This window comes from Natator depressus, chromosome 1 (assembly GCF_965152275.1).
Source record: "Natator depressus isolate rNatDep1 chromosome 1, rNatDep2.hap1, whole genome shotgun sequence".
NCBI lineage: Eukaryota > Metazoa > Chordata > Testudines > Cheloniidae > Natator > Natator depressus.
The window spans coordinates 235,240,323-235,362,218 of NC_134234.1; the positions used below are offsets into that span (position 1 = coordinate 235,240,323).

At 41.3% G+C, this 121,896-nt stretch overlaps 1 protein-coding gene and 1 pseudogene across 1 annotated transcript; one reads left to right on the forward strand and one right to left on the reverse strand.

The window, feature by feature from the left end:
* Positions 1-58,476: 58,476 nt before the first annotated feature.
* SLC15A5 (solute carrier family 15 member 5) lies at positions 58,477-120,718 on the forward strand. Its single transcript, XM_074949398.1, has 10 exons — positions 58,477-58,492; positions 60,163-60,525; positions 63,414-63,636; positions 75,755-75,924; positions 81,044-81,264; positions 84,194-84,380; positions 98,616-98,804; positions 104,194-104,325; positions 115,941-116,049; positions 120,571-120,718. Exons 1-10 carry the CDS (start codon positions 58,477-58,479, stop codon positions 120,716-120,718), a joined length of 1,758 nt encoding a protein of 585 aa, XP_074805499.1.
* On the reverse strand, positions 74,164-74,663 carry LOC141985359 (large ribosomal subunit protein eL33 pseudogene; annotated as a pseudogene).
* Positions 120,719-121,896: the final 1,178 nt, after the last annotated feature.

Sequence of the window (121,896 nt, forward strand, 5' to 3'; positions counted from 1 at the left end):
CTGTTTGTACAGCACCTAGCACAATGGAGACCTGGTCCATGCCTAGAGCTTCTAGTCACTACAGTAATACAAAAACAAATAACAATAATATTCACAAATGTTTCTTTTGATCCCTAATAGGCATTCAGTTTGACCACGTTTGTGCCCTTGTTTGCTTTTCAGCAAACATTCATTCATGGAGCTGTTTAGAGAACCTCTCACCTTGTGATATTTACAGATGAATATGGGTATTTTCTATTTGCACTTCTCAGCTGATTTATAAAGTTTCACTCATCCGACCATGGAGCAGAAACAATACTCTGTGATTTAGGTGAACAATCACACACTGCAAATAATGAACATCAAATTGTAGAAGACAGAATGACAGCAAATAGTTTGCAAAAAACCACAAAAGCTCAAATACGTTCACAAACTGTTTATCTGTTCAATTATAAGTTATGAATACATTAATAAAAACCAAAGCCTGTTACTAATCATTTGAAAACTGAAAAAGGGCTAAACTGAGAACGAAATATTCACTACAAATAGTTCGCTCACTTCTAGCAGGCTCTACAGTTGCTGTAAGGACTGTCTGGAATTGGGGCCAAGAGCCTGGACAGGCACGTATCCAGAAGAACGTGGCTATTGTAAAAAGCAGTCCACCATTTGAAAACATCTGTGAACCATTTCCCTATAGTACTTGACCCTTGTAGTCTTGATTGAGCAACAATTCAGAAGGCAGCTTCAACTTGGTTAGTGCAGAACATTTCCAGACACAGGAACCAAAGGATCTTCTTTCTCCGTGCCACAAAACTCACATTCCTACTTTTCAATTGCTATTCTCTCCAGGAATGCCCAATTTCATTGCAAAATGTGGGGGGCATCGGCAGTGCTGTGTGTGATAGTGGAGGGCGGGAGGATGAACCTTCTCTGTATGTATGCACGTTTGGGATGCTGTTTGCCTTGTTTAGTGGCTCGCAGAGCGTACATTCTGCAGTCATTGTCTCAATTTGGAAAAAATGCATATGGTCTAACATTATCTTTGCAGCTGACAGCATCATTCACGGAAAGATATATTACAGGCCCCAAAGGACCCAAATTACATTGGGGGTATCAACCACAGCCTGTCTGCAACATTCTTCCAACTGAGCAGTCACGTTTAGTTGGAGTGTGTGAGTTCTGGGAAGATATTTCAGAACATTGAAGGCCATTGGAAAGTAAATTTAGGGCCAAAATTTGTTAATAAAACAGGGTTTTACACACACTGAGATTAAGAGATGTGTTTCCTTTTTTTAAAAAAATCCAATGAAAAGACCTTTTTAAAGAAATTTAAATATATAGTGCTTGCAGGCCAAATGCTGCCACATCGTGCTAATGCATACCAGGCAGAAAGCAAAACAAAGCAGACACTTAGGCATTGCAGTGCCTAGAAAACCATAGGAACTCACTGCAATTCACAAAGCCTGAGTTAGGTGTCTAGGTTTGCTATGCAATGAATGGGGAGAGATAGGTCCCTCCGACTACAATCCATAAAGCCTACACAGCAGGTGGGGAGCTGCCTCAGCTAGCCAATGAAAGGTGCCCTCTGGATGGATGTCTGCTAAGCCATCGGCCCCTCTCACTGAGATAGGCATCTAAGTCTTGGCTACAGGGAGGCACCTAGTTCAAGGGGAACAGAGGTGTTTGGTCATGTAAGTCACAAGTGATGCCCAAAACAAAATAGCGGGGTGGGGGGGCGCAGAACAAGGGAGATTCCTCCTGGGAAACGGATCAGTCTGTTTTCATTGTTCAGACTGCAAAAACAAAACAAAATGGTAAAAAGTAAAGGAGATTTTTTTTTTAAAAAAAATCTTTCAATTTTAATCATCTAAGATTGACCCCAATAAGGAACAGTTTGCCCTGTCACTGTTCTGTTGCTCCCCTCCAGTGGCACAAAGAAGACATAGAGCCAGCCCATTTCACTAGCTTCATGAGGATTGTTTCATGAACTCCCCAGGTGCCCTGGAGCAGGCACAGCAGCTGGGGAATTACTAAGGGAAGGAAGCATGGTCAGAGCAAACCCACGCCTTGGGGATTCCTGGGGGCCATAGACAATATGGCCTTGTGGCTGCTGTAAATTACCTCTGGCTGATCAGAGGAATGATCAGAGGAATGCAAAAAAAGTGTCATTAAGGCACCTTTCCCAGCCACTTCCAGTCTGGTGTCTAGAACAAAGGATCCAGTCCACTTTTTTTAAACTCAACTGTTTCCCTTTCATGATTACTACCATTACGGAGAATCACCCAGGAAGGACCCTGTAACAATCTTGAGCTTCGTTAATTAACAAACCAAATGAATGAGAAAGGAATAAAACTTTTAATAAAATGAACTGGAGAACTTCTGTAGTGAGCTGCTGCACACAGCCATGGGGTGTGTCCCTGCCTCCAGAGCACATCTCCAAATTGCTCTGGTCATAATATTGTCCCTTATGAGGGAGTGTCTCTAAATTATAATATTCTACAAACATATCTCTATATCTTCCCTCTTAAAGAAAAACAATTATATAAACAGCTAACAACTATCTAATAACACATGCATTACATTCTTAACCCATGTAGTACATTTCCATAAACCCAATTTGTCAATTACCTAGAAAGAGAGTTTACCAGCACATCACTCTCCAATGAGTCTTTACCACTCACTTTCCTCAAATACCCCTTCTCTAGGCAGGTTAGCAAGGAGTTTTTCAGGATGTTTGATCTCCAGCTCTGGTCTTCTCAGTATCAGCCTTTCATTAGAGTCTGAGTTGTTCCCTTGTTCCTTGACAGTTTCTTCTTTGTGCGTCGATGATAAAGGATCAGTCAGATGGGAAATGCCAGAGTCCACATCTACTGTCAGTGTATTGGAACTTTCTGGAATTATTCATAGACCCCTTTGATTATGGCTAAATGTGTCCCCCTCGTCTGTCAGGACTACGTAAGACCTTGAATGCAGCTGATTTTTAATGGTATCCCTTTGGCCCCAAGTATGAGAAGTGTGATTCTTCAGGCACACTATCACCTGGGTTAAGAGATGGGAGATCACGGGCCCTTTTTTCAAAATAATCTGTCTGCTTCCACTGCTGATTTTCTTTCATCTTCCATATGGCTTCATTGTGATGAGATTTCAGCAAGTTATCAGTAATTGGTAAATTAGATCTGATCCTTCTTCCCATTAACATCTGAGCTGGAGGAAAGTCGTTCTCCAGATGTGTATTTCGGTAAACCAGTAATGCTTTATACAAATCACCCCCACTGTCTTTTTCATAAGGTTCTTTATGTCCGTATAGACCTTTCTACAAGTCCATTTGATTGGACGTAATTTGGATTTGATGTTTTGTGATGAAAATCCCAATCTATGGCAAATTGCCTAAAATCTGTACTGGAAAATTGCAGATCATTATTACTAAAGACTTCATCTGGAATTCCATGTCTGGAGAAGGTTCCCTTCATGCCAGCTATCACTAACTTAGTACTGTGCAGTCTGCAAATTTCTGTATACAGAGAATAATAATTGTGACTATTAAATAATTATTTGATTGCCAGGTAAATAAGTCAGCACCTACCTTCTCATAAGGCCTTTGTAGAACTCGAAGAGGCCTCAGTGTCTCTGCCTGTTGACATGGGTTGTATTTCAAGCATGAAAAGCAGTTTTCTACCACATTAGTAATGTTGTGATTGAACTGCTGCCAAGACAGCACCTCTCGTGCTTGTTGTTTGCATTTCTCAATTCCTAAATGATCCTCGTGGATCTTCTGTAGCTTTTCTTTTGGAATTATAACCTTACTGCCCTTGAAAAATCACCCCATCTATCAGTAAGTTCATGTCTGCAGTTCCAATAGCCTCATACACTTGGACAGTAATAGCTTATTTCTTCAGGCCACCCTTTAATTATCACTTCTTTAAGGATTCCCAATGATTCATCTTTCTCTGTTTCCTGTTTTATTTGTTGCAGTTTCCTGTTGGCTATGGGAATTGACTTTACAATCAGAGCTACATAGGCTTGCATCTGTCTCTAAAGTCTTCGCTGATTTCATGGGAGCCACTGCTCTGGAAAGTGCATCTGCAGTGAACATGAGTTTACTGGGTGTGTAGGTCACAAGAAAATCATACTTTTGCAGCATTATCATGATTCTTTGAATCCTTAAGGTACAGTCATTTAGTAGTTTGGTAAATAATGGTACTAGGGGCTTGTGGTCCATTTCAGCTTCCACTGTCTGTCCATAAATATACTGATTGAATTGCTCACAGGCAAACATTATTCCTAGAAGATCCTTTTTGATCTCTGCATATCTGGTTTCTGCCTCAGTCAGTGATTTGGATGTATATGCCATTGGTTGCCAACAATCCTCATGCTTCTGTAAAATCACTGCACCTAACCCAGACTGTGAAGTATCTGATGAAACTTTAATAGGCCCTCCTGGTGCACAGAACTTCAACACTGGTTCTTCTATCAGCTGTTGTTTTAAACCTTCCCAATATTTCTCCTGTTCTGCACCCCAATACCATTCATTTTTATTCTCCAGACGTTTTCTCGAAGCTGCTGCTTTGGTAGATAGATTAGGTATGAATTTTCCAAGATAATTAACAATTCCCAGGTGTGACAGGTTGGACCCCTCTTTCGGGATACCACCTGATGTATGGGATTTCACTGAGCCCACCTGGCGCTCCACTAGCCTGGTCCCCCTTTCCCTGTTTTGCTGAATCAGGCTCTCCGGCCTCTGGCAGCACACACCCACAGGTAGGGACGCACCAGCTGTAGAATCGCACACAGTCTGCAAGCAGCTCTCTATGGGAAGATTCAGCTAGGAAATTGCCCAGCACTCAAGTGCAGCTCCCCTCTGGAAAGTACACCCAAAATAATATTGTCTTGCGCTGTAGAGAAATCTATACAATATAAGCTCATAAATTTGCCTCCTCCCTCAATGTGGAAGAAGATTTGCACAACTTCCCCTCCCCCCCCCGTTATAAATTGCACACACTGGGTTTTATAATTAAAAAAAACAAGTTTATTAACTATAAAAGGTAAATTTTAAATGATTATAAGGGATAGCAAACAGAACAAAGCAGATTACTGAGCAAATAAAACAAAACATGCAAACTAGGCTTAGTACACTCAAGAAACAGATTACAGAATGTAATTTCTCACCCTAAAAGTTGTTTTAAGCAAATTGCAGAGTGGCCGTAGCTTAGAGTTCCAGTTATTTATTTTTACAGAGTAGACTCCTTTGTTTCCAGTGGAAAAGTACCAGCAGTGTCCAACGTGGTACTTTTTACCAGGTGACATTATCACCTGACCTTGCAGTGTCAAAGCAACTATGAAACCAGGTTTATTTGCAATGTTCACAGGAAGGAACTCCTGGAAGATGAGGGATCCACATCTTTGAAGACTCATTGTCTTTTTCCTAATGGCCCATTAAGGCTGATTGCTTACTGTCTGGTGAGCATCTCCAAGTATAATCACAATTGTAATTGTTACATAGTCAATATTCCTAACTCCAGATACAGAAATGATACATGCATACAAATTGGATAATCAGATTCAGTAAATTATAACCTTTCCAATGATATCTTACATGAGCCATCTTGTATAAAATATATCTTCGTCATGCCATATTTATAGCATAAGCATATTTCTATAAAGAATTTTGGAGCATCACATCATACCAGAAACCACTGGACATCTTTCTTTGACTGGGGACGTGCATCATTTCAATGACTGAAATCTTCCTCTTATCAGGTTTTACACGTTCACTGGAAATAATGTCCCCAACAAAAGTCAGTTCTGTAACACCTAAAACACATTTCTCCTGATTAGTCTGAGGTTTGAAGCTCTTTGGGACTTCCCAAAGTCTGCGATCTAGCTCCTTTTTCACTGATGATGATGTTATCCACTGAGGTATCAACATCATTAATATGTTCATAGATCATATGTGTGGTTTTGTGCTACATTTCTGGTGCTTTAGCTATGCCAAAGAGTAAGCGTAAGAATCTGTATCTTCCAAATGGGGGTATTAAATGTGCATAGTTTTGAGCTTTCTTCCGTTAATTTTAGCTGCCAAAAACCTGAGGATGCATCCAATTTACTGAAATATTGAGCATTTGCAACCTGAGCCATAATCTCTTCTCTTGTTGATATTCAGAAATGTTCTCTTTTTATAGCCTTGTTGAGGTCTCTGGGAACTAAGCATATGCATAGCTGGCCGTTACTTTTTTCCACAATGATGAGAGAGCTCACCCATTCTGTTGGATCATCAATTGTTTGTATTACTTGCATTGCTTCCATCCATGCAAGCTCACCCTTGAGTTTATCATGGAGTGCAGATGGCACTTTTCTACATGGATGGATAACTGGAGGGACTTCCTTGTTTATCCAGATTATATGTTCATGCTGCAAGCAACCCAACCCTTGAAACAGGTCATGATATTCCCAAAAGAGGGCTTCATCACCAGGTTCAGTATGATCTTGTAGTGAAAGCACCGTTTTACCAGACTGAGTATCTCACACATGGAACCAGGCCTAAAACTGGTGTCACCTCCTTTGGCACTACAGTGAATTGGAGCCTGCACATGGTGTTTTTCTGGTTGATGCTAGCAATTCACCTCCCCTTCACTGGTATATTTGTTCCAGAATAACCAGTTACCTTTATTTTTGTTGGTCCCAGTTTTGGTCCTATTTTCAGTCTCTCATAATCTTGTACAGAGAATATTAACCTGAGTTCCTGTGTCTAGTTCAGTGGAATAATTTTTCCATTTGCTGTCATAGGTAGTATCCAGTCCCTCTCATCAGGCTTGGTAGACCCCAGTACATCTATGAAAAACTCCTCAACCAGATTGTCTTTAACTGAATGCACTTGACTTTGCTGCATTTGGGATCTGCAGCATTTTGCAAAATGATTATTTTCCCCACATTTATGCTAAAGTTTCCAAAGGCAACATAGTGTTTGAGTCCAAGCTGTGATCCATACCTTCCACATAACCGTTTGTGCCCAATTTTCCTCCTAGCAGTGGTTTTCATACCGAGTGGTTCCACTTTTTGATTTGACCTATTCTGGCTATATTCTTTAATACTTATTACACGGATAACCACTTCTGGTTTCTGAATTCAGCTCTTTCACTTGAGTTTTCACAGTTTCTGCTGCCCTGCATATTTGGAGAACTTTTTCTAACGTTAAATCTCCTTCACAGAGCTGTCTCTCTCTTACCACATTGTCTTTAATACCACAACTGATTCTGTCTCTGACCAGAGATTCTATCAACTCACCAAAGTCACAGGTTTTACTGAGTTTCCTTAATTCTGTGACATATTGCTTTATCAGTTTTTTGCATGCATGTAAAAAATGTGTCTCTCTCAAAGGTTTAATTCCTTTTTGGCATGCAATGTTCCTCACATTTAGTCAGTATTTTATTTAACTTCATGCTTTCACCTTCTTCACACTTACAGTTGTTATAAATATCCAATGCTTCCTCCCCAACAACATGCAAAAAGATTGATTATTTCACTTTATCATTTTTTTCTTCTGCCCCTATGGCTGCTAAATACAATTCAAATCTCTGTCTGAATTTTTTCAGTTCTCTGCAACATTGCCTGACAATTGCAGACTGGAAGGAGGTTGCAATACACCCATTCCTGCCCCCCCCCCCCCGCCTTCTTAAGCTATTCAAGCTACTATTGTGCTCACCAAATACATGCAAAAGCCTCTGTGCCTGGTGCTCCACGTACTTTTATGGTGTTTACCTTAGTCTCTGCTTTCAGTTGCAAACACAGGAGTTAACTTCAAAATGACTGCACTTTCCTTCTCATTCAGCACTTCTGACACCATGTAATGATCTTGGGATTAATTAAATAACCAACCATATGAATGAGAAAGGAATAAAACTTTTAATAAAACAAACTGGAGAGCTTCTGTCATGATTTGCAGCACACAGCAATGCTGTATTCCTAACCCCCACCTACAGGGCACATCTCCAAATTCCTATGTTCATAATGCTGTCCCTTATGAGGGAGTGTCTCTAAATTATAATCTTCTACAAACATCTCTCTACAGACCCCAAAACATATTCTAGATTATATTGAAAGTATCACTTCTCTATTGCATCATTGAAATGGACTCAGTGGAGGGTGGAGAAAACATCAATCATTCTGAGCCTCTAACATTATAACGTAGTTTCTAGGTGGAGAAATTAAGAATACTCTAATGTCTCCAGATAAATTATAAGTAGAAATTTAGGTAAGCAGAATGTAATTACCCAAATTGGAATTTTGCCAGGGATATTAGATTTCTGCATATATCACTGCTGTTTTTCACAGTACCTGCTTGCAGAAAACTGAAACATGAATACCTTGGGGTATTTTGTGGTGCTTGAATGGGATTAAAGTGAATTTTGAGTGCTTGAAATAGATACTTCTAGAAATTTGAAGTCCTCAGTTTATCTACAGAATAGGTCAGTACAAGTGCAACTTCCTATAAACTGCTTCCTAAAATTGACACTTTTTTCTCATTGTCCAGTAGGATAAACTCAACTGTCACAATATGTTGTTATGTCACAATAGGTTGTTATGGCATAAATGAATGCTGTGTCAAAACACCATTATGTTGTGTCAAAGGACACAAAATTATTTCAGGACTCGTGAATGTTCTATAACCAGCATTTCCAAGATTCAGAAGCACCAGGTTAATACATTACAAAAGCAGAATTACCATGATGGGTGGCAATGTTGCAGTGGATGTATCTCTGTCTTGAATTTGCACTTCCAGTGGTGAAAGGATGATTTCAATTTCCATGACCCATTCAGTCCTTGGCCTCTCAGCTGACAAAACAAAGATGCTAATTAGCGATGCTGTGACAATGGAGCTGATTCTCCACTGCCATATATCTTGTGTAATGATTAGCACCTGTGCAAAGGGAGTTTAAAATGCTCCCAAGTAAGACTGCTAGTTTTTGACATCTATTTTGCACAGGTGTAAGTGATAATGCAAGACAGGGGAGAAGCAGGCCTGCAGGATTTGTCAGCTGTCAATTAGTTTGAGACTTTTGAGCTCATTTTGTATACAGCACCAAAGAGCATTCTGACAGTAATGATCTTTGGTCACTACAGATCTGACCTGGATTCACATCAGTGATCTAGTGGTGAAAGGCTTTGTCTCTCATTATTAATCCCTTAAGCCACTGTTTCCCAAACTTGGGACGCTTGTTCAGGGAAAGCTCCTGGCGGGCCGGGCCAGTTTGTTTACCTGCCGCGTCCGCAGGTTCGGCCCCCACTGGCCGCAGTTCGCCACTGCAGGCCAATGGGGGCTACAGGAAGCGGTGTGTACCCGCCGCTTCCCACAGCCCCCATTGGCCTGCAACGGCGAACCGCGGCCAGTGGGAGCCACGATCGCCCGAACTTGTTGATGCGGCAGGTAAACAAACCGGCCCGGCCCGCCAGGGGCTTTCTCTGAAAATGCGGCGTCCCAAGTTTGGGAAACACTGCCTTAAGCCATCCAGCCCCTTCCTATACCACATCTGAAAGGAATTTCACAAGACAAGTGCAGCAAGTTCCCTTCTGGGAGCAACGGATCCCAAAAGTCCCATCTACCCTGGCAAATAAACAATGCAAATAATGCCCACTGTAAGAGTTAAAATAGAATGTGTATAGCCATTATGGACCAATCATAGCTGTTTAGAAATCCTGTTCTATTGTAGAATATAATTTATAATTATAGGGCCTGCTTGATCAGAGCCATACAGCCCTTTGGCACTGGTGACTATAGCCAGCAGGGAATACCCTGGCATAGGGAAATTTCCCAGGAAACACAGAGCTTGCAGAAAGCCACCTCTGCCCCAAACCCTTTGTGCTGAGCAGAACTTGGGTGCAGCACTGAATTAGGACTTGGAACTATTACATTTTGTCCTCAATGGCCCAACAAACCATGATTAGCATGGTCTGTGTTTTAAAGGAGCTCCTCTAACACCGTGAGTATGGACCTATGAAGAAAGAAAAAAAGGAAGAAGAAACATTGCAGACATACATAATTGGCTGAAGTTGTCCCTGGAGCAACTCTCTTGACTTTACAATCAGTGGATGTTGCTTAGGTAACAAAGAGAGAAACAGTTTAACGTCTGAGCTCTCACCTTCCTTCCTGTAATTCAGAACCTTCTGCTGGCTTGAAGCAGCTCTCTGCTAAAGGGGATGATACTCTGGAGCAGGGGTTCTCAACCTTTTTCTTTCTGAGGCCCCCCAAACATGCTATAAAAACTGCATAGCCCACCTGTGCCACAATAACTGGTTTTCTGCATATAAAAGCCAGAGCTGGCGTTAAGAGGTGGTAAGCAGGGCAATTGCCCAGGGCCCCATGCCACTGGGGGCACTGTGTAGCTAAGTTTCTCAGGGCCGCAGACTTCAGCCTCATGCAGTGGGACTGCCCTGGGCCCCAGCAAGTCTAACGCTGGTCCTGCTTGGCCAACCCCCGGAAAACTGCTCATGGTGTTATACCAATAAAATAAAAACCAGCAGGATCTTATTAAAGGGAAAAAGGCAAAATGCCACATTTATTGTGAATACAGAAAGAATCATAGTAAGCAGTTAGTTATAGCTATAACATTTCATTCAATCTCATATTTATTCACACATTCATTCATACAAACACACACACACAGGTTCTGCAAGGTTGTTATCATAGTTACCAGCCTTAGAGTTGCTCGTGCCAAGCCACTGGCCAGATGGCCTGGACATGAGGAGGGAGCAGGGCCTTGTCAGATGCTCATCTGATGCTCCTGGAAGTTGGTTTGCAGAATCAGACCCCAAAGTTCTCACTTTTTAGAGTCTATTTTTATAGGAATTTCTTCCTATGCCAGTCTATGGGAATTGCTTCATCATGCTGTTGCTGAATCAATCAGCAGATGGCACATTCCTGACGGCTCCGTGCTGCTAGATGTTATCTTGTTTTTTGGTTCTCCCATTCTTGAGGCTGTTGGGTGGATTCCAGTCTGCCCTCTGGGGGTCCTCTGGTTATTTCCACTTGACGCCTTCTTCAGCCGATGGACACTGGATTCTTAGGCTGGCATCTCCCTGATCATTCAGTTATTATCCACACCAAGCATCCATCCACATACATCCTCTATCTCTATTTTAACCACAATTGTTAATACAACAAAAGGGCGGGGAGTCTCTGGGTGCTGTTTCTGTTGTTAGAGTATTGCTTTGAGTCTCTCTCTCTGTGAATTGCTTTGAGAACAGACTCTGTCTTAGAATGTACTAACACAATTAGCAGCTTGCAAGTTTCACACATAGAGGGAGAGAAACAGTACCAAAAACCAAGAGACCTCTTAATTAGTAATACCCTGGAATTTAAACTATGGGGAATCAAACTCATTTGTGATTTTAATACAGACTTCTTTAATATGATCCAACAATGCCCCCCCCCACCCCGGGGGCCCTAGACCCCTGGTTGAGAACCACTGCTCTGCAGGATCAGCTCGTGGGGAAGGATTTTCTGCTGTGGTGTAGGATTACTCCTAGTGGTTTTATGGTGCAAGCCTAGACTTTAATAGTCACCTGGGACAATTTTTCAGATACAGCACTGTGTCGTCAAATCGCTTCCAAACAGCTGCAGAAATACTTACCAAAGATGCATTCCCAAATGCTCTCAGATGGAGAATACAGCAAACAAACCAAGACAGCAGGAGCAGCAGCAAGAAAGGGGACTGTAGCTCATGCTATCTTTCTTTTTAGAGGGAGAAGAAACTAGAGCCTTGCAGATTATTTAAGACATATTCTTGGGGCAGGGAATATTTTCTTGGGACCACAGGACCCCAATTCTGACTGAGCAACTGGTACTACTGTAATACAAATAGTTTTCTCCCAAGTCCATACCTAGTTGGAGGATGAGAATACAGAGCAGAGGAAGAAGTCCTCCAGCTGAATGGTTTTTACTTCTAGGGGTCTGTGTGTATTCTTCCCTATAGAGTCCCAAGATCTATGGGGTAGCAGGCCTAACCCCCATCCCCTGTCTCCATCTCTACACATCTTAATAGGACAACCTGCACCACACAGAGTGTGTGCCCTGAGGAACTGATGGTCCTCTCACTGGATTGTCTGCAGGAGAAGACAATCTGGATTGAAATTTTACATTAAACCCAGTGCATGCCAGGACAGTAATTTAGTGACTTGTTACTGATCTCACTCTGTGATGGGGTATCCACCCAACAGGCCAAGGCCTGAAGTGATAAATTTGGCCAATTAACCTATAGGCTACACCTGGAGGAAAGCCAGGAAATGCTAAGGCCTAATTTGCTGATGAAATCCAGCTGGGGGAGTAGCTGGGCTGGGTTTATCAAGACAGGAAGCTGGCAACAGAAAGGAGCTGCAGAGTAGTAGTCTGTAGCCACTCTCTAGGAGCAGGGAGGTGTGTTTAAGGCCACCAAGTTCAGTAGTCAGCATTTACTCCCTGGGACAATGGAGTTTGAGCTGGCACACCCAGAGTGGGGGAAGTAGTCCAGGGAAGGAGCAACAGGGTCTGAGAGAACCAGGCCACAGTTGCTAGGTATAGGATCCCTGTACAGGAATTCAGAGTAGTGGGTGTGCCTACCAACCACTGGGAAAGTGGCACCATCAGGACAATGATAAGACTGCCTCAGAGCATTGGTGTTGAAGGACTTTGATACTCTGGAAGGGGAAGACTATACTAAGAGTGAGAAAGAGAGCGATGGCAGGGCATGTAGCAGAAGGGGTTGTCAGACCTGAGTGGAGCTAATCCCCTGACATGGACACAAGAAGGCACCCCCTAGTGGTGAGAAGAATGCCCTGCGACATATCCATTTTCTACTGGTATACATTCCAGTAACTTCACTGAAGTTATTATTGATTCATTACAGTGTAAGACAGGCTGGAGCTTTGACATTATGCATCAAAAGTCCCCCATATAAGAGGCTATGTTAGCGTTGGGCAAACCTCAAGAGGCTTAATTAACAAAATATTACTTGGTACTTTATAGAGAGAGCTTTTCATCCTGAGTCTCAATCCAAGGGGAGTAGGATTGGGTGTAGTATCCCTTATTGACCTAAGCAGTTAGCCAAAATTCAGGTTGTTCAGTGTTAGTTAGACATCTCAAATAGCCTGGACTGCACAGTAGCAGGATAACAATCCTCAGGAGAGAATAGCATTTTGAGAAGGTTACAAAGATGCTGACTTTGCTGGAATTGCCAAATTGTTTCAAAACTTTTATTTCACTAGCCAGCTGATGACATAGTTTTTGCAATAGTGCAGTTGTTAAGTCATTTCTGCTATAACTTTTCTTTTCCTATTTAGGGCAGGATTGTCCTGTGGCCTGTGCACTTGAGCAGGACAGTAAGAGGGGCACAGTGACCCCTTCTACTGCTGGGGGGGGGGGGGGAAGAGGGCTATGCACCCAACAGACTCCTCCACAGTGAGAAGAGCATTCTTCACAGGGCTGTAAATTCCTCTGTAATGCAGATGAGCAATGTGCAAGGCCTTGGCTCTGCCCCCAACACACTGGCTAGTGCAGCTGAACCAATGTAGAACTGGGAGCAATTGGCTATTGGAATAGATCATGTACCAGTAGCAGATTAATTTTTGCCCTACAGCAAAGTCACGATTCCCTCCCTGGTCCACTCCTGGTGCAGTATGGCTCCCTGCTGTCCTTCACTCAGGGCAGACTGCAAAGTGACAAAACTCTCCCCTTTTCAGCAGCAGGTTATTGAGCTCTCTGTCAGTCTCCTTAATGGCTAATACATTTTACTGTAAACTCTTGCATGGGGTATATTTGGGGCTGAGAGGCACAATGACCTTTCAGAATCATCCATACACAGATTAGCAAACATGCAGAGTGACTGGAGGAATAGACCTGCTTCTAAGGGTTATAGACAACAATGGCTAGTAGATAGAATAGGTGAGTCAATGAAATGTTCTTAGCTGACTAAAATTCACAGTGCTGCCCACTTGCTCTGAGAGAGGATGTGTCTTTGTCCCTTTTTGTGGAGCACTTTATTTCCCCTGTGCGCTCGGCCAGCTGCTCTGACTGGCAAGCAAAGGGGCTAGGGCCAGGGCCAGGGCTCCTTCTACTCCTTGTCCATCTCCAACCCCTCCCATACCAATTGCTTGCAGAGGGGAGTATCAGGTCAGTAGCCTCTACTGGAGTCCCCACAGCTGGAGTTGCACTCTATTGCTTGTCCATGCCCAGATTAAGGGAGGGGGTTTTACTGCATAGTGAGCAAAGGCTGTGAATGACTGGCTCATACATAGCTGAACAGGGGGAGGAACTGCTTCTGAATACTGATCTGGCTGTATCTTAAATAGAGCAGCCAGAGAGAGAATTTGAAACACACTCCATCCTATTGCAAGGTGTATTGTATGGGGGGGAGGGGGAGGCATCCTGTACCAGCGGCATAATGAGCTGTATCCTCAGCTGCTGGAAATCAGTGTAGCTCCATGGAAGTCAATGGGGTTGCATCCACTTACACCAGCTGAGGATCTGTCCCAAAGTGTTTTAGGAAAAACTGAGCTGAATATACATTGTACTGAGGAGTGTCTGTACACAAAATATTCTACCTTCCAAATATTATTACCGAGAATATATCTTTTGGGGCTCTGGGACTGAAAGAAGGAGAAAAAATAAAAATAAATGTTGCCTATTGACTTCAATGGGATAACACAAATGCCACTGAACAATATTTGGACCAATATATATTGTAATGCACAAACACAACACAATGGAGATGAGGATATCTATGCAGTCTGAACTCAGAATTAAATCCCTGGGTTTTGTGAGGTTTTTTTTAATCCCACCCTTAATATTCCCTCTAAAGGGGTTATTTATTTGGGGTGCATTTAATTTTCCATTTTCTGGCCAGGTAAGACAATCTTTGTGTGTGTGTACCCTTAACATTGGTGGAAGTGTAATTAAAAACACACAGTGCTTTCAGCAACAAAAAGCAGTTAGGCATATGTGTGCAACTGCATGTGCTAATGCTTTGTCAAAGAATCTCATTTGTTTATTTTGCATCAGATCAGTTTACTGAGAACAATTATCAAACACTTCTTTGGTGTCACTTATGTTAATTCCTTTTACACATTTTCTCCCTGAATCTTTATAGCCTGCTCTGGGCTCAGAGAAGTCACCTGGCAAATAGATCTTTCTTGACAGAACTTTTCCAAAAGTCTCCTTTATCTGTTTTGATTTTGCATTTGTAGCACTGTGCATTGTTTTGTTTTGTACAGTACTGTTCAGACCTAGTAAGAGACTATGCACAATAATTATTTTGCTCAATTATGCCCAGCACAAAACCACCATATGTACACTTATAGCAAGAACATGAGCTCATGAGAATCAAATGAAGAAATATTTGATTCGGGAAGAATTATAGTAGGCCAGATTCTCAGCTCATGTAAATAACCTTGCTCCATTGTTCAGTGACACTGATTTACATCAGCTGAGGCACTAATCCATTGTCTTTTGCCATAAATTCTGCTCAAGGGATGGTGTTGGGGGAGAGGGCACTCTCTCTAAAAATGCAGAGGTTATTTAAATTATTTCCCCTTCTTTTTACACAGAACAAGTATAGGATGGGCAGTAGTACGTTTTCCCCACCTTACAAATGAGTCTCAGTCCCGATTTGGAGGAACCACTCCAAAGGATGGATTGGTCAGTCTCCCAGCACTGTTCAGTTCTTGGCCTCTCCTCTGATGTGTAACAAACATGTATCAATTTGTGCCAGTTGTGATGGAGTGTTTTGGGATAGACTCTTCTCTACTAGGAACTGGACTGAGACCATCCACTCACTTCACAAAAACCAACAAACAGTCACCAGATAATGACTTTTGCTCACTAACAGTGTAGATCAGGTTTGACCTTGTGATGTAGAAGTGAAAGATTTATTTCCAATCCCATAAACCACCTAGTCCTGCTATACAGAATAATCCATATTCTTTAAGATTCTGATCCCAAAGCCCACTGAGTCAATAGAAAGATTGGTTAAGTTAGCACTTGTATAGTAACGAAGCTTAAGCATCTATTTGCCTCTTCCCCAAAAGCTCAGCATCTCAATAGACCAACTAAATTTGAAATCCATTATTCATCCAGTTTCTTCCCATCAACACACAATGTGTAGTCTGGTGTTCAGTGACTTACAGATCAGGTTAAAACTCCCAACTGTTTCAGTTGTGCTACTCTTTTGAAACATATTATATTATTTCACACTAGACCTTGAAGAGATCTATATGTTCAAAGACATTAGAGATGGAAAATCCTATTAGATCATAAAGCCCATTCCACTGCAAGTGCAGTCCCTTGCAGAGGACATAGATAATGATCCTACACTTGATTTGAGCCAAAAGGCATTGGGACAAATCCCACAGCCCTCAATCAGGCACTACTTTAACTGAAGCCAATGACTGTTTTGCCTGAGAAAGGACTTCAGGATTTGCCCCTCACTTGTCTGACTAACAAAAGAAGTAAGTTACTTTATCCCTTTGTCGGTGGGGAGTAAACCCGCTCCCCACAAACCTAGCCCTGGTCTACACGGGGGGGGGGGGGGGGGGAGGGGAGGTGTCAATCTAAGTTACGCAACTTCAGCTACGTGAATAACGTAGCTGAAGTCAACATACTTAGATCTACTCACCGTGGTGTCTTCACTGCGGTGAGTTGACTGCTGCTGCTCCCCCGTCGACTCTGCCTGTGCCTCTCGTGGTGCTGGAGTACAGAAGTTGACGGGAGAGCGGTCGGGGATCGATTTATCGCATCTACACTAGATGCGATAAATCGATCCCCGCTGGATCAATCGCTGCCTGCTGATCCGGTGGGTAGTGAAGACATACCCCGAGTGTCTCCTTAAATTATTCTGGTAGGGATCTAGAAGGGATTAACCTGTGGATGCACCCATTTACTTCTGGGGGAATTCTGTGCCAAAAATTAAAAATTCTGGGCACAATATTTTAAAATTCTGCAAATTTTATTTGTCAAAATAACACTAACATAATTAATCCAGTTACAATTATTTTGGTAATTTATTTCAAAACACCTTTCAGCAAGTATGTGTGTAATAATACACACACACAAATTCCCCCAGGAGTACAGAGTTAAAGAAACCCCTATGACAACGCAGTTCCTGTTTCTCTGAGAGAGCATCCAGGGGGCCATACACTCACAACCCCTCCCCCCCAGAGCCCAGCCATGGCCCACCCCCCACTAATACATGTGAACCCCCCCCCCCAGAGCCCAGCCAAGGGGCTGCCCCTTGCCTAGATACCCGCACCTCCTCCCCACCCCAAAGCCAACCCACAGGGTTCCCCCCAGCCCGGACACCCCCCTCCCACTCCAGAGTCCAGCCATGCCCTCCCCCAGCCCAGACACCTGCCCCCTACCCCTCAGACCCCAGGGACCCAGAGCCTGATGCTCAATCCCAGGTTTGCATGGAGTTTCCTGCATGCTGCCATCTCCTTCTCACAGGGCATGCGAGAAACTGAATCTGCTGGGAACCCTCTAGCTCTCTTCCCCCTCCCCTGGGCAGTATCTTCTATCTGGGAGCTGGGCTCTGCCAGGTCTAGTGCTCTCTAGTGGCGGCCAGCAGCTCTGCAGTCCATTTTTGTGGGGGAAAGGAAATTCTGTGCACACAAAATTAATTTCTGCAAAATTCTGCATTGTGCAGTGGTGCAGAATTCCCTCAGGAGTAACCCATTTTCTTCCTCTTGTTTACCCCCATTCTCTGCCCACTTGCTCATGAGGTGGGAGTATGATGTACTTGGTCACTGCTCTCCCTCCTGCACTTGGAACAACTATCTGGTCAAGGCTAATGTGACAACTCATTAGGGCACCCTTAGACCCCTGCAAATCCCTTCAAAGCAAGGGCACAATCTAGCCCTGTATATTTATATATTCACCATTACTTTGCCTGTTTATTTTTAAAAATCTTTCATGAAGTTACCTCAGTCATTTAATACTGAATTTTCAGTTGCACTGTGTTTGATTTATACTATACCCCCATTGGTTTTCAGGCCAGTTCAGAGATGATATCATGCCTGTGTCCCATTCTGTATTCCCTCTATTTCTGCAATGGCACTGCAGATAAATTGGGATTAATGCTACATAAGGGAGGTCAAGGGCACATTACGCTTGCCTGATTTGCCTGTATACAATCCCTGTGCTACTGATCTGCCATGAAATGTCTTATAAAGCACTCTGGACATTCCATTTGACCATAAACACCAATGAAAGTTTTATTTACTTAGAAATCTTCAGAAGCCTGTAGGAAACTAGAAATTCAGAAATATTTAAGATAGCTAATGCTAAATAGGCAAAGCCTTTTTATATTAATCTGGCAGGGTAAAGGGGCCTTTTAATGACTGTTAGTGTAACTTCAGCTACAAATTAAACCCACCTCAAGGCCCCGTCACATTGCCAGAGCAGTGTGAATGGCCCTTAGGATAAATGAGAATTGGGCCCTAAGCCTTTAGCTAAGTAAAATTGAATGCATCAAAGTTCATTAAACTAACCAGAAACAAGGCACTCTTGTCCCCTAATAAGAGTGTCCATGGATGGAGTTAATCAGGAACAACTCCACATGTGGACAAATCCTTTAAGGATGGGCAAACTAAACCTTTCCAACTCACACAAACGCTGAAGTCATTTGTACATTTAAAAGATAAGATCCAAATGTGTCTGAAAAACTAGTTGTCTCCTAAGATCTCCTTGCCTTTCTTTTCAATTTTAAATGAATTTGGAGTTTGTTAAAGGTCCTGGAAGGAGAGTGAATGCCTCTGTTTAGCTACAGAACAGTTACAGTGACTACAGCAGCAGTTCAGTTTCTTCCACATGGGCCCAAAAAGGTGCCTCGGTCCTGATGCCTCAGTCCACAAAGGATGGGAGGTCAGTTCAATCTGTGTCTATTCAAGCCTCTTGACTAAGACTGATACAATTTGTACTTGTTGTCAACGGTGGAAATGTGTCTAACAGGATCTGAATTCAGGCCATCATGTCACTTCACAAAGACCACGGAACAGCTATCAGATGGTAGCCAGTTTCAGGGCTTGTCTATGTGGAAAAGTTATAGCTGTGTACATAAGGTGTGAATTTAAACTGTTATAGTTCTAGTGGTATAACTGACAGTGTTGACATTCTTATTCCAGTAGAGTGCTTTCTTCAGTTTAGCTCACCACTTAGGGAGGGGGCTAAACTGAACTGAGGGGAAAAAAAACACTTAGGGCCTGTCTGCATGGGAAACTTGTACCAATTATACCCGTATAGTTACACTGTTAAAATGATATCAGTGTAACTCACCATATGGACACACTCATTCTAGAGTAAGAGTGGATCTTCTCAGTTTAGCTTAAACCCTTTCTCAAGCAACAAAAACTGGCCTTTTTTGGTTTAGTCTATACCAGAATAAGCATGCACATATGGAGGATTATACCAGTATAACTATATTGCATTGAATTCTCACTTTAGCTTATACTGGTATTATTTTACCAGTAGCTAAGCCCATGTATTGAAATAAGAGTGTCCATATGGGGAGTTTTACCAGTATAATTACATTGATTTTACTATACAGGTATAATTATACTGGTAAAACTTTCCTGTGTAGACAAAACCTCAGTCAGTAGTGACTAGGATTTTTGCAGCCTGAGCTTTGTTATGCTAAGGCCACTATACACTATTCTTGCAGCATAAAGCAGTCTTCACGTGAGAATAAATTACATTTACACCCACTTTAAAGCCTTTTTGCACTGCTAGAGTGGTGTAAAGTGGCCTTTGTTTAAATGAGAATCAGCCTCTTAATCTAAGGATATAGCTACACCAGAAACACGACGGTGGCGTCACCGTAGTAGACACTTTCTACAGCAATGGAAGGGGATCTTCCATTGCTATAGAAAATCCACCATCTTATTAGCTAGGTCAACGTTGACCTAGTGGGTCTTCGGGTGGCCTAATTACATCACATAGGGTGTGAAATTTTTCACAGCTCTGAGCAATGTAGTTAAGATGACCTAACTTTGTAGTGTACACCAGCCCTATACATAAAACATTTCAATGGACTCTATTTTTTTCTAACATTGTATTTAGTGGGAAAATTCAAAAATCCTTTGTTTTCCTTCTGACTCAAAACAAAAAACAAATTTCAATATCATGTAATAGCCTGTGAAATGGAAATTCTGGTTCCTGTACAGGTCTACACCAAAGAGCCTAAGTCACTTTTGAAAATGGGAATTAGGCTCCTAAGTCACTTGGTTGCTTTTGAAATGTTTACCCCAGGTCCTGAGGTACTTTTGAAAACCCCAGTATAGAAGCATCAACCTCAGTTTGTTATGCTTTTCGGAATTATTCATTTTATTTGTGAGTTTTCATGCAACTGCTTGGAAATCATGAAAATATTCACAGATCCTGGATGTTTCTCAAATTTGAGCACAAATTATTCTGTTCAGAAATTATACCTGAAGTAAGGTAATCTATCAATGAACAACTCACAGGCTGGATATTATTTATCTATTATTCATAAGCCATAGGGTTTAGCTAGGATTTAATAAGCATTGAGCAAGCCCTCTGCAGGGATGAATTTAACTTCATGTAAGTACTTACCAGTAATAAATCATCATCATCATGTTCCTATTATGCCTCTGGCGTTTAGGGCAGTGACGAAGCTCCTCCACTCCTGTCTGTTTCTGGCAAGCCTTTCAGTGGTTCCCCAGCTGTGCCCCAGGTTTTTCAGCTCTTCGCCATGTTGTTTTCGGGCGGCCTCGTTTTCGCTTGCCTTCAGGTGTCCATCTTATTGCTACTCTGGTGATAGAATCAGTTTCCATCCAAAGCACATGACCGATCCATCTCCAACGCTTCCTGGCAATGACGGTGCTTAGATCTCTTGGCTGCAATGTGTCAATAGATCTTGGTTTGAGATTGTTCTGGGCCAAAAGATACAGAGGATTTTTCTGAGGCAAGTTGTATGGAATGAAGACCATTAAATCATATAATAAAGATAAATACTTTGATGAAATTAATGATCACTCTGTGTGTGTGAACAAATTGTCTGTCTGTGTGTGTGAACAAATTGCTATCCAATTTTGGGGTTAAATTCATAACGAAAGTTTTTCATAATGAAGATGTACTGTATATACACACACCTGTGAACACCACCTGGCTTTTTTAATCTTTTATTTATTTATCATGTTGGTTTATATTTTAAATCATATTTATATGCAGTAATTATCTAAAGGTGGCTTATATAACTTATGGATTTAAACCTTTCTACTTTGATAGCATGTAGGTAACCTGGTAATAGATGCTATATCTAATTGTAAGGGGACTGTTGCCCCCTTACTTACATTCAGTGGGGGTGTTTTAGTTGCTAGCTCCCAGTACTAAAAAGGGGGAAGGGTCGATGGGGAATCAGGACCCTGAGACTGCCAGCCCCCAAGGAACAATGGGAGAGGCCAATGCTCCAGGGCAGCCTGAATGACAGGAGGGGCAGGCTAATCAGGGAGTCAGGGCGCCAGGGAGGTCCCGTCCTCCGTGTGAGCTGGATTTGCCTGGGTCAGACAGCGTGGGGCCCAGCTAAGGAGAAAGCTGGGGTGCAAGCTGAGCTGGGGAGCAGAGCTGTGCCAGATCCAGAGAGAGCAGACCCTGTCCTGGGAGCAGAGCTGCAGCCCCAAAGCAAGAGGCACAGCCCAGAGAGAGCAGACTTGCCCTGGGAGCAGAGCTGCAGCAACCAGAGGCAGAGGGGCCAGAAAAGCAGCTCAGGAAGCAGGTCAGTGCTGGGAGCAGAGTCACAGAAGCAGCCTGCAGAGCAGACCTGTCCTGGGAGCAGAGCTGCAGCAACCAGAGGCAGAGGGGCCAAAGAAGCAGCCCAGGGAGCTGGAGGCAGAGCAGCAGCAGCAGTGCTGAGACCGAGTGGTGGAGCTGGAGCAGTCTGGAGCTGGGTGCAGTGAGCAGCTGGCGAGAGCGAGGGGGACCCTGGGCCGCGGGCCCAGCACAGGGAGATGCCTCAGCCAAGAGGCTCTGCAGGCCAGGCTTGGATCATAACCCCGAGAGGGTGGGGGCGACACTGGGAAGAAGGGTCCTACCACTTAGAGCCTGAGAGCATGTGGCCACCACCAGAGCAAGTGTCCAACCCACAGCATCCCTGCAGCTAGAAGAAGGCCTGGGACTTACAAGGAACAGACTGTGAACTGCCCTGACATTCCAGAGACACTGCTTGTGATGTTCTCTGCCACAGAGCGGGGTGATGTGTTTCCCTTAACCGTTCCCATTTTTCTTTATTCTTTTTAAAATTAATTGTTGATTAAATAACTTGCATTTGCTTTAACTTGTATTTAATGGTCAGTGGGTCAGAGAAGTGCCCAGTGCAGAGAGAGTACCCCGGAGTGGGGACATCCTAGCCCCTGTCCTAGGTGACCACAGCAGGGTTGGGGGTTGAGCCCCCCAGGAATCCTGGGCCCAGCCTTGTTGGGGTTACAAGGACTCTGCCAGACAGGAGAGTGGAAGGAGAGTCCTCAAGGGCAGGGAGGCCACTGTGTAAAGGAAGTGGGAGTGAGGACTCAGATCCTTTCACTAGTCCACTTCACCAGGGTAGTGCAGAAGCCAGGAAAGTTCCCCACAATAGCGGGACTATTCCCCCGCTTACATAATGACAAAATATCCAGTCTAATCAAACATTGCTTAAAATGGGGTGATCAGAGATGGGCTTGAACTACATAACCCCAAAGGTTTTGCAATCTGAATTCAGGTTCGGATGTGAATTTGATACTGGGATGAAATTGTGACCCCAGTGAAATCAAGGGCAAAACTTCCATTCACTCTCATGAAATCAGGATTTCCCCTCTGCTGTCTAAACTCTATGAGTTTGTTTACACAGGGAGGTTAATGAAAAATAAGTTAGGGTGTGAATTTAAAGACCAGTAGCTATTTCACACTGACTCCCCATGAAAGGATTTTTGGGGCTTGTCTACAGAGATGTTAGTGCACAGAAAGCCAGGGTGTGAATCTAGAGGGCTTGCTGTGCAGGAAAGTCCCATGCGGGCACTCCTACAGTGCCCTAAAAATTCCACTGTGTATTTTGACGTCTCATTTCTGTGCTGCACTTTGACCTACTGCTGTTTGAACTTTTACTGCGCAGTAACAGTGAGTTAGGGTGTGGCAAGCTACTGTGCTGTAGATTCACACCTTGGCTTGCCACACCCTAACTCACTGTGTACACAAGTCCTGGGTGTGAAACAAGTGTGTCCAGATGGGGAGCTAGTGTGGAAGAGCTATTCTACAATAGCTATGCTGGGCTACTTCCCTGTATAGACAACTCTTGAACAGTTTGAACTGAAAACAGAGATCTGAACACCTGGGAATGTTCGGATCTGGACATGAATTCTACAGCTTGGGTTCACTTCTCCCTGTTTTGGCAATTCAACACTACAATTTTCAAATCTGAACTGGAAGTACAGATGCTCCTAATAACGAAAATAAATAAGTTGACAGAACTTTTCTAAACCTTAAAAAAAAAAGGTTTGTTTTGAGTTTCAGGAGTCTTCTTATTTTACCTAAGTTACCAGTCTCCTACATTCTTAAGCACTAACAAAACCTCCCCCTTCTATAAAAGGTGTAAAAGTATTAAAGAACCGTGTGCACTAAGTTTAGCATGAGTAATGCTTTCTGAATGGTGATTGTAGCAGCCTATTAATGACAGTAGCTTGAGAATGTTAGCAAAAAATATTTTGACTGGCAAAGTGGAATAATTTAAACCGAAGCAAATTTCCCCAGGGAATCCATTTTTTTCCCAGCACTTCAAATCATGAAAAAAAGATAAAATGCAGCCTGTATTTTATTGTTCTTAATTCTTTGACAACAAGTTATCCCTGTGTATAATAAGACAATGTAGTCATATATTCCAACATAGGAGAAATTTTTTGGTAGAAAATATTTTGCTGTAGCTACATTAGTAAAATTCTATATATAGGTTCAATCAGAAATGTTACCATTTTATTATTAATTATTATTTGTATTGTAGTAGCACCTAGGAGCTCCCATCATGAACCAGGACTCCATTGTGTTAGGTGTTGAACAAAGACCAAAAAACAGTCCCCATCCGAAGAACTCCCTTCTCAGCAGCATTTAGTGATATGCTCAACCAAAAACCCTAGACATAGCCAATTCTACCACCCCACCCCCCTTTCCACCAATCCCCTGGAACTTTATGGACATTTGGAATCCAAGTCCAGTTTTGTGTCTGAATTTTGGGTCTGACTTCTGTTTCTACAAAGCGCCAGACCAAACCCTGGATCCTAATTGTTAGGATATAGATATTCAGGCCTGTCTGTAAAGGCCTATACTCTAAGAATTTAGGTGTATTCTTATCACTTAGATAGTTATAGAGGTATAAAAAAAAGAATCAAAATCACTGTCTGCCAGCGTAAGGTCCTTCTCTTACTGTGACAGTCTGAGGCCCTGTTCTTAGGCTAAGGCCTTTGGCTAAGCAACAGAGGCTGCCATAAACTGGGAAGCGAGCGGTCACATCCTCACATTCCAAACTGGTCACATTGAAAGAAGGTGCTATTGGGCTGTTAGGAATACAGTCCTGTCCTGATAATGCCTGTCCCCTCCAGAAAAAGGGACGTGCCTAGAAGAAGTAAAAGGAAACTTAGTTTGATAGCATCCTGTCTGGCAAGAACTCACTTATCAATACTGGGATGTGAAATCCTCACTTCTGTATTGTTTTTTGATTATAGTTCCCACTTTGCTACTGTTTGTCTGTATAATCTCTGTCTTGTTCTGTGATTGTTCCTGTCTGCTGTATAATTAATTTTGCTGGGTGTAAACTAATTAAGGTGGTGGGATATAATTGGTTACATAATCATGTTACAATATGTTAGGATTGGTTAGTTAAATTTCAGGAAAATGATTGGTTAAGGTGTAGCTAAGCCGAACTCAAGTTTTACTATATAGTCTGCAGTCAATCAGGAAGTGAGTGTGGGTGTGGGGAGGGGAAATGAGAACAGGGAATGGGGGTGGGGAAATTGGAATCACGTTTAGCTAAAGGGGGAAATGGGAACAGGGACACAGGTAAGCCTCTGTGGTGTCAGAGCTGGGAAAGGGGACACTAAGGAAGGAAACTGGAATCATGCTTGCTGGAAGTTCACCCCAATAAACATCGAATTGTTTGCACCTTTGGACTTTGGGTATTGTTGCTCTCTGTTCATGCGAGAAGGACCAGGGAAGGAAGTGGCTGAAGGAATAAGCCCCCTAACACTAATGTTGTCAAATGTTAGGGTGGCGGGATTCTAACTCCAGGTCCAAATCTGAATTTTGTGGTTTGAGCCCTTTAGAAATTTTGCTGGTGCAGCAGCAGCAAGACTCCTGTAGTCCATTCCAGAGGAGGCTGCATTACAGCGAGGGGTTAGTGAACCCTGAACGTTTGATGAAACATGTTGGATCAGCTGGAGAGAAAGGTGCTGTATTATTGCTATTGTTATCATGGGTATCTTGGGAGAAAGGGGTGGGGTAAAATATTCTCCCATGGATCAGCACCATGCCTGGTTTTCAACTTCCATAGCTATTTTCTTTTTAAAGTGTTGGGCAGCTCCCAGAAATAGTCTTATCTTACCTCTACAGTCTCCAGCCTCGTGCCAATGGTATCAGCCTCACTTCCCTACCACGCTGCATGTAGCACATTCTGTCAGGAGAACCTTTCAAGAGGAAGTGCAGAACAATGCATAGCTTCCCAGAGGTATAGTTGAAGCTATACGCTGTCCGTGATCCATGTCAGCAGCTTCCCTTGATGACAATGGGCATCTCAGACACACATTGGGCCCGATTCTCCCCCACTACAATGGGCCGAATCCAAAGCCCATTGAAGTCAATGGGAGTTTTCCACTCACTTCAGTGGGCTTTGGATCATCCCCAATGTAAGTCCCATTGATTTCAGTGGAAGTTACACACATGCTCTAGAGGGCTGACCACAGCCAATGAGTGGCCTTTAGCTCTGAACCTTCCCCAGGTTCAAGAGAGTTCACACATGGGATTGCAGCTCAGGTGCATTACAGGCCTTTCTGTAGTATTACATAACCGCAGAGCAATGACAACAGTTACCTACATTAGCTCAGGTAACTTTACCCTACAACAGTCAGAGATACGTTATCAGAATAAACACTAGAGGGACAAAGTTCTAGTTAGTCCACTCATACCAGTCAAAGGTCGAGTTCACCGCAGCCTTTCGGTCAAAACAGCAAACTTATGTTCAGCTTTTGCACCTTTGTGTAAGAGCCACTGCTGTAGGTAAGAAAGACTGGTCAGCTGTATGTGTGAATGCCCTGGGCAACTAAAGTTCATTATAACACTGAGGATTAAAAAAAAAAAAAAAAAAAGACACTGGATAGCAACCTATTGTTTTACAGGAGAACGAATAGCATGAAAGGTATAAAATGTATTAAGAACAAACAAGCTTATTAGAGTCCTTCCAACTAATGTCTCCTAATATTTTTCCCTCTTACCTATCTGATTAAGTATTAGGAACATGAGTAAGGGCTATTCTTGTGTAAGATACTGCAAGATCAAGCCTGGATTTTTCAGTGAAAGGTGCTTCATTTCTGGAGCTTTGGTGCTGTATCAATGCTGTAAAAATAGCAAGCTGAAATAGGAACCACATGGATATTATTATTTGCTATTTTAATTGGCATAACACCCAGAGGCTCCAGTTAAGGATTGTGCTGGGTTCTATACAAACAGAATAAAAGACAATCACTTGCCCCAAACAGCTTGAAATCTAAGACCCTGATCCTCCTAAGATTTACACACTTGCTTACTGTTACACATCGTTTATGTCAATGGGCCTGCTCGCTGTGCATGAAATTAGGCACATGCATAAGTCGTTGCAGGATTTGGGCCTAAATTAACTGCAAGAGGCAATGAGTGGGTTTAACAAAAAAAGATGAGTGGAGAGGAGGGAACGGGGACAAGGGTCATGGGGACAAGACCGTGCTGATACATAGGATATACAATGCACAGCACGCTTTCAGATTGCATTAAAAGGATGGGGGGTTATATGTACATATAGACTTTTTAAAACAGATTTTATTTGTTAGAGACACTTCCAAGGTATCAGACCCTTGGATACAAGACGTTTGACAGACATCTAGCTTCTCAAGGCAGGGGCCGTAGGTAAAATTTTCCAAAGCACCCAAGTGACTTAGGAGCTAAAGTTCACTGGCTTTCAATTTGAAAATGGAATTTAGGCTCCTATGTCACTTAGGGCCTTTTGAAGATGTCACCCCACACCTTCACATATGTTTGTACAGCACCTAGTACAAAGCAATCGCAATCCTGACTGGGACCTCTGAGAATTATTGTAATAAATAATAACACTAGGCTGATACTTTACCTGTAGTAGAGATGGGCCTGAGCTGAACAGTTAAGATCAGAAGTTCTTGCAAACTCTTGGGGTATTTGGTTATCAGGATTCAGTCAAGACTCATCTTTAATCTATTTTTATCCAATTACAGGGCTATAGGGGCTGAGAGGGTTTGCCAGAGGCCCGCTCAGGGGCTCACCCTAACCTGCACCCCCACTCCTACAGCCACTACTGACTGATCTGGCACCCAATGGTGCTGGGGCATAGCAACTCCCCATCTCCACCCTGCCCTTCCTTGGCTCAGTTTAGGGAGCGAAACTGGCTGTGTACCTGCCAGACAAGCAGGGAGAATTCCCTGAAGAGGTCTTATGGCAACAGTTCAGGGGGAATTTTTTCCATAGTATGTAGCTTGAATAATTTATAGAAGGTAAAGAAACATTAACAGTTGCCAGTTCTTGCAATTGTCATGAGTCTCATGATATTTGGTGTTACTGTTAAAACCCCACCCTGAAAGTCAGGTGATTACGTAAATCTCCTCTTCCATTAAAAATAAAATTTCTAGCCCTTGAGGTTGTGGAGAAAAGCTAGAAGGCACAGGAAGAATCCCAGTTTATTTTTTGTTTAAAAATAATCGTGATTTATAAGCAATCTCAGGATCCTGGGGCCTGGTCCATGATTTTTTAAAATAATCATTCTTTTCTGAAACAAAATCACTTTGCTTTGGGGGTGGGTAACAGGTTTGGCAAATGTCTGGACTGGTTTTTATTTTTATTTGAACTAAATGGACCATCCCTAAGTTCTAGGTTAGTGATTTAAAAGAGTATTAAAAAACAGCCAGGCCTATGGAGCCAGATCCTGAAAAGTGCTGAATGTCTCCAGGCAGGGCTGACTGCCTTCAATGCACGTTAGCAGTAACATTGGAAGATGAGGGTGATAAGCACCTCAGGGTCAGGCCTGTGGTCCTTGGAGCAATTCATAGCTTTCAACAAGATAAGAGTTCTGTGGCATTTTATTATGTGTTAAATGATAGACAGTCTTCTGGTGAAGGCATTGGACTGGGACTCATGAGCAGAGTTTGAATCTCAGCTCTGCCACACTTTTCCTATGTGACCTTGGGCAAATCACTTAATCTCTCTGTACCTCACAGTAAAATGTGCCCATCTGTAAAATGGAGATAATGATATTTCCTTTCTCCCAGGGTTTTTGTCTCTTGTCTACTTAGACTCTTTGGGGCAGGGCCTTGTAACTGTGTGACTGTACACCACTTAGCACCCTGGGGCTCTGATCTCAGCTGTAGCCTTTCCGTGCAATTGTAATACAAATAATTAACAGGAATAGCCAACAGTCAGTGGTGTTACACCAGGGATGGATTTGGCCCAAGGCCCATATAATTTTAAATATGATCGATTTTTAATTGATTATTTGGAAAGAGACCTTTACCCAGGTTCGCTAACTCACTTAGACTCACACACCAGTTAGCTATATTTAGGGAGGAGGAGGAGGAGGAGGAGGCAGAGTAATTCTTAAAGTGCTGTGTGTGTCTAACAACTGAGTTGACTGACAGTCCTTAAGTGCTGCCTCTTTCAAAACACAGATGACTCAGAGCCCTCAGGCAGAGAATATGCAGGTAGGAAACGTTCCTGAACTCTCCATATTTAAGAAACAATGAAATTCAATATAATATCAACTCATAAAGTTTCATTTCTTTTATTAAATTCAGGCTAATACAATGGGAAAAGTGTAGTTATAGCTGTAAGAAGTCTACAGGAGTGAAATGCAAAAAGACTTATGTGAAACTAGCGTTAAGAGTTTAGCGTAAACTGGAGAAGCAAAGCAGTATTTTCACCTCATTCCATTGTGCTCAGAACACTGCAATGTGCTATCAGGGTCCCAGTGATATGGTGTGTTCTGTGTAATCTGTGGTTCTCTTTGTAAGAGTAATGGTTGTAATCCGGTTGTTGCAGCTCAAGTCTAAGACCTCAAGTGTGTCTGGCTTTGCACACGGTATCACGGGGCTTTTTCAACCCGAGTGGCTAGTAAAAATTTGGGATCTGGACTGTTGCAATTGGGGTAGAAATTGATGATGGAGTCTAGCATTTTCTTTGATGCAGTCTTATTCACAAAGAATGTACAAGACCTTGCTTCTCCAAATGCCGGAGGAAACAGAAACAATACTTTCTTAGATTGCAGCCCCAAGCCTCTTTAGCCAACCCCAGACCCAAAAAACTCACTCTCTAGTTTTTGCCACAGGCATACATCATGCTCACAGGCTGTTGCTTGGGTTTCTCTCTTGTTTCTGTGTCTGTACCCGAGCTTGTCCTTTCTTTTTTTGCCCCCCACACACAGGCATGCACGTGGTCAGAAGACTACAGTGGAACCCTCCGCCACATGGTGCTAGTTTCTGGATAGGCTTTATTAGGCCTTGTTTTAGGTGTGGACCCTTGACCGTCTCACAACCTTCTGAAGTGAAGGGTCAGTTTTAATGAGGTTTAACTTTTAACTCATAACAAGGTTTAACCCTACTCATAACAATTTGTTGCTATTTTACCTAGAAGAGAAATGGGCAAGAGCTTGTCTCCTTTTCTTCCCTTGTACGCTTTCTGTCCCAAACAACAGTTTAAGACAGGAAGTGACAAATATATTTTCCAAATGACACTGCAGGCAGAAATTAAGTAGGCAGAATCAATCCATTACAAAGTGTACAAGAGAGAGTGGGAATACACCCCAACCCTCTGACTTCTGAGCAAATGTTAGCCTGGCACTCCCTCCTTTTATACTGTCAAAGTCAGATTCAAGACTCACTGAATTTGTCAGACCACTCTGTTTATTAGCAAAGCGCTTTGCCAATGCACCCAGATATATGTGAGCCTCCTGCAAAAGCTCAAGCTAACTTATTTATACAGATAAGCCAAAGCCAAATTTAACATAGGAGACAAAAGGAAGCAGAAACTGACAAATATACATACCTCTCTTATTTGCATACTAACGTTTACCAATCTCCTAGCTCAGTAGGAGCTCTAAGTTAATTAGTTTGAGGACCCATTGTCTCACACTCCTTAATGTTTCTCTTCCTGACAACTATATTTCAACAAACTCTTCGAGCAGCATTTCTTTAATGAATTATAATTTCAATATAATTCATTCTACTTTCACAATACCCAGCATCTTGTGAATAAGTACAATTTTAATATGTTGCTTATATTCAATGTTGTGAACTGACAACTGCTTGTGAAGCATTATCTGCATCTAAATAAAACACCTTTCATCATTTTGTCTCAAAACTGGATCTTTTGCCACAATTAAGCAAAGTAGAGCCCATCACAGGTCACCCATTGATACTGTAAATGACTCCTTCATCATGACACAGTATCTCTGGAAGACCACAGAATTTACTACAGTGTCGATGGAACCACTACAGTCCATGCCCTTGTAAATATGAGGCACTTCCACTGACATGCAATGAGATTCACAAGTCTGGATCCAGCACACGCACCATGGAAGTCAACAGGAAAGCTACAGTGCATTTTTAACATGCTCTCTACATTGATCTTGATGAAGATACAATTATTATGGAACTTAGCTACTGAGTGTGACTTCAGTAAATATTTCAAATAAATTCACTAAAAAAACATAGACTAAATGTATTCACACACTATAGCCACAGCACCAACTCTTTGATTTATTACTGTTTGTATTATTGTCCTTGACTGGGGCCTCCACATCCTAGTCACTAAACAAATTCTCTTCATCAACAGAATAAGTACAGCAGTGACTGCCCTTCTCTAAGGGGGAGAAGATGGAGTAACTTACCCTCATGGCTCATTGAGGCTTTGCCACTGCCAAAAAGGTGCTAAATTAGGGCTTGATCTGGCACAGCTGAAGTCAATGGGAGCCAAGCCATTAACTTCAGTGGGAGTAGAATGAAGCCCTCATTACTCATGGCTGAATTGATGTAGTGGATGTGGACACTTGACCTCCGGAGACCCCCGAGACTCTACAAATTCCTGTCTCCTTTTTTAAGGCACTTAAGGGGGGGAATGAATAACTCTGGTGGGCTGTCAACTGTTGTGCCAACTTTCCTCTTGATGTGATTCATAAAACAGCTAAGATAACCTCTGGGGGGAGAAAGATGCTTTGTAATGGAAATTCTAATTCTAATTCAAGTAATTCTTATTCTAATGAATGCAATGCTGTAATAAGTTTAAAGTTCAAGTCTGAGGTAGAGAGGCTGAAAAAAGCAGACCCCTTAAAATAGGAATATTACAGTGTGTGTGTTGATTGTCTGCACTCTATATAAAACAAGAGAAAGAGACAAAAACTGAATTTTCCCAAGGAGGTTTACAATATTTCTTATTTCTCAGCGAGTAGATATTTCACAAAATTAGAGTTTGCTTCTGCATTCCTTGTGCAACCCTGCGTGGGGTTGGTAGGCATTTTTCCCAGCCCACTTTTTGTGCCCTGAGGTCCTTCAGCATTATAAAACACACTATCACAATTGGTGCTAATTGACCCCTGGTTGGCAGTTTCAGCCAAGAGGCCAAAGACTGAAAGGGGTATGGAGATTAAACTACCCTTTACCTCTTTGGACAGTAATACTCAGACTGAGGCAAGTGGCCCTTTAATGTATCTCCTGCAGCTCTTTGCAGCACAAAATTAAAACACTATGTGATTTAATTATTAGCCAGTTAGGATGCTTTTACTATGTTATTAACCAATTGTAGCTGATAAAATAATAACACTTGGTCAATCATTTTTCTGGGAGAATTATATCAAAATTGTAAATGAAACAACGACTTCACACTACGGTGGCTCTTTTGGGTAATGTTGATTGCTAATTTCATTCCTGAACGACTGAGGTCTGAGGGCTAGTCTACACTACTGCGCTACATCGACGCAGCTGCATTGGTGCAGCTGCACTGCTGTAGCGCATCTGGTGAAGACACGTAATGCTGCCGGTAGAGCGCTCTCCTGTTGGCATAATTACTCCACCTCAACACGAGGCAGACGCTTTGTCGGCGGGAGAGCGTCTCCTGCCGACTTAGTGCTGGTGTGGGTAGTGCTTAGGTTGATGTAACTTGCATGGCTCAGGGGGGTGGCTTTTTCACACCCCGAGTGATGTAAGTTACATGGACTTAAGCAGTAGTGTAGAAAAGCCCTGAGTATCACTATCTTAGAGTATGTCTATGCTGTAATTAGACTGTGGCTGGCCTGTGCCAGCTGACTCAAGCTCTCGAGACTCAGACTAAGCGGCTGTTTAATTGTGGGGTAAAGGTTTTGGCTTGGGCTGGAGTCCGAGCTCTGGGAATCTCCCACCTCACAGCATCCCAAGCCCGAACGTCTACACTGCAATTAAACACCAGCCACAAGTTTTAAATTGCAGTGTAGACATACCCCTAGAGAGGAGTCTCTCCTACCTAGGGTTGAGGTGCACTAGCCAGGGCTGCAAGAGAGAGCTTGTATTGTTGCTTCTTGTTCAGTTTAAAATCAAAGGGCTTTTTTGCTAGCCATCCAGCTGCTTTCACTAGCACTTAACTCATTTCAGAAATGCTTTTAATTAATAATAAATAATAATAATAATTTAAAAAAAATCTTTTCCAGGAAAAGTTTCAGGCAGGAAGTAGGTTACTAGTAAAGTTTATAAATCAATGGCAGGTTAACCTGCCCCTGAACTTAGATGACACATTTCTCCTGATCATAGCTATGCCAAACTGCATGAATGCAATTTAGGTATTCAGTGAACCATGATATCTGCAGGTTTGCTGAGGCTGATAGCTTTTGGTCTGACTTTTTTTCTGTCCCAAGGCTAAGGGTTGCACTAAATCTTCACCATCAGCTGTCTTAGAAACTATCTAGTGTGTGGAAAATAAACTTAACAGTTTTAAAATAGTTTGTACTAAATACTATATAGTTATTAGTCTGATTTTCTAAGGATGCACCTGATGTCAAAGCACTAGGCTAGTAAAAATGTGAGTATTTTATTGGCCTCTTCTGGATGCCTGGAAGAATCTATGAAATGTTCCAGTGGTCTTTCATGAAATTCATTTATTCAGTGCTGGTCCCCTCCTCCAAAATAAGTCTTAGGAGGGCTGGAGACAGAGTTTTAAAAAGGGAGATTCTAATGATCAGGCCAAATTCTGTTCTGTTATACCAGTGAAGCACCACTGAAGTTTGCCCTAGTATTGCCAAGAGTAGAGTTTGGTCCACTGTATTCTTTTAAAAACATCCTGGACCAAACTCTACTCTCAGTTATTCTGGTACAAATCCCAAGTAGCTCCATATAATTCAATAAAGTTACTCAACGTCCCCCCAACCCCCACCCTCCAATTCAACAAGATACCGAAGTATGTGTATTTTAAGCATATGAATCACTGAAGTCAATAGGATTAATCAGGTGGTTAAAGTTAAGCACATGTTTAAGTATCATGTTGAATGGGGGCCTTAATACATGTTAAGTCACTAGAGTTTCTGCTTTACTGTTATTAGGTTGTTCAACTTGTGTTTGGGAGTAAAACAGACATTTTTATGGGAGGTCTTTCAGAGCTAGATTTTGTGTCACAGCACTCTGCTTTAGATTAGAGATCTTTACTGGTATTTCACTCAAACCAGTATAAAGATTTTTATATTTATTTCTATAGCATTTTTTGCATATATTGAGAAGGAGGGAACCAACTCTAACCGTTCTAAAAGTTTTTTTTAAAATGAGCATGAATGAATATGAAAAGATGTTGGATAGTATATGTTGATGATCAATACAGAAAATAGATTATAAAATCTTTAGGGCAGGGGCCATCTTTTTGTACAGATTCTATCCCAGTGGGGTCCGAGTCTGATTTAGGTTTTTAGAAATAATCACAACACAAATACTATGAAATAATAATGTTCTCTAACACAACCATAATCCCCTCAGCGGAAAAGGCTAAAGAGAAACAGGCATTACCAGCCTCACAAGAGAATGATCACATAATGCAATCCCCATATTTAATCTAAAAGTGTGATGGACAAAATTTGGCTCTTAGATGCACATGATGTCTATCATTGACTCAAGTGGGAGTCACATGTGCATATGGCAGGGCAAAATTTAGTCCTGTCTCTATTTTCTTAAGCCTAAATACTAACTGATCTGATGGATAACCAAAATATCCAGATAATGGCCAGATTCCACAAAGAGGTTGGATTTTCAGAAGGCTCCTACACGATCCTGTGAACAGAGGAGTATGACCAAAGCCTACTACACTTCACCAATTCCCAACAGATGGTCCCTTGGCAGAGGCTCCTCTAACCAACTCTGGAACCAGACTGGACATAGAACCTGACTCTAGATCAGGGAGAAGCCACCAGCTTCTTTATGGCCCCCTCCCCTGCTGCACCCAGTGAATGGGTGCAGAGAATACAGCCCAGTGTCCCTTTCAAGAATAGTTTCTTATGAACCATGCTCACTAAAAATTTGGTTTGAAGTCTGCTAGTGTCAAGACTTGTATAGTAGAGCTGGTTGGAAAATGGGGAGGAAGACAACAATTCTGGCAAAGTTTTTTGTTTCCTTTTTGAAGCAGACTTTTGTTTTGCCTAAATAAATAAATAAATAAATAAAATCCACCCATCGCTACACTAAATACTGAACTCTAAACTTGTATGCAGTGTTGTTGTAGCCAATATTAGAGAAACAAGTTAATATCTTTTATTGGACCAACTTCTGTTGGGGTGAGAGACACAAGCTTTCGAGCTACACAGAGCTCTTCTTCAGGTCTGGGAAAGATACTCTGATGGTTACAGTTAAATACTAGATGGAATTTTTGCACAGGTAGTTAGCATACATTCTACGGGACCATTCAGGGAGTGGCCCATTAACACTGCTGCGGTCATAGGGCAAAAAAAGAAGGGTGGAAGGGGATTGGGTTACAGATCGTAATAAGCTATATATCCAGTGTCTCTATTCAGTCCATGATTTTTAGTGGTTAGCAGAGTTATGAATTTAAGCTCCCAGGCTTGTGTTTTGAAAGTGTTGTGCAGGTTTCCTTTGAGGATGAGGACTGAGAGGTCAGATATAGAGTGATCACTTTGTGAAAAGTGCTCACCCACAGGAGATAGGGTGTTTGTCTTTTATCATTTTCCTGTCTGAGTCCTTCTGAGAGCATAGTGATCGTCTGGCTTCGCCCTCATAACTAGCTCTTGGGGCATTTAGTGCACTGGACAAGGTACAGCACATGTTGTGATAGGTGTGTGTAGGAGCTATGGATCTTGAAAGGTGTGTTGTGTTGATCTTTGTAGCAGTAGAGATATGTCTGGAGGTTTTGCATCTGTTGTCCTGACAGGGTCTGGTGCCATTTTGAGTTGGTGTGCCCTTGTCTGTGGGGGAGCTTGCTTCTGATGATGAGCTTGGGTGGTTCTTTGTAGGCCAGAAGTGGGAGTTCAGGAAAAAATTCTTTCAGGATGGGGGTCTCCATCGAGTTGGGTTTTAGTTGTTCGATGATCCCCTGTATGAGTCCCTGTATGGGGTGGTAGGTGACAGCTGGGGTATGCAGTCAGAGGGGTTTTTATTTCTGTATTGAAGCAGGTTGTCTCTAAATTAGATTATAAATTTTCTCTAAACTTGGTATAGAAGCACTTAGAACAATGTAGAAAAGCAGCTGCTCTGTGCACTTACCTCACTGTCAGCCCTGTGAAGCTTTGTTGGATCCCTATAGATATAGGGGCTGGCAGAATGAGGTGGTGAGCATGCAGTGCTTTGGCATCAGGTAATGGTTCATTTGTTTGTGGGGTATAACCCTTCAATGGCAGCTGCGCGGAGGGGTAAATAAGGCCTTGACTACACATAGAATTTGTATTGCTTTAAGTAAGTGGTCCAGCCCTCTAGTGTGGATGCAGTTTTATTGGTATAAGAGTTTTTTTACTATTATAGTTATCCATGGATGGGAAGAAGACTAAACATACTGATATAAGCCACCTTTATCCACTGTGTCCACACTAAGACTTTTACTGGCATTCCTATATCATTTAAAAAAAAATTACACTCTTAACCAAAATGCTTATACCAGTAGAACTTTTATGTGTAGACCTAAATCAAAGATTGTGAGCTTCTTAGGGCAGAAACCATAGATAGTGTCTAGCACATTATAGGTTCTACTGTAAAATAAATACATAAATCATGAATGATATAGTAAGGCAAAATAGATTCAGGCAGGGAGAACAGATTTTTATGGTAATAGCAGCAGCAGCTGAAAGAAATGAACCATAGCAGAGAAGCATTTCCCTGAGATCTAAGTGCTATTCATCCAGATTAACAGAATTAGGGAGACCTTTTCCAATAACGGCATCTGATAACTTCCAATAATGTTCTAGAGCAGCTCCTGGGAATTCAGTGGGAATTGGTGTGATCAGCACCTTTTGAAAGGCATTAAGTACTTTGCAGGCTGGTGCACAGTATTTCCCCCTCTCTCCTGTCCCAGTCTTAAATCACTGTTGGAAAAAACTTCAAATCAGAGGTTTGGGATCAGGGCTCTTTATTTATATTTTTGGCTCTATAACTTAGACTATGTGACCTTAGGTCATTTCCATAACTTCCCTGCACCATAGTTTACCCATCTATAAAATGGGGAAATACTACTACTTACTTACTTACCGGTCAGGAATTTTCTAGCCTTAATTAGCAGAGGACTAAAGTTTCAAAATCACTATAGTCATTTTTGGATGTTCAACTTGAGAGATCCTCTGAAAATCAGGCCCCTTTAAGGTATCTCAAGGTGGGCACCCCAAATACAGAGGCACCCAAAATCACTTCGAACTTTAAAAAATTTAGGCGTATATGGTCATAAAGTATTTTTGAGACCCTCCGGTAAGAGTTTCTATATGTAAGGACAAAGCTATAATATTTGAGAAGGGGGAAGTTACCCATCATTTTATATTATTTATCATCACTTTGGTATAAAGAAGTTCTGAAATGGAAATCTCCCTCCCTTCATCCCTCTCACCCAATTCAACATCTAAGATTTACAACCCTAATTAGTTTTGGTTGTTTTATTCCATCTTCTTCATTTTTGGGTGGGAGAGGGAGATGGGGAAAATCTGCCAACCCCCCCCCCCCAGAGCAACCTGCAAGATCCATAGAAGAAACAAACCAAGATTGTGAGAAGAGATCAGTTTAGGGAAACTCAATTTGATCACAGTTCCCCTCAGGATATGGCAACCTCGTGAAAGTACGGTACGTGACTGCCAAAGGCAAGTGGTTTTAATTGCAAAATACCATACATCATCGTGTCATCACAAAACTGCCAGAACTTACTTGCACAGCGCACATGAATGATACAGGGCTTAGCTTTCATTATGGATCTCTTGCTTGCTGACCCAGTTTTGACTGGCATCAACTCAGCGCTGCAGTGTAAATTCTTTTTGAATGACTGGACAAAATTCCACTGAAGTGTGTGAATAAACACAAGTTTGTTGGAGGCTGAGTTAAAATCTAACATCTCCCCAGTGGAGCTACATAAACTACTAATTTTTTTTCCTATCAGTTGTCTGCATATTAATAGATCTTGTAACTGAATTAAAAACATCTCTCTTTGGCTTCTTGCCATCTAGTAGCTTATTTCATCCTTTCCTTGGAAGGAGCCAAATAACATCATGGAATATATTAATTATTATTAAAATACAGTGTAACATGCAAGCATTAATACATGTTCATTTTGAAATCATGAGCACAAAAGTGAAGAGATTGTAAAAGCTACAGTGGCTTCTACCATGTTTGCTTGGCTGTATCACACCTCCTATATTATGTTATGGAAATACATTCATAACAAACCATAATATCTTAAGGATTAGATTTAGAAAACAGAAAAAAATATTACTTGGGGCAATGTGGCTGTGTAACAATATGGGACAACCTTATTTTGAAATGTCACAACTTTTTAGTGTTTGACCTTCAACCTTGCATTCACATTTTTCTGTTTTTGTTTTGTCTTTTGGCCAGGGGTGAGGTGGTTGAGAAGGGAATTGCATTTTACTCTCCCCCTTTTTTTTAAATGGAAAAGTAGTTAAAATGAAATAGAGAAATAAGAATTTCTTTGGCTTGGAGAGCATACAAGTGAACAGAGCCAGGCAATGGATCTAGTCAATAAAGTCTTTAAAAAGTGCCTCTGAAATTTCTCCCTTTCTGCAGAAATTAGTATTTCAGTGTCCTGAATTCTAAGGGCCCTGGTTGTACTCAATAGTTGACCAAGTTTTCTTCCAAATTAAAAATCAGACAAATGTATGTATGCAATCTTAAAGAAAATAACATGACTTGGGGAGAAGAAATTTCAGGTGTTCAGATGGGCCTGATAAGTTACATTTGTCTCAAATCATGTTTATTATCATTATTTAATATTTATATACCAGTAGTTCTGACAGTCACAAAACAAGATCAGGATCCCATTCTCCAAGGAACTTGCAATGTAAATATGCTTGAAAGTGAACCCCTGTTCACAATACCAACAACAGTTACAGTAGGCAGCAGAAGCTTTCTGATCTACTTCTAAGAAAGTCAGTCGTAAAGGTGTGAAAAGGTCTAGAAAAATCTTACATGTTGCTTGGTCAACAAACTGCAGCTGTTACTCCTTTTTTACCTGATTGGGTGCGTCCTTACAAGCACCACCAAAACCGTATTGTTACTGGGTTCACTGGGTCAAATCACAGCAGGCTTTTACCTAGGAGCTCAGGGAGCAAGGATGCTTCCGTACAATGATAAGCGTGATGGTTACCTGCAGTCAAACTCCCTTTACTGTCAAGCAGGGTGCACCATGCAGACAACCCAATGGTGACCTAACAGCTATGAAATGTGAGGAGTAAGTCCTCAAAACGTTTCCTTCTCTCTGTGCTATAACACAGAGTCACTCTCAGTTCAAGATATCTCTGATCCGCCACATTTGTAGAGAATGGGTAGTTTAAAATGTGCTAAAAGAAAACATTCTCTGCTGCTGTCCATGCTGAACCACAGAAGAACAGAACTAGCCCACTAGATAGGATGCTCAGGGTGGATTTGTCACATAAGACTTGGGTTTAGGATTTTAATCACAGAAATGGAGGGCTTGAAGTGACCTTGAAGTCATCAGGTCCAGCCCCCTGTGCAGAGGCAGGACCCAATAAACAGACCATTCATGACAGGTGTTTGTCCAACCTGTTCTTAAAAACCTTCAAGTATTCCACAGCTGCCTTTGGAAGCCTGCTCCAGGACTTAACTGCCCTTATAGTTAGAAAGTTTCCTAATATTTAACATAAATCACCCTTGCTGCTGATTAAGCCCATTACTTCTTGTCTTACCCTCAGTGGACATGAACAATTGACCACTATCCTCTTCAGAACAGCCCTTAACATATTTGAAGACTGTTACTAAGTGCCCCCTCAGTCTTCTTTTCTCCAGGTTAAACATACCAAGTTTTTTTTAACCTTTCCTCATACATCAGGTTTTCTAAACCTTTTATCAGTGCAGCTCTCCTCTGGACTCTCCAATTTATCCATATCTTCGCTAAAGTATGGCACCCAGAACTGGACACCGTATTCCAGTTGAGGTCTCACCAGTGCCAAGTAGAGCAGGACAGTTATCTCCCATGTCTCGCATAGGTCACTCCTGTTAATGCACCCAAGAACTATATTAGCCTTCTCAGGGTTATTTTTGTGAGGGTGGGAAGGTTAAAATGTCTTCTCTCTAGTAGAGCTGGTCCAGTTTGTGATTCCTATGTTTAAGATTGCCTCGCTCTTTCCAAGCACTGTGTCTCTGGGCACTGCAATGAAGAGCATGGAGACTGTCCATCCTGGGCTCTTGTTCCTCCACACAAGCAGCACGGAGAGTAGAGCTGGGAGGACAAAGGTAATTCCATTTTGCAGAGGATTTTGATATTTCAAAATTTTGTTTCATCACAATTTGAAATGAAAACCAAAAATTTTCCATGTACCGGAATGGAGCCCCTGCTCTGAGACAGTCATCGTGGCAGGCTGCCTCAGGGATGTGGACCCTAGAAGCCCCGGGATCCCTGATCCAAAGGTAGCCCTACGGAGGGTTGTCAAGGGCTGGCAGGAACCAAGCAGGTTTCTGATGCAAACCTGCCTGAGATCCGTCAGATCTTTGTTGAAATCAAACTGTCTCTGTGAAATGGTTCAAAGTTCAACAAACTGACAAAATCTGACCAAAGAATTATTGGAATTTTTTCAACTAGCTGTACTGAGAAGAAGAAAAAATCCTGACAAACATAAAAAGGATGAGGACGATAGGGAAAAGAGGAAGAGATGCTGTGATGCTGGCTGACCAGGTGCCAACTCATGCAAAGGCCCCTATGTCTCACTCAGCATTGAAAAATTCATAGCTGGAAACCAGTCTGACTCACCTGTGTGTTAGCATTGGTATTATAGATGTTCAGTTATAAGAATGTGTTTAGTGGTTAGGCTTTATGAAATGCTGGTTAGTTGCCGCATGCATTAATCTCACTAATAATATCTGTACTCTGTGTTATAAGGTAATATCTGTTTGTTTTGTAACTCTAAAAATGTTTGCTAAGACTGTAAACCTCCCCGCTCAGGGAATAAGCATTAGCAAGTGTGAAATACTAGCTTACCACAAGAGATGTCATCTTCTCCCCAAGAAAAGGCGGCCACATAGACATCAGACTAGCTATTTTGGAATATCAATGGACAAAACAACAACAACATTGTAGATTGCTCTCCTCACACCCATGAAGTGGAGATGTGGACAAACCCTCATCTGATCATAAAAACATAAGAACGGCCATACTGGGTCAGACCAAGGGTCCATCTCACCCAGTATCCTGTCTTCTGACAATCTCCAATGCCAGGTGCCGTAGAGGATATGAACAGAACAGGTAATCATCAAGTGATCCATCCCCTGGCACCCATTCCCAGCTTCTGGCAAACAGAGGCTAGGGACACCATCCATGTCCATCCTGGCTAATACCCACTGATGGACCTATCCTCCATGAACTTTTCTAGTTATTTTTTGAACCCTGTTATAATCTTGGCCTTCACAACATCCTCTGGCAAGGAGTTCCACAGTGCATTTTGTGAGGAAATACTTCCTTTTGTTTAAACCTGCTGCTTATTAATTTCATTTGGTGAACCCTAGTTCTTGTGTTATGAGAAGGAGTAAAAAACTCCCTTCTTTGCTTTCTCCATACCAGTCATGATTTTACAGACCTCTATCATATCCCCCTTTAGTCGTCTCTTTTCCAAGCTGAAAAGTCCCAATCATATTAATCTCTCCTCATATGACAGCCGTTCCATACCCCTAATCGTTTTTGTTGCCCTTTTCTGAACCTTTTCCAATTCTAATATCTTTTTTGAGATGGGGCGATCACATCTGCATGCAGTATTCAAGATGTGGGCATACCATGGATTTATATAGAAAATATCATATTGCTTCTGTCTTATTATCTATCCCTTTCTTAATGATTCCTAACATTCTGTTCGCTTTTTTGACTGCCGCTGCACATTGAGTGGATGTTTTCAGAGAACTATCCACAATGACTCCAAGAGCTCTTTCTTGAGTGGTAACAGCTAATTTAGACCCCATCATTTTATATGTATATTTGGGATTATGTTTTCCAATGTGCATTACTTTACATTTATCAACATTGAATTTCATCTGCCCTTTTGTTGCCCAGTCACCCTGTTTTGTGAGATCCTTTTGGAGATCTTTGCAGTCTGCCTGGGACTTAACTATCTTGAGTAGTTTTATATCATCTGCAAATTTTGCCACCTCACTGTTTACCCCTTTTTCCAGATCATTTATGAATATGGTGAATAGGACTGGGCCCAGTACAGACTCCTAGCGGACACCACTATTTACCTCTCTCCATTCTGAAAACTGACCATTTATTCCATTTATTATTATTTATTATTATTTATACCCTTTGTTTCCCATCTTTTAACAAGTTATCATTCCATGAGAGGACCTTCCCTCTTATCCCATGACAGCTTACTTTGCTTAAGAGCCTTTGGTGAGGGACCTTGTCAAAGGTTTTCTGAAAATCTAAGAACTCTGTATCCACTGGATCCCCCTTGTCCACATACTTGTTGACCCCCTCAAAGAATTCTAGTAGATTGGTGAGGCATGATTTCCCTTTACAAAAACCATGTTGACTCTTCCCCCAACAAATTATGTTCATCAATGTGTCTGACAATTTTGTTTTTTATTATAGTTTCAACCAGTTTGCCTGGCACTGAAGTCAGGCATACCAGCCTGTAATTTCCAGGATCACCTCTGGAGCCCTTTTTAAAAATTGGCATCACATTACCTATCTTCCAGTCATTTGGTACAGAAGCTGATTTAAATGGTAGGTTATAGACCGAGGTTAGTAGTTCTGCAATTTTACATTTGAGTTTCTTCAGAACTCTTGGGTGAATACCGTCTGGTCCTGGTGACTTATTACTGTCTAGTTTATCAATTTGTTCCAAAACCTCATCAATTTGTTCCAAAACCTCAATCTGGGACAGTTCATCAGATTTGTCACCTAAAAAGAATGGCTCAGGTTTGGGAATCTCCCTCAAATCCTCAGCCATGAAGACCGATGCCAAAAATTCATTTAGTTCAGGGGTTCTCAAACTGGGGGTCAGGACCCTCAGGGGGTCAGGAGGTTATTACATGGGGGGGTCGCAAGCTGTCAGCCTCCACCCAAACCCCGCTTTGCCTCCAGCATTTATAATGGTGTTAAATATATAAAAAAGTGTTTTTAATTTACGGGGGGGGGGGGTCGTACTCAGAGGCTTGCTGTGTGAAAGGGGTCACCAGTACAAAAGTTTGAGAACCACAGATTTAGTTTCTCTGCAATGGCCTTATTGTCCTTGCATGCTCCTTCAGCATCTCAATCATCCAGCAGCCCCACTGGTTGTTTAGCAGGCTTCCTACTTCTGATGTATTTAAAAAAAAAATTCTATTACTTTTTGAGTCTTTGGCTAGCTGTTCTTCAAATTATTTTTGACCTTCCTAATTATATTTTTACACTTCATTAGCCAGAGTTTATGCTCCTTTCTATTTTCCTCACTAGGATTTAACTTCCACTTTTTAAAAGATGCCTTTTTGCCTCTCATTGCTTCTTTTACTTTGTTGTTTAGCCACAGTGGCACTTTTCTGGTTCTCTTAATTTGGGGTATACATTTAAGTTGAGCCTCTAGTATGGTGTCTTTAAAAAGTTTCCATGCCACTTGCATGTACTTTTTGTGCTGTACCTTTTAATTTCTGTTTAACTAGCTTCCTCATTTTTGTATAGTCCCCCTTTCTGAAATTAAATGCTACAGTGTTGGGCTGCTGTGGTGTTTTCCCCGCCACAGGGATGATAAATTTAATTATATTATGGTCACTATTTACCAAGTGGTCCAGCTATATTCACCTCTTGGACCAGATCCTGTGCTCCACTTAGGACTAAATCAAGAATTGTTCTCCTCTTGTGGGTTTCAGGACTAGCTGCTCCAAGAAGAAGCCATTTAAGAAGCTTTATCTCTGCATCCTGTCCTGAGGTGACATGTACCCAGTCAATATGGGGGTAGTTTAAATCCCCCATTATTATTGAGTTTTTTATTTTAATAACCTTTCTAATCTCCCTGAGCATTTAACAGTCACTATCACCATCCTGGTCAGGGGGTCGGTAATATATCCCTACTGCTAAATTCTTTTTATTAGCGCATGGACTTACTATCCAAAGAGATTCTATGATACAGTTTGGTTCATTTAAAATTTTTGCTTCATTTGAGTCTACGCTTTCTTTCACATATAGTGCCACACCCCCACCAGCATGATCTGTTCTCTCCTTCCGATATATTTTGTATCCTTGTATTACTGTGTCCCATTGATTATCCTCATTCCACCAAGTTTCTGTGATGCCTATTATATCAATATCCTCATTTAATATGAGGCACTCTAGTTCACCCATCTTATTATTTAGACTTCTAGCATTGGTATATAAGCACTTTAAAAACTTGTCACTTTTTAGCTGTCTGCCATTACATGATGTAATTGAATGGGACTTTGTTTCATTTGACTGTTCTCATCAGAACCTACCTGTATTTTATCATCTTCCATCCTTTCCTCCTTACTAGGACATAGAATCTCCATTAATAGGTCCTCCCCTAAGGGATGTCTCTGTCTGAACCACATGCTTCTCTACACCTACTGGCTTTCCCCCATCTCTTAGTTTAAAAACTGCTCTATGACCTTTTTAAGGTTAAGTGCCAGCCATCTGGTTCCATTTTGGTTTAGGTGGAGCCCATCCTTCCTGTTTAGGCTCCCCCTTTCCCAAAAGTTTCCCCAGTTCCTAATAAATCTAAACCCCTCCTTCTATAGCATCATCTCATCCATGCATTGAGACCCTGCAGTTCTGTCTGTCTAACTGGCCCTGCGTGTGAAACTGGTAGCATTTCCGAGAATGCTACCGTGGCGGTCCTGGACTTCAATCTCTTACCTAGCAGCCTAAATTTGGCCTCCAAGACCTCTCTCCTATCCTTCCCTATGTCACTGGTACCTACATGTACCACGACCACCGGCTCCTCCCCAGCACTACACACAAATCTATCTAGATGTCTCAAGAGATCTGCAACCCTCGCACCAGACAGGCAAGTCACCATGCAGTTCTCCCAGTTGTCGCAAACCCAGCTATCTATGTTTCTAATGATTGACACACCCATTACTAATACCTGCCTCTTCCTAATAACTGGAGTTCCCTCCCCCGGAGAGGTATCCTCAGTGCAAGAGGATACCACAACAGCGTGAGCTCTGGGGGAAGGGGATAAAAAGCCTGGTCAAGAAAAAAATGCTATCCCTGTACTGCTTGGAATTCAGGGAGGGCAATATTTCTAAGCATAAACAAGAGATCCCCCAAGCTGCTTCGATTAGGTTAACCCTAAAGGACAGGTAGCGCTTGCATATTATAGCAGCTACTGTTACCTTTTGGAACGTAAGACTGTGTCTTATTTGTGTATGTTTACATGCTTTAACCTGGTAAATAACTCATTCTTCTTAGTTAATAACTCTGTAATTAGTATTATAGGATTGGCTACAAGTGTTGTCTTCAGTTTGAGATCTGAGGTACAATTGAGTGGGGGTAAGTTACTGGTGCTTTGGGACTGGCTGTAACCTGAATATTGTTGTGATGTTTGATCTAAGGGACCATCTATCACCAAGGCAGGCTTGCCTGGGTGGCATGATAGACCCAAGTGCCTGAGGGGACTGTCTGTGACTCCATGGTAAGGCTGCAATAGTGCTTTAGGAGTTCACACTTGTTACTGGGTTGGTGAAATCTAAGTATAGAACATAGAATTTGGGGGTTGTGCCCTGCTTCTTGACAATCAGCCCTGAGGTTGGCACTCAAGGTCATGAGCCACACCAGACAGCCTGACAGATGCAAAGGGGCTGGGAGTTGGGGGGAAGTGATAAGAACCTGGGATGGGGTAGGTGTTAGGTGCAGGAGCTCGGAGGGAGAACAAGAGCAGAAGCAGAGGTGGTAGAAGATGGGGGAATAGGAACAAAGGGGTGGAGGAAAACATGGGATGGGGGAACATCAGAGCAGAATGGGGAGAGGTAAAAAAGGAGGCAGAAATTGGGGACAGGGTCAGGATCCAAGGAGGGGTAGGATAGGGTCAAGGGTGGAGCTAGGAGGAAGAGAGCAGTAAGGAGCAGGGGCAGCAGTAATTGGCCAGTGAGGGTACAGGCAGGAACTGGCAAAGAGGTAGCAACAGGGAAGGGGACACGGCCAAGAGCTGCAGGGGGACAGGCAACAGGAACAGAAGGGGATGGAGGTGACATACTTGGAGTTGGAACTGATGTCCTAGGAATCTACCCCAAGTGTGAGCCATAGACTTCAAGGTTAGAAGGGACCATTGTGATCATTTGGTCTGACCTCCTGTATGACACAGGCCACAGAACTTCCTCAAACTAATTCCTCAAACACGTCTTTTAGAAAAACATCCAGTCTGGATTTTAAAATCACCACCAATGAAGAATCCACCATGACCCTTGGTAAATTGTTCCAATGGTTAAGTCATGGGGGCCTAGGGACAGGGAGAGAGGACTCTATAGCCTGGTGATTAGGGTACTTAACTGAGATGTGGGAGACCCCAGTTCATGTCCTTGCCCAATGATTAATTAGTTATACAAAGTGGAGCAGCTTCACCTGGAGAGATTGGGCTTTGGGGTATACTGGGGTGGAGCTTTCCCAAGGACTAGGGTAGTTAAGTTCAAGTCCTTTGTACCCATCAGGCGGAGGGGATTGATTCAGGGTCTCCCACATCCCAGGTGAGGGCCCTAACTACTGCGCTAAAAGTTATAAAGGGGACACAACTAACAACATTAGTCCAAACATTTGAGAATAGCTTTGGGTTGACCAAAACTGCATTTTTTGGTAAATATACTACTCACGAAAAAATTTAATTTGTGTCTCCTACACAAACACACACAAACAAACCCATGTTCTTAACACAATGAACATATCTGTACCCAAGTGTTTCTCCGGCTTCCTCTTCCTTTTTCTCCCATGTTGCCTGCTAAATCACTTCTTTATAGGTTTTAGTTTCTTTCCTCCTTCTTTAACTTCCCCGTTGTGTGACTGCACCAAATCACTGTGCTCCCACTCCATTCAGCTGCTCCTGAGTCTCTTCTAGAAAGGCACACCAGGTGTCATCTCTCACCCAGGTAGTGTGCTTACCTCAGTACTGACTTCACTGTTCTGGGGTTTGCACTGACTTTGATAGGATGACATCACAGTGTACAGCTGAAATGCTCTCCTTGCGGTCTTTTCTTTCTCCCAGCGTTAGGCCATACTTTACTCCCCTGCTTTGTAAGGTACTTCCATAATCCCTGCTGTCTTGAACAGGGCAGCAGAAAATGTCCCTGAGTTTTCCCATTTGTCCTCTGTCACCTTCGTTGCACACACAATCATCTCTGAGATTCCACTAGGTTTGTAGTCTCCCCTTTTCTTCTTTCAGATAGTGATCACTCATTCTATAATTGTAGGGCTCAGCTTCATTCCCTGTGGAGGGAATCTCCTCATATGAAGGGGCTTGTAGCGATGTTGCTCCTGTTGATCTTCGTTTATTGTCCTCTAATTCTGAATAGCATTAGCATTCTGAGTGCTTCAGAATCTGTCCTACACCAGCAGCCATCCCTGTATTTGTCATGTCCTGGCTCAGCATCAGTCCCATCACCACCAGGTGCCTGGCACTCACCAGTCTTCTTTGAATCGTAGAATCATAGAATATCAGGGTTGGAAGGGACCTCAGGAGGTCAGCTAGTCCAACCCCCTGCTTAAAGCAGAGCCAATCCCCAACTAAATCATTCCACCATCTCCCTAGGTAACACATTCCAGTGTTTCACCAACATTGTGATAAAAATCCACATTTTGTTTTAAAAAAAATGTTCCTACTGTAATCTGCCAGACACATTTTGATCTCAGAACTGGAACATCACAGGGTTAATTCATGATATTTGCTTCAGATGCTCTTGCTATGGGTAGACAAGTTGGATCTGATTCTTCTTGCATTTACACTGGTGTAAATAATTAAGCAACTCTGTGGGACTACAAGAGATTACACTGGTAACATTTATGGAAGGAAGAATCAGGTTCATAATGTTTATATTGTTCTGGGTTGGTTAAACCTCTTTGAAACTGAGGGGTGTACTGGCTTTCATTTAAGATAGTTGTAAGATACCATTAAGCTCCTTTACGGAACCAGATAGCTGAAACAAGAGTAGCCTCCACCCAAAATAAAAGGCACATGCAAGCAGAGGGGTTCTGCTGGCTCTTGTTTTGTGAAGGTTCGTGTGCCTGTGAAAGATGAAGAGAAATGGCAGAGAAGCTTCCTTGCTGCCTTCTCTCTCAGCACCAAACACAGCCTGAACAAGCACTGGGTCCGTGCTCTGAGAAAAGCCTAGAGAGAGCTTTTTTGGCCGAGTGCTGGCTAAAAGGAGTTTGGAGCTGTGAGCAAAGAAACTCTCTCCTATTTGATTCCTCCTGTGTTATGGTAAACAGGACTTTATGTACATTCTTTGTCAATAAATATAATTGCATCAAAGAAATACCAACCGCATCATCAATTTCTCCTTCTAATGAGGCCAAGCCACAAGACCCCAAACTTTGGGTATCCACTCACTTCAGAACAGGTAACAATATTAAAGACCTAGCATTTTATAGAAGCTGGATTACTACCAAAAAAGTCAAACATATGTAGTATTACACAAAAAACTACATGAAAAGAACACCATGTTTGCAAAATCAAACACTCCAAAATTAGGAAATGTTAGAATAAAGGTTTCCTGTGCAACCTTAATTTGTCCCTGTTGTCTGTATGTATTATGATAGTCTATAATTACATGATCACACGCTATATTTTCCCACAGGACCCCTCCCTCATTCGGTGCACAGGGTGGACAATGCTCACTTAATGAGCACCTATTCAATATTGTTTTCACCTTGTTGTTCAAATGTGGCCCCAGGACTTATTTACTGCACACCTTTCAAACCTTGCTCTGAAAATGGAACTATTAATTTCCTCCTGGGCTTTTCTATGGCACATTCTTGTGTTTCCCGCATACCGCTGAAATGATACTCAAAGCCTGCCATCTATTTTCCATGCTAGGAATGGCTCTCAGTTGGCCAGTTCAGATTTGGGATCTTGGCCAGGTCCATTCCCGAGACAGCAATGAACAGCAAAGCTCAGAGTGTGAATCCAGATGCAGACTTGCTCAGATCCAGGCTTTGGGTCCACCTCTGCTGTGAAAGTGACAAAGGTTTTGTGACTGCACAAACATTTGTATAGTTAATTATACAGTGTAAGCATCTTGTACCAGCAGATTTTTATCCTTTACTCTTTCCAGTTGTCTTCTCCTCTCCATTTATTCATACCAGTCCTGCTTCTTATGCCATTATCAATTATGTTTTGACACCGTACTGTATCCTACCTAATCTCTCTGCTATCAGGAGTCCTTTGTCCTCTCTGTTTCAATACTAACTCTTCCTCTGCTAACCAGTCAAAAGAATTTTTTGTTCTTTTACCTGTTGTGGCAGTCTGTAAACAGAAATGTACATTCTTAGAACCAACAGAGAATTGCTAAGTGTATAACCATTTGTAATGCATTTGCATTAAAAGCTTTGAATTGCTATCATATATTATCTATGATTAAGCCATTTGGTTTGATTATATGATTTTGGAACTACATATTCAAGTTTGTGTATGTCTTTGAAAAGTAAATCTGTTTCCAAATGTAGTATTTCTTGAAATGTCTTGATTTTTTCCCAAATACAGTACTGTATAATTTTGAATAAGCAATGGTATTTCTGACATCAATCCCAGCTCCCAGCAATTAAGAGTGGGATGTAAAGTTCACTGATTTTATCCTTCATTTAAGGATATTGCAGATATGGGGAAGATAAATAATCTTGAAATTGTATGCACCTTCTCCAGAAAGATCCAAAAAGGCTTTATAGATTGTATATGTAGGGATTGCTCACCCACATTTCTTGAATAGAACACAACATGTATTTTGCACCAACAATAGTTGGCAATTTGAAAATGGAGAGTGAAGAATATCTTCTTCCAAGTGAATACAGGGGGAAATTTTAGCTCGGTAAAAATGTAATCACGCCGATTGGAATTTGGTCAGGGTAGCAAAGTAAAACTACCTAACCTTTCAGAAATTCTGTGGGATCTTTAAATAACCATGAATGGTCAGGGACCTGAAGCATTAGATCAGTATCTATCTCAGTACCTTAGTTATTGATGTAACACCAACTGATCTGCTAGCTGTTGAATCTCCATCATCACTTCCTGCAGCACCCTGACTTTTCTTTGGCCATTGTGCATCCAGATACTTGGCCAGACCTTGCTTAGCTTATGAGAGTTAGACCGAGACTGTGTAGCTACAGTGTTTTTTAAAAAAAAAAAGGAGCTGAAAAAAACCTTCGAGAAATTCACACACACAAAGGTAATCTATAAACTATCTGGTGGGTGGGGGGAAGAGGGGGAATCCATTGTGTTTTGGTATACAAACTTTGGTCAGTTTTTCCACCTACATTGTTAAGTGGAAATACATTTAGGGTAGTTAGATATAGAACACAGCTATCCACATCATTCCAGTTTAAATTGAATAGGATTAATTTTTTTAAACTCTCAAGAGTAATTATAGAGTGCTGTGCATATCTTGAGCTGTAAACAGAGCACTCCCAACTTTTGTCAGTGTCAATGGATGTTGAGATCACCTGGCATCTAACCTGGAGTACTTAGCACCTGACATGATCAGGGTCTTTTAGACTTTTAAATCATTCTTCAGGGGCCAGATTTTAAAAAGGTGTTTTAGGTGCCCTAACATCCTACTTTCACTCTCTTAACTGCTAACTTGACACCTGACCCTTTTTCAGTGATTTCAAATAAGGAGATGATCATTATTCTTATTTTTTTAAGAAGAAGCTGATAGCAATGATGGAACAATGATTAAACTGGCCTAAGCATTTGGAACATGTGACAGGCACTGATCTAACTGGCCTCTGGAATTAAAACAACAACTTGTATTGTGACTTATCTTGCTGAGAGACATCCCAAGGTGCTTTATAAAAAGCTTTGCAATGGTTTAATGATGCATTCTTCAGTGCCACACTAACAAGTCAAAGCCAGAAAGAAAACAAGTGTGTCTCGGGTTTTGTTCAGTTTTTAAATAAGTGCAGGGGAATCAGTATCCCTTTCACATCTGCTTAGCAGGCTCCAGAGAGAAGCTACTAAATGGAGCCAGTAACAGCATTTCATTATGTTAGTAGCAAGGCACACAAGCCAATTACACATAAAAATTGCAATTCAGTAGGAGTTAAGTGCGGATGGCAAAAGTTAGGTATCTAAATAGGTGGCCTGATTTTCAGAGGTGCTGAGCAGCAGGCCCGGTCAGAGAGATTTGAGGCCCCCATACATTATGTTCACTGGGGCCCCACCCCTCCCATTTCACTCTATTTACTCAGACAATACAGATGCTCTGAGCCCCCCGTACAATTGCCCCCACTTTCCCTCCCTATTGTCAGTGCTGTGAGCAACCACAACTGCCCTGGGCATCAGTAAGAATTGCAGGTACTTACTACTTCTGAAAAAAAGTCAGGTCATTCTTATTTTGGTGCCTGGGTATGGATTCTCCCCTTCACTAAGACACTGGTACTAGCATAGAGCAGCTGTAAAAGCCCCTTAGTCAGTTAGGAAGAATTCCTCCAGTGCAGGCCCTGCACAGGCCCTCACATAAGCCCTGGCACAGATGAAATGCCAGGAGTGGAAGGACACATATTTGGGGCACTAGGGGAGTCTCCACAGCCATGCCACTTTAAGAATTCTGGGCTGTACCATGCTGTGGATGAGCCCAACGGTAACCCATAAGAGGCAACTATCAACTAGACCAGTCTCTAGGTGCTCAAATTTATGCGAGGGGCCTCTCTGGAATCCTAGGGCACACAGACGTCTTAAAGCCACCTTGCATGAGACATTTAAAACTAGAGATGGGCCAGACTCCTAACACTTGTGCTTCAGTTTGGGAGTATTTGGATCTAGCATTTTGGTTCAGGCCCAAGTTTACTTTAAGATTGCCTTCACAAGGCCCTGGAGAAAATACTATTGGGATCAATCCTGAATTAGGTTGTGGGGAGCATCCTAAGTAGTCTTTTACTCTCTGATTTCTGTGTATTAAGACAGACTTTCACTTAAGTGGTGCTCACTCTTCCTTGAGCTGGATAGGATCCTAGCAGCAGTATTTTGTACCAGCTGAAGTCTGTTAATTGCGTGTGCTGGGAGATCAGCCAAAAGGCCATTACCACAGTCTAAAGGAGATAAAATAGAGGCCTAAACATGGTTCCGTGCATTAGCAATCAAGAACTATTCCTAAGGCAGTAGAGGAATATTTTCACTCTAGCAGAGATATATAATTCATATGTTAAGCTTCAAAGCCTAAGAAGAGAATAAAGATGTGCTGGAGCCTGGAAGTTCCTACTGAGATCCAAACTTTCCCAAAGTTCAAGGGTGATCCATGATTCTGATTCAGGACTATCTCTAGAAGGAACTTCATTAGACAGTTACAAAAAACAAACAAACAAACAAAGAAGATGGAAGCCAGTGTCTTGACTGGACAAGCAACGGCTCTGGTTTGGCTGAATTGAGTTAAAGCTCTAGACATTTAAGCCTTTATTTTGGATAGCCAAGCAAACAGCACAAAGATGTGAGAAATATTAGAACTATTTTAAAATTCACCCTATCATATGTATCATTAGAATAGGAATGAAATTTCAAATCCACATTGATTCATTCAATTACTGACAGTGACGTGCATACACAGATTAAAAGCAGGGATCCAAGCACACAGATCTTTGGGCACCCGACACAATTGATTTTACTGCCTGGGCAAAAGGTCAATGTTAATTATCTCAGTTTAAGTGTTACTGCATATTATAGCCCAATTAAAAAAAAAAAGACAGAAGCTATTGACTAGAACTGTACAAAAAAGAAGGAGGAGGAGGAGGAGGGGAACCACACACACAAATCCATACTATTGCAAGCTATCTGGGTTTGAACTAGAAAAAGATAACGGAAAGGTTGCAGGTTTGAGTAAGATTAGCTCTGCAGTTAGCAGTCTACTTTGTGGGTGTCACAGTTCAGGGCAACTGTGCCTGTATTTCCCCTCCATAGTTCAGCAAGGGTACCTACTCCAGGCTCCCGGCTCTCAGCTGTTACCTCTCTTGGATAGAGATCCATGCTTCTTTCCCTCCAGACTGGGGTTCTTCCAAGCCACACAACTGGGATATAAAAGGACCTATTATTTTCTGAGAACAGTAGGAACCATCTCGGATTCACAGAGAATATTGTCTCAGTAGTAGACACAGCCTTAGAAGCTATTTCCAATCTCTACCTAAAAATCTATGTCAGAAAAGAATATCCTAAGTGCCATCTACAAACTATAGCGTGACATAAAAAAAGCCATCTTTCTATATGATAGAACTGGTTCTAATCTTCCCATTAGAACAAATGTCATCATAAAGAATATCTGCCAGCAATGTGATTTAAAACTGCACCATGCATCATGAAAAACAATTGCAATACAATTACTCCTGAATTATAAAAACATCAAATAGGTGCAGTAAGACAAGAGCCTGAGAACATATGAAAAACTGTTCAGCATAGATAATTATATATGTTTGAACAAAATCTCAAGAAATAAAACCTCTGCTGCTTGAAGGAACAGTGTAATTATGCCAAAATCATTCTTATTATAGCAATGGTTTTTGGATCAGCAATTTTAAAATCAGCTCCCTGCAGAGGACTTTATAAAGGCAAAGTTAGTTGACTTTTCTCTCTGATAGTTATAAACCATGTACTCAGCAGCAGAACCAGTAGCTATGTTCTCCCCTCCTTTGCTTACTCTCAATAGTTCCATTTCAGCAAGGTAGAGTACCTGTATAACTGTAAGCAGTGAGTAGTCACATTCACGTCTGTAGGACTGCTCGCACTTAAGATTACACATGTGCTGAAGTACCTGCTGGATTGGCCTGTAAGGATGGCAATAGAAAACATTCAGGTTATTTACAATACTTTGTACTTCCCAAGCTCCTTTCATCTAGGATCTCAAAGCATTGTACAAATTTTAGTGAACTTAGCCACATACCACTACGGTGAGGTAGCTAAATATTATCCCAATTCTGAAGATGGAGAAAGTAAGGCCCAGATGAGGTAAATATGACCTGCCCATGGTCACACAAGACGTTTGCAGAAGAATCATGATAGAAGCCTTGTCTCCTGACTCTTAGTTATTTAGGGCCTGACTTTACAAGGTGACAGGAACCTTCAAATTCCATTGACTCACATGACAGTTAGGAGACACAGGATTGGGTCCTTAGTTTTAGGAGGGAAAAATATAAACTGGGGCATTTTAAAATACTCAAAAATTATTCTGAGGACAAAAGGGACACAGTACTCTTTGGAAAGAAAAGTGTAGAACACAAGGGGAAAGGAAGACAAGTAAATTTATTGTTACCTTATGAAAGTTCACTTCATATATTTTCAGATTTGGGATCTAATATTTGAAGCAATCATAAAAATATCTCAACATTATCCAGTCTTCACTCAAAAAGTGGGTGATACGATGTCTAACCCCCATAGGAATGCTACAGATTATTCTCATTTGAGAGTTAATATGAAACTGGTCCTGTCTGCACACTTCACTGTTGGTCTGGAGTGAAGCTCACTTCAGGGATTTGGTTCCATCTGTTGTGGTGTTTCCTTCTAGCAGAATAAGCAAGAATTGCAAGGGCTTCCCCAAAAGTCCCAATTTAATTCTGTCTGGAAAGCGAAAAAATAAACAAACATTTTTGATATATATTCCCCTGCCCCTAACTTAAATCAAGTACCTTTTACTGGTGCTGTACTTCTGAGGGGCAGTCTTTGCTACTGTCTTTGAAAAATGGGTTATTCATATCCTGCAGTGGGGGGGAGGGGAGGGAAAATTCAGGCCTTGGGTTCTCCATTTCCTCTAAGAAGTTGAAAGTTTTTCAAGAATACACTTACCAAAGAATGAATAAAACTATGCAAATGTTATTTAGTAGCATAACCACATAACTTCTGAGGGTATTCACAGAGCAGTTCTCTTATAATCAATAGTCTTAATAAACTGGTGATTTCATAGCTGTTATCTTCCAGCTTTCAAAGTGTACTTTTATCACATTTAGTAGTTGTTTATAGCTTAGAGAACTTTGAATAGACGTGCTGGTTTTCCCCCTTTCACAAATATGCTTTCTCAACTCCTTGATAATTGTATTTCAGGGTTTTAATTGGTCTTTAACACTATTTGCAAAGCATTCTGGTTTTGATATGTGTTTGCTCTTCTGCGACGTATGGTTCATAGTCCTATGGACATTATTCAACATTATTCATTGCTGCCGACAAGATTTATCAGCAGCATCAGATATACATATTAAATACAAGGAATACCAAAAAAGCACTGTTGTGTATTATGATTTATTCCAATTATTCAAAATCCAGATTCAAGGTTCTGTGCTTATATACTACAGTGCCTAAATACCATGGGGATGAGCAACACAGAAATCTCATAAATGGATAAGTTAAGTGGAAGATTATAATTTTTTTTAACCTACATATAGCCTTTCCTCAGAGGCTGTTACAACAATCACACATTTTATTGAATCTTACCTCACTCGCAGGAGGAGTTATCATCCCTGTTTTCCAGATGGAGAAAACTGAGCTTATGAGACCTTGCCTGAGGTCACGCCACAAGCTTGAGTCAAAGCTGGACTCAAACCCAATTCTTCTGTTTCCCAGTCTGTGCTTTAACCACATCGCTATCCTATCATGCCTTTTAATTTATTTTATTTTCAGAGCCACTTTGGAGTCTTCTGAAACAACTACATAAGTAGCAGGTTATCTTCAGACTGTCAAAGACCATTGCTTCCAATAATTATTTTTGTGTCTCAGACAGACTGAAAGTTATTCTACTTTTTCCTTTCCTACCAGGGAATCAACTGCAGAGAGAACAAGAGGAGGATTCACATAAAAATTGGAATAGTGACCCTTTCTTTGAGGTGTGGAAATAGACACTGTGCACTCCCCTAAAACAAAGTAGTTATGAACAGTGCCTGTCTAGCATCATGATTATTCAGCTATTCTTACTAGAAAACATCTTGTAGGGAACAATGCTTCATTGGCAGGGAGATGAATTAGTCACAGCTACTACCTACATTAAGTTAAACAATTCTCACACACACAAGAAAGATGAAAGTGGTAATTTTCAAAAACAGAAGATTCTAGTCTTTGCCTCCGGTATCACATTTCTGTTTCCTGTCACTGAAGTGGTCACCCTTTTAATCACATTGCAGTCTCTGGATCAGTATACACAGGACCAAACCCTTATCCCACAGAAGTCAACTGGAATTCTGGCATTGACTTCAAAGATGGCTAGTGTTTGAGCCATAGAATATTTCTGCTTTAACCATTTGGTCCAGACTTTTAAAGGTATTTAGGTGTTGCTCTGCTTAGTGTTGCAAAGCCTCACTGACATAGGACTCTATGTCTAAGTCCCATTTTCAAAAATTACTCGGACACTTCAGCTCCTAAGTCTCAGTGAAAGGCAATAGGATTTAGGTGCCTAAGTGCCTCAAAGGTCTTTAGGTGCTTAATTTCCATTGAAAAAATTAGTGGAAGTTAGGCACCTAAATACCTTTGAGGATCTGGGCTTACATCACTTTTGAAAATGCCACTGAGGAACCTAAGTTAGCTAGGACTGGCAACACTGAGCAGAGCAACGCCTAAGTACTTTTAAAAATCTGGGCCTGTGTTAAAAAAAATTACACTTGTACTGCCAAAGAAGTCAGCAAAATGTCCGTGAAGTTTTCCCCTCAAGAAACGTGGCAAGAGCTAATTTGATTCTTCCAGCACATGAAGAGAAGTTTAGATCATTTGCCCTTTAGCCATAGAACCACATAGGCAACCAGTACTCAACCAAGTCAAAGCAGGTGATAGGTTAGTACTTGTTGGAGTTGAGCCAAACACAAGTGCCTGGGCTACTTCCTGGCCAGATTTTACTATTTTAAATGGACTCTAGAACCAAGAGATTTCCTTTCTGGTGCTGGCCTATTCATTTGACAGATGGCCTGCCAAAATACAACTTCTACAGACAGTCAGCCTTCTGTTACAGAGACTGTGACCACTAGGAGCTCTGGAAAGAACAAGTGCTTTTATAGCAAACCCCACTGCAAGAACTACTTGTCCCATCTTCACAGAAGATACTTTAAAGGATTTCAAGATCCAGATCCACAAAGGTACTCAGGCACCTAAGCCTCAAACTTACACATCACTGTGATCCACAAAACCCCCACTTGTCTGCCATCGAACCCTGAAGGAGCCTTAACTCACTCAGTGCCTAAGTTTGTGCAGTAAAAGTTCCCCCAGTGCCTATGTTTCTGGCTGGGGGCATGCACATTGCTGCCTCCCTCTGGAAGTCCACATGCTCATCTCACATATAAGCCCCAGTTCAATTTATGAACTGTGGGAAAATAGGCACTTCTCTTCCTAAGTCATGTGCAGGGCCTGATCCAGTAGGTGTGCTCAGAGGCCACATAAAACAGCCAAGGCAGAGGAGGGCAAGACTAGGGCTAACCTCCAGCCCAGTGGTTAGGGTGCTTACCTAGGATGTGAAAAACCCTCAATTCAAGTCCCTATTCTGCCTGCTAAGGATACCACCTTGGAATGGGGATCTACTAACTCTCAGATGAGCGTCCCCCACCCTGGGCTGTAGGGTGAGTCTCAGTGGCCCAATTAATATTGAGTTATTCAGTTCATCAAATTGGAACAACTTCAATAGAATATCCCATAAGCTAGTAGTCCTAGGTCCCTTTGTCAATCTGACTCAAAGCCTTTTGCTGCGGGCCAAGGCGATTTGTCAGAAGCAGGACTCCTCTTTGAACCCACTTCAGTCCTGAGCTGGTGTTGTTGGTTTCCACTTAAAAACCTCACCTGCTTCAAAACTGGTGTAACTCTAAATATATTATTAAGTCTACCACCACCTTTCCTCAAGCACTTTTCAGTAAGCAATCTGAGTACTATATTAAGGGGTAAACCAGTGAGCAGATTAACTAAAGGGTTTCATCAAGACCATGCAGCAGGTCAGCTGCAGAGCTAGGTATAGAACACATGTTCCCTAGGCTCTCATCAGCAAACACACCACCATTATTCGAAGGTATATATACTCAGAGTATCAAACATTTCAATCAAATGAGCGAGACCCATTTCTAAAACAATCACATAAATAGAAACCCACTCTCACACACCTGTTTCAGCCTACCTTGAGGTTTTTATGGGGGTTAACCAACCAAACAGTCAGTTGTTCTCCCTGCCCGACCCCAAGATAAGGCAAACTAACATCAAATAAGGAATTGTTGTCATCTAACCCAATTAGCAAACCTTCTAGCTCTACCCCTCTTCCCATGATCTCATTTGAGCTCAATCAGCAACACCTGAGAAACAGGTGCCCCTACCCCACCCCAAATCTACACTGGAGTAGGGAATATTCCCTATTAAAATGTGTGTAGGAAGCAGAGTGTATTTACTATAGTGTTTTCAATCTGGTTTTATACTACAGTTCTATCTTCCAATACAGTAAAGAAAGGGCACCCTAATGCACCAGCAGCTAGGTAAGAGGTACTCCCCAGAACAGGGTAGGTGTGCACTCTTTGGTCACAGTACTTTCTCCTTCCCTATGGCTTGGTTTGGGACAAGGTTTGTTAAACTATGAAACAGAAACCAGCTGGGGCTGCAGGTGATCTCTGTAGCTTGTTTTTCTCTAGCCATCAAAAATGAATGAAACTCATCCTAGTCTCTTTTAGAGAAGGTGGCAGACATAGATACTGGTATGATACAAAGTTCTCTCATCCCCTACAGTCCTACCCAGAGCTAAGCAAATTCTGTGATACCTCTAGCCAAGTTCTGGCTTTAGAACCCCCTTTGAATTAAAAACACTGGTTGAGAAAGGGGCTCTACTGATGCTTGGATCTGTGTTTCAGGGCTTCTGGATTTGTTATTTATGGGCCATTACAGAAATAAGTTAGGGCAGTAACCTTTACACCTGATACCAAAGTTCAGTTAATTTTGGATCTGGGATTCTGACTTGGGCCTATGCATGTCATTTATATACTATCTTGCATCTCTATTACTTAATAATAGGTAGGTATAAGAGCTGCTAAAGGGTAGGGAGCATGTAAGTATCTGTATAGTTAGGTGGAACTAAAAAAGAGTCTCTGTTCCAACAGCTTACAAAGTGAGGACTTGATAGTTCTATTTAGAAACAGTGGGTCTGATTCACCATTGCCTTTCACCATGTGTAGTCATTTACACTTGTGCAAAGTGGATGCAGAACACTACCATTTGGGACAGGTATAAATGGCTATACACAGTAGTGGAGAATTATGTCCAGGAGGTTGGACACATTTTCTGTAAACTTCTTAGTGGATTGCCCAGCAGGGATATTGTAGACTTGTAGAACCTTCCCAATTTCTCTGTAAGTTGACTATATAGTTTCTAATTAATACCAGGAACCAAAGCCTTCCTGATTCTGATGCCCTATGACATGTTGTAGCTGTGGTACAAGGTCAGGCTAAAGAAGCTGTACTGGTTTTGGGTGCTTTTTTATTGCTTTTTCTCTTCATTAATACACCAGAATTACTTTCTTGTAAAACCTGCTTATTGTACTTAAATGTACTAGCATTTCTTACTTTTCTAATTAACTTTCTTATCTGAATTTCAACCAAAAATAACAAGAAATGTAATAATGATAAGATATTGTTCACCTAAAAACATGCATTCTTTCTATCTTTATCTCTTTGCTTGCAGTTTCTCACTTATTGCTTAATTAAGGTATCATAATATTAGCCCCAAATTATTTTCTTGATCTAGTATTTGAATTCTGCTGAAACAATTTAGCCTCTCTCAGTATTTAAACCTTTATCTGTAACACGCAGATACAATTTGGCATATATTGTATTGGATTCACATAATTTAATGGGTAATATTATTTGCGGGGGGGAGTCTTGTTCGCAACCAGACAAACTAATTAAATAAACAGATTGGATTCAACACCTTTGTGCACTCAGAGAAGTTTAAATACTGGTGTCCCCCATGCTCCTTGATCTTGAATGTAACAGCACTAAAGTGATAGGTATCCTGAGGAATTGTGGTAGTAAGGTGTGGAATTCAAAGCAAGGGTCTTACCAGTTTGTTAATTATAGTGGAGGATAACAGAAGTGTACATACAACCTAACCCACTCAATTTAGTCTTGCTCAGAACAGCTAAGTATGCCTGTTACAGACCTTAGAGACTTACAAGAAAAACAACTTCTGAACCACACTGCTGAGAGGGAGAAAAGGAAATTCCCTGAGGAAGGCAAGCATGTTGGAGACTCATCTGGGTTCAAGTCTCAGAAGAAACTTCAGGTGGCCATTTGCCTGCTGTTGATGGAGCTGTGTGAGAGGTTCACTTTCTTTGGCATTGTCTGCAACATGATTCTCTTTTGCACTATCAAACTTGGCTATCCCAACTACCAGGCAGCCATCATAAACATGTGCTTTGTAGGTGCCTCCATGTTAGCACCTGTGTTCATGGGCTGGCTTGCTGAACATCTGGTGGGGAGAATCAAGCTGGTGTATATCTGTATGTTTCTCCACTTTCTAGGTAGGTGCTATGCCATGATTATTTCATCTACAATGTGCTTTTTGTATGCAATTCTGCTCTGATAAGTCAATTTTTTTTAAAAGTATCATAGAAACATACTATTCCTCACATATATGCAAATCCAATGATTGTCTCCAACTTGGTGGCCTCATCAAACTTCTCTAATAGCAAAGGACTTAGCTTTCCTTTAGTCTGGAGTATATGTGCTAATATACCTTAATGAAGCATTATTTTGAACACCACTACATAATGTTTGTAAAATAAGGTCTAAATTTTCAAAGGTGACTAGGGATTTTGGGTGCTGCAGTCTGATGAGAGCCTAAACTGTGACCCCTTAAAGTGACTTGACTTTTTTTTTAGAAAGCAGGTGCTCAGCATTTTCTGAAACTGTGCCCCTTTAAGGTATCCGGTTGGGCACCCGCAGTCACTAGTCACTTCTGGAAAATTCCGTGATCTAACCACTCGTTAATGTCCATAATTTGCAATGCATTTCTCCAGTTGGTGCAAATTTATGGGGTTCTGCTGTATTTAAAAGCTACATGGTTGTTAATAAGACGTACATGTTGCCTTGACAAACTTTGAACTCAGAAGCCAAACTTTGATGCTTCCCTTTAGGGCCTGACTCATATTAGCACTATCTGATTCCTTCCCCCACCAAATGAGCTAAAATCTTTTAGGATAAACTTCTTTAAATATTTTTCTAGGTAACTTACATGTGTGAATTTTACTGACCTATGATCTTCTGTACGTTTGAAGTCCCCTCAATACACAGAAATGTAATGTATGGACACCTCCTAATAATCTTCCACATAGTGGCTGGAATGGGGGACAGTCTGAAACTTTAGATCTGCAAAGCTATTTGGGTGGAATAGGGGGTGGAGCCACTCCCCTTCCTGGGCAAACTGAGTTTGCAAGTCTCTGCTCACTGTGTACAACTGTCATGTGGAATTTAGTAAATGTCACAGCTGACCATTGCTTTCTCAGCCTGAGTTGAGCTGATATAAAAACTGAATTATCTTTTGTCTCTAGGTCAGGGTTGAGATGAAGCAGGGACCTTAAGACTGCTGCTCAGATCAGGCAGGTACAACTAGACAGTAACAGTCACCACTGATGCTGCAGCCTGTCCTTTAAACTGCACAACTACCAGATTAACTTAATAAAATCACCAACTTTGAAGTAAACAGAACAGGCAGAAGATGAGGGCAGAACAAATTATTGCCGCTCCAGGGCCACATTAACATAGACATTGGAAATTCCCATAACTCTATACTAAAATATATATCAATTGCATAGCCACTTGATGTATAGCGGACACACAAGCTTATTCACATTTACTCATCCCAAGCGTTTTTTTGCATGCAGGCAAATAAGTTGTTACTTAGCTAGGCATCAGAATACCATTGGAGTAATTGAGAATTTCTGAATGGATCTCTCGAGGCAACATTTCTGTCCTCCTGACCTCGATCCAGAAGTGCGGGTTTGAATTCAGTTGTGCGCAGCAGGTGCCCCGAGGTCATGTTTCAGACATCTTTGCACTGGAAACTCTAGCGCCTCCTTTAGAATGCTGCTGCAGCAGCAAATAATTCTGGATTGAAAGCACCTGCTGTGGATGACTGAAGAGAAATTGTCACAAGAATTTAGAAGAAAAAAATGACAGAGGATCAAGTGGGTCTGTGGAAAGGAGAAAGAAGGGGTCCAAGGCACTGAGTGAACTACCTGAGAAGATGACCTCCTTCATATTCCCTTCCTTACTCCATAAACTTCCTGTTTGGAATCCCCTTGCCCTTTGAGTCTAGATTACAAAAAAAAAAAAAAAAATAAGGCATCAAAGTGGGACAAATTGACTCCAACGATTTATCCTTGTTTTATCATTAAACTGTATACTGAATATATTGCATCTGACCACTTAGCCCTCCACTGACAACTGTCAGAGGTAGTACAAAGCATTTTCCAAAGAGGAACAAATGTCACTATAGCAAGGGAAAGTTTCTTGTAAATAAATATAAAATATTAGTCAGGGATGATGATTTGGTACTAGACTTGTTAGCGTATGTACGATGCATGGGATGTGACTCTTTATCGTGGGAGCTTATTACAAATTTTGCTTCATCCATCATCCTGGGGCTGGGGTTTCAGATTTTGATGTTTAGTATCACAATCCTGGTCTCCTGTTGCCATGCTTGAAGCAGACATGTTTGCAAATATTATGTATATGATGTATTTTTCAATCTCTCTCAAAATGCACTTAGAATGCTATGTAACTCATCAAATATGGGAGCCTCACTTTGCTTATAGGAACAATGCCGTAGATTGGAGGTGCCAAATCTTGACTGCAGAGTCCTAAAATGTGTTCTGGGGCTAACTTTTTCTGAAGCTGCAAAGGGAAGAGTAAAACTGATACAATAAGTAAAAATAACCAATTAGCATATCTGAGAATACATCATAACATTTGCCAAATTATCTGATATAGTGATAAACTACAGCGTTTGAGTTCAAGCAAGCAATTTCTATTAATCCATCTTGATAGTTAAAAGAGTAGCACAAATTATGGTAATCTTTCTTTATTTGTAAGAGAACTTCTGTGCCGCTTAACTGCAGCCCTCTAGCCCCAGGCCAGCCCTGAAAGCAGCGAAGTTCAGGTACTTCTGCCATATGTAGTCAATATTCTTGCCTAATAGTAGTATTCAGAAAAGTTCTGGACTTGTAGTTGTACCCACATCTCGCTCTAAAGGAATGGATAATTTTCTTTCTCATTGTGCGTGTGGATATTTTTTTACTAATTCAGAGACTATCATTCCAATATAGCTGTTAATCTAGAAAATAAATACTGGATTCAATGCTTCATCATTTTAACCAGTTATATATGTCCATTTTCTTCCCCATTGCAGGTACGGCCCTGCTACCTCTTGTTGCCTTCCCCTTTGAAGATTTTTATATAGACAGACGCTATATCCTTCACCCGCTAGCCAAAAAGGAGCAGAAAATACTCTTCTACTTTGGGCTATTAGCAGCCTGCTTTGGATCAGGAGGCATAAGAGCTGTAGTTTGTCCACTGAGTGCATACAACCTTGAGGATTATGAACCAAAGGAACTTCTTTCTTTTTTCAATTGGTGAGTTTCTTAATATTGCAATAGAACAACTGTGTGAGATGATGGAGCTTAATTAAAAACTCAAGTGCATCTCAATTTTTTAAAAACAAATTTATATAGGAAATCTCATTTTTAGCTGTAACAATTAGTTTTCAAATGGACTACCTAAATTTCCTTCCAGGCACATAGATTCATAAATCTTAAGGCCAGAAGGAACCACTCTGATCATCTAGTCTGACTTCCTGCATAACATAAGCCAGGGACTTTCACCCAGGGTGAATCAAGGTCAAGTGATTTGCCCAACTTGACACAGAATTAATGAGCTAGTTGCTGTGTAGAACCAAGCTATTCTATTTGGGTTCTTACACTATGGTACCGAAAGGCCTGCCAGGGATGTGGTGAAGTTGCTTGCTGGGTCTCAATCCTTTGCTCTAGGTTGAGTAGACTCTGTAGAGATGGCAAAGTTCCTTGAACACGTATAAGTACCAGCACTAAAATAAAAAAATCAAAACATCACATTTGGAACTGTCATTTACTTCAAGAGATGGTAGTCTTCCTCATGTGAATAGTGGTGATAGAAAGATAGGCCTCATAGATTATCTTTCCAGCTGTGACTGACAGGTTAGGACATCAGGTAAGTCACTTGACTTCTTCAATTTAAAGATCTATATAGTTACCAGGGCTGGCTGGAAAATTTCAGACAAAAACATCTTTCACTGGAAAATGGGGCTTCACCAAAATCACAATTTTCTACAGGAAAAGAATTTTCATTGGAAAAATTGACATGTAATATTTTGTCGTCCCAAAGTGAACTGTTTTCTTTTGGTTAAAAAACTGAAATGGAACACTTTGACATTTACAGATTTTTTTCTGGACACTTTATTCCACAAAGTTTCAACAGTTCAACCTTTTTGTTCTGATTTGGGACAAAATTATGATCTACTGGAATTTCCCTTGGGACAGAAATTCCTTTATTAGATAGCACAAATATTTACCTACCTCAGAGGGAGTTTTGTGATACTTAATGTTTGCCAATTATCCAGAAATTCTTGATTGAGAGGTGCTATATATGTGCAAAGCATTGTTGGTACTACCAACAATAAATCAAAGTGTATCTATTATGAACTGAAACTGAGCAAATCTGAAGATTGATAATGCATCACTAATGAATCAATGAATTTATTAGGTCATATTTCTGTTCATATGGGGGTGGCTTTCAGGGCTATTCCCTTCCCCCCAGTTATGTTAATATTGCAGATCTTTGGACTAAATCCAAACTTTAGTGAATAGTGTAGCTTTACTAAAGGTGTAAAAGACTGTTTGGTTCCTTAAAACAGATTCTGCCTCCTTGACCTGCCCAAAGGAGAGAGAAAAAAATCCTCCTTTTTGATTCTATTCTGAGTTTTAATCCTTAATTAGCAACATCATTTTGATTAAATAAGACTCTGGAGGATTAAGACTGGAGAGCAATCAGTTGTTCTGAAAGATAGCTCTAGAGAATTTATTGTACTGTGGTTTTAGTCATACAGAGTTGTGTTTAATCAAAGTGACATTTCTCAGTGTTGATTACAAAGGAGACATAACGACAGAATGAATAAAGTATTTCCTTGGGGGAATCCAAACGGGTCAGTTCTTGGGGCTTTGGAAGTATCAGGAAAGGTGTGTGTGATTAGAAACTAATTTCTACAGTTGTCTGGCATCTGAAGCAGGAACCATATGATTTGCAATCTTAAAACTAACAAAATGGGGTTTACTTCTTCACATTTCCTAGTCTCATTACAACCTCATAAGTATATAATCATACCCTATTTTCTCTTCTTGGTAGATTCTTTATCATGAGAATAAATGTTTAAAATACATATATATATTTAATGAGACAGTTGCACACTGTTGCTTTTTAGCAAAATCTAGATTCTTATCCAACCTGGTTTACTTCAGAAATCAGGCCTAACAGCTTTTAAAAAATCAGACGTCTTGCAAAGGAGTGAATAACTATCATCTTAACCCTAGTGTGTGGTGAGGGCTGCATCACGCTTCTAGGGCCTGAATCCAATCTCTGGAACAAACTAGGTGTAAAATCATTGAAATAAATGGAATTTCACCAATGTTAAACTAAAAAGAGGAGAACTGGGCCCTGAGAGTCTAAAGCCTGGGGCAATAAGTTAAGACCGTAGACTGGTACTACTTCTTGATGCATGAGAACTCCCATTGCTATGAATGGGAGCTGAGCAAAAGGGCTGGGGACAGAATATGGTCCTTAAATCCTCACCAACAACTGAGCTGGTAAAACGAAATTGCATCGAGATGTTGGAAAATTGTGGATTGTATAGGATCACTTCTATATCTGTCCTTGTCTTCTATTCCTTCTCCATCTTGCTTGGTGTTTCCTTTTTCCTTCTACTAATATTTCTTTCCTTTTTTGTTTGCCTCAACTCAATTTCTCAATTATTTTCATCACTCCTATTTTATATTTATCTCTTTGTTCCTTTCTCCCCGTGTTCACTACCATGGCCCTTGAATATTTGGACCCTGCAAGATGTCAGAATGGCTTTCCTTTCTGCAAAGCCTCATTGTCAAATGAAGAGAAGTATGGTAAACAAATGTTTCTGCATAGGTTTGGAAATGAACCATTATCTGGTACTTGGGTGGATATTAGTCCAAACTCCATTGCCTATAGCTAGCCTAGCTTTTGTATAACATTCTTCATCAGTAGATATCAAAACACTTTACAAAGGAGGTCAGTATCATTATCTCCATTTTACAGACGGGGTAACTGATGCATGGGGTGGGCCAAGGTCACCCAGCAGATCATGGCAGAGTCAGGAATAGAATGCAGGTCTCCTAAGTCCCAGTTCAGTGCTGTATCCATTAGGCAACACTGGCTCTCCTAATCTAACTTTGTCAGAAATAGTCAGAAACAGAGCTGGTCGAAAAACAGAATTTCTATTCCACAGAAAATTGAGACTGAAATTTTGTTTCAACCTGTTTCAGGATCAAAAGTCAAACTCAGAATTTTTCAAGAACCAAAACATTCCAAAGCACATCACTTTGACCCTATAGAATATAATATATACATAAAAGTCAAAACAAAACATTTGGCTAATTTATTGAAAATGTTGGCCTAATTGGTATGGTCCTGTGAAACTTTTTGATTTTTGTCAAATTTCCCATCACTTCTAGACAGAACCTTGGGGCAGAATCTGTGCTACTTCATTTTTTAAAAAGCGGCCACCAACCCCTTTTCTCCAATAAAACTCTGTATATCTCTGAATGGAAATCAAGCTGTTTACCTGGCAAGTATGAAGGCTGGAGTTGTCAGTGCTGGAATGTGAACCTGTGATCTCAGGGAGTATAAGCAAACCTGAGGTTCAGACTCCTGAGCCTACTGGAATATCTTTGTTAAAGGATTAAAGCTTAACACGCCAGGACTGATTTATCTGACCTGAATGTGTACCACCAAAATATCACTGGAAATCCTGTAATACTTGGTGCATGAGAAATGCTAAAGCAACTAGTAAATGGCCAAACTACTTCGGAGTAAGAGGTTGCAGAAGCAAGTATTGTGACCAAAGGCTGAGCAGAATGGGGTTAACATTTTCTTACTCCACTCAAATGCCAGCATAAAATATCTGGCTATTCCCGGTATAATTATTTGAAGTGAAATACTTAAGATGCTGACATTTAAACTGTAATTATAAAGCTTCTAAGCTAACACCCGACTGAGATTAATAGGGTAGTTCTCACCAGAAAGAGGTTGTCTTTCTTGATGTCTGTGGACTTTATAGGACAACGTGGTAGCTATTCAAATTTGGATGGTGCTCTTCACAATAGACCTACAGCCTTGCTTAAAACTGAAAACACAAACTGTTGGGGCCAGCAGCAAAGTGCCAGTGTAACATTCCAACCAGTTTTTTCCCCTCCCCACCTTCCATCACCAATCACATGAATCATGTTGCGTCAGACTAGCCCCACCTGCTAGATAGCCCTTTTTACCCAGCATATTGTATGGGAAGAACTACTAATAAAGGAAGCAAATTTAGGTTGTTTGGAAGATGCTAGTGGAGATGTCTCACCTCCCCACTTGGCCTTGAAGTAGTTCTATAGTCATTTCATAATTCTGCCCAAAGGCTTAGCAGGATCTCTTGGGTTATAGGTTGATTGTATTGATGGCCATTTTAGTAGTGTTTTGTAGAGCCAGGGGCCTTTGGATTAGGTGGCTGTAGAACCCATGCTTTGCTATAGAATAATACTCTAGCAGGAATGCTTTCTCTTCTATATACATATATATTTCTAGTTTTCAGGGTTGTGACGATAGTACAAATCAATGCAAAGATGTCTTCCTGAATCTGCAGGTAGTCTGAAACAATACTTGAAGAGTTGAATGAATCCATTCTTTTCAGTGATTAACTCTGAAAACTAAATATGATTTAAATGTCAACTGTTTTGGATCAAATGAGAATCAGTAAAATAAGCAGCTAATTATATTAATATTCAGATCTACTTCCATTTAAAATCTCCTTTATACAATGTAATAATCATAGCAGTGTAGAACCGGAAGGGACCTCGAGAGGTCATCTAATCCCCTCACTCAAGGAAGGAGTACATAATAATTAGACCATTCCTGACAGGTGTTTGTCTAACCTGTTCTTAAACCCCCCCCAATAACGGAGATTCCACAACCTCCCTAGGCAATTTGTTCCAGTGCTTAACTACCCTGACAGTTAGGAAGTTTTTCCTGATATCCAGCCTAACCCTTCCTTCCTGCAATTTAAGCCCATTGCTTCTTGTCATATCCTCAGAGGTTATCAAGAACAATTTTTCATCCTCCACCTTGTAATAACCTTTTATGTACTTGAAAGCTGTTATCATGTCCGTCCCCCCCAGTCTTCTCTTCTCCAGAATAAACAAACTCAATTTTTTCAATCATTTCTTATAGCTATCTTTTCTAGACATTTAATCATTTTTGTTGCTCTCCAATTTGTTCACGTTTCCTGAAATGTTGCTCCAAAAACTGGACACAAACTCCAGCTGAGGCCTTCTCAGTGCAGAGTAGACCGGAAGAATTATTTGTGTCTGGTTTACAACACTCCTGCTAATACATTAAGAATGGTGTTTGCTTTTTTTTGCAACAGCGTTATACCATTGACTCATATTTAGCTTGCAATCCACTGTAACTCCTAGATCCCTTTCTGCACTACTCCTTCTTAGGCAGTCATTTCCCATTTTATATGTGTGCAACCGATTGTTCCTTCCTAAATGGATTACTTTGCATTTGTCCTTGTTGAATTCTATCTTATTACGTCAGACCATTTCTCTAGTTTATTTTGAATTTTAATCCTATCTTTCAAAGCATTTGCAACCCCTCTCAGCTTGGTATCATGCACAAACTTTATAAGTATCCCGGGGTAGCCGTGTTAGTCTGTATCCACAAAAACAACAAGGAGTCCAGTGGCACCTTAAAGGCTAACGGATTTATTTGGGCATTAGCTTTCATGGGTAAAAAACCCACTTCTTCAAACTTTATAAATGTACTCTCTATACCATTATCTAAATCACCAATGAAGATATAGGACAGAACCAGAACCAGGACTGATCCCTGTGGGACCCCATTTGATATGCCCTTGCAGCTTGACTATGAACCACTGATAACTACTCTCAGGGAACAATTTTCCAACCTGTTATGCACCCACCTTATAGTAGTTCCATCTAGGCTGTAATTTTCTAGTTTGTTTATGAGAAGGTTATGCGAGACAATATCAAAAGACTTACTAAAATCTAGATCTACTATATCTACTGCTTCCCCCACATCCACAGGGCTTGTTACCTTGTCAAAGAAAGCTATTAGTTTGATTTGACATGATTTGTTCTTGACAAATTCATGCTGACAGTTACTTATCACCTTATTATTTTCTAGGTGTTTGAAAATTGATTTATTTGCTCTACAAAAAGCGAAATAAGGACAACCCAGGAAATTATAAACCAGTCAGCTTAACTTCTGTACCCAGCAAGATAATGGAGCAAATAATTAAGCGATCAATTTGCAAATATCTAGAAGATAATACGATAATAAGTAACAGTCAGCATGGATTTGTCAAAAACAAATTGTGTCAAACCAACCTGATAGCTTTCTTTGACAGGGTAACAAGCATTGTGGATGCGGGGGGAGTGGTGGACATGGTATATCTTCACTTTAGTAAGGCTTTTGATACTGTCTCTCATAGCCTTCTCATAAACAAACTAGGGAAATGCAACCTAGATGAAGCTACTATAAGGTGGGTGCAAAACTGGTTGGAAAACCATTTCCCAGAGGGTAGTTATCAGTGGTTCATAGTCATGCTGGAAGGCCAGAACGAGTGGGTTCCCGAAGGGATCAGTTCTGGGTCGGTTCTTTTCAAGATCTTCATCAATGATTTAGATAAAGGCATAGAGCAGGGGTGGACAAACTACGGCGTGGGGGCTGTATCCAGCCCTTCAGAGGTTTTAATCTAGCCCTCGAGCTCCCAACAGGGAGCGGGGTCTGGGGCTTGCCCTGTTCCGCACGTGCCAGGGCTCTGTGCAGCTCCCGGAAGCAGCGGCATGTCCCCCCTCTGGCTCCTATGCATAGGGGCAGCCAGAGGGCTCCCCAAGCTGCCCCTGCCTGAAGTGCTGCCCTCGCAGCTCCCATTGGCCGGGAACCATGAGCATTCATGGCCCGCCATACAATTTTCATACCCAGATGTGGCCAGTGGACCCAAAAGTTTGCCCATCCCTGGCAGAGAGTACACTTATGAAGTTTGTGGATGATACCAAGCTGGGAGGGGTTGCAAGTGTTTTGGAGGATAGGATTAAAATTCAAAATAATTTGGACAAACTGGAGAAATGCTCTGAAGTAAATAGGATGAAATTCAAAAAGGACAAATGCAAAGCACTCCATTTAGGAAGGAACAATCAGTTGCACAGGTACAAAATGGGTAATGACTGCCTAGGAAGGGGTACTGCAGAAAGGGATCTGGAGGTCATAGTGGACCACAAGCTAACTATGAGTCAACAGTGTAACGCTGTTGCAAAATAAGTGACCACCATTCATGGATGTATTAGCAGGAGTGTTGTAAGCAAGAAGTAATTCTTCCGCTCTACTCTGCTCTTATTAGGCCTCAACTGGAGTTGTCCAGTTCTGGCCGTCCCATTTCAGGAAGGATGTGGACAAATTGGAGAGAGTCCAGAGATGAGTAACAAAAATGATTAAAGGTCTAGAAAACATGACCTCTGAGAGAAGGTTGAAAAAATTGGGTTTGTTTAGTCTGGAAAAGAGAAGACTAAGAGGGAACATAAGAGTTTTCAAGTATGTAAAAGGTTGTCACAAGAGGGAGGAAATAAAAATTGTTTTTCTTAATCTCTGAAGATAGGACAAGAAGCAATGGGCTTAAACTGCAGCAAACGAGGTTTAGGTTGTACATTAGGAAAAACTTCCTAACTGTCAGGGTGGTTAAGCTCTGGAATAAATTGCCTAAGAAGGTTGTGGAATCTCCATCACTGGAGATTTTTAAGAGCAGGTTAGACAAACACCTGTCAGGAATGGTCTAGATAATTAATCCTGCCATGAGTGCAGGGGACTGGACTAGATGACCTCTCAAGGTCTCTTCCAGTTCTATGATTCTATGATTATCCCACCAAGTCTCTGTGACACCAACTATGTCATAGTTGTGTTTATTCACTAGCATTTTTAGTACTTCCTGTTTTTCCCCATCCTTCTTGCATTAGTACACAGGCATCTAAGATACTGATTTGATTTCCCCTCTATTTTCCCTCTTGTCTCTCCATTGCCCCTGCTATAATGGCCCATGCTCCTGACAGATTCTGACCGTTCTCCCAGGTCTCCATGTTTTTGACTTACCCATGGGCTTTTGTCACCTGCCCCCATCAAACCTAGTTTAAAGCCCTCCTCACTAGGGTTAGCCAGTCTGCATCCAGAGATACTCTTCCCCTTCCTCAATATATGGACCCTTTTTCTGCTCAGCAGACCTTCCCAGAATAGCATCCCATGGTCAAAAAAGCTGAAGTCCTCTTGGCGATTCCATCTGCATAGCCAGGCATTCACATCTAGGATGCATCTGTCTCTGCCTGGACCTCTATCTTTAATCAGAAGGATTAAAGAGAACACTACCTGCACCCCCAGCTCCTTCATCCCTGTAGTCACTTCTGATCTGCTCAGGGTCATATCTTTCAGTATCATTAGTGCCCTCACAGATGAGTAGCATGGGATAGTAGTCAGAGGTCTGGATGATCATCGACAATCCCTCAGTAACATCTCGGATACTGGCCCCTGGCAGCATACTTCATGAGATACCATGTCAGGCCAACTGCAGTTCAGAAGGGAGTCACCAAAACCACTACCCTATCTTTCCTTTTGGGAGTAGTAGCTATGATCCTCCCAGCCTTGGGGTACAGAGCTTCTCCTCATCCACCTTTTGGGGGTGATTCCTCATCACTCGTTGCCAAGGCAGCATAATCCATGGTTGGTGGGTTGTTCATAGCTAGTTCATGACGCTACCATAGAACTTCCAGTCTGCTACATCAGAGTGCCACAGAATCTGGGGCCTTGTCATAGAAAGAATTTATGTCAACTGTTCAAGGTCTTGCACGGTGACTTTTTGTTTGCTTGTTTCTGTCACTACTATCCTGACCACTTGCCCTACAGCTCCATTATAATCATCCTCAGCGGGGGAGCTATTCCACCAACACAATAACGATGTTTGAAATGTGAGGGAGCACTAAACAATTATTAGAGTTTTGAATCTTTCAAACACAGCCCCAGCCAACCCCAGCAGATGTATGGTCTCCAACAGTCAGTTTGCTGCACTGCTGCCTGTAAGACTGCTTAGCTGCTGAATCCAGGGCTTGAATCTCAAGGATCCTGCCTGTCTCTGCCCCAAAGTGGTCTCTCAGATGCTCTGAAGAATGCAGTGGAATGTCAGGAAAGGAGGTGGGGCATCAAAATCAGAAACAAGCCATAGGGTCATGTCTGTCTGTCAAGGTTCTTGTATGTAACCCATCACTGTGACATGATGATCATGTTGGTCCCTTCTGGTCTATGACATGAGCACCTCTCAGAATTTTGAAATGTGCACATCAAGATACATTTCTCTCTCTCTCTTCCCTCTAGTCAGCAAAGACTGGATATTTTTTCTTTACTTATTTTGGTGGCAGTACTGTGAGAAAGCTAGATCAAGGAAGTGTGTTTTAAATTTTGATCTCAGGGCACCAAGATTTATGGAGGTCCTAATTTCTTCTGAGAATGAGTTCCAGTTACTGAAAAAAAGTCCATCTCCTGCACATATGGGTTTCATTCTTTACGCTGCCATTTCCAGTGAAACATAATTGACATTATAGTCATCTAGAGTGAGACAGCCTGGGCTGATCTCATAGGGGGCTCTGGAGACAAGGATTGAAATCTTGAACCTGGCCAGCTTCTGGAGCTGTTTACCCCTATCATGCAATTTTCAACTTAAAAACAAAATTGCCAAAGGAGGGCCAAAGCATCTGTATGCAAAACGCTTCCATAACTTTTAATATCTTTTTTTCCAAAGTGGTTAAGACCAAACCCCAGACAACTGCTTTACATTTAAATAAAAAATCCCTCTAGTGGTATCGCAGCTCATGACAGAAATGGTTTAAAAGACACGGTACTAGCTAAAAAGAATTAAAGTTGAAATTCTCAGGGACTTTTTCAGATGGCTTTGGAGGATGGTTTAAGCCTGGAAGTCCCTGTTTCCCAGCATACATAGTATTCCTTGTACTCCTGACAGCTGCCAAATGCTTCTCAGCAGCACTGAGTTCATCCAAATTGGATTTGTCATTATTCTTTCTTTGGCCCCGCTGCCTGTATTCCACTAGGCTTGCTGCTCTCCTGCCCGCTGCTGCTCCAAGCCACTGCCAGATTCTCTTCTTCCCTAACAAGGCAAGAGAGAGTATTTTGTTTTGAGCGGAACAAACTTGGATATTGTCACTCCTCCACATCTTCAACATTACCAAGGCTTTTCTTCTTGGTTCTAACTAGCTAGGTCAATGACAGAGTGGTCAGAAGCACGACGGTAATGAACCCAACACTGTAACTTACAGTGATGCCACTGCATTTTTTTCTGGGCAATTACAACAGACTAGCAAGGAGCCTTTTAAAGGGAAGAAGCCGAGGCAATGCAGATGGACCTTTGGTGTTTAATAGCAACTGCCCCCTCCCCCCCAAGGTTCATAGCCAAAACGTTGAGCTGATCTTTAATACATGTTCTCTTATGTAGAGGCCAGTGATACTAGACAGATTTGCAGCTCCAGCTGAGCTGATAGTATGCCCTGCCCACTCACTTGTGCTTAAGATAAAAAGTTGTAGAGCCAATAAGGGTGAGGTGAGCAAGAATAGCTAAGGTCATCTCTCCTGCTTGTTTATTTTAAGTGAATTCAAGACTAATGGTTTATGGTAAATTGACAGCACAAAAGACTCAAGTTCTTTGCTCATTATCCGCAGGACAGGTAGAACCCAAGGCAATAGCAATACGAGCTCCTCCAGGCTTCCTCAGTGTGTCTCCATCTCAATACACAGAGTCCATCTTTGTGTGTGGGGAGGGGGTGCGTGAAATCAGTTATCTCTATTTTTTTTTTCTTTTAACAGTTTCTGAATTTTATTTTTAGTAAAAATTTAGATCCGAGATGGATACAGCATCACTCTGATGCTGTGCCGAATGGCCTTGGCAGGAAGGGTGGACCGGAACTTGACACGAACCATGCCACTGTTTCCATGGGCACGCATTACTTTCCCCCAGATCACTCGTGTTCTGTTGGGCTTCCCACCAGAAGTCACGGTGTTGTTTTTAGCTTTGTATACATAGGCACATCTCTTGCCCAAGTAGAATTCAGTCTCATCACGGGCATAAACTCCATCAATTTTCAGAAGGGCAGTGTGCTCCCTCTGGTTTCGGAGGTCACGCTTATAGCCAGCAAAAATGGCTTTGGACCACAGTCTCCCAGGCATGGTGTCGTCCTGAAGTCCTGCTCCCAGCAGGCCCCTGCGCCTCCAACCCAAGTGCTCAGTCAGTCCTTGCTCTCAGTGCTGTGGCTCTCAGCAAGAGTGACAACTGTGGTTTTAATACTAAAACTGCTTAAAAAAGAAATCTAAGCAATGTGCTCTGTAGATTGTTGAGCTCTTGCTATTTTAAAGAATATAAGCATTAGCTTTTTAAACCCTTTCAAAAGTTTGAGACCTATTTTAATGGGGCCTGATTTTTATCATTTTCATGCTGAGCATCCACTCTCTGAAAATAATAAGGTGTCTCAAGTTTGATACAGAGATTACTGGGTGAGATTTGTTTGTCCTGTGTTATGCAGGAAGTCAGATCAGATCAGTGGGGGGCAACCTGCGGCCCATGAAGCCAGTCAGGGTAAGCTGATTGCAAGCTGCGAGACATTTTGCGATGTTGACCGTCTGCAGGCACGTCCCTGCATCCCGCTGCTTCCCACAGCTCCCATTGGCCAGGAACAGAGAACTGCAGCCACTGGGAGCTGCGGGGGACCATGCCTGTGGACCGCCAATGTCTGCAAAATATCTCACGGCCGGCCATATGCGGCCCACAGGCCACAGGTTGCCCACCACTGTGCTAGAGTCAGAAAGGAAACACTTTCTCCTTGTGTATAGAATTATACATCTGGCATAGGGCATTATGGGTTTTTTTCATCTTCCTATGAAATTGTGTCACCAACCCCACACATTCACAAACCTTAGTCAGGCATCCATAAGCCAAGAGATTGACTGACTTAAAAATCATGAGTTTAAAAAAATGGGGTACTTTTTGTCTTCTTGCTTTTGAGCCTTTAGGCTTCAGTATTTTTTCTACAACCATGAGGGCTAGAAACTTGGTCTCTTTTTTATAAGTGAATGCTGAGACTCTCCCATAATCAAGTGAAAGTTCATGTTGTAGACTGTCAGGCTATGAAGGATCCTGGGGCATACCACATGCGTGTAAGTATACCCCACTCACTGTTGGCAAAGTAAGTAAACCTTTTAACTTCAGAATGCTGAAAACTGTACTTTTTGCAACATAATTGCATTCTTAATTACTTGCATCTCTTCACTGGTATCCCTCTTAGAATAACTTTTGTCTGTTTACCATAGGTTTTATTGGCTGATTAACTTAAATTCAGCAGTTGTCTTTGTTAGCATTTCTTATATCCAGCAATCTGTGGCCAAGAACCTCGGTTTTCTTATCCCATTTGTGTCTGTGCTTATGGCCCTGATCACAATTCACATGGTGCGCAGTGAAATGATTTACCAGCCCAAAAAAGGTAAGATGTAAATATCTGTTTCTTAGAAATGTTTTAAAGGTGACTTAAAAAAATTGTTCTTTCCCCAAAGCTACATCTGTTCTGTTTGCACTCATTTTGGACTTAATCCTGCTGAGTGCCTCCTGTGAAGGGCTGAGCATCTTCTACTGCCATTAACTTCAGTACTTTGCAGAATCAGGTCCACACACAACCAGTTAAAGTGGGCCTTACTGGGAGGTGGCTGCATCATGGGAGATCTGATACTGATTTTCTATTTTAAAGCTATCATTACTGCAATGTAAGCTACTACAATAGAACCTCAGAGCTCCAAACACTGTGGGAATGGAGGTTGTTTGTAACTCTGAAATGTTCGTAACTCTGAAGAAAACGGTATGGTTCTTTCAAAAGTTTACAACTGAACATTGACTTAACACAGCTTTGAAACTTTACGATGCAGAAGAAAAATTCTGCTTTTAACCATCTTAATTTAAATGAAACAAGCACAGAAACAGTTTCCTTACCTTGTCAATTTTTTTAACTTTCCCTTTATTTTTCTAGTAGTTTACGGTTTTTGGTTTTTTGTCTCTGCTGCTGCCTGATTGTGCACTTCTGGTTCCAAATAAGGTGTGTGGTTGACTGATCAGTTCGTAACTCTGGTGTTCATAACTCTGAAGGTCTACTGTATCCATAAAATTAAATATTAGAAATGTTGAACTGTGTCTAACGTGCAGTGTTTAGATAGGTGGAGTTTAGGTTTGAGTACTTTACAACAGATGTACTTGTACATGTAGGTTTTTACTGCATCTCCCAGCTTGTTGCAACATTTTAACATATAGCAACTCTTTAAAGTATTTTTATTCTGCTTTATAACTTGTAAAATGCAATTTGTATGCAGTAGGAGGAGGGGGACCCTACCAAAAGAGAGAATAAAAGCTAAAAGTTAAAATAAACCATGATTGTTTAATCAGTGCAAAAATATAGTTAACAGAAACACGTTAGATGGATGTTGGCAGTTTTGTTGTAGCCATGTTGGTCCCAGGATAAGAGAGAGAGTGGGTGAGGTAATATCTTTTATTGGACCAACCTCTGTTAGTGGAAGGGACAAGCTTTCAAGTTTTACGGAGCTGAGAAAGACCTTGGTGAAGCTCAAAACTTTGTCCCATCCCTCAACAGAAGTTGGTCCAATAAAAGCTATTACCTCACTCACCTTGTGTCTCTTACTTTTGAATGATGGCTATTGTTTCTGGAATTTTCAGACACATTAATTACTCACTTATATGAAGCATCTTTGAGTTCCAAGGTGAGATTAAGATTCAACCCCATGATGCTGTGATCAGGTGGCTTCTCCTACCTACTTCAAATACAATTTACCTAAGCTGAAACAAGATAAAGCTTACTGCTTCCCTGGGCTTTGTGCTATTTCCTTTTGAGTTCCATTTGTGAATAAAACTAGTCTTCCCCACAAGGCTGGCTACTGCCAGGGCTGCTCAGCCCCCATGCTGAAGTCCTCTGAGAAACATTCCCTGTGCCCTAAATTCAAGGTGGGATAATGTCACCTGAAACGAGTCAGCAAATCACACACCTCTTCTGAGTCTCTACTACTTTGCGCTGTGGATAGTATTTTACTCCCATTTTGCACAAGTATAAGCACTATCAAATCACATTGGTAGTGTTGCACATAATGTGTACAGGTGCAAAGAAGAGAGGATGGGATTTTCAGAGGAGCCTCAGGAAGTTAGGGACCCAAATCCCATTGATTTTTTTCAATGGACTCTTTTTAAAATACCTGCAAGAAACTGAAGACAGTGGAGATTCTGGCTTATCGCACGTTGACACCAAGGACATATCTGAATGAAAGCCGTGGATCTGAATGTACTTAGCATTAGGAAATTTGTATCTGAACTTTGCAGCTTGAGCCAGCCTGTCTGTTATGGAAAAATTATAGCACCAAGGTCACTGGCAAGGTTTACTCAGTTCCTTATGATCACAGCAAAGAAAACAAGCGATACCAAGAACTTTTTGGTAACAAAAGTGGCCTTACAAAAATGTTAATTGCCCTACAAAGTCAGCACAAGCAGCACGAGTTTGAATATCATTGCTCAATGTTTTTCTGAAAAAATGCTGTTTGGTTTAATTAATATTTTGCAGGTCTCTACAGAACTGATCATTTTTTGAGTAATATTCTGATGGCTTTGAATCCTTATTTTGGCTCCTTCCAATAAAATGATTACATTTGAAATTCTTTAGAGCCATAATTCAAATCCAGAGGTGACCTCAAAAAAAATGATTTTTATATATGCTCCCTTTTATTTTAAGGTAACTTTTCCAATGTGGACCATGCATTCCATTATGTTTAGGGGTCAGGCACTGACTTCATTTGCATTTCTTCCCACTGCTATAATTTTAAGAACTGGCAGGTGACCAAAGATGGGAAAAAATGTGTGTCTACTGTCTAGAGTACAATGTAGGCTTTTTATTATAATTAAGTAGCATAGATATTCATGATTAGATCAAGGTCAGAGTAGCAGAACATCAGAGCCAAAGGCTGTAAGTATAAAGAAGGGGAAAGATTGCTTTATAAAAGTTTTTATTTTAGTGTCTAAACAGATTAATATTTCCAAGGAAACGTTAAAAATCTCAACATGTATAAACATGAAATGGATAGTGTTGATATACACTGAGGTACACGGTTATGTCTGTAGAACAGATATATCTGTTGCAACGATAGTGCTGCACATCATACGATTTCTGTACCGTCTCCCTTTGCCCTTCTTACCCCATACTTTCCTGAATTACTGCTTCAATTAATGTCGAAATTTGAACAGTGTATTTCTCTGAAATTACACTCCTCCTTAAAAAGGAGGGGTGAATCCTTGGCACTACTAATATCAGTGGCAAAGCTTTTATTGACATCACTGAGGTCAGAATTTCATGCAACTTGTTCATTTAAACAAAACTGCAACTACAGATAAACAAGCTTCATACACAGGTTGAGTTCCCGATTTGTCTGTCTTGTTTACCAGGGAGGAACCAAAACCTGTCTGGAACTCTACACGTTGTTCAGAAATATCTAGTAGCTAACTAGTATATTGCAAGTAAATATATCATTGCATTCTTACTCTTGTGCAGAACAAAATATTTTCTAGATTTTCATAGGCGGTTGATTCTCAGATTGTATTATGAGAGGAGGGAAATTGGTCTAATAAGAAATGCATTGACATGTCAGGGCTTGACAATAACCCGCCATCCATGTTAAATCTTCCTTCCAATGTGAATAATGGAACATAAGTCTGATTTCTTTAATGGTTGTGGTTTCCAAGGAATAAAAATGATCTTGGGTGTAATCTGCAATAAATTGGATATGCTGCAGCACAAACATTTCTTAAGGTGTAACATTTTTCTTTATTCATCCTGTCCACCTATTTAATAAGTGGGTAAAGCTGTCTAAGACCTTAATCTCCCAAAAGGATGGATTTCAAGAGGAGTCTAGGGTTCATGACTTCTCACAGGACTAGGCTGTAACTGCACCTGCTGTAGATGAGTGCATTCTTTGTAATGACACAATGTCAACTGGGGGGCAAAAAGTTAGAGATCAGCCCGGGTGTGTTAACATCAAATAGCTAGCTACAGCCCCGAACCACAAGGGCTGGTACAAACTATGCCCTTACACTAGTTCTCTAATGTCCACTTTCACTTCTAAAAACCCTCTTCATACTGACTAGAGAATCCAGAATCTATACTCTCTTCCTTTTTTTCTGATCAGTTTGTTTACCTTAATTTGAACACTACTATAAAGATTGCTTTTTCTTCTTGGTTATGTTTTTGGACCTCAAAACTTTTTTTTAAAAAAGTACATAAGCCAGAAGATTTGATATTTGCTAACTTGGATCCATATTCTATATTTTCCTCTCTGTTAGGGAGATCTTATTTATCAATGCCAGCAGTCCAGCTGTGGATACTAAGCAGCCAGAGAGTGGATTTAATCTTGATTAGCCAATAGCCACTGCTTTCTTAGTTCTTTCCTGACATTAAGTGAATATATACAGTGTTTGTGATAGGTGCCAACTCAGGAGATGAACTCCACCATCAATAGAAGAAATAGTCTCCAGGCAGCAGCAGTGCAAATTTACCTCACACCTCCCTGTCAGTATGTCTCAACCCTGGGATGACCTTTGTGGGATAAAGGCATTTAAGATCAATATATCTATCTAATCTATCTATTTTCTCTAATCATCTATCTATCATACTCATATTATCCCTCCTTTACTGTAGTATCCAAGTGACTCAAACACCCCTGTGAGGTAGAGAAGTGCTATTACCCCGTTTGACAGTTTGGGAACTGAGGGACAGAGAGTAAGTGACTTGCCTGAGGTCTCACAGGCAGAGTAGGAATGTGACCCCAAGACTCCCAAGCCCTAAGCTAGGTCCCAATGACTGAACCATCCTTCCTGTCTAAGTTTCTATACTTGTACCATTGCTGGTTTCTCTGAGACTGACAACAAGAATGGTAGTTGCAGCTGAGGTTTTTGTTGTTTTGCTAGGAACTAGATTGAGAACCCCAAATTTATTTCAGACAGCCTATCACGTGGCCATCAGAAGGTAATATTTTTAATAATGACTAACCTGACCATGAAACATGACCTTGACAAGTTCTCTATCCCATTAGCATTCCCCCGAGCCTTACCTCAATTCACCAGTGCCTCCCTCTTTCATTGACAGTATTGTTGGCTGGCATACAATAGCTCACTACTGGCTTGCATGGAAAACGACCCAGATCAAATCAATAAAAAACACACTCAAAGGAAAATATTAATACAGTATCTGCTCAGCCATAACAATAAATCATTCCAAAGTGTTAACAGGTATAATAATATCATTCTTCCTACTGAAGACAAAGGCCATAACCTGCGTACCTTCAGTAGGGCAGTTTAGGATGGATGCTGCCACCAAACTTGGCCCTATATGTTTAAGTTGTCTTGTAAAGATGAATGCATTGGAACAAATCTGGTCTGCTCTACCCTTTGGAAATGACCAAGGTAAATCATATCTAGTTGTATTTTGCTACGAAAGTGACTTGGCTTGTCTTCAGTTTGGCAGCAAGTAAAACGTACTGATGCATGATGTCTCTGATCATTCACAGGTAGTTCCCAGCTGACCACCTTTGGGGTAGTTGCTAATGCACTGAAAATGTGCTGTGTGACATACCGCCACCTTAGTGGAGATGTGACAAGCTGGTTAGATCATGCCAAGGAAAGCTATGGTGGCTGGTACAGTGAGACTCATGTGGAAAGCACGAAGTTGCTTGTCAGGCTCTTTCCACTCTTTGCCTTTCAAATTCTATATAGAATGTGCATCATGCAGGTGAGTAAAAAGCTTTTAATCCTAAATTCCCATGATTATTAAAATCTGATGAAATATATTTAATACAATTGTATATCTAGTTTCTTGGTATGGTCCTCAACAGCTATTTTACCAGTACAGTAGTCTGGATTTACTAAAACTTACCAGGCTATGGTCCCATTGGCTCTCATAAACTAGGGATGATTGGCTCGATCAGCACTTGGGAGAGAGCCTCAGGTGATGCAGGAAGACCAGTACGTGCTACTTTTTTCTTTGCATCATTATTGTTCTAGTGCCCAGTGCTAGGGTGCTCTGCTGCTGGAGTTGCTGTGTTTCAGGTGAGGACCTACACACTTGTGGTTATTAAAGACAGAATACCCGTGCTCGTTAGAAATACCATTATCTCCAATTTCCTCAACAAATGGTAACTCATTTGATTTTTCCACCGCAGACTTTCTCTGTAGTCCTAATGGTATGCTCTTCATACTGCGCTGGAGGGGATGTGTTTCTGGTATGGCCCACCCCAGAGGTGGGTGTATTTCAGTGGTGGATAATGTGATCCTTTCACGGCCTGTGTATGGGTTTCTCTGCTTCTAGGGAAGAGGTGCTGAATAAATGGGGAAGAGGTGCTGAATAAATGTGAAAGTGTCATGCAGATCTACTTAGGTAGACATGATTTTTTGACTGGATGTTCCAGGTTAAGCAGAAGTTTTCAAGGTAGTTTACCCTGTGGCAACCTGCTGAGCCGTATGTTACTGAGCAGGCTTTGAGCTTCACTTCCACTGATTGGTGCTAAAATTAGTGCATAGTGCCAGGCTGCTGGAGGAAAAAAAATCTTAAAATACCATATCTTAATTATACTGCTATTATTGACAGTCATTCCTGAGACAGCCTTTTCCTAAAAATAAAGTTGATGTTGACACTTGACATTACTAGCCACTACAAGGTGACGATGAGCCTCTATTGACACTGATTATAGTCAGAATATTCAGGCATGTATTTGAAAAGGGAGTCAAAAATTTTGAAGGGGATTTTTGTACTTGAGGCAGAGGAAGCAAGGATTTCAAGGTTTGAGCCTTTTCTTTGATTAGGCGATAGATTAATATTGCTTCTGTAAAGATGAATAGCACACTCTCTATATTATGAACAGATTTGAGTGCCCATGATTCCTGCTGGTAATGTTATTCCTATTAATAACATCGATTTTCATGGGCAATTGGTAACAGAAACCAGAGGTCTATAAGTTGTGCGGCAGCCCTTCGGAGTTCAGCCACCATTGCTTTGTTCACCTTAAGTTTTTGCATAGTTTGTATCCTCCTGTGGAGGTGAGCAGTGGAAAATCTTTTTTTTTTTTTTAAAGATTTAATGTTCTGAATAACCCTAAAAGTACTGAACAAACTGGAATAATTTTGTCCGCCACTGACTTGCAGACACCCCAAAGGTGAAAACATGGCAACTGTTTTAGGAATGCCTAACAACACTGAGCAACAATGTAGGACAGCAATTGAATACTAGTTCTAACTGAAGCAGCAAGAGTCTTAAGTAATTGGAAAGTAATTATCAGAGCTGGAATCTCCCCAGGAAACTAAGATTAACATGATGATCTTATGGGAAGCACCATGGGGTCCTCTGTGTAAGTGCTCCAGACCTCAGTTGTGTGTCTCCTCTGAAAGAATTATGGAAAACAAAGCTAATGTAAATAACATTAGTTTCATACATTTGTCAAATCAGAGATTCTTGCTCAAATGCATTTAATTGAATTGATTTACATTGGGTTTATCAGCAGATAACTGGGTTTACTGAGAGATTCATCTTCTTCTGGAGAATTAGCAGGATTAGAAGGCATAGACTTGTGGTAAAGATACAGGGGTAGGCGTCAAGAGATCTGGGTTCTATACCCAACTGTTCTGTGTGACCTGGGTAAGTCCCCTATCTCTCTCTCCCTATCAGTCTGTATAATCATACTTCCCTTCTGCACGTAGGGATTGTGAGGCTCAATTCATCATTGTTTGTAAAGTCTGAGGCTAGAAAAGAAAGAGACTTGTTTCTTAATTTTGGTGGGAACTGCTCTGATACCATGATGATGAGTGACTTTGTAAAAATCTAGATAGACCTTCATTGTAAGATACAAAAGAAATACAAACTGTCCCCTGTTGCTGTGGGATACACCTATCGCGTCCTATAAACCTACTTTGATTTCACTGGCCTTAGGGGAATGGCACTAATGGCCCTCTCTCCCTCCAATTATCAGTTTCTCTCTTCATTTACTGAACTAGAAATACAGAGAAATGCTGTTTATTCTGTTATACTTATCGATCAAGTTTTAGTCTGGTTCTAAAGAGCATGGCCAAGTATTCATCCTGTACATCGTACTGGTGCATCTGTTAGATACAACTTGCTAACATGGATATCTAAAAAATTACTGCTGTTTTTATAATGATCTATTCCTGCTTGTGTTTTTCAGTAAAATAATTTCATATCTCATGTTCCTATGAGAGGTTTGTGGCTGATCAATTCTATTAAAAAATTGTTTTGCTTCAGTATAAGGAACAATTAAAACTTCTTTCACAGAGTTACTGCTACGAGCTCAATCAATCGCTTTAACGAGGCATAAACAAAGAAGCTGATATGCAATGGTCATATTTGCTGATCCTGTTATTCTGAGGGGCAATTGAAACAGAGGTAAAAATTTTGCTCTCAGCAGAGGATCAGAATGATGGCATCACAACAACAGGCAATTAATAATTTGATTAATTTTGTTATGGTTGGGCCTTCCCTTTGAGAGTCTAGTAACAGGTCTGCAAATATTTGGTTTACTGTCATTTCAACTTGGAGAAGAGAAGATGGAAAAAGATCCATCTGGAAGAGGTTTTCAAATATATTAGAATTTTGTCCCTGCAAAAAAGCCTAAAAGTAGTATACTAATAAACAGGATTTTTCCCCAATGCAGATTCCTTCAGGATATTATCTCCAGACCATGAATTCCAACTTGAATTTGAATGGATTTCTCTTGCCAATTGCAGCAATGAATGTGATAAGCATTGTACCCTTATTAATTCTTGCTCCTGTTTTGGAATGCATCAACACTCATCTATTGAGTTCCAAGAGAGGCAGACGCTCTCCAACAGTTTACATTAGTGAGTATGAATACATATGTATATGGTCTTCATCTGCATTTCATTCCTGATTGAAATAGTAAACTAGCTGATGGATAAGAAGGGTGCACTTGCTGGATGACGTGATCAGTGTATTTGGAATTATGAACACAGAGATGGAAAGCCAACTGTTTTGGGGTTGTCCCCAAGGTAGATACCGCTTGAAGTGATTGGCTGTAACTGAGCCAAGAAAACATGCTGGTAATTAAGAAAACATCTCCACCTCCATTTAGAGACAGGTTGGGGAAAATCATTTTGCCTTGAGCCACTAAAAACCGACAAAGTTTTGAGACAAAGCACTCAAAGATGTACTAGAGGGACAGTCCTGAGCCCCTGGGTGAGAATTTGCTAACCACCTAAAAGGTTTCTGCTAGTTCCAGTTTGATTTCTATATTGCCTGGTTTTCCGAGTATGAAAAGTTGTCTTGTCTTACCCTCTGTAAATATAACCATGAAACATTTACAAATTTGTAATGGTTGTGGCGGCTCAGCGCTAGAATACAACAAAGTCCTCGGGTGCCAGTCGTGTGCTTGGGGTACACAACTCAGAGGCAATCAACGTAAGTGCTTCAGCCGCTGGCCCTTGTAGACAATAGCCCTGGTGGGGACCAATAACCACTCAGACAAATGCCTAAGTGAAAGGGTATTTTATTGGGGCTGATAGGAAAGGAAAAGCTTGCAGATGGTCTAGGTACAGAGGCTATAACACTTACAGTTCAGAGTGAGCAAAAGCAGTTCTTGTTTGGGTCGCTGGGGCAGTCCAATTGATAGTCAGAGCTCGTCAGGCCTAGTGTCTCGGCTACCTTCTCCAGGCTAAATCTGGATCAAAATATGAATTTCCCAGTAGGCTCTATTTCTGTAAGAGGTCAAGCAATAACCATGATTCTAAATCTCTCCCTAAATGTTGGAGCATTTCACATCTAGAGACAAATTTTGCAATTTTGGGACTCATCCCTTGTCAGTTCATATCTGAGAAGAACAGTGTTCACCCATTATTTAAATCTGTCTTCGGTCTGAAGGATTTCCAGACAAAGCGAACTCTATTCCTGTTTGGTTTATCATCCACTCTGCAATATAAACTTTTCAGACAAAACTGTTCATAAACCAGTATTTCCTCTTCTGTATTAATGCAGTGCCCTGTGGCATGGAACGCAGTCAGTGCTGAAACGCAGAAGTATTAATCTGACTAAAGTTAGACCAATTAAGGCTGTTATTAAGTCTTACACAAACTAGACGCGTATAACCCAGCAGGTCGCAATTAACCCTGGTTTTCAAAAAACATCTACATTAAACTACAAAAAGTACATTCAGATAATAATGGTTTCCTTAAAACCATGGAAATTCCAAATGTGTGCTAGGGTACTATCCTATTGTGCTTTCCTGCTGCAGAATACATGAGGTAGCTTATTCTTAATGGTTCCATTTTTAAAAATAGCCTCCCGTTTTGTGCCCACAAATAACTTGAGGTGCAATTAACTGTGGGTGCAAGCGATGTCTGTTAGATATCTAACTCATGATTGCACCTGCAAATCTGCTAGAGCTGTAAGTGCCAGCATTTTGTGCCAGAAGTTAATTAGGTTCACAATTATTTGCAGGAGCAAAATTGAAAGTGTAAATAGGCTTTTGGTTTTCAGCCAGGTCCTAATGCATTCAAATGCAAATTTCATAACAGAAAAGAAACCCAATAACAGCGATATTAAAGAAACTTTTTAAAAAAAAAAATAGTTACAATAAAACATTAACCTAGTACATTATATATAACTGATTCATGATCAGGTTAATATCAAAAAACCTGGCTAAAGACTAAAAATCTTTAAAGAAGTAACTTCATAAATAATATAAACTATGCATTATCAATCCGACAGTAACATTACCTTTGGAACTATTGTGGTTTGTCATGTAAATCCTTATATGCAGAATGTTTAAAAATTCTATTTACCCAACAGACTATATTAGATCTTCCAAAAACATTGTTTTCTTTTTATAAATTAGGGATGATTGAACTGATATGAAAAATTAGTGGCCCTAAATCTTAGCCCCAAACTTATTCTGAACCTGAACCTCTCTCTGAGACGTGTATGTATTCAGTCAATTTCTTTAAGATTATTTCTCATATATGTGGAATTCTTATATTTCTTGATTCAATAAAGTGACAAGGATTCAAAAAAGAATTGGCCATATATGTGGATAATGATAACATCCAGATGTACAATAAGGATTTTTAAAAATAAAGTGATATTAATCCTTCTGCTGCAGGATATAAAGGGGAGTTAGGAATAAACTTTCTCTATTCCATAATTGCTTACTGTAGGATTTCATGCATCTTCCTCTGAAGCAACTGGAATTGGCTGATGTTGCAGATAAGACTGGATTAGATGGACTACATAGTAATTCTTAGATTAGGTTGATATTTAATGCATTACAGACTCAACTAGAAGTAGGAAATGTTGTCTCTTTGCCAGGTAATAACATACTTTAGGGCTCTTAGAGATTTTTGTTAGAGGATTCTTTAATTTTGCAGGCAAAAGTTTTCCCACCGGAAAATAGGTAAGGCAGAATCAAGATATTAGTGCAATTTGTTTACAGGATGTGCACAAGTTCTTTTCCTTTGAACAAAGATCACAAACTGCACTCGGGTGTCTTTCTCTTGGAAAAACCTCAGCTAAAGCCCTGCTCTTCTGTCCCTAAGGGCGTGGCTACACAGGGATCACACATCGCATTAATTTAAGTTTATTCACCTTCAAGTGCCTTGTGTCCACACACAGCATTTTTTTTAAAGTGAATTATTCAGCATTTTAGTTCACAGTAATTAATCCCCTTTGGAACAGGAGTAACTCCACTTCAGAGTGCGTTTGTTCGCATCATGGTTCATGCTACACGTTCATCAATTCTAAGGCCAGAAGGGACCACAGTGATCATCTAGTCTGACCTCCTACATAACACAGGCCGTAGGACTTCCCTGAATGAATTTCTCTTTGAACTAGACCAGATCTTTTAGGGAAAAATCCTACTAATTTTGATTTTAAAATTGCCAGTCATGAACAATCCCCCACAACCCTTGGTAAGTTGTCCCAATACCTAGTTACCCTCACTGTTCCAGTCTGAATTTGTCTAACTTCATACTTCCAGCATTTGCCTGCTAGACTGAGGAGCTCTTTATCAAATATTTGTTCCCCATGTATGTACTTAGACTGTGATCAAATCACATTCTCTTTGTTAAGCTAAATAAATTGAGCTCCTTGAGTCTGTCACCATAAGGCATGTTTTCTAATCCTTTGATCATTCTTATGACTCTTCTCTGAACCATCTCCAATTTTTCAACCTCCTTCTTGTATTGTGGACACCAGAACTGGACAGCAGTCACACCTGTGCCAAATACAGAGGTAATATTACCTCCCTGCTACTACTTAATATTCCCCTGTTTATGCATCTGAGACTACCACTACATCCAATTCCTAACTGCTCCATTTCTGGCAGTACTCCAACTGCTGTCCCACACCTGGATTGGCCTCTCTCTGTACCATCCACTGCTTCGGGGTCATCTTGGCCAGATGTCCTCTCTCCCTTTAAATGATGGCATGCAGTCAGAAGTGTCCTGTTCCAATACCAGGTAGTGGTAAGGTCACAAACCCATTAAAGCACCCATGCTTCCCTACAGACCGCTGCAGAGCTCCTGGACTTGATTGACCTTTTCGGAGAGCTAGTCCCATTCGACGAAGTTACCGGAATGCAAACCTCTTCAGGACACAGTCAGACCAAATGAAGACCAGCGTGCTCCCAGGGCTGGTTTCAGTGCCAAGTCAAAGCAAAGCAGCTCCAGCAGAGGTACCCAAAAGCAAGAAACAAGAGTGGGGCCTCCAGTAATGCTCCCACTACCCGCCCATACGACAATGACCTGGCTGGCATTTTTACAAGCAATGCTACCAGCACACCCAAGAATGATATGGCAGATAGTTTTCCACAAAGTGTCAAAGACCATATGGAAAGGGCCCTCGACCCCATGTGTAGGAGGAGGTCTGATCAGGAGGAGATTTTTCTGGGCACCCAAGAACAGTACGACACAGAAGATTCAGAGATTATACAAGAACTCCATGTGGCTAGCCATACTGAAACTGCTGTTGAAGAGAGAGCTCTACCAGCAGCCAACCTGAAAATGCAGTGGATGAGAGTTGTACCACTAATTATTGTGTGCTGTATTACAGCACAACAATACAGAGGAATTCAAACAACTTTTTTTCTGGGTACCAGCTATCCACTGCCATGTCAGGTAACACCAGTAGCCTTTCTCTTTCTGCTGGATTTTTAACCCCTTCAAGCTGCAGCTTGCTCAAATGGCATTTGTGCCACAGATTTAAAGAGAGAGAGTTTTATTTCCTTGGAGTATTAAATCCCACAACCATCAGCAACACTTGCTGCTTCATTTTCCCCCTTCCTGAGATGCTCTCCTTTCCTCCCCCATCATCCACAGCAGCATCCCTTGTGCTTGGCTCACACTGTCATTAGTGCCCTCAGCTTTTAGCGAACTTGAAATTTTGAGGTAAATGCATGGGGAGTTTTAAGGCATTCATGGTTATCGGAACTCCTTGGAATTAGAGCAATTATTGCTGGATTCTATTTATTTTGCAGTATACTTTATGCTGACTGGTGAGTGTCATAAAAGAGAATTTAAGTCAAAGCCAAAGCCCTATTTTGGCATGCACATTGCAAGGCAAAGTAGTTCTCTCAAGACTGCTTATATAACTAGTGTTTTCCTTCTACTCTTGCACCAGCTGGGAGGGACATCTTCCTGGTCAAGAGCAGCACCGCATATCTTCTGGGTGTGCCCATTGCCTTTCTGAACAAGTCTCTTCTATGTCTCCTGGGGACCTGCCTGAGGGTAACATCCACCAACAGAAGGACAGCCAGCAGAGGTGCACGTGTAATTAACAATCCAGCCCTTGCTGACCCCTTCACCCACCCAGCATTTTTAAAGGGGTCCTATACAAGAGGGAAGTAATTTGGAAAATGTCTTACCATCTCAAAATGAACCAGAGTGGGAAGAGAATTCCACATTCCAAAATTGCGAGGAAAAACAACATTTTATCATTGTCAGCCTGGAGACTAGGGGTGCTACAGTATGTACTTGTGCTTTTTCTGACTTCCCTCAGCACCTGTAATATGCTGCTCCATGCATACAGGGGACTTATCACCTGCTGAGAGGCTGACAAAACTCTGAGGGGGGGGGGGGAAGGACACAAGGATATGCTCAAGAAATGAGGGACTGCAAAGGGGGAAGTGTGGAGAAAAGGTTTCCTGGAGCAATCATAAAGGCTCAAAATGGAGTAGTTGACCCTAGAAAAGGACACAATGCAGAGGCAAACAGCTGTGATGGAGCACCTTTTGTTGCAAAGGTCAAGACCACAAGACCACAAGGTCCTGACCCCCACGCTTCAGAGCCAAGCTCCAGCCTGAGCCACAACTTCAAAGCGCTGTCTACACTGCTGTTTTTAGAGCACAAGCCCTGCAAACCCAAGTCTGTTGACCCAGGCTGGGAAGCTCACTTCTGTGAGCTATGTAGACCCTCAAGGATCCGAGAGGAAAACTGAGGATTATGGTCAGAGATGTTCACAAGCTTATGCAGTGGCTAGGGCTGCTTTTTCTGTTTGTGCAGTGCTGCTCTGTATATGCTTCTGGGCACCCCACAGTGGTGATTGTTCCTGAAGGAGGACTGCCCCATCCCATAAGATGAGGCATCAGCTGAAACTGTGGTGGTTTTATTTGGCTTACATAGGACCCAAACTCATGTATTGTTCAGGTCTTGCTTTGTTTCTCTGAATGTCTGACTCTGTTTAGTTCCCCAATACCAAGCATTTTGTGAATTCATGAGATCTTATAATGGCTTCAAACTCACCACCAGGTGAAGTAGGAATTTTACCAGGAGTGTCACCATACCCAGGAATCAACAAACTTCACTGACACTTTGAGGCTCCTTTACCTGGGTAAAGCACTTTCTCTGGATCTGATCTGATCCCTGCCCATCAATGATGTGGCCTAGAAATGAGATTCTGTCTTTTTACAATTTGCACTTGTCATTAAGTGTTAGTCCTGCTTTCTCCAGTTTTTCCAGGACTGCAAACAGATGTTGGTCATGTAGGGTCGATCAGTAAATAACAAGATAAGGATCCATTTGGCAGAAAGCCCCTTCCAGGAGTTTACATTGTCCTCTGGAAGTGTTCAGGAGCAGATGGTATTCCAAATGGTAGCCTATTGAAACAAAACTTTCCAAAAGGTATCATGAAGATCATTAGCATTGCAGATTCTGCAGCAAGTGGTATCTGCCAAAACCCAGATGGAGTATCCAATTTTAAGACATCTGTTTCAGTAAGTTATCCAAGACTGTGTTCAACATATAGGAGTACATGTTGCTCTCTGCAGATATTCTTATTGATCTTGGTAAGGTTTACACAGATCCAACACTTTGTCATTTGGCTTTGGGACCACTACCATGCCAGCACACCATTCAGGTGGAGTGTCTATTCTGGAAATTACACCCATCTGATCTATGCAGCTGAACTCTTCTTTCACCCTGGGCAGTAATGGGAGGGGGACTCTACTAGATGTCGACAGAGCAAATGGTATAAGTTTAATGTGGTTTCTCCCTCCATTTCCCCCAGTTCTTGGAATAATTTTGGGAACCTCTTCCTGATCTCAGGTTCTAGGGCTATGATTGGTAGGTGGCTAGTAGCACAGTGCAAAGGCCATCTACAATGTAGACCTCTTCGGATATAGTCTTCTTTCTTTCTGAGTTTCAGTGGTCAAAAATTTTCCTTTCACATTTAATGGGGACTGTCCTAGGACTTTCAATATCTTTTTGTTAGTTCTTGACATGTTCATGGTTTCATCCTACTGAAAAACGATTCTGGAATCACTGTTACATCAACTCCTGTCTATTTTGGAGTTTGCTTTGTATTTTTCCAAGGCAATTCCTGATGATCAATGGTGGTTCTTTTTGGTTATCTCCTATGGCTCCAAAGTAGGAGTGTTTTCTGAGTCATGTTCTTGAAAGACAGGTGTAACCATATGTTTAGACTGGCAGACTGCTGCATAATGTCCCTTCTTAAAAGACCTTTCCTGCATGTGGTGTTCTTGCTGGTCAAAGCTGTTTGCTGTGAGGTGGTTTGCCAAACCATGGGCATTCTTTCATGCTCTTGCTGTATTCCTTTTCTTTACTCCATGTTAGCAATCGCTCTCTCTGGGTCCCTTTGTACTTGTACTGGTCTGGGTAAGTTTGGTTTCTGGGCATCCTGAGATATTTTCCTCCCAGTGTCTGTGGTATCTACAGTGGATTCTTCCTCAAAGTTACTCCTGAGAAGAATCTCTTGCTTCTTTATGTATTGACTTTGCAGGACTATGTTCTTGACTTTTTCTAGTATGAGGTTAGGATCATTTTGAAGTGTTTCTGATAGTTGGCTGTCCCTCAGCCCTTGAGTAAACCTGTCTCTGATAAATTCTTCACTCGTCTCCCCATAGCCACAGCGTTGGATTAAGTTGTGCAGGGCTGTTTATGAAATCATTCACTGACCCCCCCTTCTCTTGCTTGTATAAGTGAAATGGTGCCTGCTCAAAAAAATTACATTGTGGTGTGGCAAGAAATACTTCTCCAATTTTTCAACTGTATTGAACTATTTCAACTGAGCTGCTGTGAGGCTCCTGGGAAAGATAATATTCTCTTCTACAGATCCCATTGTATACAGCAGGGTATTAACTTGTTTCTCCTCTAATTGCTGATGTAAACTGGAATTCTGACCGAACGTCTGGAATCTGCTTATCCAGAGTGGCCATCCTTCAGGGTGATGAAAATCAAATTCTGCTGGGGGTGGGATTTTAAAAAATGCTGGGTAAAATGTAGCCACTTCTATTACTTTACCAGACTATCGTGTGTTTCCACCCCCACCCCCTTTATTCTTGCCTCTGTGGATTGAGGTGATGTGGCCCTTTAAGGGAGCAAACTGTTGTTGCTGTGTCCCTAGCTTTAGCTTCATGTTCTGACCCTCACTCACTGTTGCAGCCTGGACTCACTGTAACAGGTTTCTCTATGTTTTGTGTTTTCAGGCTTCTTTGCCTTTTCTCCCAGCTCTGTGCAGTTTTTTGGCTGTTCTGGCTTGTCTGGAGGGCATGTTTCTCTGTTTCCCTTTCCCCTGCTTTTCGTAGGGGTGTTCTGTGATCTTATGGATGTTTATTTAACCCCACTCTGGCACGAGGTAGAGATTAGAGACTCACCCGTAGTTGGAGTGAATGCAAAAGAAGACTGACTTTATTTCCTACACAGTCTTACCTCCTTGTTCTATGCCCCCTAGTGGTCACACTAAATGTTGGCTGCTAATACCACCCCACCAACCTCCTGGAGATGGAGAAGAACACTTTCAAACACATCATCACTTACAGGAGATTGTGAGCACTCCATAGTTTGGCGACGTTATAGTTCCGTTGGTCTTAAATTTGTACTGTGTTCATGTTTAATTGTTGTTATTCAATTAATATAATTTGTTACCTATGTTGTTTGTTACCTCAATAGATTTTTTTGGTAAAACTGACTAAAAATTTTCATTGAGGAACAGCTCCCCATGTAAATTCCTCATAAAACTCAATACACAAACAAACATATTTTAGTAGTCTTCTTGGTAACAATGCATTTATTACCCGCAACTAACCCCTGGCCTCATAGTAGGAGCACAACATTTCCCTGACCAGTTGGGTCATTTTTCAGAAGCACCCTCTCCAGCTGTCCATGGAAGAGCAGTATGCTAAACCACACTCATAGATTCATAGATGTTTAGGTCAGAAGGGACCATTATGATCATCTAGTCCGACCTCCTGCACAACAGGCCACAGAATTTCACCCACCACTCCTGCAAAAAACCTCTCACCTATGTCTGTGCTATTGAAGTCCTCAAATCGTGGTTTAAAGACTTCAAGGAGAAGAGAATGCTCCAGCTGTGCCCCATGCTACAGAGGAAGGCAAGAAACCTCCAGGGCCTCTTCCAATCTGCCCTGGAGGAAAATTCCTTCCCGACCCCAAATATGGCAATCAGCTAAACCCTGAGCATATGGGCAAGATTCATCAGCCAGATACTACAGAAAATTCTTTCCTGGGTAACTCAGATCCCACCCCATCTAATATCCCATCGGGCCTATTTACCATGAATATTTAATTACCAAAACCATGTTATCCCATCATACCATCTCCTCCATAAACTTACCGAGTTTAATCTTAAAGCCAGATAGATCTTTTGCCCCCACTGCTTCCCTTGGAAGGCTGTTCCAAAACTTCACTCCTCTGATGATTAGAAACCTTCGTCTAATTTCTAGTCTAAATTTCCTGGTGGTCAGTTTATCTCCATGGCTTTCATTGCACTGTAGCAGTGTCTATGCAGGTTGTTTCTGCTTAGCAAGCTTGTGTGCACTAACCTACCATGTAGCCAGTCCTTGAGTGATGTATGAAGGAGGTCTCAGCCTGCCACTATGAAAACACCTTTGGAATTTCTAAGTAATTATAGATGACAATTTCCTAACTCAAGAAGTGTTGCATCCAGCACAGAGGGAATTTTATATTAGACTTTGTCTTGATAAATAAAGAGGAATTGATCACAGAACTAAATATTAGTGGTAGCTTAGGGTACTAGTGATCATGACTTTATTCTGCTTGCACATAAATTTAATCAAGTCCAAACAATTAATAAATATACTTGGTGCTTTAAAAGGTCAAATTTCATAAATCTAAAACCAACTATGAGTTAAATCAATTGGGAGAAATAATTTAAACAGAAAAATGTAAATGATAATTGAGGATTGCTTAAGAACATTTTACTAGATGTCCAAAAAGCCACAATCAAGCAAAAAGGCCATACTTTTAAAAAATGGCTTAAAGGGAAAGGGAAAGCAGTTATAATAAGAACAACATATAACAAATGGAAGAAACATTGATAGTAATGACTATAAACCAGAAGTTAGGAATTATAGAAAATTGCCAAGGGAAGCAAAAGGACAAACTCTCTGGCCAGCAGAGTAAGGACATCATTTTATTTTTAAGTATATTAGGAATAAGAGAAATCCTAACCATGGTACAGGTCCATTTCTAGATGAAAAAGGTAGAATTGTCAATAATAATGCAGAAAAGCAGAAGTGTTCAATAAATATTTGTTCCATATTTGGGGAAAAGCCAGATGGTTTATTACTTTCCATTCCATCAGTAACTAAGGAGGATGTAAAACAGCTGCTGCTAATGCTAAACATTTTTATATCGGCAGATCAAGATAACTTGCTTCCAGGAATTTTAAAAGAGCTGGCTGAGGAGCTCTCTGAACTATTAGCGATAATTTTCTATAACTTTTGGAACACTATAAAAGTTCCAGAGGATTGAAAGAAAGCTAATGTTCTAATAATTAAAAAGGGTAAATGGAATGACCCAGATAACAGTAGGCCTGTCAGCATGGCATTGAACCCAGGCAAATTAATGGAATAGTTGATACAGGAGTTCATTAATAAATAATTAAAGGAAGGTAACATTAATGCTAGTCAAGATGGGTTTATGGAAAACAGATCCTGTCAAACTAACTTGATATATTTTTTTTAAAATATGATTACAAGTTTGGTTGATAAAGGTTATGGTGTTGATGTGTTGTACTTAGGCTTTGTAAGACATTTGACTTGAACTGCATGATATTTTGATTCAGAAATTAGAATGATGGCACACAGCAAATGGATTAAAAACTGGCTAATTCAAAGGTCAAAATACAATTATAAATGCAGAATCATCAGGAACTAGATGTGTTTGTAGTGGTGTCCCTCAGGGATTGGTTCTTGGCACTATGCTATTTAATATTTTTATCAATGACCTGGAAGGAAACAAAAAGTCATCACTGAACATTTGCAGATGACAGAAAGATTGGGGGAGTGGTAAATAGTGAAGAGGATGGGTTACTGATATAGAGCTGTATCAATCACTTAGTATTTGCTTGCACTCAAATTACCATGTGATTTAATACTAACAAATGTAATATTGTACATCTAAGAACAAAGAACATTACCCATACTTACTGGATGGGAACTGTATCCTGGAAAGCAGTAACTTTAAAAAGGACTTGGGGTCATGGTGGACAATCAGCTGAACATTAGCTCTCTGTGCTACACTGTAGCCAAAAGATTAATGAGTTCTGTGGATGTATAAACAGGGGAATATGGCGTAGGAGTAAGGTGGTTATATTCTCTCTTTATTAGGCACTGGAATATAGTGCCCATTTTTGGTATCAACAATTCAAGAAGTACTTTGAAAAATTGGAGAGGGTTCAGACAAAAATCATAAGAATGACTGAAGGGTTCAAGACAATCTGCTGTCATAAGTATTAAATCCAAGTTTTGGATAAGTATCCAAAACCTCTTCTTTGTGTGTGTGTGGGGGGGGGGGGGGGGAGTTAGATATGGGAATGAGGTCCAGTGGCTAGAAGAGATGAGTGGAAGCTGGGTCTCTCTTGGTTTCTCTGTTCCTGGCTCTATCAGATTTGTGATCCTGGGCAAGTCTCTTAACTTCAGTCTTCCTGGAATACCTAACATAGTAGGGTATTCAGGTATTAAATAAGTATTTGTGAAGTGGTTTGAGACCTAGGGTGAAAAACACTATATATAAAATACCAAGTAGTAATATTTGTCTGTCTGAATCCTCTGTGGCTTGCCCAACACTAACATAGCTTTTTATTTGGGGAACTTTTGACATAATAGATTGCAAGAAGCTCCTTGAGGGCTTTATACCTATCCTTGACATGATGCATCTGCTATAAAATGCTCTCCTGTCATTGATTTTCAAGCAATAATTCATCCAGGTTCCTAATAAACACTAAAGGGGCCTTAATCAATGATAAAATCTTCCCAGAATGCAGTTTTTGTTTTTAAAAATGTGTATTATGAGTTCTAGAAATGCAGGAAAATTTCAGGCTGGTGGCAGGGGTTAGAAAGGAGTTTTGCTGGGGGAAAGGAGACCACACAAGGACTTGACTTTTTGGGTCATGTGGATACCAAAACCTTCAATGTTCTTTCTCTTTTGTCTCAACTTCGGTATAATCTTGACTTTGGTATAATTTAAACAGTCTCAGAAACAATCACCCTTTGAATATTGTACTGCAGATGGTGAACAATTTTGGGACAGAGAACAGCATGAAGCTTCATAAACCAAGGCAAAACTTAGCACACAGCTCAGGTATTTCGGCCTGAACTGTCAAAAGTGACCTCTAATTCTAAGCCAATAAAATTTTTTGCAGCCAGCTCCGGTATTTTAGGGCTTGATTCTCAGGGATATTGAAATTTCACAATTCTAGATGAAGTCAGTTGGAGTTGCAGGTGCCCAGGACCTGTAAAATGCAGGTGTCCCAAATTGGGCACCTAAAATTAGAGGTCACTTCTGAAAATTTGGGCCTCAATATAGATTTGTGGAGTTACAACAGTTTCTTTCTGTCTACACAATAGATACCCAATAGTATAAATGGGTGGCATAAGTAGTGTTGCTAGTACCATCCCTCACACTTTGTTGTAGTCCATAGCATTTCAAATACCACCAGGTCAGAAGGATAGTGTTTTATAGCTACTTTGCACTCATCTTGCACTGGTGGGGAAGGTGAGTAGAGAAGCAGACCCCACTTTTAATCACTAGTACGACAGCATTTAACAGTGGTTCATGAGTCATCCAATGATACTATTGGATGCTCAGAGGCAACTGTAGTCATGTGATCTCTTGTGATCAAGATCTTTGAGATATGAGTGGAAACTAGAGAGCTGTGAACTTTCAAATCCATATTATAGCTTTTATGCCATTTCCTCTCTGTTAAGAACCAAACTTAAGGGGATTGCCTGGATCTGGGTTCAGATGAAAACTTCTGCTTCACTATAACAAAAATAAATACAGTTATTTAAGAATGAGATTACTTTTCTTTTCCAGTACTGCAGCTTCACCTTATCTTAAAATGTTAAACAATATAGCAAAAAGTGTATCTCTAATAAATGTATTTTCAAAAGATTAGGTCAGTAGAATTCACCCAGATCAAGCCAAGCTCCGTTAATATGTATTTGGACAGTGTGAAAAGGCTGAACTAGTTAAAGGCCACCCCCCCACCCCAAAAAAAAAAAGTTATGTCCTGTAATGTTAAATAAGATATTTTAACTCTTAACTCATAAGTATGAATACAATTTTGTTGGGGTAAAACTAAGCAAAATTCATGGAACTGTTATGGGGGAAAAGGTACAAAATCAGAGTATGGTCATGGTGGGGCTCAAGCTGAAGCCGGAGCCTGGCCACCCAGGGCTGACAGCCAGAGCTCAGCTGCCTGGGGCTAAAACTGAAGCTGAAGAAGTCACAGAGATCTGTTAAAGTCACAGAACCTGTGTGACCAAATAATATCCTCCTTCATAAGCTACTAAATAGATTTTCTGCACCCATGTGGAGCCCTACTGAAGTTGAGGGGGCTCCATGAGGATGCCAGGGGTCTGACAGTGTATATTGCAGTTCAGAATCAGGGTAAAAGGGGGTTAAAACCACCTTTACAAATTAAATTAAATGCAACCTTAACTATAGAGCCGCTAATTATACCTGTCTAATAAGAGCTTCAAAAAGCTCTGAGTGGTCCTAAGTGGGTCTTGTGCTCTTCCACGTCTGGTGAATGGGCTGACAAGACACAGGTCATATGGGTACATCCCTTGATCAGACCATTACCCTTTTACTGGCAGTGTAAAGTGCATCCATGCTCTTTGTAGCCTTCTCACCTTACTCCCACCCTCTTCTCCTCCTGCCTTATGCCTTCACTCATGTGACCCCTTATACCTTCAAAAGTCTCCTTTTCCTCCTCCACTTACCACCTTCTCTCTCCTTTAAAATGCTTCTTTAAAAAATGCCTCCTCTTTTCTCACAGTTGGGGACCCCCAAAGCTGAACTCCCTGTGCTCAGCTGTCGCCCTTTGCCATATCTTGTTTAGACTGTAAGCTCCTGTGGGCAGAGAACACTTCTTATCTATGTTCTGAAGTGCTGTGCAAATGTGTTATGCTGTATGCATGGATAATTAAGAACCCACTGAACTACATTTTGTTACCATGTTTTTTAAAAGAATACATTACAATCATATGTCACTTGAATATACTGGAATCCTATAACTTCATTCTTGTCAAAAAGCCTCTCTCCCTATTTGCTCCATTTACCCAGTTGTAGGTCATCTCTCTGCGGCTCTGTCTGTGATGGTCGCTGGCTTTTCTGAAATACACAGGAAACGCTTCCCTCAGGTGGAACAGACTCTGTCAGGCAAGGTGCTTCCAGTTTCCTCCATGCCTTGTTTTCATCTGGCTCCTCAGTACATTTTACTTGGAGTGGCTGAAGCTTTGGTAACTCCCACCTGTAAGTACATTTTATCAACTAACAGGGAATTACATTAACTTCACAAGAATTAAAATGACTGTCATCTGATTTCTCACCCCTGGCTCTCTTCCACAGGCTTTCTGAATAGGCTTATTCATCACCTGCACTGAAGGAGCTTAATTTCTGTTCTTTGCTGTACTGCACCGTGAACAATAATGTTCTCTGAGATTAGGAGGATTTTAGAATTTGTCAGTCCTGGTCAGACCATTGGACCATTAAATCTTGTAATCCACCCATGAGCAGTGGAGCCAATAACTACAGTAGGCAAACTCCATCCTTTCCCACTTGTATGTTGACTTTCTACCCTCTGCAAGTTGTTAATTTATAGTGAGAAGCATGAGATTTGATAACCCTTATTTTAGCTTGCATAACTACAAATGTTGTTAGCCTTCAAAAAGTATTCAGAGCTCTTTTAAAACAGTTGTTTTACACTTACAGTAGTTGACTAAATGACCTTCTCAAGTGGTGAATTCCACAGAAAGAATAATATATTGTGTATATTTCTCTTCTTCTTGTTGTTGTTCTAAAACAATTTCAGAAGTGTTCAGATTTTACATAGGGGTAGGAAATAGCTTGAATATTTTGAGCATTTGAATTTTCATTCTTATACTCTTAGATTTCTCGGAACTGAGGGTCATGGTCTCACCCAAAGGATAATTTTCCCTGGATTTAATGCTTAGCACATACATAATGCCTCTTCATCCCTATATCTCAAGCACTTAAGTGAGGCAGGTGTATGTGGTTTCTAAGTTACAGTCTAAGGGTAACAGAAAATTGTGACCTTCATTATTTAGCTTAAAAAAGAAAGGGTTAAGAGGTGACTTGATCATGGTCTATAAGTATCTGTATGAGGAGAAGATTTTTGATAGTAGAGGGCTCTTTAATCTAGCAGACAAAGGCATAACAAGGTCCAATGGCTAGAAGATTAAACTAGATAAATTCCAACTAGAAATAAGGCACAAGTTCCTAAAAATAAAGGTAATTAACCATTGGAGCAACTTACCTAGGGATGTAGTGGGTTCTCCAATACTCAGTCTTTAAATCAAGAGTGGATGGCTTTCTATAAAATATGCTCTAGCTCAACTAGGAGTGATGGATTTGATGCAGGAACTGCCTGGTAGCATTTTATGGCTTGTGATATTCGGGAGGTCAAATTCTGAAAAGATAGGAAATGCTGGAATTAAGATTGCTGGTGCATCCTGTTCTTAGGGTTGCCAAGGCTCTTGAAAGCTTGATTTTGCAACTGTCATATTATTTATAGCTGTTCTTTTACAGTGTAATTTCCTAAGCTTTTTAAAAAAGCAACCTGAATAAACGAATTCCATCGTGTGGAACAACGCACACACATGCACGACACACCCTGCCATGGGTCATCAGCTGGGTTAAGGATCTTTAGATCCACTGCACAGACATATGCCACTTAAGCTAATGGAATAACTGGTAGTGTTAGGCTGTTATCCACTTCTTCCATCAGTTTTCTAAGAGATTCTTCTACTTCTCTGGATATGTCTAAGCCAAGCATGAATAAAGTGCGGCCCATGGAGTTCTGCTGTTTGCCACTCTCACTGCACAATGCAGAGTGCAGACAAAACTGGTGAATTCCTCAGGCAATTTCTGTTCTGTTAAAGTTACAAACATATTATTATGGTTGCATTAAACTTAAGATACAGTTGAAAATTTTAAATTTATCCCTGTGGTTCCAAGCATTTTGCCCACCCCTACAACTAAACAGAGGAACTTTACTCATATGTGACCTGGATGTAGGCTGCTAGTTGAAGCAGCTACCCTCCTGTTACCAGGCCAATGCAAATCCTGAACCTGTTCAGGAGGAACTAAATTTCTGCAACAAATCCATGGCTGCCTATGGTTTTATTCCTCAAAAACTCTTAATGCTGTTCCTTTAAAAAAATCTACAGAGAGTTGAAAGATAGGACTCCTATAATAATTTCTTCTAGGAGCACTCAGTATCTCCAAGGGGTTTTGTGGGGTGGTTTCAAGCCCAAAAAGTATACCTGTTCATTATTAAGGAGTATTTAGTTCTTGTTACAGTACTTACAGTACTTTCATCTTTTAAAATGTGCTAAATTTAAAGCATGTTTCAAATATGTTGCTTGGTAGTTATGGCTAAAGACACACACAGGCTGGGAGCAAAAAGTCAACAAAAGAGAGAGCAAGGATACAATAGAGCCAAATGAACAACCTGAACTAGTTCACACTAGCTATGTTAATCTGCCAATAGAGAATTTATATACTGTGATTGTTTTGTCAAACAAAGGGTTACCACATCTGCTATGTCTGATGCATTGCAAAAATATCTGCATTTCTAGTCCAAGTGTCTCAAAGTACTTTGCGAATGCTGAGTCTCATAACAAACAGCCTCTTAGTTAAGGAATATATAGGGGATCACTTCGCCCACCACTGAAACGCAATAGTCTCTCTAGGGTAGAATGCAGCAGCTGTTTAATAGCTCACAGAAACACTGTGGGAGAAGTGAAGAATACAGAGTGCAATTGAAACATCAGGAGTAATTTAGGTAAGCAGAATGCAATTACCAGAGCTGAATTTGACCAGGACGTGTGCTTTACACCCCTAGTCTTGCAAAAAGAAAGCTCCATCTGCACTTAATGATTACAAGTGGTCTGGATATTGGTTTTACAACTTCTTAGGCTTTGTCTTCCCTGCTAAAATAAGTGTATTTTTTTTTATCTTGGGGTAACTAATGTGTGCGATCTATCCTGAGGTTAAAAAACACACAGTGAAGACCAGGAACTTCAATTTTACCATGAGGTAAACTCACCAATGTCAACCCCTGGAGTGGGTATAGGGACATTTATCTCATGATACAATTAAACAATCCAATAGCCCTTCCATTAGTTACCCCTCATTTAAAAAAAACCACACCTTTTTTTTCAGCAGTGAAGACAAGGCCATAGACTGTACTGTCATACACACAGTACACCATATGGTCACCTTCCCCTTCCCCACAAATTCTGGTTGCACTCCTGAGTGAGCTAAAAGCACCACTTACTGAAATCTGGTTCAAAACCTAAATTCTTAATAAGATTTCTAAATCCTTCATTTGGACTTGAAAATCAAGGATGGGGACAGTGATTGTATTGTGTCAGTTATACTCCGTGATGATTCAAGCATCCAAATGTGGAATTGGGATCTCCTATCGACAGTCTTCGCATTGTGAAATCTTTCCATGAACGTTGCTGCAATATCCGCTAAGGAGGGGGAAAGGGAGAGGAGATGGAGGATTGGAGTTGATGGGAGTAGATGTAGCAGGAGCTCCAAAAGTGAGATTATGAAGACTAGAGACTTTGGCAACGGCTGAAGCTGATACCAAAGAGAACAAACAACTGTGCAAAGACCTGTGCAGGAAACATTTGTGAATCATAGCAGAAATTCTACTGAGGCAGAAGTCCATAGTTAATAATTGGCAAATAGTCTTGATGGGTCACTTTTCATGATGAAAGAAGCAGTTCTGCTCATTATCAACTGTTTTTTCTCTGATATGCTTAAAAATTGAAACCCAGGAGGAGGCAAGTCCCTTGTTCACATAGAGACTCCTTCTGTACCTCCCTAATAATCTAGTTTAATAACTTACTTGTAATTAGGCTAAAGGCGACCAACTAGTTTGCTTCACTCTTTTTTAAGTAATTGCTAGTTTTGTACTAAAGGTGCAACTACCTAAATATCACTGTGAAGGAGTGAATACGTGGCAAGTGACGAGTTACCAGTGGGAATTTACTGCTTGTTTCAGGTGCGGCATTGACAACCACAGAGACTGAGTTCTCTATTTGTTCTGTAGAAGAGGTATAGCACAGAGAGGTGAATCAAGCCTACTCCATGAGAGAGGAGGCTCCTCCTTAGAGATACAAGATTGTTTCAATACTGGGTTTGGGGTCTCTCCAAGGCTGCTCACAAGGTTCCCTGCCAACAGCGATCTCCAGACTGGTCTCTCTTCATATAAGCAAAGAGTCTTTGGATAGTAAGGAGTGTAGGTCACTGCCATCCAGGACTGCATTTACATAGGTGACCTAAAGATTAAAGGCTCTATTCCACATTCTAGTTTTGATCTCTAGAGCCACATAGTTTGCTTTAATAGCATAGCACAAAAATATTGTTCTACTTCGATTTGAATTTTTATTTTCTACTGACTCTCCCGGCCACTGAGCAAAGCCATTGCAAAGGAACAGGGTGATGATTAAATTCCCCTGCACTATTTCTGAAATGGTTGAACATTACTGTAGCATTAGGCTGTACACTAAACTTTTTTTGGGAAAGGTGCAAAAATCCCCTACTGATGCATCTCCACCCATCAGGTGGGGAGCATGAATGTAGCAAAGCTGCTGAAGCCACTAGCATTGTTAACATGTCATTAAATGCTGCTCAAAACAAATCTAAATGACACCATCTAAAAACACTGGTAACCATGGCAGCCTTGTCTCCACTAGCACCCCCAATTGTTGGAAGCACTAGTGCAATTGCTGTTAGTAACGGTGGAAAACTTTTGTGTAGATGAAGCAATGTAGTGCATTAAGAAACACCTCTAATCTCTCTAAAGCCTCCCCAAGCTACCACATGTAGCGTCTGCTGTTTTTGTTTTGTTAGTAAGATCCCTCAACTAGAGATGGTCAGACTTTTGGTTACGACGTGGGCTGGAAGTTGGGATGGAGAGGCAAGATTTCTCAAAACTGACTAGTCACTTTGTGGAGGAGAGGTCCTTATGTTTTTTGGTACCTGGCATCAGATACCTTAAATTGGGAGTATGAATTTCAGACGTACTGATCTTCCATGCTCTGAAAATCCAAGCCTCTTCAAGGTTTCTCAAGTTGGGCCCCCAAAATCACTAGTCACTCTTGAAAATCTGGGTTCTATTCCTAGCTCCGCCACTTATAGTTACTTGCCTGAGGTCACATACAGCATCTCACAACCTGCTTCCTCTTGTATAAAATGGAGAAACGAGAAGTTTCCCACTTGAGGAAGTTTGAGGCTAAATTAAGGAATTGTAAAATGCACTGTGATCATTGGATGGAAAGGAATACACACATGCAAAGTAGCAGTATTACTAGATGACTGATCTGGGATGGTCAACTGTATGATCATTTTAAGCAGGCTTAACTTAACCTATTGAAGTGTCACATTCTATCAGTTGTGGTTGCCCTTCCATAATGAGCCGGTTTCACTGTATATTTAAAAAGTAGTGGAATATAAGCTTCATGGTGTATCCTGTTGCAGTAGGCTCTGCGCTCTTTTCTTTTTTAAATTTATTGGATTTATAATAATTGTATCATTCACCTCACCATCCCTGAAAGGTTATTTCCTTGTGTAACTTGTAACTATCTTCTGCTTCCTTGCAAAGGTTCCTTACTAACATTCAGGCTTGTGCCGGGCAGAATTCGAGGGATCGCCATGCACTTTTTGACCATCTTCAATGGAGCTGGTTGTTTTATGGGAGCCTTTATTGTTCAGACAACATACGTAGGCTCTCAAGGTAAGAATGTGCTCATGCTGTATGTTTGAGAGGTGAGGTTTCTAATCCTATTGGCTATTGATTTGGAGAAGCATGTAACAGCAAAAGAGTGGCTGCCAAAGTTTATTGATTTACTTTCACAATTAAGATAGAATTAAGATAGGAAATAGACTTGCAGCTATATTCATCAAATTTTAATGAGTCCTCTTACTTTTGATAGGTGGTGTAATTAGAGAATGGCATCTGTGAGGAGCCCCATGCTTTCTATTCTGAAATCATGGGCAATAAATTGGCTATCGAGCACCCTTCATCCTCCAGCACCCTCAGCACATGTCTATCCCCAGCCACATTTACTTGGGGATCATCTGAGCCACCAGAATGTGTGTTCAGTGCTTTACAAAAGGTAGAATAGTAGAATATATTGTAGGTACATTGTACCACGGTCCTGAGTGTAAGGACAAGAAAAATGGGTGGAGATCTGCAAAACTGACAGGGAGATTTAGAGAGACAGCTCCTATTGAAATAACAAGAAATGTGTGGCTAACTCCCTCCAGGGCCATATTTTGCCACCCTATCTCCCACAGGGTAGTATCTTACTCTGCAAATAGTCATTGACCTTAATGGGAGCATCAATGGCATAAGGTACTACTCGGTGTGAGTAAAGGTGGCACAGTCTGATGCTTAGTCAGCTATGAAAAGCTCAACCTCGAACTTCATGCAGCCAGCAAAATAAGGGTGAAGTTGAACCTCATCCCAGAGCTGAAACCAAGCTCTAACTGAAACTTTTTTTTTAAGTTAAAATATTTCCTTGTTCTTTCATTTTTCACACATGCCCAGGTGCTGCCAGAACCCAAAAATAAGAAAATGTTGTGACAAGATATTTTCACAGTATTTCTGTCCCACTTAGAAAAGAGCTAGCATTCCCAGAAAACTCATTCTCATGGCATTTCTAAGCCAATTCCGTTCATTCAACCAACTGACAGCATTTATTATAAATCTGACCTGGTTACTCTTCTGAATTGGTCATGGTAGGAATCTGGCACACAGTTCTTAAAAATACCATTTTTGTTGATGAACCTTTGTTAGATGCAGTTAGGATGTTGGAGTTCTCTATTTTATAATTACCTTTAAAACGCCAGGAAGTACTTAGAGCAAAGGGATAGGGCCTCCTTTGCTTATATGCCCAAAATAGGCACCATATTTTAGTACCAGTTTTGCTGATTGCTTGACATCCGTAAATTTGATCATTACCACATTTCAAGAAGCACCCTTTTAACATGCTGCTGTTGCTGGCTGTAGTACAAACAGCTGCCAATTTTCAGAGCGACTCGGGTTGAACCTATGTCTCCAAGAGACATTATCCTGGGGAACAGTGCAGTTAAAAAGTTTGTGAAGCATTGAAAAAGTATGTCAGAAAATATTAATCCATGCTTCCAAGATCTGGATGTACAAGTAGTTGGTATCTTAATCTGTTTCACTTCTGTAACGAAGTTTCTCTTATATTTGCTTAAGTTAACACTTCAACTAGATAGAATTTTATTTCAAGCCATGAGTTCCATCTAGAAATGAAAATGGATATTAAAATGCCCAGCTCAACAAGTCACCTACAAGTCTTCAAGCAGAAGGGCCAACAGGCCTAATAGTTGAGGTTACAGCTGGTCAAAAATTTTCCAATAAAGCACATTTCCTTTTAAAATGTTGATTTCATTAAATCAGCATTTTCCCAGAATGTATCAACTTTGTCAAAATTTTCAGTGATAAAATTATAAAAATGATTTTTTCTGAAAAAGTTGAAATTTTTTTTTGTTGAGGAAAAATGTTTTATTTCAACTATCATTTTGATGTTTGTTATAATTAAATATAACAATGTATATGATGTTATAAAAGTCAAAATGTTTAGACTCATATCATGTCACAACATGATGTCATTTTATATTTTTGTTATACCAATTATAATAGGAAATTACTGATTTAAAAAAATATAAAATCAAACAAAAGTCAAAACTGAAAATTCTTTTGGCAGGGGAACAAAACACTTTGATCCAAAAGAACTTTTTTTTTTAGCAATTTTTGATTCGCAAGCAATTTTGCAGTATCAACTTTTTGTTCCAATTCAGAACAAAAATATTTAAAATTGTCAGAATTTCCCATGGAAAGGAAATTCTGAGTTTCAACCAGCTGTCGCTGAGATTTTCAAAGGCAACTGGCTGATTTAGCCATTCACCTCTTACATTTTTATGGGAGTTGTGTGGCTAAATCCCATAGTCATCTTTGCAAAATCTCAACCCACATCTTTATCTGCATTACTGCCTTCCTGTGAGTGAACACAGAACTGAAGACAGCTACTGAAAGCGACTTTCCACCGAGGAGGATTATTTCTGAGGTGGTTCAGTGGTTGTCCGAACTCATAAGGTTTGGGGTTTGGCCTGGGTAAGCCCCTCAAAAGACTGATTCTTATTCACACCTTGTGAGTCTGCAAACCTATAATGAGAATCAAGTGGAATATTATTCTTAAATGGTGTCCTACTGTTCTTCCAGTGAGAACACTTATTTTTCTTTCATTTTCATGTGATTGATATATTTTTAGGGCCTCAGAAGTTCCATTCTAAAAATGGGTGGAGATTCCTCTGAGGTTCTTTTGCCTCGAACCTCACCAGAACCAGTTCACCTATTCCTAGCAACCATTCCTGGAATGATACTGTGATTTGGGAATATGACTGTACAATTTATGAATTCTGTGTGAGATTATGAACCTTATGTGTCTGTGTCAGGCTGCAAACACCATTTTGAATGTGCAGTTTTTTGCCTTCTGCGTGGTCTCTTTACCTCTGTTGGATTGAAATTCCAAAGGATGGTGGCAAAAGAATAACAGAAGAAGGTAGCTGACTCTTAAGTACCCTATCGTTGGAGCTCATTTCACTGTAGACAAGACTAGTCCCGGTCAAGAAAAACTAGTTAAGCAGTGAGAAGGTTGCAATGAAGTCACTTGGCAAGGGTCTGTGCTCATGTGGGGAGGCTGGCAAGGGTATCACCTGACACAGTGGGACTGGAGATTTTAAAAGGACAGAAGCTGTACTGCTCAGGGGTCCTTTTTCTCCTGTCCATGAAGAAGCAACCCAGCATGTAACACCTCATGAGGTAGGGACACACTGCCTGCTGGAACCCAGTTAATTCCCCACAGACTCACAAGGGGATGGTGAGCTTGACAGTAAGGGACACTGAGGTTTAATATGTTTGTGTTATTTGTTCTGTACTCTCCTGTGCTGTACATGATTAAGTGCAAAAGAGCATAAAGGTGTTAGACTATGTGAAGTGTGTGTGTTGACTGTTTGACAACTACTGCATGACAAGTAATGAAGCAGAAGCTTCACACCTTTAAGGTGAAGTTTTGGTAAAGGACTGTGTTTAAGTACTGGGGAGTCTCAAGGGTCAGCAGTGTGCCCAGGTGGATGGACAGGCGTTCCAACTCTCAGAAGGGGGTGCCAGCTAGAAGGTCTGAGAGTTTGCCTAGGGTACCCTGAATTTGGGGTGGACTCTGTTCAGGCTGCAGGGGCTTAACATTCTTCAGGGGATCCAGAGACTTGGATTGCCCCTCACAATAGTCCTCACGGGTGGCCACTCACTAGCATCTCTGACAGACACACAACCTTTAAATATAATGTAAATATTTCTGTATCTCTATTGTATAACCTCTTAAATGGGAGACTTTATGAATATTGTAATACTTGCTACTTACTTCTGCCAACTTCTGATTCTGAACCATGAATTAAGCTAGGCTTGTTTGTAAAAATTCAGACCTTCTGAGCTGAGTTTAAATTATAATGAAACCAGCAGAGGTTTTCTTGCCTCATTTCCAAAGGAATGCAAGAATTCACTGCTGCTCCATCTATGTTTTGATGCCCTTTCTAGAAATAGTGTCAGACATGATGCCCTTTTCCAAATTATTCCATTATTTTTGCATGATTAAACTGCCTGTATTAGGCTGTTACTCTCATGTCATTCTTGACTACCTTTCTTGGTGCTTGTGTTGTGTTGCTACAAGTGGTATGAGTAAAGTAGTTCTTGTTGCCTTAGAAACCTCCAGAGCTGCTTATCGTTGATGGTTGACCTCTGACCTGATCATGGAGGGTCTATGGTTCTGGGGTAAAATATCATATATCTGCTAAGCCTGCTTACAGAAATAATAATTGAAGTTATTGAAGCTGTAATAGGAAGTAGGTGGATATAAATAATTGTGTTAGTGTGCTTTTGTTATCGTTAGTGGCCTGTTTTATTGGTATGAGGCTGAGCATGAGAGTTTTGGTTCTAATCAGGCAAAGGCAGGGGTTTTTTGTTAAAATTATATAGGCCTGAGGACATACCCAGGTAACCACTTATGCCTTCTTTTGCTGTGCAGGTAAACGGGTGACTGCAAGTTACACAAATTAGAGGGGACTAGGGGGCCTTCTGCAATATGCTAACTAGGCAGTTTGACCCCAGTGATGTACAGGAATTAAGAAATGATTGACATAATATATTTAATATTAAAGAGTAGAAGATTAATTAATGAAGTCCGCAATGCCACATATGGATAATGGATAGGTATTAATCTTGTTCTGGTCATGGAAGATGATCAAATATGGTTGTGGATTCAAATAGTTACATAAAGAAGGGGTATAAAAGATCCAGTTTAGTTCCTTAATTTCAGGGTTTGTTGGGTCCCTGAGACTTTGTAAACTGAATCAGGACCAACTCTCCACTTACTTTTCCTTCCATCTTTGTTTTTAATAGTCTTGTGATGAGGTGTAGTAGACTCGGGGGACGCCTGCTGGAGTCCTCATGGTCTGACCACACCCCACCCCAGGAAAGAGCAGTAGGGATAAGTCCTCCAAGCTGCCAAGGAGCTGCTGGTCAAAGTAGATTCAGTTGCTGGCAGGAACTAGGGGAGCAAGGAAGGTGCTCCTGGCTGGCTGAAGGGACATAAGCAGGACTTCAGCCTGGGAGTGAAGGTGCTGGGGCTTCAGGCAAGTGGAGGGCACTATGCCAGTGGAAGGCACAATGAGCAGCACAGAGCTGAAAGAGAACAGGCACACACATACCCGATAGAGGGCATTCACGGGAGGTGAGTGGACCCCGTCACTGGTCTCCATGATGTAAAATTGAAGGTATGAACAATGCAGGGAACCACTTTACTGTACTTAGTCTCCTCAAAGGCAACACTTCTGAGAATGACACTAAGGCCAGTACCAATTAGCCAATACTGACATCAGCTACACCCCAATCCCTCAGAAAGTTAAGTTCCATGATAAAGAGTGCTAAAAAATAATCAAAAAGAACAGGAGGACTTGTGGCACCTTAGAGACTAACAAATTTATTTGAGCATGAGCTTTCGTGAGCTACAGCCCACTTCATCGGATGCACGTCATCCGATGAAGTGAGCTGTAGCTCACGAAAGCTTATACTCAAATATCTTTGTTAGTCTCTAAGGTGCCACAAGTCCTCCTGTTCTTTTTGCTGATACAGACTAACACGGCTGCTACTCTGAAAAAAATAATCAATATCTGAACAACTCATGGTGCAGGAGGAAGGCAAACCAACTTCAGTCGGTTGCTTTTAAGCCAGCTGAACCTGGATTAGGTTCTGAAGTCCAGACCTCCTTCTGTGACAGTGAAGCAGGATGACACATGAATTGTGCTGTTGTGGAGCTAAATGCAACAAGGTGTGTTGTGCATTGTCCCATGATTCAGGTTTACTGGAACAAGAGCTTAAACTATTTTGCGTTCTCCCACCCCTAGTTCAGTGGTACCCATGCTCTTGCGGAAGCTGTTCAGAAAATACTGAATTAGTCAGTGAAAGGATAAAATTTGTGAATTACACCGCTGAGCATGAAAGGTGTTGATTAAACTACTTAAACCTTTTTTGGATCGTGCTCCATATCGCTAGCTTAGGGTACTTTTTATTGGCACAGTTGATCAGCTATCAGTCACACAGAGTCTAGGCTGCATTAATCACATTTTAACTCCTCTAAGGAGGATGGTGTGAATATGATAAAATAAGACTTCTTGAAATCTGATGAGTGCAAACAGATGACGGGTGACAGTGATATTTTCAGTACAAGCTGGGAAACTGATCTCTTTCGCATCTTTTACCTCTCCTGACGTTTTAATGGAAGAGATGCAAAACTAAACCTGTCTTCCTTTGCTAATCATTTCAGAATAAATGTATCTAAAAGTAGTAATGCAAGTATGTAAAGGGGGGGTGGGTCAGAGGGGAGGAAATTAGTCCAGATTGCCTCTTTCTGTTAAGATCTCTGGTACCAATATTCTTAATTTACCTGTGTGATTAGCACCAAAATATGATACTGCCAAAAGACGTTTTACCGTCCAGATGGCAGTGTCCACTGATACCTGTTTAACCAATAAGGATTAGAGACAGCATGGACTTAGACTTAGACTTGGGAGTGATAAGCATTAACTATATCCCATCACTTGATTGACTGATTGAGGGATATATGAGGCTCTTGAAAGATTTGAATTTAAGTGGGGTTTTTGTTTTTTTTTGTTTTTTTTTTTTTTACTCCAAGTCTCAGTAGTGGGTTAAAGGTAAGTATCTGGGATTTATTCAGGATAGACTGGTTGGTGGGATGTATTCACTGTGTTCTATCTGTACCCTTTAACTATGAGTTTATGGCATTATCTATATGGCAGTAAACAAACTACACTACCCTTCCAGCCTGGGGCTCTACTGTGCCTTCAGGGTACAGCCCTGAAGATGCAGCATCCATTTTTCTCTGTATCCAGGTGGACCTGCTAACTTGTTTGGACAAATGGTGATTTTACAGCCTTGCCTTTCCCTTCCGGCTTTGGAGAGGCTAGTGCCTGCAACAGCACTAGCCTCATGCATATGCTTTGCGCTCCATCCAAACCTGGCATAATGTGGTCCTTGCATTCCCCATATTAGGCCAGGCTTTGCATGGAGCAAAACCCAACCCACTACCTCTTTCTTTGTATACATGTGCAAGCCAGACACCATCTGTCTTAGGCTAGGTCTACATTGCAGCTGGGAGCAAGCCTCCCAGCCTAGGTAGACAGAGATTTGCTAACAGGACTCAAGAAAGAGTGGTAAAAATAGACATGTGGACATAGTGGCTCAGGCTCTGGCTCTGAAACCAGCCCAAGCTCCAGCCTGAGCCAGAATGTCCATATCGCCATTTTTAGCATGCTAGCTTGAGCCCCACTAAGGCTGTGAGGCATTTTATATTGCCACCCATCACTGTAGTATATGAGAATCTTCTATGTAAAATTGATTGCAATGGCTCTAATTAGGTTAAGTAGCTCTTCCAATCAGTCATGGAACACACACAATTCATTGACACCCAAAAGGAAAAGGATCTCAATCTATCCATGCTTAGAAGTAGCTGATAACATTTAACAGCATGAATCAACAATGAGAATTTTCATGTTGGAATAAACCTGGAAATAGGGGAACTGTTGTGCAAGTCTAATTCCCAGTGAGCCAGTATCCACATGACAAACCATCCCCACAACTGGGACTTCTGTTGGCAATCTCAGTAGAAAAGCCAAGGACTTGACCCGGGGTGTAGAGATACTGCCAATTAAAAGCATAGACACTACAAGTCAGTGTCTGAGACACCAGCTCCTGGAGTTCTGTGATTACAATAGAGTCTCAGCTTCCATTTAAAACAATGAACAATCAAAACAGACCAAGTAAGGTTCTGTGTCTCATTGTGTAGAAGAAAAACTTGAAAACATGAACAGACTTTAATCCATGCAGGGAGGCTTTGAGTCTTCAGACATCCCGAAGCAATAGCTCCTAGCAGAGTGAGCTCCCCCATGTGTCTCAATGGAATTTTAACTTCAAGCCCTACGGCTTTGTGGAGGCCACCCCAGTAGATGACGCTGTGTGAGTGCAGGATAGAGCTGGGCAGATTTCACACCCCCACCCCCGCCAAGGAAAATTTCAACTTTTTGTTTAAAAGAAAATCAAAGTCAAAACTTTCTGTGGAATTTTTTTTTTTTTAACACAAGGCCAATGTTCAGTTGAAAACCAGTTTTGACTGAAAATTTTGGACCATTCCTTGTGCAGCAGGCCTGGGCCTCCCACACAAATATGTGTTGGGTACTAGGTATGTGTTTAGAGGACTCCCAGTACTGCTGCCACCCCTGCCTCTCTGGAGGAGACTCTTTGCTACTACTGGGGAGAGAATGGCCCCTGCTGCCAGAACTAGTGGGGGGGAGAGGGGTAAGGAAGCCCCAGTGCTGCCTCCCACTTTGAGTGCAGCAGGGGGCATGACACAGGGACAGGGCTGTGGGAAGTGGAGCCTTGTCACGGTGTGCCTATTGTCTTACCTCTGCCCTGAAGACAGAACAACTTTCTCACCCCAAAACTAGCCCTTCTGATTCAGAGAAGGGAGAGCTTGCATTGTTGCTTTCCTTGTCAATTTTCTATTACGCTATTGTCTAAAGACCCCACTTCAGATCTGGGCCCCACTGGGTTAGGCGCTGTTCAAACACAAGGCAGAGAAAGAGCATGAGGGAAAATAAACCCAGAGAGAAGTGACTTGTTGAAGGTCACGCAGGAGGTCAGTGGCACAGCATGAAGTAGAATCCAGGTCTCCTGATTCCTAGTCCACTGTCCTATCCACTAGATCATGCTGCTTATCACTATACTTGTTCTGCAGATGAAAAGAGGGCTTCCATTTCCAACATTATTAATTTGGAGTCCTTCGCCAGCATTGAAAACTCAGTCTCAGGGACTCTGTTTTGGGTCTGTTTTCTTGGAAGCCACAAACTCTACAGAGCACAGGCGTGGAACTAAATTCATTTTTCTTATAATTCAGTAGTATTTTAATGACATATTTTCTATTTGGATTCCCTTGTAAACCCAGTTCCATTACGAAGCTCCTGCTGCTCACGTAGTTAGACCAATAGATGTAAATAATCCAACAGACAGTGTGAACTCTGCTTTGAAAAGCTGTAGTACAGAACCCCATGCTTGCTTTTCCTTTCATCAGATACACTCACTCTCCCTCCTTTTTCTATCGGCCACTGGGGGATGTAAAATGAAAAACTGCCTGATTGTGAATTATGACAGTAAAAGTTTATATGATACTAAAATGAAGTTATGGTACCTGGGAGCTCAGTCAACTGACAATGTTAAATGATACATTTTAAAACTAGTTCTGAGATAATACCACAAAGGGAACCACATATGCAGAGGTGAGGTAGTGCTGTTCTCTGACAGGCGGAGAGGCATCACTGTGCAGAACAAAGTTTGGAGGAGGAGGAGGGAAAACTACTGTACTGATTACAGTTGATCCTTATTAATCCATAGAGATCTAAAGGGGACTGCTTAGTGGACCAAGAGATGTTTACAACTTTGAGGTACGGATGAAAGTGTATGAGGATAAAAGAGGAAAACAGAGATCCTTTTTTCAGTCCGTTGACTGGTCACTCTCTCAAACTGAAGTTGTTTCCTTCTCCTCCTCATTCTAATTAGGTTAAGTAGCTCTTGCAAACTGAGCTAAGAATGCCATCAGACAGCTTACGTCAATTAAGGCTATTAGTTTCCAATGGCACAACTGCAAAAGGAAAAGCTATGTTTTTCTTATTCCCCTTTTAGCAAAACCTTCTGGGGAAAAGCTGCTTTCTAATGCTAGAGGACTTCACACTGGAAACGGGGGAGTGAAGAAAGCTGTTGTTTTTCTTGGTGATAAGCAGGCTGAGTTCCCAGTTAGAATAAGGGCTTGATACTGCCTTGTAGAGTTTTGCTCTGATATTTTAGCTCCTCTGTCACTCTGTGGTTTCAGTTTGGTTTTGTGTGTTAACTATATTTGATCATCCTTCAAGAACTGAACTTCTGGAAATCCAGGCTAACTAATGACTGGCTTCCTTCTGTGAAACCCAATCTCTACAGTTACCAAGAGCAAATCTGCTCCTGCAATTGTGATGTGCACAGCATATCTGACCGGCAGGGGGGAATTTTTAAAGTATTGCAGTTACTGTCCAAAACACCTCAAGAATTTGGGGTATGTGCATATGTGCCATTGACCCCTACTTGCTGGAATTTGAAGTGCTGAAATGTGTCATAGGCTCTATATTAGCAAAAGGCCAAGTGGTAAGGGTCTGTGCTTTTAGAGCATTTACAAATAGCTATGGTGTGCAGCATAAAGAGGACCAGAAAGTCCTAGCTGTTGCAGATCCATGGCCAGTATGTTAAGCAACAAAAAGGCAAAGCTTCCTGTTTTTTCAGTGACTGGTGGATGGTGCTGCTGGAAGGCCTGAAGCACTTTGACTTTACCTTCTCAGATATACATTAGCACATTTCCCATTCACAACAAATTTTGAAAAATGTGGTTTTGTTCCAAATGGTGGGGGGTGCAGAGAGAAAGAGACTGGGACTTGCTGGACAAGAAGACTGGATCTGGGTGATGTGTTGGGGGGACTGCAAATGGCTGGGTGAACAGACTGGGACTGGGAGCCAGTAGGTGGGAGGGAGACTGAGATTGCATGAGGAGCTACAGGGAGACTTGGACTGGCTGGGCAAGGAGATGGAGACTAGGAACCCATGTGGAGGGAAAAGAAGGGAGGAAGGAGCGGAGGCGCATCTGACAAGGAATTGGTCTTGGGGGGAGAACTGGGACTTGCTGGACAATGAGCCTGAGATAATGAGCAGCGGGTGGGGAGGAAACACACTGAGATTGAATGAAGAGTTCAGGGAGAGAGACTGGGACTGGGAGCCAGTTAGGACAGGAATGTGAGCAAGGGGGAGTGGCTTGGTGCCAGGGTGAGGGAAGAGACAGATTGGATGAGGAGCTGGAAGTGGGGGGTGTGGTTCTGAGACTGGCTGGACAAGGAGACTGGAGTGGAGTTAGGAGGAGACTGGGGTGAGACTAGGATTTGCTAGGCAAGGAAAGTGGGACTGGGATGAGACATCTGAGGAGTGGAAAGTGGAAGAAACTAATAATGTCTCAAGAGTAGGGTTTAATAGGGTGCCATAAATAAGGCCTGGGGGCACCTATTGCTCAATGAGGAAAAAACAAAATGTTGAATAACATCTCACAAAGTGAACACCATTCATTCTGTGCACTCAGTGAGTGTCCTGTGGAAAAAAATAGTATGTGAGCATGTAATTAAAGACTGCATCATAAGGCATATGCACAAGAGGTTTAATTAAGGTTGTATGGGCAACCTTAATTCTGCATTTCCCAACTTTAGAATACTTGAGTTTGCAACTTTAATAATGTTCTCTTAATGTATATTTGTGTGTGTGTGTAATACAAGCATATAGAAGATGATCAGAGAGGAAGGATAGGCCAATGTTCAGGGTGCTAACTAGAGACCCAGGTTCAATTCCTTGATCCACCATAGATTCCTTTGTGACTTTGGATATGTAATTTAGTTTCCCTATGCCTAAATTACCCATCCGTAAAAGGGTATAATAGATGTGTTAAAGACTGTGAGGTGCTCAGATACTGAGGTAATGGGGCTATATAAATATCTATGATAGAATTCAAAGCACTCATCACTGTAGGATCTGGGTGCTCTTACACAAGCTTATATTTCAATAACTTATATGTGACCTACCTCTTAGCCAGCTGAATAAACTAACACTGCTTCAAATATTTGCTTCACTAGGCAATTGGTTCCCAAACTTCCTAAATGAGGGTAACTTGGAGAGATTCTACTTCTTCTTGGCTTCATTAATGGTGGTGAACACCTTGGGGTTCTGGACCATTTCACATAGGTAAGTACCAGAAAATGAGAATCTGACACTTCACTAGTATGTGTAGGATTTGTTATTAAAATTACAAGTAAACCTTATAACAAAACAGTGCTGACTGAGCAGCCTAGAGGTAGTTCATTGGATTACCATGCAGAGGGTCAGAGTTCAGGATTTTCTCTCTCCCCCTTGGAGAGAAGGGGCTTGAAAGTACTTTGACTGGGATAAGATTAAAAACAAAATATACATCCTTTGTCCCAGCTGTTAAAGGGACCTTAAAAATCTAAAATTCTGTGAAGAATGCAAACACTAAAGATGGAAGGGAACTGTTTCGGGGAATGTAAGTATAATGGGATGGAATAGAGTAAAGGAATGCATAGGGAATGTTTCCTGCTTCTCAGCTATATGCTAATGTTAGCTAGACTCCCTGGTGGAGATGGTGAAATGACTCAAGTCACTCAAATGCAGAAATCAATTCTATATTGCCAGTAGGCCATAGATTGTATAATCTGGGGGTTCCCAAACTCTGGCCAATAGGACCACCAATAATGTCTGCAAAGCTGTCTGGGGACATGGTGCTGTCTCTACCTCCTTGTTTCCAGCTGCTGAACCACGTTAAAATCCAAAAATACACTACATACATAACTAATATTTCCCCTGTAATCAAGTTGCCATAGGGATGCTATTCAGTCACCGACACAAGGACAAGCAGCCCACACCATTGCAAATGGGAAGGGAGGGGTCCAACCGATAAACTCTCTATCAAAATGTGATTCACACTATGAAAAACATGGAGAACCCTTGAGATAAGCTAATTGAACTTTGCTAATTCTAATTTCTATGATTCATAGAAGCATAGAATATAAGGGTTGGAAGGGACCTCAGGAGGTCATCTAGTCCAACCCCCTGCTCAGAGCAGGACCAATCCCCAACTAAATCATGATTCTTCTGCTGGAAGGCTGGTAGCTTGATGTGGGCACTAAATATTCTTGAAGTCAAGTATTGGGGGGAGCCGTGTTAGTCTGTATCCCCAAAAACAACAAGGAGTCCGGTGGCACCTTTAAAGACTAACAGATTTATTTGGGCATAAGCTTTCATAGGTAAAAAACCACTTCTTCAGATGCATGGAGTGAAAATTACAGATGCAGGCATTATATAATGACACATAAAGAGAAGGGAGTTACCTCACAAGTGGAGAACCAGTGTTGACAGGGCCAATTCGATCAGGGTGGATGTAGTCCACTCCCAATAATAGATGAGGAGGTGTCAATTCCAGGAGAGGCAAAGCTGCTTTTGTAGTGAGCCAGCCACTCCCAGTCCCTATTCAAGCCCAAATTAATGATGTTAAATTTGCAATGAATTTTAGTTCTGCTGTTTCTCTTTGAAGTCTGTTTCTGAAGTTTTTTTGTTCAAGTATAGCTACTTTTAAATCTGTTATAGAATATCCAGGAAGATTGAAGTGTTCTCCTACCGGCTTTTGTATGTTACCATTCCTGATGTCTGATTTGTGTCCATTTTTATTCTTTTATGCAGGGACTGTCCGGTTTGGCCAATGTACATGGCAGAGGGGCATTGCTGGCACATGATGACATATATAACATTAGTAGATGTGCAGGTGAATGAGCCTTTGATGGTGTGGCTGATGTGGTTGGGTCCTCTGATGGTGCCGCTAGAGTAGATATGGGGACAGAGTAGGCAACGATGTTTGCTACAGGGATTGGTTCCTCGGTTAGTGTTTCTGTGGTATGGTGTGTAGTTACTGGTGAGTATTTGCTTCAGGTTGGGGGGCTGTCTGTAAGCAAGGATTGGCCTGCCTCTCAAGGTCTGTGAGAGAGAGGGATCAATTTCCAGTATAGGTTGTAGATCATTGATAATGCGCTGGAGAGGTTTTAGCTGGGGGCTGTACGCGATGGCCAGTGGTGTTCTGTTATTTTCCTTGTTGGGCCTGTCCTGTAGTAGGTGATTCCTGGGTACCCGTCTTTCTCTGTCAGTCTGTTTCCTCACTTCACCAGGTGGGTATTGTAGTTTTACGAATGCTTGATAAAGATCTTGTAGGTGTTTGTCTCTGTCTGAGGGATTGGAGCAAATTCAGTTGTATCTTAGGGCTTGGCTGTAGACAACGGATCGTGTGATGTGTCCTGGATGGAAGCTGGAGGCATGTAGGTAAGTATAGCGGTCAGTAGGTTTCCGGTATAGGGTGGTGTTGATGTGACCATCGTTTATTAGCACTGTAGTGTCCAGGAAGTGGCTCTCTTGTGTGGACTGGTCCAGGCTGAGGTTGATGGTGGGGTGGAAATTGTTGAAATCCAGGTGGAATTCTTCAAGGGCCTCCTTTCCATGGGTCCATATGATGAAGATGTCATCAATGTAGCGCGAGTAGAGGAGAGGTGCTAGGGGAGGAGAGCTGAGGAAGCGTTGTTCTAAGTCAGCCATAAAAATGTTGGCATACTGTGGGGCCATGCGGGTACCCATAGCAGTGCCACTGACTTGAAGGTGTAAGTTGTCCCCAAATCTGAAATGGTTGTGGGTGAGGATAAAGTCACAAAGCTGAGCCACCAGGTGTGCCATGGCCTCGTCAGGGATACTGTTCTTGACCGCTTGTAGTCCATCCTCATGTGGAATACTGGTGTAAAGAGCTTCTACATCCATAGTGGCTAGGATGGTGTTTTCAGGAAGATCACCAACGCATTGTAGTTTCCTCAGGAAGTTGGTGGTGTCTCGAAGATAGTTGGGAGTGCTGGTAGCATAGGGTCTGAGGAGAGAGTCCAAATAGCCAGATAATCCTGCTGTAAGAGTGCTGATGCCTGAGATGATGGGGCGTCCAGGGTTTCCAGGTTTATGGATCTTGGGTAGCAGATAGAATACCCCTGTTTGGGGATCTGGGGGTGTGTCCATGTAGATTTGTTCCTGTGCTGTAGCAGGAAGTTTCTTGAGTAGCTTGTGTTGTTTCTTTTGGCACTCCTCAGTGGGATCAGAGGATATTGGCCTGTAGAAAGTGGTGTTGGAGAGTTGCCTGGCAGCCTCCTGTTCATAATCTGACCTGTTCATTATGACTACAGCATCTCCTTTGTCAGCCCCTTTGATTATAATGTCAGAGTTGTTTCTGAGGCTGTGGATGGCGTTGCGTTCTGCACGGCTGAGGTTATGGGGCAAGTGATGCTGTTTGTTCACAATTTCAGCCTGTGAACATCTGCGGAAGCACTCTATGTAGAAGTCCAGTCTGTCATTTCGACCATCAGGAGAAGTCCACACTCAATTATTCTTCTTGCAGTGTTGGTAGGAGGGTTCCTGTGGGTCAGTGCACTGTTCAGTGGTGTGTTGAAAATATTCCTTGAGTGGGAGACGATGAGAGTAGACTTCCAGATCACCACAGAACTGTATCATGTTCATGGGGGTGGTGGGGCAGAAAGAGTGTCCACAAAATAGGACAGATTCTTCCGCTGAGCTAAGTATGTGGTTGGATAGATTAACAATATTGTTAGGTGAGTTGAGGGTACCACTGCTGCAGCCCCCTATGGCATGTAGTAGTTTAGATAGTTTACTGTCCTTTTTAAAAGTGGCTATACTTGAACAAAAAAACTTCAGAAACAGACTTCAAAGAGAAACAGCAGAACTAAAATTCATTGCAAATTTAACATCATTAATTTGGCTTGAATAGGGACTGGGAGTGGCTGGCTCATTACAAAAGCAGCTTTGCCTCTCCTGGAATTGACACCTCTACATCTATTATTGGGAGTGTACTACATCCACCTTGATCGAATTGGCCCTGTCAGCATTGGTTCTCCTCTTGTGAGGTAACTCCCATCTCTTCGTGTGTCATTATATAATACTTGCATCTGAAGAAGTGGTTTTTTACCCACGAAAGCTTATGCCCAAATAAATCTGTTAGTCTTTAAGGTGCCACTGGACTCCTTGTTGTTCTTGAAGTGAATACCTCTGAGGGAAATGTGCTTCTAGTAACAGGGCCTGATTAAAAATCTAACTTGTTTTATTACAGATTTCCCTAACTTGACAACACCAAGGACCACGCAGGCATCTTGCCAACCACATAAATGCCATGTCTAATCCAAATCTGAATTTATACCAGGAGGCAGCAATGTCTAGTTGCTAATCTAGAGGGTTAGCTCTGGACTATATTTTTGACTCCAATTCTTTCAATGGACAGATCGATTTCTTCTCTGTGTATCTCAGTTTCCCCCATATAAAGTGGAATATCATTATCCATAAGTTCAGTAAAGTGCTTTGAGGCCCGTTGCTGAAAAATACAAGTATGAATTATTCATAAAGTACTGTATTTTCCTACTTTTTAATTTATTTCATGCCTGTTCCTTTAAATTATCAAGACTATAGACTACTGCCTAGTTTTTCTACAGCACTTTTCATCAGTAGATCTCAAAGTGCTATTATCCGCATTTTACAGATGGGGAGAACTGAGGCACGGGGAGGGAAGCGACTAGCCCAGGGTCACACAGCAAAACCCCAGAAGAGCAAATCCTTAAAAGGAGGGTCATATTGCTTTGTTTGTTTGTTTTTTTTCATTTGCAGATACAGCAATCTGAATCAAGAATATGACCAAGGGTTCAGAGGAAGCATCCTTGACAAGAAACTTCTGCAGCATGAAAAGTCTCCCAAGTTTTATGACAGTGTCCTGGAATATTCTTCCACTTTGTCTCCTATGGAGACAGCCCTATAAAATTTTACCCTTAATTGACAGACCTGGCATCAGAGTACAGTCTACAGGCTTTGTTGCAGTCAGTCATCTGGCATATTTTAATGAAACTGCCTATGTATTTATGAATGGCCTTAGCAATAATACCAATGTGTTGTTATATTTTTTTTACCAAGTACCACAAACAATTACAAGCTTAGGGTCTGTCCCTGTAGCTGCTCCAGCAGCATAATTCCAGCTGCTGTCGATGAGAGCTCCACAAGCAAAATGGCTACAGAGCAGAGCCTTTTAAATGGTGAGGGGAAATGTATAAGGTGTTAACGTGTATTTAATTATGGCTTAAACTTAATAAAGTCGCTTAGAAATTTGTTTGGCAAATCATTGCATCACACATTTACATATAAACAATTTTAAAATATATTGTTTGGAGACAGAGTTGCCTAGTAGACAGAACAGTGGACTGGAACTCAGGAGATTTGTGTTCTATTCCTGGTCATCTGCTGGACGACCTGGGGCCATCGTTTCACCTCTCTGGACCTTGATTTCCCCCTCTGTAAAATGGGGATAATACTGACCTCTTTTGTAAAGCACTTTAAGAGCTACTAATGAAAAGCACTCTGTGTGAGAGTTAGGTGGTACTATTATAATTATTTAAATAACCCCAGTTATTTTGCTCATCAAATGCATTTACAGAAATCACTTCACTCATCACCTCTGGAATACAGCAGCTCTTTAACAACTTCACCTGGCAAAAATACAATGGAGTTTTTAAATGTAAAAATACTATATCCAAAACATACCCAACAGATAGGGAAATAACTCCCTATTTTGGCATTTGACATGTTGACACAACTCCAGTGTCAACGTGTCAAATTCCAAAATACGGAGTTATTTCCCTTGTCAGCAGTGTCACGGGATTTTAATGACTACAAGTAGGTGAGGTCCTTTTAAAGTCTCACTGGGAACATGGAACAGTTAGCTTCACAGTTCTCTTCCCTTAAACAGTGTGCTGGGGGATTTGCTGTACAGGGTACATCTGCACGCAAAAAACAAAACAAAAACCACAGCAGTGAGTCCGAGAGGCCCTGGTCAACTAATTCAGGCCTGTGGTAACGGATAAAAATAGCCATGTAGTCATTCAGGCTTGGGATGGAGTCTGAAATCCCATGAGGGGGGAGGACTTGGAGCCCAGGCTTCAGTCC

Bases quoted from the DNA above. Each gene is read 5' to 3' on its own strand.
- SLC15A5 (XM_074949398.1), top strand. The intron at 60,526-63,413 runs GTAGGTGCTATG...TCCCCATTGCAG, and splicing joins TATGTTTCTCCACTTTCTAG to GTACGGCCCTGCTACCTCTT. The intron at 81,265-84,193 runs GTGAGTAAAAAG...TCCCCAATGCAG, and splicing joins ATAGAATGTGCATCATGCAG to ATTCCTTCAGGATATTATCT.